This window comes from Dipodomys merriami, unplaced genomic scaffold, assembly GCF_024711535.1.
Source record: "Dipodomys merriami isolate MVZ:Mamm:240054 unplaced genomic scaffold, mDipMer1.0.p SCAF_19, whole genome shotgun sequence".
Classification (NCBI taxonomy): Eukaryota; Metazoa; Chordata; class Mammalia; order Rodentia; family Heteromyidae; genus Dipodomys; species Dipodomys merriami.
In genome coordinates, this window is record NW_027203270.1 from 6,748,967 (window position 1) to 6,888,133 (window position 139,167).

Below are 139,167 nucleotides of genomic sequence, written 5' to 3' on the forward strand. Positions count from 1 at the left end.
TGTCTGTTGTAAGATTCAGAAAATCCTATGGCAGGGCTGGGAAAGTGGATTAGTGGTAGAGTGCTTGCCTACCATGCATGAAGTTCTGGGTTTGGTTCCTCAGTACCACATACACAGAAAAAGCTGGAAATGGCTCAAGTGGAAGAGCTCTAGCCTGGAGCAGAGAGAGAGGCTCAGGGACAGAGCCTAGGCCCTGAGTTCAAGGCCTAGGACCTGCAAAAAAAAAAATCCTATGGCAGCACACCTGAAGCGTAGCAATGATTTGCTCCAAGTCACATAACCACGTAAGAACAGAGGAGGGGTTGACATACATTTTTCCACGGAGAGACAAAAATCAGAAAAACAAAAGCAACAAAAACCCACGAAACCTTTGGGTGGCAGCCACTCGACGTACATTGAGCGTATCGGTGCTCTACTTGTGAGGTCTGGAAAGCTGAGCCTTGTCGCTCGATTGCTTTTGCCTGTCCGTCAGTGCCGAGCGCTGATTGGTTCTTCTTTCTTACTCAAATGAGTGGGCGTGGCCGGCGCTGACGCGCGCCGCGGGTCGCGCGGTCCCGGCGCGGGGCGCGGAGGCATGGCTTCGCTGCGGTGTAGCACGGCGGTCTGCGTGATCTGCTTGGAGAAGCCCAAGTACCGCTGCCCGGCCTGCCGCGTGCCCTAGTGAGTGGGGAGCTCGTGGGGTTGCGGGGATGGGGGGAGGCTAGGCCGGGGCTGGGGGGCCGGCGCGGGCCCCGCAGAGCCTCCCGCGCTCACGCAACCCGCGCGGTCTCTGTCGTTGCAGCTGCTCCGTGACCTGCTTCCAGAAGCACAAAGGTAAGGCCCCGCGGCCCCTCCTCGCGCGTGGCAGCCCCACGCCCCGCCACCGTCCTGGGCGCCGGCGGGCCTCGGCCAGGCCGCGTCGCTCGCGATCCTGTCGGAGCCTTTCCCGGCTTTCCCCGCCCGCCCTGCGGGAGACTTTGCGTGGTCAGCCCGCCTTCGTCCCCGCAGCCCCAGACCGCTGTCTGAAAATGCTCCGCGGCGTTAACCAAGCTAGACCATGGTTGGCCCTTTTAACGGGCCACAGTCGTTTTCTTGAAAAAATGTTTGCCTCACTTCATTGTTCAGAGTGGTAAGATAAATGCCGGGCGCTGGTGGCTCACGCCTGCAATCCTAGCTGACATCTGAGGATCACGGTTCGAAGCCAGCCCGGACAAGAAAGTCCTGGAGACTCTTATCTCCAATAAACTACTCAGAAAAAGCCTGGAGTGGCGCTGTGGCTTAAGTGGTAGAGTGCTAGCCTTGAACAAAAACGCTCAGGGACAGCGCCCAGGCCCTGAGTTCAAGCCCTGGGACCCACAAATGTTGTAAGATAAATAACTATTTTTTGTGCCAGTACTGGGACGTGAACTCTGCCTATCTACGCACTGTTCCTTAGCTTTACCTCTGAAGGCTGGCGCTCTACCGCTTTGAATCGCAGCTCAGGAGGCTGCCGGCAGGATTTGGGCAGGAAGGTCCAAGAGACTCTTATTTCCAATGAAGCACTCAAAACAAAAACAACAATAACAACAACAACAACAAAAAAAAAAACTGGAAGTGGAACTGTGGCTCAAGTGGTAGAGCTCTAGCCTTGGGCACATAAGCACTAAAAGCTTAGCCACAGTGCCCAAGCCCTGAGTTTAAGTCCCAGGACTGGCACAAAGAAAGAAGTTGAGTAATTTGTTTGTGATGTGAAAATACATATATTTGGTGCAGTTATTGATATTTAAGGTTTTTTTTTTTTTTTTTTTTTTTTTGTCGGTCGTGGGGCTTGAACTCTGGGCCTGGGCACTGTCCCTCAGCTCTTCAGCTCAAGGTGAGCGCTCTACCACTTGAGCTACAGCGCCACTTCCGGTTTTCTGGTGGTTTATTGGAGATAGGAGTCTCACGGTCTTTCCTGCCCGGGCTGGCTTTGAACCGCGATCCTCAGATCTCAGCCTCCTGAGTAGCTAGGATTACAGGCGTGAGCCACCAGCGCCCGGCGATATTTAAGGTTTAGCACTGTGACACATAATGGTAATTTGTTACCAAGAAGTTGGGTGTGGTGAATTTCTTCCTGTTATCCCAGCTTCATGGGAGGGAGGTATGGAGGGAGCACAGCAAAAACACAAGACCCTATCTAAAAAAAAATAAGTAAATAAGCTGGGTGCCAGTGGCTCACACCTGTAATCCTAGCTACTCAGGATCTGAGGATCAGGGTTCAAAGTCAACCTGGGCAGGAAAGTCTGTGAGACTCTTATCTCCAATTAACCACCAGAAAACCAGAAGTGGTACTGTGGCTCAAAGTGGTAGTGCACTAGCCTTGAGCTGAAGAGCTCAGGGAGAAGTGTCTAAGCCCAGAATTCAAGCCCCATGACCAACAAAAAATAAATAAGAAAGGGCTATGACATGACTCACATGGTAGAGGAATTGCCTAGCTAGTTTGAAGCCCTGGGTTCAAACCCCAGAACCACTACCAAAAAAAGTACAAGATAGAAATAATGTTTACTGGTCCATATGTATCCACAAGTACATTGTGTATACATTTAAAATCTGTAAATGCTGCTTAATATGTGTGATTATGAAACTGACATGCCTGATGAGTCTGACATGTGCCTGTAAATTAAATTTTCATATGCGGGCTGGGAAAGTGGCTCAGTGGTAGAGTGCTTGCCTTGCATGCATGAGGCCCTGGGTTCGATTCCTCAGCACCACATAAGCAAAAAAAAGCCGGAAGTAGGGCTGAGGCTCAAGTGGTAGAGCGCTAGTGTATAGCTGGAGAGCTGAGGGACAGCGCCCAAGCCTAGAATTCAGGCCCCACGACTGACAAAAAAGAAAAAAAATTTTTTTTCATTTGCTTCTTTATATGTAAGTGATTTCGCGTGTGCGCGCGCGTGCACACACACACACACACACACACACACACTTTTTTTTTAACTGGTCTTGGAGCGTGAACTCAAGGCCTGGGCCCTGTCCCTGAGCTTTTTGCTCAGGGCTGTCATTCTACCACGTTGAGCCACAGTTCCATTTCAGTTTTCTGATGGTTAATTGGAGATAAGAGTCTCATGCTGGGGCTGGCTTCAAACTGTAGTCCTCAAATCACAGCCTCCTGAGTCCTAGGATTACAGGTGTGAGCCACCAGCACCTGGCCTCTGTTCTTATTATTAGCCAGCTGGGAAGGTAGGTCAGTGGTAGAGCACTTGTCTAGCATGTGGGAATCACTAGGTTTGGTCTTCAACACACAGAACATTACAAGAATTTCTTTCCTTCTTTCTTCCTTTTCCTTCTTTCTTTCCTTCCTTTTCCTTCTTTCTTTCCTTCCTTCCTTCCTTCCCTTCCTTCCTTCCTTCCTTCCTTCCTTTCCTTCTTTCTTCCTTCCTTTCTTCCTTCCTTCCTTCCTTCCTTTCTTTCTTTCTTTCTTTCTTTCTTTCTTTCTTTCTTTCTTTCTCTCTCTCTCTCTCTTTCTTTCTTTCTTTCTTTCTTTCTTTCTTTCTTTCTTTCTTTCTTTCTTTCTTTCTTTCTTTCTTTCTTTCTTTCTTTCTTTCTTTCTGTTCTTTTCGTTGTGGGGCCTGGGCCTGGGCACTATCCCTCAACTCTTCAGCTCAAGGCAAACACTCTACCGCTTGAGCCACAGCACTACTTCCAGTTTTCTGAGCGGTTTATTGGAGATCAGAGTCTCATGGAGTTTCTGATGGCTTTGAACCGCAATCCTCAGATCTCAGCCTACTGAGTAGCTAGGATTACAGGCATGAGCCACCAATGCCTGGCTATTGCAAGAATTTCTAATGCTCATATCTGTTCATTTGCTAGACACTTTCCATTTGTCTTTTTAAAAAAAACTTTCAGCTAGATATAATAGGCGAAATAGAAAAACATTTCCTGCTTCCCATTCAGGAAATGGGAGTATAGAATCTTCCACTTGCGCTGGGAAAGTGGCTCAGTGGTAGAGCGCTTGCCTTGCATGCATGAGGCCCTGGGTTCGATTCCTCAGCACCATATAAGCAGAAAAAAACAGAAGTGGTGCTGTGGCTCAAGTGGTATCTTCCACTTGTCTTTGTGTGTATGTATGTGGGTTGGTACTGGATTTTGAACTTGGGACCTAGTTCTCTTGTTCACAGCTGGAGCTCTACTACTTAATCATGACTCCAGTCTGGCTTTTCACTAGTTAATTGGAGATGGAGACTTGCAGACTTTTCTGCCCAGGTTGGCTTTGATCCTTGATCCTCCAGGTCTCATCCTCCTGAGTAGCTACAGGTGAGTGCCATGGATGTCTCGCTGGACCAGTTTCTTTATTACAGGAAAACTTAACTCTCTTTGTAAATGAAATTAAACAGCTTATGTCTGTAAGGTTTCAGTGAGACCTATGTATCTCACTATGTATCTAGTGCATTGCTTTGTACTTAGTCACTGGCAGCTTGTTGGAACTGCCCTGACTAGACCATTGTCCCTTTTTCACAGGATACTCCCAGCTAATTGTGTCATGTCTGCGGTTGGAGTCTTTCTCCAATCTGTCTTGTTCCTATTTGTTATATCATGTGCTCTCCGTTGACTGCTGTTTCAAAGTTCCTTGTGATTGGTTTTTTTTTTTTTTTTTTTTTTTGGGTCCAGTCGTGGGGCCTGAACTCTGGGCCTGGGCGCTGTCCCTCAGCTCTTCAGCTCAAGGCTAGAGCTCTACCACTTGAGCCACAGCTCCAATTCCGGCTTTTTTCTTTTTGCTTACGTGGTGCTGAGGAATCGAACCCAGGGCCTCATGCATGCAAGGCAAGCACTCTACCACTGAGCCACCTTCCCAGCCCCCTTGTGATTGTTTTTGCCTTCAGTTTCATCCTTTAGTCTGGTTTTTCAGATCTCTTTGAAGCATTTTCAGAAGTAATCTTACAGCTCAGGATAGGAAAGAAATGGAGCTGATTTGTTAGAAACAGTTGGGAATCTGTGGTCCTGAACAATTTTCCTCTTACCTGCAGCCCTGTGGGGTTCCTTCAGTAACTCTTCTAGCATCAAGTTCCTCTTTCTCTTCTAGCATAAAGGTCCTCTGTTGCTGCTGGGGTGATTTTTCTCAACATGCAAATTTGAGCTATTCCATCCCTTGTTGAAAACTCCACCTGAATGTGTGCTGGTGGGTCATACCTATAATCCTAGCTACTCAGGAGGCTGAAATCTGGGGATTATAGTTTGAAGCCAGCCTGCACAGAAAAGTCTTTGAGACTCTTATCTCCAATTAACTATCAAAAAGCCAGAGGAGATGGTGCAACTCAAGTGGTAGAGTATGAGTCTTGATCAGAAATGCTAAGCAAGAACCTGAGGCCCTGAGTTCAAAATCCCCATGGCTCACTGGCATAGAGAGCAGTGTTCCCTAGGGAGACTATCACAGTGTTGATGTTGTCCCATGGTGGTACTATCAACAGTGGGTGCTTGGGCTCAAAATTCAGATCCTGTGATGTGTGAGACTATGAGACTATGATGCACCAGTAAAGATCTGAGTACTTAATCGTGTTCTTGTTGAGGCCCTAGTGGGGACATTCTTTAGCACTGGCTTCTTCCTCTTATGATCCAAGCCCCTGCTGGGCCTGCCCTTTCAGTTGGCATAGTGCATACAAATGTGGTGTCTGATCTCTGAGTTTATTATTACTTTTTTTTTTTTCTGGTCAGTTGTGGGGCTTGAACTCTGGGCCTGGGCGCTGTCCCTCAGCTCTTCAGCTCAATATGAGTGCTCTACCACTTGAGCCACAGTTCCAATCCTGGTTTTTTGGTGGTTAATTGAAGGTAAGAGTCTCATGGATTTTCCTGCCCAGGCTGGCTCCACCATCCTCAGATCTCAGCCTCCTGAGTAGCAAAGTAGTGGTGTGAGCCACTGGCACCTGACTTTATTATTATTATTATTATTTTGCCAGTACTGAGGCTTGAACTCAGTACCTTGAACTTGCCAAGATTGCTTGCTTGGCTAGTGCTCTGCCATTTGAAGTATGCCTCCAGCCTGTAAATGTGCTGAAAACACCACATGAAGTCCATGTGCCACTTAATCCATAATGAAAAGTCTATGAGATTAGGCAAAAGAGGGAGGTTGGGGACCGAAGTCCTAGTTTCTCATCCTCTTTCAGGGTAAGTGTTGCTCATGGTTTTCCTTTTTCTGTCCCTTTGATCTCTCCCTATTTCCCATCCATTTTTACCTGATATATAACCTTCCCTTTGGCTTGGTGGGGAGGGGCAGGAAAGGAGGGATTCATGCCTGAGATTTGTGTCCATTTCAGAGCAGTGCAGCCCTGAAACTCATCCCATTGAGAAAAGATCAGCAGCTCCTGTAAAAACCACAAAGCCTGAGGACAACAAAGGTGGGTAGTTGCTTTGAACCACACAAAACTCAAGGAGGTTTCGGAGAATAAGAGGGAGGAAAGAAGGTGGGCTGGGCAAGTAGAGAGGGATGGCTTTATTTATAAGTGGCAGCTTCCATCTCAAGAGTATGGCATGAGGTTTCTTAGGTGGTGGTGAGTGCAGCTTGAAGCCTCCAGTGTGGAGAGGAAGCCATAGGACATGGCCTGTGGGTTTGCAGTGGGCCCTGTGGCAGGAGCCTCTTTTAGTCCTTGCTTTGGGTTTCCCTGCTGAGGCCTGGCTGATCTAGTGGGCTGCTGTCCCATTCCATCCATGCATTCCTCCACCCATGCATCTATGCTTTCAGTTTCCCCAGTACTTCCTGGTATCCTGCATTGTGCCAGGCTTTTCAAGCAGTCCCTCTGGTATCACTAAAGAGGTACTAAAAATGGTTTATTTGTCCTTGGAGAAACTTCCTGGGTAAGTTCAGACAGTGCCAGTAATTTTCTGTCTTTGCTGAAAGCACAGTGGATTTGATTTGTCAGGTTTTTATAGAGCATCTAGCCCATCACTGGCCTATAAGACCTATAATACCAGGCTCCATCCTAAAGACTACAGGGAAATGGAAAGTATGAACACTAGAATAAAGCATTTAGTGCTCATACTAAGACTTAAATTCAGAACTAGAGCATGCTCCCTTAACTTTTTTTACTCAAGGCTAGTGCTCTACTTCTGGAGCCACAGCTCTCTACTTAAGCTTTTTAGTGGTTAGTTGGACATAAGAGGCTCATGGACTAATCTGCCCAGACTGGCTTTGAACCATGATCCTCAGATCTCAATCTGTTGACTAGAAGCTAGAGCCCCAGCTGAATCACCAATTATTGCCACTTCCATTTGTACAAGAAAATATTACTGTGACTGAATTTCAGAGCAGATGTTACTTTTTCTTTCATAACTATAAAATCAAGAGTCCAACCCAGACACCAATGGCTCAGGTCTGTAATCCTAGCTACTCAGGAGGCTAAGATCTGAGAATTGGAGTTCAGAGCCACCCTGGACAGAAAAGTCCATGAGACTTATCTCCAGTTAACTACCAGAAAATGAGATTGAGAGCTGTGGCTCAAAGTGGTACAGTACTAGCCTTGAGCAAGCTCAGGAACAGGACCAGGCCCTTGAGTTCAAGCCCCATGACCAACAACAACAAAAAAGTCAGAATCCTGAACAGTTGTTTGTGCCTTGTGTTCTTCAGATGATGACTCTCTAGCTGATTTTCTCAATAGTGATGAGGAAGAAGACAGAGTTTCTTTACAGAGCTTGAAGAATTTAGGTAAGTGAATGCTGTGCTTTTTTTCTTGGAACCAGTACTGGGACGTGAACATGGGGCCTTTGCGCTTTTTTTTTACTCACAGCTTGTACTCTACCATTTGAGACACATCGTCATTGCCATTCCTCGTCCCTAATGCTGAAGATCCAGTCCAGGGATTCATGTGTGCTCTACAAAGCTATATATCCAGCCCCAATTCCTTTTTTTCCTCAACTGATTTTCAAAAATGTCTTAAATATTTGATGTGCCATGCAGTGCCCTTCATCTCTAGCCACACAATTTTATAAACATTTAAGTTTCCTCCCTTTCCCAGTCTGCCCTTAATACCCCCATTCCTTCTTCCTGGAATCCTACTGACCTTGCAGATGTGATTCAAATGTTCTTAGCTAAGCTATTCTTGATTTATTGCTTCTGAGAATTAGGCAATTTTTCTGGCTTCTTAGTACCTTGGACTTATGGGTAATATATATACTTACTCCCCATTTTATGGTAATTTACTTCTCTCACACAAATCTGTAAGGTAGACATATTTTTTTCCTATATCCAGTGCTTCATTTACTGGCTAGCTCTAATTGTAGGCAGGTAACCACATGATTGACTTTTTTAAGGGGAGAAGTAGCCCAGCACTGGTGGCTCAAGCCTATAATCTTAGCTATTCAAGAAGCCGAGATCTGAGGATCATAGTTTGAAGCCAGCCTGGGCAGGAAAAGTCCATGAGACTCTTCTCTCCAATTAACCACAAAATCTGAAAAGGGAGCTGTGCCTCAAGTGTGTGAAGAACTAGCCTTGAGCACAAAAGCTCAGGGACAGTGTACAGGCTCTAATTTCAAGCCCTAGGCCTTGTACAAAAAACAAACCAATAAAAATCCACATATTTTTGTAGTATCCAGTCTTATTAAATTCTTGCCTTAGTTGTTTTATATATATTTGTATCTATATATACACACACACGCAAATGAGCTCATGTAGTTGTAAAGCTCATTTCATTTTTATTCTTCCATGTCATGCTGAAAGTTTATGGTTTGTACTTGGTCCCCTGGTAATAATTATACAGAAGTGAAAAAAATACTAACTAGGGCTGGGAAGGTGGCTCAGTGGTAGAGCGCTTGCCTTGCATGCCTGAGGCCCTGGGTTCGATTCCTCAGCACCACATAAACAAAAAGAAAAAAGCCAGAAGTGTGGCTGTGGCTCAAGTGGTAGAGCGCTAGCTTTGAGCTGAAGAGCTGAGGGACAGCGCCCAGGCCCAGAGTTCAGGCCCCACGACTGGACCAAAAAAAAACCAAAAAAACAACTAACTAAAAGGCTCCAGACAGGTATTGGTGTTCATTCACCCTGCATACTGGATGGCCAGCTTGGACATCAGAGTACTTGGTATAACTATGCTTCATTACAGAGAACCTTTATGCACATCTAGAAACAAAAGCTACACTTAACAAAACCAGTTCTATTTTGAGTATTTGGGCTGAGGTGGTTCTTTTTTGTTTTTTTGGTCAGTGGTGGGGCCTGAACTTTGGGCCTGGGCACTGTCCCTCAGCTCTTCAGCTTAAGGTAGCACTCTACAACTTGAGCCACAGCGCCACTTCCAGCTTTTCTGCTTATGTGGTGCTGAGGAATCGAACCCAGGGCCTCATGCATGCAAGAAGACAAGCACTCTACCACTGAGCCACCTTTCCAGTCCTTGTTTGTTTTTTAATAGCTGAAATAGCATAAAATTAAAAAGATCTAAGAAGTTGAAATCTTGTAAGGACTGGAGGCATGGCTCAAACTTACGGTAAGAGCACCTGATTAGCAAGTGCAAAGCTCAGTTCAAACCCTGGCATGACCATAAAAAAACTTGGAAAAATTCTGTTGCTAACTTGAAAATATTACTATACTGATTTCACATAGTTCTCAGTGAAACAGTGCGATTGTGAGATGTTAGCTTTGTGGTATTTGGAATCCCTGCAAGAGATTCCAGTATCCACTCCCCAACCCCAGCATATTCAAGTTGCTTATAAAATAGTGCTCTATTTGCATATAACCTATGTGCATATATTTTAACATCATCTCTTGGGTTTACTGTGTAAATGTGTTACACTGTATTACTTAAGCCATATTAAGGAAAAAGTCTATCTGTTCCAAACAAAGGTTAAGGGGATACAACTTCTTAATAGTTTGTTACATTAGAAACATTAGCTTTTAGACATCTCTAGGGATTCTACTTGAACTTTGACTTTTTTCTTTTTAAGGGGAATCTGCAACTTTAAGAAGCTTATTGACCAATCCACACCTTAGACACCTGATGGTCAACCTTGATCAGGGGGACAACAAAGCAAAGCTGATGAAAACCTATATGCAAGAACCTTTGTTTGTGGAGTTTGCAGACTGCTGTTTAAGCATTGTAGAGCCGTCCCAGAATGAGGATTCATAAAATGAAGTCCTGTATTCTTTTTTTTTTTTTGTCGGTCATGGGGCTTGAACTCTGGGCCTGGGCGCTGTCTCTCAGCTCTTCAGCTCAAGGCGAGCGCTCTACCACTTGAGCTACAGCGCCACTTCCGGTTTTCTGGTGGTTTATTGGAGATAGGAGTCTCACGGTCTCTCCTGCCCAGGCTGGCTTTGAACTGCGATCCTCAGATCTCAGCCTCCTGAGTAGCTAGGATTACAGGCGTGAGCCACCAGCGCCCGGCTAAGTCCTGTATTCTTGCCCAAGCATATGCCTCACTCCCAGTACTTGTTGGCTCCTCCCTGGAGCTGGGTAGGGGTTCCCTAGGCAGCCTGGCTGCTGGATTCCTGAGGCCTTTGCCTTCATCCACATATCTCCGAGACAGGTTCATATCTTCAGATCCATAGATGCTCAAGGTGTTGAGCCTTTATGAAGAAGGTGTTTGATATTCAAAATAAGGTTGGTTTTATATTTTATTTTTTATACAGTTTGGATATACATAAATATCAAGTTTTCATCCAGGTTCAGTTAAAAACTGGATCAGTGTTACTAAACTAAATGGAAGATGTAGTTCTCGTGTATATTGCATTGTACTTGGTTCCTAATCTAATTCTTTGAAATCATATTAAATAAATCAAGAACTTATTAAATATTCCCCCCCTAACTAAATGTCAAGATTTTAGAGCCAATTGTAGGTTGACTCTGCCTGTTTTCTTTTAAAGTGCTTGTGGGTGACTACCCCTGCTGTAGTAACAGGTAACACTCAAGTATGGAGAGTCTCCAGCTGAGTTTGATCCATGAAGGTAGTGAAATGGGAAGGTCTCTGTGGACCTAATCCTGATGTGGTAAGTACCTACCCTGGCACTCTACCAGTGCTTGGTGGGCTGGTACACTAGCCATGGAGCCCTGGTTTGCAGGCTGGATCTCTTGGTTGTATGTGTGCATTTGGAATTGCCTTGAGAATTGTTTGGCACTTGTATGCTAATTAAGTGTCTTTGGCAAGGCTGCTGGCAGGAAAAGGCCTTATAGAAACAAAGGCATTAAAGATCACTTAGCCAGGTAGGTGAGAAGAGGTCACCCATGGATCAACTTGTGTCTTTCCAGCAGAATCTGATTAAAACCTGAAACAGTACAGGGTGAAGGTTCGGGGCAGGTATCAGCATATTGAAGCGGAGACTTTCTGCAGTGAAACTTTACCGAGCCCTAGGGAGAAAAAAGGAGAGGTGTGAAGAATGAAAGGTACTTCTCAGAACCTATGTTAGAAATGTGAGGTGTGGGCAGGTACTGGCTGCAGGACTGAGTTCACATTCCCTCTCCCTCTCTTCCTTTTTTGGTACTAGGGCTTGAACTTGGGGCCTGGGCTCTGTCTCTTAGCTTTTATGCTCAAGGCTGGCATTCTACTACTTTAGCAAAAAACTATAAGTGTAACTGTAGCTAATTAAGACTCTCATGGACTTTCCCAGCTTAGGCTAGCTGTGAAACATGATCTGAAGATCTTACCCTCTTGAGTAGCTAAGATTATGGGCACAAATGCTCAGCTAGTTAATGATGTGGTTTTTCTGATTCTAAAACAGTGGCAGTCCAAAGTAGTAGTAAGATACCAAGTTTCACATCCATTCAGAATGAGACACCAGCTCATAGCTAGAAGATCAGAACACTTACACTTTTCCTAGCCTATGCACTTTCATGTGAGATCTTATCCTCTAGTGTGGAAATTGTTTTCTTCTGCCTTGTCACTTTCACTCACTGTACACCGATACTAGGATGAGTATGGCAAGGAGGCTCTGAGGTGATGTGCCATTACCGGTTAGCCAGTGAATGGGACAGAGCCAGACCTCATATCCTAAGGGGCTGCCTCCACGTGTAAACACCATCACCTTCCCTCAGCTACAGTGACTTCCTGTTGTCTGTCCTGCCCCAGCTGCTTATAGAAATGCAAAGGACTTAGATGACTGACTTAGTTACTTGTCAAATCCTCAGTTGAAAAAAGAAAAAATCAAGGAAAAATCTTGAGAAAAGTCTGATGATAGATTTGGTGTCATCTGAAGTCACAGATGATCACCATACACACACATATTTTTATCAAAGTAGGGCTTTTAAAAAGGCCTATGTTCCCAGAGTTGTTAGTGCCATTCTGCTTTCACTTGTCATCCTGCAAGGGGAAATGCCTCATGCCCACCTGTCTGGCCCATGAAGACAGGCTGTACAGCCTGCTTGCCATAGGGCTCTGTAGCACAGCAGCAGAGCCAAAACACTTACAGGCAGGTTTTTTTTTTTTTTTTTTTTTTTTTAAAGCGAAGGTTCTACTAAGTCCCTAGTTCCCATTTGTAACAGTGGAAATAAACTACTCCTACAGCTGTTGGTGGGGCAGGCTTCTGGCTTACACAGCAGAGTCAGGGAGGGGCTATAACCCAGCCTAGTCTTGTGCCCCCATGAACACCCGAGCTTTGCTGCCTACCTTCTCTAGAGAGGTGTGGACAACCTGGAACTATGGTGGGGTAGTACTGTACTTATGGCATCAGGTGACCACCACTCCATCAGATACCATACCTGAGGCAGTGCTCGGATGGATGTGACGCCAGCCTGGTCTTGTTGTGCGGTCTGGATGTTGTAATTACTGGGGCTGCTTGAGGGAAGCTGGAGGCAGGCACAGACCACTAACTTCCTCTGAAAGCCTCGCATACCTGTACCTGAGTTGGCTAGTACCAGTCCCAGGGGCCAGAGTCGGGTTATTGCCCCCAGGAGTCTGGTCTGTGCTGGGGGCTGTGGTGAGCAGCTCATGAAGCCAGGCATTTGCTTTTCTTCTATTCCATCCAGTTCTTTAGAAGCAAGGAAAGCCATTCTGGTCTTAAAAAGAAAACATCTCTTTATAGCTTTAAATTTGTCTAGTACTCTCATAATTCCCCCCCCCCTTTTTTTTTTAGCCGGTCATGGGGCCTGAACTCTGGGCCTGGGCGCTGTCCCTCAGCTCTTCAGCTCAAGGCTAGCGCTGTACCACTTGAGCCACAGCGCCACTTCCGGCTTTTTTTTTCTTTTTTTTATGTGGTGCTGAGGAATCGAACCCAGGGCCTCTGGCATGCAAGACAAGCGCTCTACCACTGAGCCACCTTCCCAGCCCTGGCCTTAAAACTTCTAAGCCTTCTGAGTGTGGGGATTGTAGATGTGTATCACCATGCCTGGCTTTTATCTAGCCTTCTTAATGGAAAATGGAAGCCTATTTTTTCCTAAGTCAGCTTGACATAGTAAGTTGAAGGCATCTGGCTGTTAACAGCCAGCGGACCTGAACTAGACTGGCTCCTTGTGCCTGTGCTGCTTCAAAACAAAACAACCTGACAGACACCAGTGACACACTGCAGGGCTCACCCTTTACCAGTGTGCCTTTCCAAGGATAGTGTATGCTTGGCATTGTTTATGCTACTCTACTTTTGCAGCCCACCAGGAAATGCTGTATCTGAGACACCCCCCCCCCCCCCACTGCAGTGGCAGAGCTACCTGGCAGAATCATACTGCTTGCCCCACTTGAGTCATACTCACTCTCCACTTCTGCCATGCATGCTTGATGACTGTGGCAGCTGTGTGCAGCCTCTGGATGTGTCTCCGAGTTAACCAGGAACGGATGGCTGAGGAGGTTGCCAGAAACAGTAGAGATGTTAAAAAATGGTCATTAGATCTCTAGGTCACCTGTTCTATGGCTATATCAGAGTTGCTGTAGAAGGCGCTGGGAAGGTGGCTCAGTGGTAGAGCGCTTGCCTTGCATGCTTGAGGCCCTGGGTTCGATTCCTCAGCACCACATAAGCAAAAAAGAAAAAAAAAGCTGGAAGTGGCGCTGTGCCTCAAGTGGTAGAGCGCTAGCCTTGAGCTGAAGAGCTGAGGGACAGTGCCCAGGCCTAGAGTTCAGGCCCCACGACCGGACCCAAAAAAAAAAAAAAAGAGTTGCTGTAGAAGTGTAAAATAAATGGTCCCCCTTTCCCCCATGATGGCTAGCATTTGATACTAGTAGAGCTCTAAAATAAACATTAAAATCTCTTGTAACACTGCCCACACCTGCCGGCCTACCAAGTGTGAGGCTCTGAGCTCAAAGCCCAGAATCACCAAAAAAAAAAAAAAAATACATTCTTTTCCTTTGCTTACTTTATGGGTACACTAGATGACATCACCAGATAGGCCCAAATATTCATAAGAGTAATAGTTGTGTATGGGAATTTTAATTTTCTTCATGCTTCCACAAACTGACACTGTACAAGGTAGGCTCATCAAACAGGTTTGAGTTCAGGTCTGAACATCACATTGGAAGCAGTTTTCCACTAAGCAGGTAATAGGCCTCCAAAGTATTTAGAAGCATTCATAAGGACACATCTACAAATTAGGTATGACCTCACTACTGGCAGGTCGCTGGGGTTTATTTTTTGATAGTCTTGCTGTGTAGCCCAGCTGGCCTTGAACCTATGATCCTCCAGAGTGCTGGGATTACGACACCTAGTCTTAGTTTGTTTCTAATATTTTTGTTTTTCAAAAAAAGACTACTTGGGGCTGGGATGGTGGCTCAGTGGTAGAGCGCTTGCCTTGCATGCCTGAGGCCCTGGGTTTGATTCCCCAGCACCATATAAGCAAAAAAGAAAAAAAGCTGGAAGTGGTGCTGTGGCTCAAGTGGTAGAGCGCTAGCCTTGAGCTGAAGAGCTGAGGGACAGTGCCCAGGCCCAGAGTTCAGGCCCCATGACTGGACTCCCCCCCCCCCCCCAAAAAAAAAAAGACTACTTGCTGCAGGACCTGAAAGTGTGGTTCAAATGCCAGCTATCAGTGAAAAGCCAAGTGACAGTGCAAGGCCTTGAGTTCAAGCTCTACTACCAACACATACATAAAACTCTTGCAAATGTTGGCTCATTCATGATGAATAAGTTCCTGTGGCTTTGGCCTCTTCCCAGGCCCTGGAGTCTAGTTAAAAGGGAAAAAGGTACCTACCTTTGTCTAAAGATATAGAACTGAAGGGCAACTTTGAGCCTGCACAGCACTAACTTGTGGAATGTCCTGAAGGCCAGGAGGATGGGGAATTGAGTTCCTGGGCACCATAGAGATGTTGCTGGAGTGTGGGACACTGCTTCAGCAATGGCTGGAGTATGCAGTAGCTGACAGGAGGTCCCACCCCACTCACCTGCCTGGAGGAGGGTTGCAGCTTGCCTCTGCAGCTCTTGCTTTCGGTGCTGGTGTCGCCTCCAGCCATACTGGATGCAGCGGGCACTTTGATCCAGCACCTGAGCACGCCCACATTCCAGAAGCTCTAGCTAGAAGAAGGTTATTCTCTGAGTTCTTCAGCCACTCCTTCTCTTCCTAGCCTGAGGTGCCCACTCCCTACCTAGTAACCTCATCCTCAAACCTGCTCACCACAGAGTCAGTCATGAACACCTTGGTCCTCCCACAGTGTACTGGCACTGTTGTGGCCTCAGCTGGGTCATTGTGTGTGGTCACTGTCTGCATTAAAGCTGGTAGAGTGTGGAGAATGTCCTGGAGGAGAGGTTGCAGTGTGGCCTCCTCGGCAGGTGGAGGCCATTCTGGGGGGTGGGAGACAAAGATCCATCAGATGGTGGTCCTTTCCATATACTTCTGTAGACTGAAATGACTGGCTTTGGTCTCCTTGGTAATCTATAATACAAGCTGCTGTTTCTAGCCATTTCTTCCTCCTCCCCTTTTTTTAGGGGGAGAAGTTAGAGGCAGCCCATCTGTTGTCTGTCAGGACCCTGTCTGATTTAATGAGTTGGGAGTCCTTAATGTTCCTGTGCCTTGCAGATTCTGCAGCCTTTACTGCCAGGCTCACCTGGAGGACAGAATGCCTAGACAAGGGAATTCAGGCTGCTTGGCCAGCATTTGTTTCCAAGGCCCCCAATACTGTAAGCCAAACAGGGTGGTCAAGTAATTTCCTCAACCCCTGATCACATATGGGAAAAGGGGTAACCTGAAAACCCACAAACCAAGGGGTCCCATTCCTGCCCTCCCATGCCTCACAGGGCAGATGCCTGTGTGGGAGTAACAATTACCTGAGGGCTCTGACTGCCTTTAGCTGCCCAGTGCCTCTCTGCAGAGGCTGCCAAACCAGATGCCAAAGATGAGAGATAACGGCAAGATCAACCAGGGCCCAGAGGGGCTTGGACAAGAGACAGACAGGAGAGCAAACATGGAAAAAAGAAAGGAAAAGAAGTGAAAGGGAAATGACAACTATCCAAGAAGGGAGGAAAACAAAGCTAAATTGTCTCAGGACAGCCCAGTGAGCCCAAGACAGGGTAGAGGTGGTGGAGCAGCTGTGGCCTGGAGCCTTGCACCTTCTTTCTTGGCCTCTTCCCCCTCCCCTGTTCTGGGACGTGGCCTGTCACCCACTCCCAGCTTCAGGTAGATCCAGCTACATGCAAACCTCTAAACCATGAACCCTGGCCAGAATTTTGTGTTAACATTTGCTCAAGTGCTTTGGAGACATGTCCACTGGGCCACAGCAGGGCTCAGCTTCCTGGAACTCTTTTCCTTCTGTTCTTGCCCACTGGCAGGGTCAAGTTCATCTTTTCACTTTCTCTCCATCTAGGTAAGTGCCAAAGGTTGACCACTTTCTTCCATACATTTTCCTACTGCCCATACCTCTGGCTTTTCTCCAAACTCTTCACAAGGTTTCCAGAAAGCACAAGGCTCCTTCCCTTGCAGTGCCACCGTCATAGTCTTCCCTGCCACCACTCTGTCCTGAAGAGCCAGCAAGACTGGTCTGAAGTTCTCATACCCACACTAAGGTCTCATGTCTGAACACACTGTTCATATTAAGGTAATGTATAATGCCTGTCTCCTAGCTGATGCAATTTACTTTCACATACCATCTCCTCCAGGTTGCCTTCCCTGGTCCATATCACCCATCCACTATCCACAGTACATTCATAGCTCTGCCTCTCTGCTACATATTCCACATTGCTGAGTTGTTTTTTGAGTTTGTTTCCCCTCACTGAGTCTCCAGCCCTAAGTGGGCATGGGTTGGTACTCAGTAACCTGTGGCTGAACGAAATGGGCTCCACTCACCTGAGGTCCTTTTGGGAACAGAGTGGCTGTAGAGGCCAGAGGATGCATGAGGATGGAGTCTTCTCAGTAGTCCATATCGCTCCACAAAGTTCTGGTGAGAGATACTGGAAGCCAAAACAGGCAGAGGAGAATGATTCCGACTGTGAGCTAGTATAGCACTCAGACTTTATCTTATTTATTTATTCGGTCATGGGGCCTGAACTCTGGGCCTGAGCACTGTCCCTCAGCTCTTCAGCTCAAGGCTAGCGCCCTACCACTTGAGCCAAAGCGCCATTTCTAGCCTCTTCTGTTTATGTGGTGCTGAAGAATCGAACCCAGGACCTCATGCATGCAAGGCAAGCACTCTACCACTGAGTCACCTTCCCAGCCCCATTTAGGTTTTAAAGCTTCTGTTTAATCCTCTGAACACAGCAATGTGCTAGATACCAAGGTCACTCAGTTGGAAGTCCACAGAGACCATTTTAACTTGCTTCTCTTTTTCTGCTGCCTAAGGTGACCAAACTTTCCATCTTGCACATTTAATAGGGTGCACAGCTAATGGGAGGCATGGCTTGCCTCATCTAGTGGCCTCTGGACTGTTGTCATCATGCTTGGCTAGCCTCCTATCTGACCCCACAGCCTCCTCCACTTCGTCCTGCTTTCTCTGCTCCCTTTTCTAAATAGCTGATGACACCTGATATCTGCCCTTCCTCCTCTCAACTACCACTCAATCACTTCCAAGTCTGGACTCTGTCTTCCACACTATGATACTAGAGCTCCTGTCATCGCCATCAGCAAATACCACACTACCAAATGCAGTGGCCAGTGTTTAGCCCTTGGGCAGCAGCTGACCCTCTTCATATAGACTATTCTCTCTGCCTCCAAAACACCCATGACACTGTCCTCCGTAATTCTGTTCAAGTTGTCCTTGCTCATTATCTACTATCTCCAAACGTAAGCATTCCTTAGTAAGGGGCTCAGGGTCCCCTTCCTTGATTTCTTCCTTGCTCATGGTGTTAAAACCCATAGGACCCTCATGTGTCTCTCTAGTTCTTAAAGCTAAGTTCCATCTCACAGTGTCCTTTCTTTTTGGAATATATAAGGGGTCACCATTTCATAAGTCAGGTAATGAGTACATTTCTTTTTTTGGACAATGTCACCCCTTTGTTTTCTCCCAGTTTCCCCCTCCCATACCTACCCACAAATTACATAGGTCATTTCCCACATAATGTATACTGAATAGCACAATTGCATTTGTTAACTTTTAATCTATCCCATAATCTTTTTTTTTTTTTGGGTCTGGTCGTGGGGCCTGAACTCTGGGCCTGGGCACTGTCCCTCAGCTCTTCAGCTTAAGGCTAGCGCTCTACCACTTGAGCCACAGTGCCACTTCCGGCTTTTTTCTTTTTTCTTATGTGGTGCTGAGGAATTGAACCCAGGGCCTCAGGCATGCAAGGCAAGCGCTCTACCACTGAGCCACCTTCCCAGCCCCCCCCCCCCCCAATCTTCTTAAACCTGCTGAGGCCATGAGAAAATTCCTGACCCTCCCCTCACTCCAACCAAGCATATTGCTTCTGCAGCCTGAAAGCTGACTATTCCCTGTCTCACACTGCAAGCCATCCATCTGTAGTCCTCTTCCTATTACAAGCCATGCTCCCTCCCCTACTGCTATCAGACTTCATGCTCCATCATTGTCTAGGTCCATCTGTGCACCTTCACCTCACTTCTATCCTGATCCTATGTCCGGCTTCCTCACAGAAGCACAAGGACTTTGTGTGACTACGAATGAGATCCTACTACTGCTTATAACACTTAACTAGTTTCTACTACATTCAGGACAAACTGCCAAGTCTGCTTAGGCCCTACAAGGCCTGGCTAATGCCAACCTGCCTCACCTAATGCAGGTTGTCTGGTCTAGCCTCTCTGCATCACTCAGTTCCTATGTGGCAGCTTTATGGTGGTTGGTCCTTCAGTTTAAACTCCATTCCACTCCCCAACATCTTTTTTTTTTTTTTTTTTTGGCGGTCTTGGGGCTTGAACTCTGGACCTGGGCACTGTCCCTCAGCTCTTGAGCTTAACGCTGATGCTCTACCACTTGAGCCACAGCGCCACTTCTGGCCTTTTCTGCTTATGTGGTGCTGAGGAATTGAACCCAGGGCCTCATGCATGCGAGGCAAGCACTCTACCACTGAGCCACCTTCTAAGCTTCTCCCCGCATATCTTCTCACATGGATCCCTTCCCTTTTCATAGGCCTGAACTACTCAGAGGGGCCTGTTCTGGACCAGCCTAAGTATCTCTTCTTGTTAGTCCATCTATTAACATGGTTTGTTTCCTAGCACCAGGTACACTTTATATTTATTCTTCCTGTTTCCACAGGAATGTATGCCTCAAGAGGGTAGGACTTTAACTTCCTCATTCACTAATACCTCATCAGCAGTGGTGATTGGTACAAAACAGTGTACCATAAGTGACTGGATAAATTAATAGATGATGCTCCTTGAGTTCCAGGTTGATTTCTACAGATCTGCCTTTTCTGCTCTGGGTTGAGAAGGCTTTTGTCTGGCTGGCTCTGGCCCTGTAGAGGATACAGCTGCTCACTCACCGGATGGGGAAGCCAGCAGCACTGATGTGAATGGTCTCCACGAGGCCACAAGCCTCCAGCTGGCTCAGGACCTGCAGGGTAGGGAGACAGGTTAGGCACCTGCAGGCCAAAAATGCCCTACCTTCTAGGAGTTCCAGGTCCCCCTGAAGCTCAGCTGGCAGTAATTGTGTTTCTTTGGGGGCAACAAGAAATCAAAGGGCAGCTGGGCATGGGTGGCTCATACCAGGAGGTTGAGATCTGAGGATCAAAGCCAACCCAGGCAGGAAAGTCTGTGAGACTCTTATCTCCAATTAACCACCAGAAAACTGGAAATGGAGCTGTGGCTCAAAGTGGTAGAGTTCTAGCCTTGAGCAGAAAAGCTCAGGGATAGTACCTGGGCCCTGAATTCAAGCCCCACAACCAACAACAATTAAAAAAAAAAAAAAGGGCTCTGGAAAAATCTCCCTGCTAAAAAGGGTCCTGGTGGTCCCAAGTCCTGTCTGATGCCAGGCTTCTAATATAGCTGAGGCCAGTGATGGTTCTGGCTATCTCCTCACCTCCCTGAGCATACTCACTACTTCCCAGTATAGCCCAAACCAAATCTAGTTTTGACTACAAACAATGGAGTGGCTCACAGCTGAAGATTCTTCTGCAGTCAGAACCAAGTGGTTCACTTTGCAAAGCAGTTCTGGCTACAAACTCGAAGGCCACATTTACCAGGTGATAGGATACTCAGCACTGACCAGCACCTCATCTACATCCCTCAGAGCCTAGTGCCCTGAGGAAAGGGAAGCTGCTAGCCAAAGAATGATTTTGTGCAAATTAGAAAAAAACAGTGACACAGACTAATCAAGTCATCCATTCATAGGGCCCTGGTGGTTCACACCTATAATCCTAGCTACTCAGGAGGCTGAGATCTGAGGATCGAGGTTCAAAGCCAGCCTGGGTAGGAAAGCCCACGAGACTTATCTTCAATAAACCACTAGAAAACCAGAAGTGGCACTGTGGCTCAAGTGGCAGAGTGCTCCCCTGGAGCTGAAGAGCTCAGGGACAGCGCCCAGGCCCAGAGTTTAAGCCCCACGACTGACTAAAGAAAAAAAAAGAAAAAAAAACAGAATCATCCATTCCTCTGAACAGCTTCAGTCTTTCATCAGGGAACATGCTTAGTAGGAAAAGAGCAAGAGGAATACAAATCTCCACTTGCCTCCTTGGCTAGACCCTAATATATAGTGGCCAGACCACACAACCAGAAGTGACTGTCCTGCCAGAGCAGGAAAAAGCAGCCCTTCCTAATGTCAGGTCCAGTCTGAGAGACTCCATTTGGAATAGATATACTGCCCTTCATTTCTCCAGGCCTTGGCCAGACTGGGCTCAACGCACTGCATCTTTGGCTCAATGTCAATTACCTCCTCCCGGAGGAAGGTCTGTGCCTGGCCCTGGCTGTTGGGCTTGATGCATCGAATGTAGTGGGGAGTGGTGCTGTGTAGGACCTGCAGGAGCTGCTCCAGTGATGCCTGCACATAGGAGAGACACAAAGTTAGGCAGAGACTCAAAGCCATGAGCTATGGTCCTAGTGAATTATATCAAATTCCTCCTAAGTGGTCCCCCCTACCCTCTCACTATGACACTCATAAGCCCTGGAAAAACTGGTTGTGGTCACTGAGCAAAGCCCATCCGATTTCCTAACCTTTCACAGCTCCTCACTCATCTCCACAGACCTTTGTGGACCCATACCCTTCTCCCCAGAGTAATCTTCCAAGAATAGTCTTACAGCCTCTTGCCATTCCCTCAAGGAAAGGTGCCATTCTTCAGCCTGTCCTGGGTGCTGGAGGCTGTACCAGGCTGAGGTAATCTGCTATCTCAGAGCTCACACACACTCAGCATAATGTGTGTTGTACAGGTACCCTCAGTGGCATCTGAGGCCGGGACAGGACAGTGCTAATCAACTTGGGCTTTCCAAGGTACCTACTCAAGGTAAGGACAAAATAGGGATTCATAAATGAGAAGAAACAAGCTAAGGAAAGTAGTGTAGAAGGGAAGAACAAACAGGCGGGAAGAGTTGAGGGACTGGAGATGAGGGTTCAGAATGTGCATGGCCTGAGAAATAGAAAGCAGACAAGAGAAATGACAAGTCTGCTCCAGCCAAGGAGAGGATTTGAGCAGGACCAGGTGCATGTAACTACTGTCTTACAGCCACCTGTCAACAGTGACACCCCACCCTCTATAGGGCCTACCATGTTCTCTACCAGGCTGGCTGTATAATATTGCACATTATATATTTTTATATATTATACATATTATACTATATATATATATATATATATTGTACTAGATGATTTATTGTTCTTTTTTTTTTTTTTGGTTGGTTGTAATGCTTGAACTCTGGGCCTGGGTGCTGTCCCTCAGCTCTTCAGCTTAAGGCTAGTGCTCTACCACTTGAGCCATAGCGCCACTTCCTGCTTTTATGAGTAGTTTATTGGAGATAAGTCTCCTGGGCTGGCTTTGAATCATGATCCTCAGATCTCAGCCTCCTGAGTAGCTAGGATTACAGGTGTGAGCCACTAGTACCCAGCATGTTTCTGTCTTCTATACTGAGCAGAAACTCCACGGGGACTGGGAACATGTCTACTTGACTTACTATTGCTCCCCAGGAAACAGTCCCATTCCTCTAAAGTGCAAGTACCTGATAATATCTGGAAGATTGGTGAGTGAACTGAGTTCCCCATGTGATCACAACCATACTTACCTTAAACTTGGACACCACAGTCAATGCAGGGGCCCTGCCCTGGCCAGAGGGCTCCTCTTGGGTCTTCTCTTTGGAATTAGTAGGAAACAGCACTCTGAGCAGGGGATCATGGGATTGCTGCAGGAGCCCAGTTAGCTCAGGGGGGACAGGATCCTATTGGGAAAGAGCAAAGCTGGCAGGTGGATTGCTTCTCAGTATTATACAAGGCCTGGCACCCCTAACCACCCAGACCCTCAAAAGCTGGACTTCCAGAGGAAAGGGCCTGAGTCCCATACAAGAATGAATCTACAGGGCTGGGAAGGTAGCTCAGTGGTAGAGCGCTTGCCTTGCATGTTTGAGGCCCTGGGTTCGATTCCTCAGTACCACATAAGCAGGAAAAAACCGCCGGAAGTGGCGCTGTGTCTCAAGTGGTAGAGTGCTAGCCTTGAGCTGAAGAGCTGAGGGACAGCGCCCAGGCCCAGGCTTCAGGCCCCATGACCGGATACCAAAAAAAAAAAAGAATGAATCTACAGCTGGGAATGTGGCTTAGTGGTAGAGTGCTTGCCTGGCATACATAAAGCCTTGGGTTCAAATCCTCAGTACATATAAACAGAAAAAACCAGAAGTGGTGCTGTGGCGTAAGTGGTAGGGTGCTAGCCTTGAGCAGAGAGGCTCAGGGACAGTGCCTAGGCCCTGAGTTCAAGCTCCAGGATGGGGAAAAAAAAAAAAAAAAAAAAAGAGTATAATAGCTAACCAGAAACTCAGATATAGTCTTCTAGGTCATTTTCAGGAAGGTCATCCTTGACTAGCAGAGACCTCAGGTAAGTGAGCCAAGGATGACATTCCTGGATTCAGAGGAGTGAACTCCTAATGGGAAAGCACTATGAGCACAGAAGAATGATTCTGTTTTTCATTTTACACAGAGGCCCACAGGCTATAGCCAAGCCTACCTTGTTCTTCTCTACCAGGCCAGCTGTGTGATATCGTACAGGCCCTGCGAAATGCATCACGATGAAGCTAGGCTCCCTGCTGAGCTTATTGTGGCCCAGGCAGGGGCTGCCTGCCAAGGCACTCTCGATTCGTGTCTGGAGCTGGGCTGCACTGCTTGGTCGATTGAGGCGGCACTCCTGTGGGATGAGTGTGGGCAGTTGGTCACAAAAATGGGAGATTTTCACTGGCTAGCCCTATGGACAGCCAAAGTACAAAATAGTCATCCATGCCTGAGAAAAGCCCAAGACCAACTGTAGGGCTCAGCTTACTAGCTGAATCTCCCTACCTCATTTATAAGGGAGCAGATGCTGATGGGACTCCCTTCGATGAGATCTAAACAGATCTGGTTGTCCTGATAGTTGACAAATGACCACTCTAGGCCCTCAATTGCATATTCCTCCTAGAGGGGCAAGAAAGGAGTGGGGATGGGAGGAGGCAGCTGTAGACTGAGGCCCAAAAAAGGGGTCACCCATGGTAGACCTCAGTGCCATAGCATGTTCTAGAACACCATCAAAAGAGGGAGAAAAATCAAGACATGTTGTACTTCTTATATACGGTTATTACTTGTTAATAATAAAATAAGGCTTTAAGGTAGAACTGGGCTGGGGCTGGAGAGCAGAAGGAAGCAGAGAATGCAGAAGGATGGTCCTGCCCTCTGCCCTTTTACCTGCTGTGCCCTCATGTAGTGGGCCACGAAGTGCTGTTGCAGTTTCTCATTGGCATAGTTGATGCATAACTGTTCTAGACTGTTGTCAGGAAATGATTCAAAGCCATATACATCCAGCAGGCCTGGGAAGATGGGAAAGAACCACAGGGCCGTTGTGGGGGCAGGCAGGGAACTACAGTGCTCTTGCTGAGGTCTCATGCTGGACAGCCTGGCGATGAGGTTGAGTGAACATGATGTCTAGTGGTGAGCTGAACATCCTTCTCTGTCCTTCACCCTGTCCCTCTAGGGTGCTTCCAGTCTTTACCCATCATCCTCAGGGTAGGCAGGAAAGCCGAATGAGGTTATAAGGGGCAGCTTGGAATATCAGGCCCATTTTAAAATCACAATCTTCTGGCCCTGATAGGCCCCTCTTTGAGGAAACCAGGTTCCAGGGAAGGTATTCTGTGTTAAATCTTTTGGAGGACCTCATTCGTATGAGCAGACTGCCCATAGTGCCTGTAAGCAATGATTTCCTTCTTTATCTGACTTTCCCACTCAGATTTATAAAGATGTTAAATTCAGTATGTCTCCCAGTCTAGTTCTTTCACACACACACACACACACCTCTCTCTCTCTCCCCTCCTGGGACTGGAACAGGAAGAAAGGGGTCCTTATGGAGAAGGTACCATTTGAATCTATCTGGAGGCCTTGGGCAGGTCAGATATGGGTTTGGGGAGCAGAGATCTCACCCAAACACTGGTGGGCAGATAGGAGATAGGGCAGAAGGGAAAGAAGCAACCCAGTGTCACACAGAGGGACTCCTGCTTTGCTGTCCAGGGCTCTACTGCTTGTTTTCTGGAGGGTCCTGGTATGGTGAGTGCCTGCTACCTATGAAAGCAGTCCATGTGTCGGGGTCTGCACAGATGCTACTGTTGATCACTGACACCAGCCAGTCGAACAGCCTATTGGGAGGAAGAGAGTGGAGTGTGATAAGGGGCAGCCTGATCCTTGGTGGCAAGATCACTCCCCAGGAAGGGTTGTCACACATCGGTGAGCCCTATATTCTGACCCTGATGGTCAAGTGCTAAATGCTCTCTGTTCAATCTTATGCTTTTTCCCAGGTATCTGTAATTATCTGGGCTGTCCTCTCAGCAAGACTGACCCAGCAGGATACGGCCCAGTACCAGCTGGTGTCAGGACTAGAAGGGGCTGTTGGTAGGCCAGGGTAGGGTTCACTGAGCTTTCCTGAAAAAGTCCCCTGGGAACCCTCACAAGGTACCTAAAAGCTCTTAGAACACAAAATGAGATCATCCTTGACTATATGGCCAGAGGGTAGTATATCCATGTAGTGCCCCAGGAAAGATCAGGACCCACCTTCCCTGCCATGTAGTGCTAACGTGCAGTAGTGTTTGAGACTTTGGGCTAAGCCCTCTGGCTCTACCACCTTTGATGCCCTATGTAACACATGGCATTAAGTACTAGAGTTCAGGGAGACAGAAGAGCCTATTCACCCAGTGGCCTGAACCTGGAGCCATAAAGGTGCCAAATCACCTTTGGGCTTTGCTTTGCCTATGGAGAGCTGTGTAGGCCATCCTCACCAATAGGTGAGCCAAGATCAAACTCGCTCCTTTCCTTGAATAATAAGCTAAATCTATGTCAGAATGTGGTAATTTCTCCACTCAGTACTCAGGAGCTGAGGCCAAAGACATCATTCAGAGAAAACTTGGGAGCCGCGCCCTGCTGCCCCTAGGGGTCTAGGAACTGACTTGCTTTATCTGGAACCTCCCTGTTCTGAGCCTACCTCTGTTAGCCTTCACCAGTGGTGTCTGGTCTAAACCCAATAGGTCAAGAAGTTGTGGACAGGACATGGCTCTTAACAACCAGAATAATGCTCACCGTGCATAGACCAGTTTAGCCAGACAGTCTCTGCGAGTGTCACACTCAGCTTGGGAGCAGGGCTTCCGGAACACCTGTTGCTGCTTGCCTGCCTTGATGGTTCTGATTCTTAGTGTCTCCAGAAGTAGGTCCTCTTGGAGCTGTAGCAGCAAGGTTGATGTCCTGAGAGAGCCTGGGAAAGGCAAGTCCTCCTTAGGCAAACAATCTCCATCCAAACAGTCCTCCTGATGAAGCACTGAAGCAATCACAGTGGACACATAACCCAAGTGGACAGAACCTCAGGTTCTGATGAGAGTAGAGACTCAGCAATGGTTGCCATAAGAGCAGTGGTGGTCCTCAAACCCAGAACTTGTGTGTTACCTACACTGCCATGTGTAAGCCAAATAAGTCACTTTATAAACCTGACTCTTGTTCTCTGATCTATAAGATAAAGATGCCTCTCTCACCAGAGAGGTTGAAAGGAATAAATTATTCAAGAAAGAGTGGGGTAAGGAAAAAATTACTCAGGGCAGAGCCTGATAGCAATTGGTTTAATCAAGGAAGCAGAATAGGGCTGAGTGTAGTGGTACACAACTGTAATCTTAGCTACTTAGGAGGAAAAAGTAAGAGGATTAAGGTCCAAAGCCAGCAAGGACAGTGTGAGCCCCTATGAAAAAAAATCAAAATCAAAAATCAAAAAAAATCAAAATCAAAATCAAATGGTATATTGCTTGTCTACCAAGTATAATGTTCTGAATTCAATCTTTAGTACCCACCTCCTCACCCCCCCACCAAAAAAGAAAAATAAGGCAGCAGAATGAAACATGAATCCTCCAACCTCCACCTAATCCCACTAATGTTGGCCATTTTCCTGCCAGAGTCCACCCTGCTCCCCACTCTTGCCCCTCACACTTGGCATCCTCCATCAGTTGGCAGGGCTGGGTTTCATCCTCAGAATCAGCAAACCAGATATTGCCAAGATGCAGCAGCCCAGCAAGGACCTGAGGAGGCAAAAAGCATGGTCAGGCACAGGAGACCCGCAGTAGGCTCAGCCTGGCTACTGACTGGAGTCATGACGATGGAAGAGTAATGCTTTCTGCTACTGGCCAATTGTGCTACTAGCACAGCTGTATACTAGCTACAGGAATCGACTCTAAATCTTTGTGGGTTTTTTTGGTACCAGTGCCAAGTCTTGAACTCAGGGTCTCATTCACTTGCTTAATCATTGCTGGCACTCTATCATTCGAGCCTTGTCTCCAGTCAGGTATTTTGTTGGTTGACTTGGAGATGGAGTCATGGACTTAAGTCTCCATCCTCCAGGTAGCTGGGACAATAGCCATGAGCCTCTGGTACCCAGCTATTTACCTCTCTTTCAGCAATTGTGAGGCATGTGTTGTTATGATGCTTATAGTAAATTGGCCTGGTGGAGGTTAAATCCCAAGCCTGAGTACAATACACTGAAGAGAAAATGGGACTCAGGCAGCCTGACTGTAGGTGCCTCCTAAGGCAGCCAATGGAGTCTTCATGTCTAATTACCTTCTGTCTTTCCATTCTTACTTTCCAGGAACAGTGCAGAATACCCCTCCTGATAGTTATTGGCCAGGGTTATTTCTGTGGTCTGCTGGGGGCTTGGCTCTGACTCCATAGGACCCTTTCTCAGTACTGAGGCTTAGGATAGCCCACCTATGATCTTGATCTCTGTACAAGATGGCCATCCTTCTGCATTTGTACTCAGCAAGTTACAGTATGAAGCTACAGAAAGGAGAATCCTCTTCAGATTCAAAAACCTTTGGACCAGATACTAGACACAACCTACCCCAAGAGAGGGCTGCTAAGCCCAATGCACAATGTGCCTGTGGCAGAGGGTCATGCTATATCCCCAAAGCAGCACTCATGCCCAGAATCTTAGTGTTTTCCACTTACTGAGACTGTTTTCTGCCCAGGCTCTTACCTGGCAATGTCCACACAGACATGACATCGTCTCCCTTCCCTGCCTGAGCACCCCCCATCTGAAGTTGTCAATTTCCACTGCACTGCCATCTTCCTGCAGAGGCTTCCTTGCCCCTGTTGTGACCCTATCCTATCCATGCCCTCTTGCTCTAGGGGTGAGGTGGTGAGCAGGGGAGGAGGCAGTCAGCTCTGTCAACAAAGACAGGAGAAGGGAGGCAGAGTTAGGAGGAGAGTGGCCAGATCACCTTGGGTATGAGAGGGAGAGAGAAGGGGCTGAGATAGAGGAAGAGGAAGGTAGGAATCTAGAGGGATTTTATCTGGGACAAACTTATGCTATCACCTGTTACTTTACCATTAATCTTTCTCAAGCATAAAATGGAAACAATCACACATAAGACCAAGTAATCTAAAAAGAACAAACTTTTTTTTTTAAGTTTTAAAGTATTGGACAAACATGATAGGATCTTCTGTCTATTCTGCAGGAATTCATTACTTGAGCCCTTTGTTGTCTAGTGCCATGTTCTTTACTCCAGCACTAGATACTGTGTCACTGAGCCCAGCACCTCATCTCCAGGCTCAGCCGAACAGACTGAGAGGGTTGACCTTTGAAAATTGTATAGTGGGATCCAAGTGCTAAATGCTCAGGCAAAGATGGAGTCACAAGTTCAGCGGAGACATATGAAAAGGGTTGCCCATCACCTCTGTTGCATGTTAAGTGGTATGACTTTTCTTCTGACCTTAAAGATGTTGTTCTGGGTGGGGGTGTCGATACCCAAATGGAGCATGGCCTCTCTGGTCACCTCAAAACAATCCTCTGAAAAAGAATCCATGTCATAGTCCAGTGGTCAGGAGGTGTGTGTGTGTGTGTGTGTCTGTGTGTGTGTGTGTGTGTGTGTGTCTGTGTGTGTGTGTGTGTGTGTCTGTGTCTGTGTGTGTCTGTGTGTCTGTGTCTGTGTGTGTCTGTGTGTGTCTGTGTGTGTGTCTGTGTGTGTGTGTCTGTGTGTGTGTCTGTGTGTGTGTGTCTGTGTGTGTGTGTCTGTGTGTGTGTGTCTGTGTGTGTCTGTGTCTGTCTGTGTGTCTGTCTGTGTGTCTGTCTGTGTCTGTGTCTGTGTCTGTCTGTGTGTCTGTGTGTGTGTCTGTGTGTGTGTCAGGGAGCCAGGTAAGGTCCCTCCTACCTTCCAAGGTCTTCTCTGGGTTGGGCAGCCAAGAGAAAACAGCTCCCTCAGGAAGATGCCACTGGAGCCGCTCATCTTCGCTGGCTCCTTTGCATATCTGTGGGGAGGGAGTGGGTGGGAAATCCATGTGTCCAAAGGTCTGAGATTATAACAGGCAGTGGACAAAAGTGGCAAACATAGTCCTTGATGTTTCCAACCTAATTCAAAAACCCTGTTGTGGGACAAATGCTGGAGGGGATGTGGAAAAAGAGGAACCCTATTACACTTCTGGTGGGAATGTACACTTATACAACCACTTTGGAAAGCAGTCTGGAGGGTCCTTAGAAAGCTAAAGATTGACCTCCCTTATGACCCAGTCATACCACTTCTAGGCATCTACCCTGAACAACAGGAACCAATATACAAGGACACGTGCACCTCCATGTTTATTGCAGCACTGTTCACAATAGCTAGGATATGGAAACAACCCAGATGCCCCACCACAGATGAATGGATCCAAAAATTGTGGTATCTATACACAGCCATTAGAAATGACAAAATAATGGCATTTGCAGGGAAATGGATGGAGCTAGAAGGAATCATGTTGAGCGAGGTAAGCCAAGAACGAAGAGACAAACGGTACATGGTCTCCCTGATAAGTGGATGCTAAATCCAAAGTGTTAGGTGATACGACAAAACTAACAGGACTTAAGAAACAAAGAACTCCCACTCATCTGGTTGAACCACTACTAAATATCCCCACGCTGCTGATCACATATATGGTGTATAACATGTGAACACCGTTATATGTTACAGACTGTGATAGACAATTTGCTCCAGGAAAGTTAGAATGAACTTGTGACTTTAAATGAGCATCATTATTCCACAATACTGTGAAATTCGGGAAATTATGTAATCACTTAATCACAATAAAAAAAAAAAAGAACCTCGGGGAAGGGAGGGAGGGAGGGGATGGTAGGGGGAAAACAATGGAGGGGGTAACAATGTTCAAGAGGAAGTGTACTCATTACCTCACTCACGTAACTGTAACCCTCTGTATAGTATCTTTACAATAAAAAAAAACAAAACCCTGTTGTGGGAAAGTTTGTAGTCTGGTGAAGAATGCACAACTCCTGCCTGAGGGGGGCACCTGTCTTGTCTAGAGAGGCACATCTTCTACCTAAGAATGCTTCCAATCTGACCATAAGGGAGATCTCCTATCCATGCTGGAGAAGCCCAGGCTAGGGAAGTGACACAAGTCCAAGGTCCTTCATTCTGTTAGAGGAAACAGTTCCCATTTTAGAACAGCCCTTAGACTGATGATGAGACAAAACAAATACCCAGGCCAGAAGCCCAGGAGCTTAGTACAGCACTGGAGGCCAGACTCAGCATGAGGCAAAAATGTTGCATGTGCAATTGATAGGAATAGGCAGCAGCATCACTGGTAGCCAGACATGGGGCATGCTAAGGATAAGAGAGTCCTAGCCGGGCGCTGGTGGCTCACGCCTGTAATCCTAGCTACTCAGGAGGCTGAGATCTGAGGATCGCGGTTCAAAGCCAGCCCGGGCAGGAGAGACCGTGAGACTCCTATCTCCAATAAACCACCAAAAAACCGGAAGTGGCGCTGTAGCTCAAGTGGTAGAGCGCTCACCTTGAGCTGAAGAGCTGAGGGACAGTGCCCAGGCCCAGAGTTCAAGCTCCATGACCGACAAAAAAAAAAAAAAGACAGTCCTATCCCTGTCCTGCATCTGAGCACAATGATACCACTTGGTACAGACCTGGTAGAAGATGTGGAAGTTCCTCTCATTGATGGCCTGGCAGGCAACACGAGTTTTCTCTAGGAGGTACGTCTGGACTGCAGCTCCTGTCATCTGCTGGGCGCTGGTACACATTACAGGTTAATTCCATTACCACCTATTTACCACTAAACTATATGATAAGTGTCACCTAGAACAGGCTCTTCTTGTTCATGGGTTGGAACCACTGAAAATGTCTTTGGGTTTTCTAGGACATTCTCTGCCTGGGGTGAGCAGAGCCAAGACCTCTATGTATTACTTCTGTCCCATCCTAAGGCAAAAACAGAAGCTCTAGCTTCAAGCTTGGGGTTATGGCCTGGAGGTAGCAATTTAACAAGAAGTCCTTGATCAAGAGTGGAAGCCAGGAGGAACACACAAGCCATGACAAGAATATTACTCCAAAGGACAAAGTAGTTATCAGAATCCCAGAGTTCACTGATCTAAAGAATCCCATACAGGAAGTGGCGCTGTGGCTCAAGAGGTAGGGCACTCATCTTGAGCTAAAGAGCACAGGACAGCACCTAGGCCCAGAGTTCAAGCCCAAAGACTGACACACAAAAAAAAGGAAGTTTGCTGAGAAGTTGGTTCAGTGGTAGTAGAGTGCTTGCCTCGCATGCATGAGGCCCTGGGTTCAATCCCTCAGCACCACATAAGCAGAAAAAAAGCCAGAAGTGGCGCTGTGGCTCAAGGGGTAGGGTGCTAGACTTGAGCTGAAGAGCTGAGGACAGGGCCCAGGACCAGAGTTCAGGCCCCTCCATGTGTGTCCCCCCCCCCCCCCCCCCGCCAAATGAATCCCATACACATATAGAGCAGAACTGCACACAGGGGTGACCCAGGCTGGCAACTGCTTCAGCTGCTTACCATCCAGTCCCTGCCTTCCCATGGGCAAGCAGCAGCTATTACCTGTTCATTTGGAGCTGAATGAACTTCCCAAAGCGACTGCTGTTGTTATTCCTCAGCGTACATGCGTTCCCTACAATCACATGTGTGTTTATTCCTCACCCCCTCCTTGGTTTGCAGAGTTCCCACAGCCCACTCTGGCTCCAGGTCTGCTGGGAGCCATGTCCCTACCCTCTAGTCAACTAAAGTCTGCTTCACTGATTTCCATAAGAGGGATAGAACTAGGGGGTTCAGGAGAGTTAGAAACTTTGTGACAAGGTAGGAACTGGAATGAGCAAGTAGAGGCAATGAGGGACTTTTTTCTTTGACAGTAAAATAAAAAAAAAAAGAACTATGATTAATTGGCCTTACACAAGCCACATCTGGGCTCCAATCCCACATGGACACTAATAACTAGTCATCCTTAGACCTAGACCAGATAAGCCACAGGTCCTGTGCAGAACTAGTATTACAAGGACCTAGGCTAGAAGGAAGAAGGTTTGGGGGAAGAAGAAAGATTTGGAGTCCAGATAGTTAGGATGTAGTCATCCATCAACCCTGAGAAGGTATCAGGTCTCTGCCTCATCTCTCCCTGAAGATAGCTAATTCTAAAGGAAACTGGATGAGGCACAGTGCTGAGGACGCTGAGCTCACCAAATGCTTCCATGACAGGGTTGGAGTTCAGGATTCGCTGTTCAATCCTCTCTGCAATCTTGTGGCTCTCCCAGGAAGCAGGTGAGGCAGCCACCACAGCATAGAATTTCATCAGGCAGCGGGAGGTCCACGTCTGTGGCAGAAATAGCCCCATGGGAAGTGTGTCCATGTTCTTTTCTAGTATCAAAGTGCCAGAGGGAGCAGGGCCCACAGAGCTTTCACCATAAGTGCTGCTAATCAAATGCTGAAGGCTGAAATTCAACTGTGACGTTGGGCAAGGCATTTCCTCTCCTCTATGAAGTAGGGGGTGATACCTGTGCTTCCAGCTCTAGAGGACGCACTTAGAAATGAGAGGGGCCAAGGTAGAGGACAACTCTCCTAGCCCAGGCAGGCTATACAATGTCTCTGAGGTATCACAGCAAATACTGATGACTTTGTGGCAGGCACTGATCTAGAAAGACTTTATATACATTCTTAGAAACTAGAGATGCATGGGGCTGGGAAGGTGGCTCAGTGGTAGAGCGCTTGCCTTGCATGCATGAGGCCCTGGGCTTGATTCCTCAGCACCACATAAGCAAAAAGAAAAAAGCCGGAAGTGGCGCTGTGGCTCAAGTGGTAGAGCACTAGCCTTGAGCTGAAGAGCTGAGGGACAGTGCCCAGGCCCAGAGTTCAGGCCCCATGACTGGACCCCCCCAAAAAACAAAAAAACTAGAGATGCAGATAATGTATTTATCTTTTTTTTTTGGTGGTACTGGGGTTTGAACTCAGGACCTTGTATTTGCTATGCAGGTGCTCTACCACTGAGACAGATCTCCAGCCTTCTTTTTCACTAGTTATTTTGTATAGAATCTAGCTTTTTACACAGGTATATGTCTATATCACAATCCATTTATTTTTTGCGTCTTGCCAGATCCAGTTTTTTCTATTGAGATGGAATCTCATAGTTTTCTGCCTGGGCTGGCCTGGAATGGCAGTCCTCAGGATCTCAGCCTCCCATTTAGCTAGGATGACACTTGCAGCTATCGGTTAAGAAAAGTATGTCATTGGTCTCAAATCTCAATCCTCCTGATTCCAGCCTCCCAGTAGTTAATAGTACAGGTACCTAGTTTATATATCCCTCCTTTCCTTTTTTGGTACTAGTACTAAGGTTTGAACTAAATAAATATCTGTGTGCTGTCTCTTAGCTTTTTCTAGGCTGGCTTTCCTGCTCATGCTGGTTTAGAACCTCAATCCACAGATTGCTACCAGTACCTGGCTTAGGGTTTTTTTTTGTTAGTGGTCCTAGGGATTGAACCTAAGGATATATAAATGCTAGGTGTGTGGTATACCACTACTACACCAACTCAAAATGCAGGCAAGATGTGTTTTTGGTAGGGCTAAATAAGGGTAATTTACTCTTTTTCACTCTAGTTTAAGGTATTTTATGGACTGAATTGTGTTCCTTCCCAGATTCATAACCCTAACCGTTAATGTGACTATACCTAGAAATAAGGTCTTTAGGAAGCAATTAATACTAAATAAGGTTCTAATAGTAAGGCCCTAAATTGATAGAGCTGTGGCCTTTCTTTTTTTGGGGGTCTGGTCTTGGGGCCTGAACTCTGGGCCTGGGTGCTGTCCCTCAGCTCTTCAGCTCAAGGCTAGCACTCTACCACTTGAGCTACAGCGCCACTTCCGGCTTTTTTCTTTTTGCTTATGTGGTGCTGAGGAATCAAACCCAGGGCCTCATGCATGCAAGGCAAGCGCTCTACCACTGACCCACCTTCCCAGCCCCAGAGCTGTGGCCTTATAAGAAGATGAAGAGCCGGGCGCTGGTGGTTCACGCCTGTAATCCTAGCTACTCAGGAGGCTGAGATCTGAGGATTGCGGTTCAAAGCCAGTCTGGGCAGGAGAGACCGTGAGACTCCTATCTCCAATAAACCACCAGAAGACCGGAAGTGGCACTGTAGCTCAAGTAGTACAGCGCTTGCCTTGAGATGAAGAGCTGAGGGACAGCACCCAGGCCCAGAGTTCAAGCCCCACGACCGACCAAAAAAAAAAAAAGAAGATGAAGAGACTCTTTATTTTTTTTGGGGGGGTGGGTGGGGGGATCCGGTCATGGGCCTGAACTCTGGGCCTGGGTGCTGTCCCTCAGCTCTTCAGCTCAAAGCTAGCACTTTACCACTTGAGCCATAGCGCCACTTCCGACTTTTTTTTTCTGGTTATGTGGTGCTGAGGAATCGAACTTAGGGCCTCATGCATGCAAGGCAAGCGCTCTACCACTGAGCCACCTTCCCAGCCCCGAAGAGACTCTTTTTTCTACCTCCCATATCAGGTCACGGTTAAAAGGCAGTAGACTGCAAGCATAGAAAAGAACTCTTACTAGAACCCAACATCTTGCACCTTAATCTTGGACTTTTAGCCTCTAGAACTGTGAGAAAATGCACTTATTTTCATTCAGCCACCAGTCACTAGTATTTTGTTGTGGCAGCCAGAGTTGACTGATACAAAGTGGATTCTTAGGTCATTTATTTGAATTCCTTCTCTATAATAAGCTTTGAATGCTATAAATGTCCCCTTTTTTTTTTTTTTTGGTGGCTCTGGGGACCCTGAGCTCTTGCTTGACTTGCTTGTTCATGGCTGGGGCTATCTTTTGAGCTATGCCTCCAGTGCAGCTTTCTGCTGTTAATTGGAGATGTAGTCTTATGGAATTTTCTGTCTAGGTTGGCTTTGAATGGTGATGTTCCTCAGCCTCCTGAGTAGATACTTTATCTCTACAATACATACACATATTTTTTGCTATAGAGTGACCTATTTTTCTTTCCCTTCCTCCTCCCTCCCTTCTTCCTTTCTTGTATTATGGTGGTTTGAATTTAGCCTCACACTTGCTAGGTAAGTATTTTACCACTTAATCCATACTCCTTGGACCTGATCTGGCTGGCTACCTTGCTCCCAGAGATTCCCTTCCTCATCTAAATCCTAGCCTTTGCCCAAAAGCTGGATGTAGCACTTTAATCTCTGATTCTCCAAGACATCCCTTAGTGCCTAACCCACAGCCTAGGACTTAGCAGGTGCTCAGAAATTCTCTCATATCTAAGTGTAGGCATTTATGGTCTAAAATAGGGATTTATGGTATAAAGAATCACATATGAAGCCAGGCACCGGTGGCTCATGCCTGTAACCCTAGCTTCTCAAGAGGCTGAGATCTGAGGATCATGGTTTAAAGCCAGCCCGGGCAGGAAAGTCTATGAGACTCTTATCTCCAATAAACCACTAGAAAACCGAAGTGGCACTGTGGCTCAAGCAGTAGAGCATTTGCCTTGAGCTGAAGAGCTGAGGGATAGTGCCCAAGCCCTGAGTTCAAGCCCCGTGGCCAACAACAACAAAAAAAAGAATCACATATGAAGTAAAAATGCTGCAGTAGAAAAGGTGAATCAGCTGGGTTAAGACTTGGTAAGCAGGTGATTTGAGCTGGACCAGTAGCCTTCTCTGACTTAGTTGTAGCATAACTTGCTCATCCTTATGCAGTATTCGACCTCATTTGTGGTTCTGCCATCCATGAGGCTTCATGGCTATACCAGGTGCTTCTGTTCTCTGCCACAGCTGGTCCAATATATTGCACATGTCACTGTTATGGTTAACAGAATCTCTAAAGGGTTCTGTTAGACTACTCTAATAAATCACCTCCCACAGTAAACCCAGCCACTTTTGGAAGAGCCCTAGCTGTCTTGTGCTAAGCATGCCATTAAGTAGTGCCATATGTGCATTTTATTTTACTTTGTATTATTCTGTTAAGACAGAATCTTTCTATGTAGCCTGGGTTGGCCTTCCAATCTTCCTGCCTTAGACTTCCCAGGGCTGGGAGTAGAAGAATGCATCACTATGCCTGGCAACACTGTCTCTTTAATTTTCACACAAGTCCAAGAGTCGGATGTTGATTCTCTTCTCTGTCTCATTTTACAAGTGAGAAAACTGAGGTTTGCAGAAGCAAAGGACCTTTCAGATATGCTCTTTTAAGCACTATACTAGAACCCCCAACAGCTGATGTTCTTATCAGTGGTACCAGAACTGATAAAGATGTTTGATGAGAAAGTGAAGCTCAGTGGGAAAGTATTTCACTGAGCAAGGGTGGGAGCAGATAGGTAGAAGAGCTTTCTTATGGGAACCTGCCCCCCTCCCCCCATCTCTCTCTCTCTTAGTGGGTCATGGGGCTTGAACTCTGGGCCTGGGAGCTGCCCCTATACTCTTCAACTCAAAGCGAGTGCTCTACTGCTTGAGCCACAGTGCCACTCCGGTTTTCTAGTGGTTAATTGGAAATACGAGTCTCATGGACTTTCCTGCCCGGGCTGGCTTTGACCATGATCCTCAGATCTCAGCCTCCTGAGTAGCTAGGATTATAGGCATGAGCCACAGCGCCTGGCTTGGAACCTGTCTTTTGACATCAGGCCAAGTACATAGACCTTGGCACACCAACTTCTTGGTTTAGTTGCCTATCTGCCAGTGACAACCCAGCAAATTCCACTAGGAATTACCCCTGCCTCTCTGCCCACCAAGCAGGGTATGAGTTGACAGGATGGTAAAGTAGCCCTCCTACCTTTCCAGCACCACTCTCTCCACTGACCACAATGGACTGGTTGACTGGCTCAATCAGGCTCTTGACATTCCTATAGCTCTGTTCTCCCACAGTAAAGATGTGGGGCTTCAGTTTCTGAAACATCAAGGAGTAAAATGTACATAAGGGAACACAAATTTTCAATTTGACTCAATGAAGGCTGAGATGGACAGTTTGCCAAGAGCAGTGCCAGCATGCTCCTCCAGAAGAATTTACTGAATTGAACAGTGTTAGGCCCAAGTATGAAATTCCTATGGTGGATTTACCTACTTGTATTGTTTCAGCCTAGAAGCAATGCTGACGCAGAGCCCTCTGTGACCTTAACTTTATGTCTTCTTCCTCTTCATTTTTTGTCGGCTGTGGGGCTTGAACTCAGGGCTTAGGTGTTGTCGCTGAGCGTTTTTGGTCAACACTAGTGCTCTACCACTTTGAGCCACAGCTCCACTTCTGGTTTTTTGGTGGTTAATTGGACATAAGAGTCTCATGGACTTTCCTGACCAGGCTGGTTTTGAACTGCAATCCTCAGATCTCAGATTCCTGAGAGGCTAGGATTACAGGCATGAGCCACAAACACCTGGCTTTTCTTCTTCTTTTGTCTTCTTTTCTTTCTTCTTTACCTTTTGGTGGAACTGGGGTTTGAATTCAGGAACTCACACTTACTAGGCAGCTGTTCTACTACCTGAGCCATGCCCTTAGATCTTTTATTTTTCTTTATTGTCTTATTCTGCTGATTGTTATTTTATGTTTTCATACTTTGCAATTTGCAAGAAAAAAACACAAATGAAAAAACTTTTGTAAGTTATTGCCTAAGAAGTTTGTGCACTAGTTAAATAAACAGCCTTATTTAAAGATGAGTTGCTGGGTGCCACCTGTAATCTTAGCTACTTAGGAGGCTGAAATCTGAGGATTGCAGTTTGAAGCTGGGCAGCAAAGTCCCTGAGACACTTATCTCCAATAAACTATTCAGAAAAAGCCAGAGGTAGTGCTATGGCTCAAGTGGTAGAGTGCTAGCCTTGAGTACAAAGAGGCTCAGGAACAGCTCACAGGACCTGAGTTCAAGCCCCAGGAACTGGCATAAATAAATGAATAAAGGTAAGTTATCGGGAGGGGGGGGAGTGTAGTTGTGGAGATGGGAGGGAAGGGATGGTAGGGGAAAAACAAAGGAGGAGGTAACAAAGCTTGATAAGAAATGTACTCATTACCTTGCTCATGTAACAGTAACCCTTCTGTACAGTATTTTCACAATAAAAAACTTTTTTTTTTTTTTTTAAAAAGGTAAGCTATCCAGGACTAGAAGCATGGCTCAAATGGTGGACCCCTTGTCTAGTAAATGTGAGGCCCTGAATGCAAATCCCTGTATCACAAAGAAAAAAAATGGAGTTATCTGAGATTCACAAGAATTAAATAACCTTCCAAGGATATCCATTGATTTGAATTCTAAAACTACTGTTGCCTTTTTTTTTTTTTTTTTTGGTTGCCACTCCTGGGGCTTGAACTCGGGCCTAGGCACTGTCCCTGACTGAGCTTTTGTGCTGAAGGCTAGCACTCTACCACTTGAGCCACTTGAGCCACAGTTTGTCTTCCACCTTTTTTTTTTTTTTCCAGCAGCTAATTGGAGATAAGAGTTTTCACTGCTGAGATCTGTTGGCTAATGCCTGTAAACTTACCTACTCAGGAGGCTGAGACCTGAGGATTGCAGTTCAAAGCCAGCCTGGGCAAAAAAGTCTGTGAGACTCTTTTTTTTTTTTTTTTGTCGGTCGTGGGGCTTGAACTCTGGGCCTGGGCGCTGTCCCTCAGCTCTTCAGCTCAAGGCGAGCGCTCTACCACTTGAGCTACAGCGCCACTTCCGGTTTTCTGGTGGTTTATTGGAGATAGGAGTCTCACGGTCTCTCCTGCCCGGGCTGGCTTTGAACCGCGATCCTCAGATCTCAGCCTCCTGAGTAGCTAGGATTACAGGCGTGAGCCACCAGCGCCCGGCTGTCTGTGAGACTCTTATTTCCAACTGACCACCAAAAATCCAGAAGTGGGGCTATGGCTCAAAATGGCAGAGTGCTAGCCTTGAGCAAAAGAGCTTGGGAACAGTGCCCAGGCCCTGAGTTCAAGCCCCAGGACAAAAAAAAAAAAAAAAAAAGCCATACAGACTTTCCTGCCCAGGTTGTAATCTTCAGATCTCAGCTTCCTGAGAAGCTGAGTCACTGGCACCTATATCAAAACCACTATTCTTTTTTTTTGGCCAGTCCTTGTTATTTTTTCTTTTTGCCAGTCTTTTTGAGGCTTGAAGTCAAGGCCTAGGCACTGTCCCTGAGCTTCTTTTGCTTAAGGCTAGCACTCTACTACTTGAGCCACAGCACCACTTCCAATTTTTCTGTTTATGTGGTACTGAGGAATCAAACCCAGCATTTCGTTCATGCTAGACAAGCACTCTACCACTGAGCCATATTCCCAGCCCCAAAGCTACTATTCTTTATTTTGATAAATATTGTCTTCATTGTGCCAGTTATCAAGCTGGGCACTGGAGAAACAAAGGGGACCATGATGTAGCTTTGCCTTTGAGATAGCAGACAATTGGTCAGATAGGAGTTTTCAATACAGACTTCTTTTGATTCCACTTGGACACTTCCCCATGCATGCATTTCTGGAGGAGAAGGCAATTTGCATGAGCCCTCACCAGCCTCGCTAGTAATGACCACTTAACTCTTCCTGAGGGAGTAGGAACCCCTTTAAGTGTAAGAGCTGTTTCTCTGTATCTACCCTTGTCTCTGCCAGTTCTCCACTCAGGGCTGTAAACAAAGCCTCTGTTTTCTCTGAACCCACTCCCAGAGTAATTACATTCCCAGTGGGATCTTCTCACAGTTCTACTTCCACTCAGATGAAGCAGGAAGGTATTCTATCTCACTGCTGTGGTACTTCAGGCCCTATACAAACAGCCCGACTGTTCTTTCTTTTCTTTTTTTTGGGTCGGTCGTGGGGCCTGAACTCTGGGCCTGGGCGCTGTCCCTCAGCTCTTCAGCTCAAGGCTAGCACTCTACCACTTGAGCCACAGTGTCACTTCCGGCTTTTTTCTTTTTTCTTATGTCGTGCTGAGGAATCGAACCCAGGGTCTCATGCATGCAAGGCAAGCGCTCTACCACTGAGCCACCTTCCCAGCCCCCAACTGTTCTTTCTACCCTCACTCACTGCCCCTTTCCCCACAGCCTCCCATCTTACAAGTGTGCTCTTTAAGCACTTTCACTACAACTAATCATGTTTCTACCTAAGCCATCATCTCTAATTCATCAAACAATTTATTCTCAGTAAAGATGAACATATGGAGACTATTATGTGCAAGATAATAATTTTTAAAAGGTAGTTATTAAATGTATAAATATACACTTGCAAATTCTTTCCTATTAATACAATTACAATTATGGGGGGAAAAGTCCTTTGTTTTCTATGTCCCTCTTTTAGATTCCAATCTCAGTCAAATAAATGTTTACTTAGTTCCTTTTTGTGCTTTCTGTTCTGAACGTGTTCAAATTTCTGAGAGGTTTTCTTGGGCAGGGCCATGGGCTCACCAATCTTTGCATGACTATGGCTGATGAGTAGGTAGGTAAGAATGGTTAAACTGTAGGGAGGACACAGGAAACAGCTAGGCCTTACCTGAGGCTGTGATGCAGCATGGTATTCTCTCATTAGCTCTGGTGTGTAGAGTGGAGGGACAGGCTTGAAGGGGTTCAGAGCTACCAGGGTGCAGCCAGCATTAGTGTAGAACTTGTCTGCCATGTACCGGGCCTGCAGGCACCTCAGGACTGAGGCAAAGATGCCTTTAGCAAAGACTGCTCAAAATGCAGACACAACCGCACACACAGACATACACCTGGTAAACACCTCTCCCTCTATAATTATCAAGTGCCATTAGATCTCAGCAGCTCCCCAATGAATAGATACAAGATCTAATTAAGATGAGACCCAAATCTGGAGCAAAGCCTACCCTGGGGAGCCCTGGTACAGTTGTCAGGCTCGCTGGGCGAGAGCCAGGTTAGGAGTCTTGCCAGCTTGGTCTGAACTGGGAAAGCTGTGTGGGATTCTCTGCTCACACATCCACCCTTTTGGAGATAGCACATAGAAAAAAGGGAAGCTCATACCTGTCTCCAGTGTCACAGGATTCACCTTGGTGAGGTCATCCAGCTGGTGCAATGGGGTATCACCACCCAAGAACTCCTGCAAGCCTTCTCTGAGGAATGGCAGGTTTTGGGCAACAGAGCCTGAACTGTGTCCATTTACCTGAGAATAGAAGAGGACAACACAAAGATATGAGAGCTGGAATTCAGACTGGCTATCAGGTAATTAAAGGCAGATCCTGCACAGTAGAAAGAATGGCTGTATGAGATCCAGGTAGTCAGTACTGATCTGTACTACCCTAAGAGCCTCAATAATTGACTTAACTTTTCTGAACCACAACTTACATGTTTGTAAGTAAAGGAAAAGAAACTGGGTATTGGGAAGAAAAGATGTAAAAAAAATTTAGTCAGGCCATTGCATACAGTATATATTCAATAAGTGCTTTCACATCTCCTCTGTCAATAGTTACAGGCCAATCAACATCCAAGTTACCAGCCTTACTGGACCTGGTAGAAGTGGAGTCCAGAGAGAAGCTATTAAAAAAAAAATTGACTCTTCTAATTATGAAATAATATGTTGAGATGGGGCTGGGAGGGTGGCTCAGTGGTAGAGCGCTTGCCTTGCATGCCTGAGGCCCTGGGTTCGATTCCTCAGCACCACATAAGCAAAAAGAAAAAAGCCGGAAGTGTGGCTGTGGCTCAAGTGGTAGAGCGCTAGCCTTGAGCTGAAGAGCTGAGGGACAGCGCCCAGGCCCAGAGTTCAGGCCCCACGACTGGACCCCCTCCCAAAAAAAAAAAAATGTTGAGGGTCTTGTCTCAGCAAGCCTATAATCCTTGCTACTCAGGAAGCTGAGATCTGGGATCACAGTTCAAACCTAGGCCAGGCAGGACAGTCTGTGAGACTTTTTTTTTTTTTTGATCATGGGACTTGAACTCTGGGCCTGAATGCTGTCCCTCAGCTCTTCAGCTCAAGGCTACCACTCTACCACCTGAGCCACTGTGCCACTTCTGGTTTTCTTAGTGGTTTTTATTGGAGATAAGAGTCTCATGGACTTTGCTGCCCGGGTTGGCTTTGAACCAGATCCTCAGATCTCAGCCTCCTGAGTAGCTAAGATTACAGGCATGAACCACCAGCACCTGGCTGTGAGACTCTTATCTCCAATAAACCACTCAGAAAATGCCAGGAATGGGTGGCATTGTGGCTCAATTGGTAGAGTGCTAGACTTGAGTACAAAGAGATTCAGTGCCCAGGCCCTGAATTCAAGCCCCAAGACTGGCAAAAACAAAAAACTATGCATGTCTTAAGTCTGCAATTCTGCTTCTCAAAAATGATCTACATGAAGGCCCTAAGAATGTCTGTAAGTTCAGTGCTGGTGGTTCATGCTTGTAATCTTAACTACTCAGGAAGTTGATATCTAAGGATCAAAATTTGAAGCTAGCTCAAGCAGGAAAGTCCAATTAAGCACCAAAAAAGCTGGAAATGGAGCTGTAGCTCTAGTGAGTGCTACCCTTGAGCAAAAAAGCTTAGGGACAGTGCCCAGGCACTGCTGAGTTCAAGCCCCAGGACTGGAACAGAGAGAGAGAGAGACAGAGACAGAGACAGAGACAGAGACAGAGAGAGAGAAAGAGAGAGAGAGAGAGAGAGAGAGAGAGAGAGAGAGAGAGAACAAGTTATTTTGTTTTTTGGTATAACTGAGATTTGAATTCAGGGCCTATGCTTACTATCACTTGAGTCTATCACTTGCTATCACTTGCCTCTAGCTGGGTAATATGAGTTTAATGTTGCTTTTTCTTATCTTTACTTTCCAAATGTCTGATAATAAACGTGACTTTGAACCAGTCATTTAACCTTTCTGAGCCTTATTTCCAGAATACTGTATTTCTCATGGAGATGCTAGGAAGATTAGTTAAAATTACACAGAGCACAGTGCCTGCTATATATAGCATGGATTCAATTCAGGGTAGTAACTAGTATAGTTATGGGAAATGTTACTTTTATTATAGGATTAAAGAATAATTTATTATAAGAATAAAGGTAAATACAAAAAACCCAGAGTAGACAACTGCTCTCTCTGCTTCTCTCTAGCCTTCAAGACTATGTCGTGAACCAAAGAGCAGGAAGGTCTAGTGGCAATATCTAGCATAGTTCTTTTTTTTTTATTTTTTATTTTTTTTTGTCGGTCGTGGGGCTTGAACTCTGGGCCTGGGCGCTGTCCCTCAGCTCTTCAGCTCAAGGCGAGCACTCTACCACTTGAGCTACAGCGCCACTTCCGGTTTTCTGGTGGTTTATTGGAGATAGGAGTCTCACGGTCTCTCCTGTCCGGGCTGGCTTTGAACCGCGATCCTCAGATCTCAGCCTCCTGAGTAGCTAGGATTACAGGCGTGAGCCACCAGCGCCCGGCTAGCATAGTTCTTTTGATGCTAGCAGTTTCCACATTTGATTATCCTGTTGAGTTTTAGGTACTTGTCTATGTAAGTCTCCAATAGACTAGAAATTCCTGAAGGCAATTTAACATCTGCTTCTCAGTATGAGGCAACACTTTGTGAAAGTAAATTTCAGCAAATGCATACCAGTGTTTTCTCTAGAGCAGAATCTATATGATGGATTATATAGGTATGAAGTAGAACTCTGGGGTGAAGGTGATTTGGAATACTACAGGTCAGGGGTGACAGTAGCCTTGCAGAGAGACAAGAGCCTGGAATAAGGCAGCTTTCTTGCATTCCATGATCCATTCATCATAATCCTTCTGTACCATATGGATCAATTCCTGCAGTTTTGCACACACTGATTGCTTTGCCTAAACTACTTATTTTTCTTCTCCACTAGTCCAACTTCTTTTTCTTTTTTTGGTCATGGGGTTTGAACTCTGGGCCTGGGGCACTGTCCCTTAGCTCTTCAGTACAAGGTGAGAGCTCTACCACTTGAGCCACAGCATCACTTCTGGTTTTCTGGTGGTTAACTGGAGATAAGAGTCTCACAGACTTTCCTGCCTGGGCTGGCTTTGAACTGCAATCCTCAGATCTCAGCCTCCTGAGTAGCTAAGTATACAGGCGTGAGCCACTGGGGACCAGCATTTCAATCTTTAAGGCTCATTTTCAAAGAGCACTCCTTTTTGGACACCCAGGCTTTCACTGTACACCTGGCAGGGACATCTCTTAGGCTTTACTCTCTGTAAGATCACCAAACTGCCTGACGGATTCCCTCACTTATTCCACCTTACCTAGTCAAGGAAAAGAATTTAAAATCACAATAGAAGGGATTCAGTTAGATACCAAGAACACTGGAGTGGCTTTCAGAAGAGAAGAAGACCTTTAAGGGGCCTTTCCTGTCTTTCTAGTTAAAAGCACTAGAATCTTCATTCAGGAAAGCAAATGATAATAAAATGCCTCAGGTGCTTAAGGCCTGGGTTATGTAAAGTTGGTTTTACCTGTTGGAGCATCCTGCTTCAGTGTGGTCAGTCAGGGTTCTGGATTGCTGGTACTAAAAGTGCTATCTACCTGGTCAGGGCCATGGATCAGGTCTGGAGGAGTCTCAAATCAGTCATCCTAGAGCCTGCAGAATGGCAGAGAAGACAAGGACTATACACAGGTGATGGCTTTTCCAGATGATTCACTCACTCTTACTCATCCCATCAAGCAGGAGAGACCAAAATGAACAGGACAGAGCATGAGTCTGTCCTTTCCCTTGCTAATTAGGGAACAGGAGAAATTTAGATGAAGAGCTTCCAGAGATCCCCTGGGTTACAGTTAAACACTGGGGCCAGTTTTATTACAGTTTTGAGATTTGGGGTGGGGCAGGGCTATAAATCTTCTGGGTCAGTATGTCATGGAGGATGAAGAAACTGAGCAGACACCTAACTTTGTGGCTCATCCTCTCCAACAGATGGAAATATTCCCTTTCAGTGTAGTTAGTAGTTGTGGAAAGGGGGCTGGGCTGGAGTCAACTCTTGATGTTCCAGGGAAGTTTTTGTGTGGGAGGGAAATCATGGCTTAAGTCATTTGTTGGCTTTATAATCTTGGGAAAGCCTTTTCACATACTTTAGTTCTCACCTTGAAAGCTAGGATACTTAAATCTACCTCACAAAGTGCTTGTAAAGGTCAACAGGGTTATGGTTTGAAAGTGTAAACCTAAATATTCACTGAGGGTGAGTATTGTTAGTGCTACAACAAAGGGTTGATCATTTACATAAGGATATTAATTAGGTGGAACAGTCAGTCCAGTGTCAATTCCAGGAAGGTGAGATTCAAGGGAGGGGAATCCATCTGAAAGAGGGGATGCTGTGAGGCCTGGACCAATCTGAAAAATAGTAAGTCATCCTCAACATCTCCCTTAGCAAGAAGAGTTGAGAACAAGGAGTAAATGGATTAACTTTGATGAAGAGTTAATTCTTGAGGCTCTTGATACTTCTAGTCTTCAAGAAACTTAAGGATAGGGACTTGCATAGAAATTGGAAATTTCTGACAGAAGATAGCGTTAGGACTATTGCCTGGACACTGTCTTATCCAAGGAAAAACCATGAAGAGATCTCTGGCGATTTAAGGAGAATAAACCTCCCTCAACTGGAGAGAGTCCATTGAGAACCATAACACGGTGTTAGGTTAGATTCTAGGTTCACCTCCTTATACTCAGATCACAAGAGCTCTAAGTTTAAGGATTTGTGTATGTGTGTATATGCACATTTGTGTGTGTTCAGGCTTGAACTTAGGGTCTGACACTGTTCCTTACCTTTCCTTAGCTCAAGGCTGGCTCTCACCACTTGAGCTATACCTCTATTTCTGGCTTTTTGCTGGTTAATTGGAGCTAAAAATCTCATGTACTTTCTGTATATACTTGCTTCCTCAGACCTCAGCCTCCTGAGTGGTTAGGATTACAGGAGTGAGCCCTTAGTTTTTATGCATTTGCAAAATGGAGTAATAATCAGACCTCATAGTGCTAAATTAAGGCTTAAATGGGCTAGTACCTGAGAGCACTTAGCAAATGTTAGTTATTATACAACGTAGCGTCAGCTCCAGCTGAAGTCAAGTCAGCTCAGAGTGGTTTTCTCCAGCTCCTGCTCCGTCTTTTCGCGATTACCACTAAGAATTTCTGGAAAGGGTGTGACGACAGTAAGAAGAGAGTAATGAATAGGTGGAACACCCAGTCAAGGCAAGTGGCAACCTGATCACCAGCTCCTCCTCCCCCCTCTAAGCCTCACTCTTGACTGGAAGCACTGTTGGCATAAGACTGGAGGAAGGGCTGGGTAAGGGTCCCAAAAGCCCAGCTGACTCCACCCCAGGTTCCTGGCGGGAACTGGGGCTCGTTTTGAGTGACAAGCCTGCGGTGCCCAGAGCTGGGATGCCGCTCCGGAAGCACCTGGCACAGGCAGCATATGCCCTTCCCAGGAAGGTGGACATGACCCCAGACAAGGGCACGGTTGCTTGGTGCCTCTCGGGGCCAGCCACCTCCTCCTTGGTTCCAGGGTTGGGCTGAGAGGGATGAATGAACGTCGGACCCACTCTGTTGGCCGAAATCTCCTAGCCCGGGCCCCCTGATCGCAAAGTGAAGGGTGACCGTGAAAGGTCCTTGTTCTGGGCAAGGACTTGTGAACTGGGAGACCTCCTTCCGAGACATGTGAAGGTCAAAAGAAAAAGGGGAAAAAAAAGGAAAAAGGAAAGAGAAAGGCCGATGGAGGAGAAAGATATCTCCTTCTACCTTAGCGCTGCCGGCAAACTGGCCTCCCTGCCCCGACGGGGCCGTGCAGGGCTTCGGTTCTGCGCTGGGGGGGTGTCACTCACAGGTCCCACGGCAAGAGCAGCCGAGCGTGCAGTTCCGGCCGGGGACGGCTGGAAGGATGGGTGGGCCGATGGATGGAGGCGGCGGGAAGAGCCTGAGTGCGGAGGGAAGAGACGGGGCTGGAGCAAGCGGGGAGGAGGGCGAGCAGGACCGCTGGATTGAGCCCGGCCGGCCGAGGCTCGGGCTAAGTGGACAGGCGCCAGCCGGCTCCTCCCCTGGGGCGGGGCGCGCACGGCCGGCGCGGGGCGCACGTGGCCGCCCCGGACGCCGGGCCAGGCCAGGCCAGGCCGGGGCTCTGCATTGGGCTGGGGTAGTTTGAGACCCTGGGGTAAGTGGCAGTGTTCCGGCCCCCGGTGTTCCTGGGGAACAAGCGCGGGAGGCAGATTCTTGGGGCTCCGGGTGCACCCAGGGCTCATGGGGTGGTCGCCGTGGCCGAGTCTTGCGCGGGCCCCTCGGGCCCCTTTATCTTGACCAGGCCTCACCGTGGGGTCGTAGGCGCGACGGGGGGGGGGGCACGTCACGCGCCTTTCCCGCCCCGGAAGCCTCTTTCACGGCTACTACCTTAGAGGTTCTGGGCCGGACCAGCCGACCTAGAGAAAGAAAAGCCGTCGGAGCCTGAGGCAGAGGGGTGGGGAGAGGCGCCATCGCGGGCGGGGTCGCGCGGGAACCCCTGACCCGGAAGAACATGCTGCGCCGCTGCCGGCCGGAAGCGCTTCTCGAGAGACGGAAGCGGCGGCCCCCGCCGGTAAGGTGGGGACCCGGTCTGACAGGTCCGCGCGGATGTCCTTCGTTCAGGGGTGCCCGTACGGTCCTGGACCGGTGTGGCAAAGGTGATGGCGTGTCAGGAAAAGGACAACCGACTCAGGCTGCTTCCAGTGAGAGAGAGTTACTGGGCCAAAATCGGTCATCGGTTTGACACACCGATGGGTTCTTGCCGCGGGCCACTTTTCAGACGTTGATTCGTGACTGAGAGGTGTTTTACACCTTCTTTTTTGTTTGTAAAGGCAACGAGCGCTGGTATGTGCCGTATATGCTATCCATCCATTCATTCTGTTAGCCTGATAATGAGGGAAGTAAAAGTGTGGGCCTCAGCCCACAGAACAGAAACCAAGGACCCAAAGTGTGCTGAAAGCTCGTCTCTTTCCCGTCCTGGGTTTTGATTTCTTCTTTGTATCATGTATCCCATTCTCTTTTATGTAGCCAAGTGCACCAGTGGCTCATGCCTATAAGTCCTCGTTATTCAGTAGGCCGAGACTTGAGAATCGAGGCTAAAAGCCAGCCTGGGCAGAAAAGTATGATACTCTTAAGACATCTCCAATTAACCACCAAAAAGTGGGAAGTGGAGCTGTGGTTCAAATGGTAAAGCTGCCAGCCTTAAGCAAAAAACTTTCAGGGCAGTGTGCAAGTCCTGAGTTAAAGCCCAAGTACCACAGCACTTAAAGTTTTTCATGACATGACACACACAATACTGTGCTGTAGTAGAAATTCCTATCTGAGAGCTGGGAAGGTGGCTCAGTGCTAGAGCACTTGCCTTGCATGCATGAGGCCCTGGGTTCGATTCCTCAGCACCGCATAAGCAAGAAGAAAAAAGCTGGAAGTGGCATTGTGGCTGAAGTGGTAGAGTGCTAGCCTTGAGCAGAAGAGCTGAGGGACAGCGCCCAGGCCCAGAGTTCAGGCCCCACGGCCGGACTCTCCCGCCCCTCCCCCCCCCCAATTCTTATCTGACTGCAGTGTCATTCTCAAGGTCTAGATCCCAAATAAATCATAAGCCACCAGAAAACTGGAAGTGGCTCTGTTGCTTAAGTGGTAAAGCGCTTGCGTTGTACTGAAGAGCTCAGGGACAATGCTCCAGGCCCGGCGTTCAAACCCCATCACTGAAAAAAAAAAGTCAAGTCAAGTCAGATGCATACATAGGCCAACTCCAAAAGAATGGTATTTACTACAAATCCATTTCTCTGCTCTTGTTTTCACAGGAAGAAAAAAAAATGTCTCAAAAGCAGATGAAGGAAGCTTTTGTCAGTAATCTCAATGGAACTAGTGTACTGGAATTAACATTGGGCTTGAGCTTTCCTGCATTCTGTATCCTGTGCAGAGGTCTCCTGATTATTTTTTTACATCATTTGTGTTCTTTCTCACATACCTGGAGAACTCAATTCCTCATTGACTTGGTTGTCCTAATATTTCCCATGATGTTCACTCTTACAATTATGGCTTCATTTATCAGCTTTAATTATCTCATTGTACTCATCTGTGGAACAGGGCTGTTCTATCAAATATACCAGAGGAGGACATGCTGTGCCAGAGTCCCTTTCCAGAAAATCTTTGAAAAGTTCTTGAAAATTAGCCTTGAATCAGAATATACTCCAGCCATCTCCTGTTACCGTGTAGTTAACAGTGTATTTACTGCTATTGCTATTTTGGCTGTGGACTTTCCAATTTTCCCCAGAAGATTTGCCAAAACTGAGCTCTATGGGACAGGGGCAATGGATTTTGGAGTAGGTGGCTTTGTGTTTGGGTCTGCAATGATTTGTCCAGAGGTCAGAAGAAAATATGTGGAAGGGTCCAGGCTTAATTATCTTAGAAAATCATTGTACTCTGTTTGGCCATTAGTCTTCCTAGGAATAGGACGATTAGTCATTACAAAATCCATAGGCTATCAGGAACATTTAACCGAGTATGGCGTTCACTGGAACTTTTTCTTTACTGTAATAGTTGTGAAATTGATAACATCACTGCTTCTCATTATTTTCCCGATAAATATATCCTGGATTGTGGCTGTCAGCATTACTGTGTTATACCAGGTATTCCTTGAGTTTACTCCACTTAAGAAGTTAATTTTGTATGGTACTGATGGCAGAGGCACAAGAGTTGGTTTGTTCAATGCCAACCGAGAAGGAATAATGTCTACTCTGGGGTATGTAGCGATACATATGGCTGGTGTGCAGACAGGGTTATATGTGCTTAAGAACAGAACATGTATCAAAGAATGGATAAAAGTAACATGTTGTCTTCTGTTGTCAGGAATTAGCCTCTTCATATCTCTTTATATAGTTCAAGTAAATGTAGAAGCAGTATCTCGAAGAATGGCCAATTTAGCCTTTTGTATATGGATACTTGCTTCTAGTCTTATCCTTCTAGTTTGTTTATTATTGAGTGATATCATTTTGAGTTTTGCCAAATTTCTAGTTAAAGGGGCTGTAGTGTCATGTTCTTGGAAGATTATCCAATCACCTACAAGTAAGAAGCAATCCAAATCTCCAGTTTCTGAAGCTGAGAAAAACGAAGTCAGTCTTTGTTTAATCACAGCTGTGAACAGAAACCAGTTAATTTTTTTCTTGCTATCAAATGTGACAACTGGCCTCATCAACCTTATGGTGGATACATTACACAGCAGTACCTTGTCGGCCTTGTTTGTGCTCAGTTTCTATATGTTTATGAACTGTTTAGTTGTGTATGTACTCAACTTGAAAGGTAAAATTATAAAATTTTGGTGATCAGTAGGAATAGGATATATGTAGATAGGAACATTATTTTAATGAGGAAGAATAGGTAAACGTAAAAATGTTTTTAGCAATCTAGTTCTAATCATATTTTATTATAAAATCCTCTGTGACAACAATGATGTATCTTAATTATCTCAACATTATATAACAAAAACCAACAGAGAGAAGAAAGGACATTGTGACCTGTTACAACTATTAAATGCCAGAAATTTAAAAGTCTTGTTCACAGTTTTAACACTTCAAGATTGTAGGGTAGGGAGGAGGATTTTTACTTTTTTATTGTATTTTATAGTGTTTACATTAAATCACACTTAGGACATTTCAGTATGAATTGTGGTTTGTCAGTACTTCTCTGTTGTCCGACTTAAATTGTCTTTTTATGAAGGCTAGGAATAAGAAGCAAGTGTTTGAAACAAAATATTTATGAGGTCAAAAGTAGCTATATGCTCCAAAGAACACATTGAAGCCAGGCACTGGTGGCTCATGCTACTCAAGAGACTGAGATCTGAGAATCACAGTTCAAAGCCAGCCTGGGCAGGAAAGTCTTTGAGACTCATCTCTAATTAACCACCAAAAAGCCAAAAGTGGAGCTGTGGCTCACATGATAGAGTACTAGCTTTGAACAAAAAAGGCTCAGAGGGCTGGGAAGGTGGCTCAGTGGTAGAGCGCTTGCCTTGCATGCTTGAGGCCCTGGGTTCAATTCCTCAGCGCCACATAAGCAAAAAAAAAAGCTGGAAGTGGCGCTGTGGCTCAAGTGGTAGAGCGCTAGCCTTGAGCTGAAGAGCTGAGGGACAGCGCCCAGGCCCAGAGTTCAGACCCCACGACCGGACCCAAAAAACAAAAACAAAAAAGGCTCAGAGACAGCACGTAGGCTCTGAGTTCACGCCCCAAAACCTGCACAAAAAAAGCAAACAAGAATGCCTTGCAAATGGAGGTACAAAGGGTGAACAAATGCAGCAGTGGTACTCACTAGACATGTTTAAAATGAACTTGGGTAGGGATGGGAGGGGAAAACTGGAAGAGAGCAAAGGAAGGGGTGACACTGTCCTAAAAGAAATGTATTCTACCTGACTTACATAACTGTAACCCCTTTGTATTCCATCTTTATTATAATAAAAAAAATTTTATTAGAAAACCCCACTGAATTGGATTAGTTAATTAAGACAAAAGGTTTTTTTAGATACATTATATTTTTAATCTTGAGACAATAAAATTTTTGCTTTGATATTTATTTAGCCTATTCCAATCTAGGGGTAGAATGATAAAGCACAGCAAGGCATAGTGGTGCATGCCTGGACTCCTTTCACTTGGGAAGCTAAGACAGGAAAACCAACAAATTCTAGGGTAATCCAGTCTATTTTACTTGACTTTCTTTTTCGTTGTTGTTGGTTTGTTTGTTTTGCCAGTCCTGGGGCTTGAACCCTAAGCCTCTCTGTGCTCAACGCTAGCACTCTACCACTTGAGCCACAGAGCCACTTCTAGCTTTTTCTGTTTTGTGGTACTGAGGAATCAAACCCAGGGCTTTATGCATGCTAGGCAAGCACTCTACCATTAAGCCACATTCCCAGCCCTTGATAGACTTTTTCTAAACAAAACCCAAACAAACCCCACACATTTCTTAGTATCTTTCTTGGAGAACTTGTAATCTAGAGGGGTAGTCATCGAACTATTATCATGAAGAAAGATCTAGAGGGGTAGTCATTGAACTATTATCATGAAGAAAGAAATGTCATGAGTGTTAAACTAAGTCTTATCTAATCAAAACTCAAAAAATTTCCCCATAGATAATAATCTGATGGATGGGCTGGGAAGGTGGCTCAGTGGTAGAGCGCTTGCCTTGCATGCATGAGGCCCTGGGTTGATTCCTCAGCATCACATAAGCAGAAAAAATTTTTTAAAAAGCTGGAAGTGGAGCTGTGGCTCAAGTGGTAGAGTACTAGCCTTGAGCTGAAGAGCTGAGGGACAGCGCCCAGGCCCAGAGTTCAGGCCCCACGACTGGACCCAAGATAATAATCTGATGGATAGGGTGAATGTATGTGTGTATAGAGGACGGGAGAGGAATAACAGTATTCTAAGTCAGATGAATCTCGGCAAAAGTCCCAAGTTGGAAAAGAAGCTAGTATATTCTACAACTGAAAGAAGGCTAAAACTCAGGAAAATGGAAGAATATGGGGTTAAGCTGGAGAGCTAGGTAGGGTGTGCCTCGTTTATTTTTAGGAAAGAATCACCAAGAAATAAAGTCATCAAGTACTTTTCATTAGTCTAATAAAACTGGCTCTATTAAGGCTATACTTAATTTAATAAACTGGCTATATTAAGAAGGAAGTCATCATTAGTTTAATAAAACTATGGCTATCTTAAGGCTTAATATACCATAGTAAGCTGGACATTCGTAGCTCACACCTATAATTCTAGGTGCTAAGCACCTTGATCTGAGGACCAAGGTCCAGCAGATCCCAGGCAGACAAATCCATGAGATTCTTATCTCCAGAAGTGGAGGTGTGGCTCAAACTCCCAAATTTATTTTTAACATAAGTTAACTGTTAAATATAAGCCAGGAGCCTGTGATTCATATCTCTAATTCTAGCTACTTAGGAGGCTGAGATCTGAAGATTGAGGTTCAAAGCCAGCCCAGGCAGGAGTCTATGAGACTCTTATTTCCCATTAACCACCAGAAAGCTGGAAGTGGAGCTGTGGCTCAAGTGGTAGAGCTCTAGCCTTGAGCACAAAAAACAGGGACAGCACCCAGGACCTGAGGTCAAGCCTAGAGCCAGTACACACACACACACATATGTACTGTATATGTATATAGTACATATATATACAGTACATATATATATATATATATATATATATATATATGTGGGAGCTATCAACTCTACTGAGCTCTAATGTATATAAGTATTGGGAACATAAAATAAAGACACAGCCTTTATGGACTTAAATCCATAAGGAGCTTAAATTTCAACTTGTGGATATTTCCTTTCAAAATGGGTAGGTAAGGGGCTGGCTCAGTGGTAGAGTGCTGCCTCACATGCAAGAGGCCCTGGGTTCTATTCCTCAGCACTATATAAACAGAAAAAGCCGGAAGTGGGCCCTGTGGCTCAAGTGGTAGAAGACTAGCCTTGAGCTGAAATGCTGAGGGACAGTGCCCAGGCCCAGAGTTCAAGCCCCATGACTGACAAAAAAAAAAAAAGGGTAGGTATGAGCCAGTAGTGGTGGCTCATGCCTTTAACCCTAGCTACTCTAGAGGCTGAAATCTGAGCATTGCTATTCAAAGCCAGCCCTGCAAGAAGTATGACACTCTTTATCTCCAATTTATGACCCCCAAAACCTGGAAGTGGAGCTGTGGCTCAAATGGTTACACACTAGTCTTGAGCAAAAAGCTCAGGGACAGTATCCAGGCCTTGAGTTCAAGCCCCAGGACAGGGACCAAAAATAAATAAAAATAGGTAAGAAAAAGCTGTTTCTACTTTTAATCCATAAAACAGAACTTCCCATCGTCAGTTTCTGAAAACAAAAACTCAATTTACAGATTTTCAAATTTGAAAACTGGTAATTTAACATTCTGCTACATCAAAAGCTGGGGTTATGAAGGTGTGAATACAGCAGAAGGTATTCAAATCAGCTATTATTTTGTTTTAAGACCTGGTATGTGTTTCTGTAATTTAAGTAATTAAAATTTGCATCTATGTATTGAGCTTGTCACACTCAGTGGTTTTTGTTGGTTGTTGTTTTTCGCTTATTTGGTCGGTTGTGGGGTTTGAGCTCTGAGCTCTGAGCCCTGAGCCCGGGCACTGTCCCTGAGCTCTTCAGCTCAAGGCTAGTGCTCTACCACTTGAGCCAAAGCTCCACTTCCAGTTTTCTGGTGGTTAAGATAGAGTCTCATTGACTTTCCTGCCAAGGTTGGCTTTGAACCTCGATCCTCAGATCTCAGCCTCCTGAGTAGCTAAGATTACAGGCACACTCAGTGTTCTTTACCAAACAAATGCTTAAAGGAGGTTCATTAATTCAGGTTTTTATAAAAATACTTGACCTTAGCTGGGCTCAGGTCTATAATCCTAGCTACTCAGAAGGCTGAGATCTGATATCCTGCCTGGGGTAGCTAGTCTGGGCAAGAAAGTCTGAGACTCTTATCTCTAATAAATTACCAAAAAAGCTGGAAGGGAGCTGTGTCTCAAGTGGTAGAGTGCCAGCTTTGAGTAAAAGAATCTCAAGACAGTGCCCAGGTCTCAACTGAGTTCAAGCCCCAATATTGGCAGAAAAAAAAAAAGAAAAAAATAAACAAAAAAAAAAGCCCCTTCCAAAAAAACAAAAACTTGACCTTAAAAGCCACAGTATTTTTTGTGTTTTTACATAAAACACAAGACTCTGTAAAGATGTCACTTTTATTATGTACTCCAACCTTCCAAAAAGCTGCATGCACATTTTAGATATTGAAGCTAATGATTACATTGTTTTCTTTTTAACATGGCCAAAATACATAAATACTTAACTGAGCACACCTTTGGGACTGAACAATGGTTCTTCCAGTTTATTATGTCACTTACCCTAACAGTGACCACACAATGTCATAAGCCAACAAGGCTAAGAATGCACCATGTTCTTTTTCTGTTGTTGTGAATTTGTAAAACTTCATGTGACCAAAATATGTTTTAAAGGTCAGTAACAGCTCTAGTCTATTCTACCAGGGCAGAATCTGGTAGAATCTAGTATAGATCCAGGTATAGAGTTGTCCTTCAGATTAGGCAGTAGATAGAGCAGTGAATGCATCCTTAAAATTATGAAGTCGTTCATAGGCAAAAGACTTTCCAACAATATTCTGGCTTTCCCACAGGCCTCTAAAACTTTCAGGGTCAGACTGGAGTACGTGGCAGCAGGCACTGTAGAGGAAATTGGCTTTACTGCAAATGTGGTACTTACTAAGGACAGGGTCAGGAGGAAGGGCCTTTGGCCACTATTAGTACTTTGCCCAAGGCAGTTTCTAAGTTAATATTAACTCAGCCCACGAAGTTCCTTTGGCAAGAATATGCACGTAAGTCACAGTCCAGTTTTCCATTTGCCTCAGTTACAGCAAGAAAAAAAAAAAAACTTGTCAGCCCATAAGCGTTTTCTCCCCGCCCCCACCAGCGGGATCTCCACGCAGTGTCAGATTGGGAAGCAGTAATGTGGCTGGCAAGCGGTGAATCAGGGTGGCAGGGCCCTTTCCTCCTCCGATCTTCCAGATGTAGAAGGCGGACTAAGTGGTGTCAAGTACCTGGAAGCCAAGGCCAGGGTGTCTCAACCCGCGTTTGCTGCTTTCTTCCCTCACCTGGCTCTCTCTGGGAGCTTCCTTCAGTGCTCACCACTTACCCAGTTTTCCCCTGGGGCGGCCTGGAGTCAGCTTAGCTAGGTGCTGTTCACCGGCCCGGCACGGATGGAGGACTGAGGTTAAGTCTATTTCGTCCTCCTACCGGCCTGACTTGGTGCTTATTTGACTAGAGTCCCGGGAGGGCACGGGTCAGGCAGCAGAGGCCTAGGAACACCCGACCAACTCCACTAACATTTCGCAAGCCTGGACTCAAGCAAAAAAAAAAAAAAAAAAAAAAAAAAAAGAGAGAGAGCCGCAGTCTCGCGAGAAGAGGCGGGGCCCCGCCCGGAGCCGTGGGCCCCTCCCTGCCCCGCCCTCCCCATGTCCCCCGCCCTCCCTCCCCCACTCCCTGTGGCGCGAGCGGCTGGCAGATCCGGGAGAGGAAACGGCATTCGGAGCCGCGCTCCCGCCCAGGCTGGCCCTGACGCGGGCCTCGTCAGCCGGTAACGGGGAGCAGAGGTGGGGGTCAGGGAAGCGACCGTGAAAACGGCGAAGGTCAGAACCGACAGCCCTCCGCCAACAAGGGTGAGGAACGGGTCTGAGCCTGCCCCCACCCCGGGACTCCGCAGAGCTGAGGCGGGCTCGACCCCTCCCAGGGGCGGGGTCGCGCTGGGCAACTGCAGTCTAGGGGACCAACTGGGCGGGGCGCGCCGAGGAGAGGGGAAGGGGTCAGCTGTGGGCCGGGGTCATCCGGGCGGCGGCGTGAAGTGGGGATTGGGCGGTGGACCCGAGGCCGTGGGTGGGGCTCTGGAGCTGGGACTCCCGTGACGGCGAGGAAACCCCGGGGTCGGCGGGTCCTTTCCGCCTCTCCTTTGGACCCTGACTGGAGGCCGGCGGGCGGCGGGCGGGGGGGGGGGGGTTAGTGGTGTTCGGGGAGGGGGGGGGCGGGAGGATGTGCGGCGAGGGGGGGGGAAAAGGAGGAGCGGCGCGAGGGGGCGGGTCTCGGCAGGGCTCGGCTCTGATTGGCTGAGCCTGTGTGGAATCGGGTGATGGGAAACGCCGCGCGGCGCTCCAGTCCTCCCCGGCTCCGCCGCCCTCCCTCCCCCCTCCCCGTGGCGAATGTGCGGCGCGGCGGCGGGTGCTTACGCTCGCGGGGTTTGGCTGTTGCAGGCAGTAGCTGGGAGGAGGCGGCAGCGGCTGGAGCAGCGGCGGCGGCAGCAGCGACAGCAGCAGCAGCGGCGGCGGCGGCGGCGGCGGCAGCTGGGAGGAGGTGGTGACGGTGGCAACGGCAGCGTCGGGGACGATGGCGCGACTGGTGGCAGTGTGCAGGGACGGAGAGGAGGAGTTCCTCTTCGAGAGGAGGCAGATTCCCCTCTACATAGACGACACCCTCACGGTGAGCGGGTCGGGCCGGGCCGGGCTGGGCCCGCTGCTCCCCCTGGCAGCTGTTCCCCCCTCCTCCCCCTCCCCCAGGCTGAGCGCTGCGCACTGGAGAAAAGAGTGTGTTGCAACTCCTAGGCGAGGCCTTCTTCTCTCCAGCAGGCCCTACAAACTCGTCTCTGCAGTGGGTCTCTCTGTTTTCCTCTGCTAGCTCTTAAGTCCAGGCCACCGAACGTACTTTGAGCACCCCTCCCCTTCCCCCCTCCCTGTGTCCCTCCCCTTTTGGATCCTCTTGGTTTTACACCCTCCCCCCCCCCCTTCCCTTTGGGAGATGGCTGTTTTAACCTAAACACGCGCCCGGGAAAAGGGTTGAAGGATCTCGGACGTTTAGGGCCTGGGCCTTCCTGAAACCACCTATCCTCCGGGAGGTTTAATTGTCTGAAAATATCGCAGCTGCATTGCTACCTGTATATTTTCTCTTTTAATACAGTAGCCCTTACTACATCAGGGTAATTACTGAGGACGGAGTGACATGAGCTTGCACAGGAAAGATTCCACTGAAATGATTTCGATTTCGTTGTAGGTAGTCTCATATTGCTTGGTACATTAAGACATTTGAAATTAATGCTGGGCTATGACTTTTCAAAATGAGCTGTCTTGGCCATTAGTGGTCCTTTAGTTTACAGGTAATCCTTTTTTGAAACCAAATTATTGCACATGTAAAAGTACTATAGAAAGCTGATTGCTCATTGTGAATGTAAAGACCCAATCCTGGGTGGCTAGGGGTGTGTGTTTGTTAGTATAGCTTGGCTGACCCCTCTACCCTGTGTTGCTGTACTGTTTCCTTTAAAAGGAAATGGCAGAAATTTGAATTGAATCTCAACAGGAAATGAGTACAGTTGCTTGCCACTATTAAGAAATGAAATGAACCATTTCTGAACATCTTTTGAAATCTGCATTTTGGTGCTGAAGCTTTGGAATATGCATTTGCCTTTTGTGATAAGGTGTAGATAAGTCTCATCTTAGCACTTTCTGCTTCTTTTCCCCCATATTCAAGAGTGGGCTGTTTTCTTGCATATTGTTATTTTTTTGCAAATATCTGCTGAAGATTTTCACATTTTATATAAAATGCAAGTCATTGTAGAGATGCCAGTCTTTACTTTCCTTTTTTGCCAGTCTCAGTTAAGACTTGATTGAACTGCATTACTTTTAAAGGATTAGAAGAGCTACTGAGTTTATGATTTGATTTGTTAGAACTTTCCAAATGAAAATTTTGTTTAAATGAGAAAGGTAGAATGATTTGGCTTGACATAAAGTAGGATTTGTGTTGATGCTTTAGAAATAACAAGTCCTGCTTAGGATTTCTGTGCTTTTTTGCATTAGAAGTATAGTGGATTTGTATTTAAAATAGTTAAAAAAAAACAAACCTCATACAAAACCTAGTACTGTGAGCAAATTAAATGATTAATTTCTTATTGTGAAAACTCTTGGTAGGAGTTGATTTTTGTTGATATTTTCATAAACTTATAAACACATCATTTGGTAGCAGTCTTAGATTTTTTGGTTTCAGAATGGCTTTGAATTCTTCAGTTCTGAGAATTTGTTTATAAGATAACTTGAGTATATGATATCAAAAAAAACGCCATGAATTTGAAAGTATTTACAAAATTTTAAGACTTAAATCTTTCCATACACCCATATAACCACCTTTAATATGAATGCAGCACATTAATACGCTTGTCATAAAACACTCTAAAATATCCAGTGTTATGTTCTTCACAATGATGTACATTTCTTTTTTTTTTAATAGAAAAAGATGTACCTAGCATGGAGGTTTAGGATGGCACTTAGTTTGTACTGTACTAGGTGGTTGACTTTGCTTTTATTGTATTATAGGTTTGTGACCAAGGCAAATAAAATTTAAGCTTACTTATTGCAAGATAACATTTTATTTAAGAAAAGGTACAATTTTTTGTTTGTTTCAAATAGGTTTTATCCTTTGGGAATGAGTAAGACATTTTGTTACTTTGTCTTGGAAACTTCTGCAGAGTCATTGAATGCTGGTAGTTATTGAATGTCAGTGAACATTCTTAGCATGCATCATATTCAGGAAAAATGTTTCTTTATTTTTTGTCCATCATGGGGCGTGAACTCTGGTCCTGGGTGCTGTCCCTTAGCTCTTTAGCTTAAGGCTAGCACTCTACCACTTGAGCCACAGCACCATTTCTGGCTTTTTCTGCTTATGTGGTGCTGAGGAATTGAACCCAGGGCCTCATGCATACAAGGCAAGCACTCTACCACTGAGCCACCTGCCCAGCACCATGGAAAAATGTTTCTTTCAGGACCATTTTACCAAATACCACTTAAAGGAAAAATGCAAAGCAAAACACCTGTTGAGCAAAGGGGGAAGCAGAAACAAGATTTATGCTCTACTCTGGTGCACTGAGTATTGTTCGATGCACTATGTGCCTGAAGTTAACATTTGGTTCCTTCTTTGTTTCTAGAGTGTAGATATGATTCACTGAGGAAACATTGTATGATCAAGTGCATGGTTTTAGATTTTTGTTAACAGCTAGCTGTTAGTCTAGTTACAGTGTTTACAGTTACAAATGTTATCATTTTAGTAACATGCTGAAACCTTCTGCCTCAGTTTAAACTTGAGATTTTTAACTTGGATTTATAAATGAAATTAAGCTTTATGTGTGGCTGGGTGTGTAGATCTAGTGCTAGAGTACCTTGACTAACAAACTTAAGTTTAAATCCCAATATTGATAAACAAAAAGAAGTGCCTAGGGTAGTTGTTTAGAATGCTTGATTCAGTACTGATGTAGGTGTATTTAAAAAAAGTCCCCAAATAACTAAACTGGTAGATATTTAGGAAAGTGTTAAGCTGTGTGTGTGTGTGTGTGTGTGTGTGTGTGTGTGTGTGTGTGTGTGTGTGTGTGTGTGTGTGTGTGTGTGTGTGTGTGTGTGTGTGTGTGTGTGTAGTAAAATAGGTGATAGAAGAATGAAAATTTTATTTCAGGGGTATCTTTGAAGATTTATAATTTTAAGCAAGTAGGTTTTTTGTTTTGGTTTTGGTTGGTTGTGGGGCTTGAACTCTGGGCCTAGGCACTGTCACTGAGCACTTTAGCTCAAGGTGAGCACTCTACTACTTGAGCTACAGCACCACTTCCAGTGGTTTATTAGATAAGAATCTCACGGACTTTCCTGCCTGGGCTGGCTTTGAACCACAATCCTCAGATCTCAGTCTCCTGAGTAGTAAGGAGCCATTGTAGGTGTGAGCCATTGGCACCTGGCTAAGCAAGTAGGTTTTTTTTTTTTTTTTTTTTTTGCCAGTCGTGGGGCCTGAACTCTGGGACTGGGCGCTGTCCCTCAGCTCGTCAGCTCAAGGCTAGCGCTCTACCACTTGAGCCACAGTGCCACTTCTGGCTTTTTCTGCTTATGTGGTTCTGAGAAATCCAACCCAGGGCCTCATGCATGCAAGGCAAGCACTCTACAACTGAGCTACCTTCCCAGCCCAGCAAGTAGTTTTTTTTTTGTTTGTTTGTTTTTTGGGTCCGTCGTGGGGCTTGAACTCTGGGCCTGGGCACTCTGTCCCTCAGCTCTTCAGCTCAAGGCGAGTGTTCTACCACTTGAGCTACAGCACCACTTCCGGTTTTCTGGTGGTTTATTGGAGATAGGAGTCTCACAGTCTCTCCTGCCCGGGCTGGCTTTGAACCGCGATCCTCAGATCTCAGCCTCCTGAGTAGCTAGAATTACAGGCGTGAGCCACCAGCACCCGGCCCAGCAAGTAGTTTTTAAAAAGAATATAGCCAGGAGCTCGTGGCTCACACCTGTAATACTAGTTACTCAAAAAGATGAAATCTGAAGATCATGGTTCAAAGCCAGCCCAGGGAAGTCCATGAGACACTTATCTCCAATTAACCATCAGAAAACTGGAAGTGGAGCTGTGGCTCAAAGTGGTAAGAGAGCTAACATTGAGCAAAAGAGCTGAGGGACAGCTCCCAGGTCTTTTCAAGTGCCACAACTGACTTAAAAAAAGAAAAGAAAAAGGGAATTAATAGAATTAATTAAATATATACTTCTTGCCAGGCACTGGTGGCTCACACCTGTAATCCTAGCTACTCAGAAGGCTGAGATCTGAGGCTCCTGGTTCAAAGCCAGCCCAGGCAGGAAAGTAGTTATGAACTCTTACCTCCAATTAACTACAAGAAAACTGGAAGTGGTGCTGTGGCTCAAGTGATAGAGCACTGACCTTCAGCTGAAGAGCTGAGGGACAGCGCGCATGCCCAGAGTTCAAGCCCCACGACTGACCAAAAAAACCCACAAATACACTTCTTATAAAATGTTGAAACGTAACCACAAAAACAAATTACCCATAATTCTCTCCACCAGAGATTAGATTAGGTTGGTTTATTCTATTTAATATTGATAACAAAATTGAGATATATTGGGGCTAGGAAGGTGGCTCAGTGGTAGAGCGCTTGCCTTGCATGCATGAGGCCCTGGGTTCGATTCCTTAGCACCACATAAGCAAAAAGAAAAAAAGCCAGAAGTGGCACTGTGGCTCAAGTGATAGAGTGCTAGCCTTGAGCTGAAGAGCTGAGGGACAGCGCCCAGGCCCAGAGTTCAGGCCTCACAACCAGACCCAAAAAAAAAAAAATGAGATTTATTGTCGTGTGTGTGTGTGTGTGTGTGTGTGTGTGTGTGTGTGTGTGTGTGTGTGTGTGTGTGTGTGTGTGTGTGTGTGTGTGTGTGTGTGTGTGTGTGTGTGTGTGTGTGTGTGTGTGTGTGTGTGTGTGTGTGTGTGTGTGTGTGTGTCAGGAACTCCTCAGAGCCTGGGGACTGCCCCTGAGCTACTTTTGCTCAGGGCTAGCACTATAGCACTTGAGCCATAGCACCACTTCCAACTTTTTCTATTTATGTAGTACTGAGTAATCAAACCCAGGGCTTCATGCATGCTAGGCAATCACTCTACCACTAAGCCACATTCCCAGCCCCCTAATTGTCTTCTGTAACATTTTTTTTTTCTTGTTGGTCATGGGGCTTGAACTCTGGGCCTGAGTGCTGTCCCTGAGCTCTTCAGCTCAAGGCGAGTGCATTACTACTTGAGCCACAGCACAACTTCCGGTTTTCTGGTTGTTAATTGGAGATAAGAGTTTCACAGACTACTTTCCTGCCCGGTCTGGCTTTGACCGTGAGCCTCAGATCTTAGCCTTCTAAGTAGCTAGGATTATAGGTATGAGCCACAGGCATCTGGCTTTCTATAACATTTTATATCCTGCTTGTTTTCACTAAATGTATATGCTCAAAGTGTTTGATCATTTATTTTTCTTTCTGTGCTTTTTCTGTGTGTGTGTGTGTGTGTGTGTGTGTGTGTGTCTGTGTGTGTGTGTGTGTGTGTGTGTCTGTGTCTGTGTCTGTGTTTTAGGGCTTGAATGCTGTTCTGGGTGCTGTCCTTGAGTTTTTGTACTCAAGAATAGCACTCTACCACTTGAGCCACAGCTTTACTTCCAGCTTTTCTGCTGGTTAATTGGATGAGTCTTACGGACTTTCTTGCCCAGGCTGGCTTGAAACTGATCCTTAGATCTCAGCCTGCTGAGTAGTTAGGATTATAAGTGTGAGCAGCCTGCACCCATTCCTCCTTTGGTTTTGAGATGGGTATCTTTGGTTTCAAATTCTTGTGTTAAAATGTGCTACCTCCTAGCTACTCAGGAGCTGAGATCTGAGAATCATGGTTCAAAGCCAGCCCAGGCAGGAAACTGTGTGACTCTTACGTTCCTGCAATAAACCACTCTGAAAACCAGAAGTGCTTCTGTGGCTCAAGTGGTAGAGTGCTGACCTTGAGCTGAAGAGCTGAGGGATAGCACTCAGGCCCAGAGTTCAAGCCCCACAACCTATGAAAAAAAATGCTACCTCATTAGCCCCTGAAGTGTCAGAACTGTAGTCATATGCAATGCTTCTTGTCATTCTTAAACATTTTCAGTACATAGTTGCACGACATTCCATAATATAATTTTTCTTGATTCTACTTTTTGCTATGAATAATAAGAATATAAATAATGCATTAAATCTTTGCATTACATTTTTTTCTAAAAAATAAAAAATAAATGAGGCTTTTGGAAGTAGGTTTACTGAATTGAAGCATAAGAATTTACGCTCATAGGTTCATATTGTCAAATTGCTACAGTATTTCTGGTTTTTTTTTTTTTTTTTTTGGTCCAGTCTTGGGGTCTGAACTCTGGGCCTGGGCACTGTCCCTCAGCTCTTCAGCTCAAGGCTAGCGCTCTACCACTTGAGCCACAGCGCCACTTCCGGCTTTTTTTCTTTTTGCTTATGTGGTGCTGAGGAATTGAACCCAGGGCCTCAGGCATGCAAGGCAAGTGCTCTACCACTGAGTCACCTTCCCAGCCCGCTACAGTATTTCTGGAACGTAGTTTGCCTTCCTAATTCAAGCCTAACTATGTGGACTAGAAACTCTGCTAGGACTTTTTAACTATCTAAAACTTTCGTAACAAATGGTAGCGTATCTACTTGGGGATTAGGTGGTTAGTGTTTGATAAAGTTTGGCTTTTTTTTGGGTCTGGTCGTGGGTCTGAACTCTGGGCCTGGGTGCTGTCCCTCAGCTCTTCAGCTCAAGGCTAGCGCTCTACCACTTGAGCCACAGCGCCACTTCTGGCTTTTTTCTTTTTGCTTATGTGGTGCTGGGGAATCGAACCCAGGGCCTCGTGCATGCAAGGCAAGTGCTCTACCACTGAGCCACCTTCCCAGCCCCTAAAGTTTGACTTTTAATAGTTTGTTTCAACTCTTGATTAACCTTTACTTTTATCATGGTGATAGATTGCAAAAATAACTGGATAAGGAAACTGAAAAGCCAAAGTGCTAATAATTTTGATAAATATAAACAATAGTGTTGGGTAGTTAGTGAGAATAGATTCCAAACATTTTTTTTGTTGTTGTTGGTCATGGGGCTTGAACTCTGGGCCTGAGGGCTGTCCCTCAGCTTTTCAGCTCAAGGCTAGCTCTCTACCACTTGAGTTACAGCGCCACTTCCTCCAAACAGGGTGTGTGTGTATGTGTGTGTGTGTGCGTGTGTGTGTGTGTGTGTGTTTGTGGTGTGTGTGTGTGTGTGTGTCTTATAGCGCCACTTCCTCCAAACTGTGTGTGGGTGTGTGGGTGTGTGGGTGTGGTCAGGACCAGATACTTAGAGTAAAAGTGGGTAATAGATTCAGTAAACTGTAAAGTAGTAATTGCTGGTTTGGTTTTATATATGAAATTGAATACTAATAATTCCGCTGTAAAATCACACCTGAAGTATCTAGCAGGACTATCTTCCCTTAGGTATTAGAGTCTTAAATTAAGTCAAGGAAGTGCTGTTAAAGCATGGAGAAAATAGTGCCTTCCCCTCCCCCCCCATTTTTTTGGCCAGCCATGGGGCTACGCACTGTTCATGAGCTTTTGTGCTTAAGGCTAATGCTCTACCACTTTGAGCTACGGCTCTACCTCTGCCTTCTCCCTTTTTTGTCATGTCTTTTGACCAGAAAATAGTGAGGTACAAAAGTATTCTCAATATTTGAGAGACAAGGGCAGAGTAATTTATTAAGAGTAATATCTAGTCCAGCTAGTATAGAGTATAAGTTCAAGAGAAAATTTAATATCATCCAGTCCAAGAAAGAATAGATTTTGATCTTTACATTAGTTGGTGCAAATAGAATCTTAATTTTTTGGTGGTGCTGGGTTTGAACTCAGGTCTTTGTTTTGAACTCAGGTCTTTGTGTTTCTTAGGTAGGAGCCATGAACTCAGCCCTCTTTACCTTAATTATTTTTCAAACAGTCTTAAGATTATACCCTGGAGCTGGCTTCAGGTATAAGGCATTCTAGCCTTGAGTTTTATGTGCCTCAGTTACATACCGGGCCTGAGTGCTGTCTCTGAGCTCTTTTGCTCAAGGCTACCACTTGAGCCACAGTGCCACTTCCAGTTTTCTGGTGGTTAATTGGAGATGGTCTCATTTTCTTTCCTGCCTGGGCTGTCTTTGAATCACGATCTTTAAATCTCAGTCTCCTGAGGAGCTAGGATTATAGGCATGAGCCACTGGCGCCTGACCTGCTTTAATATTTTAAGAATGTCTCTTACTTATACTTCAATCAAGCACCAGGCTGGAGAAACTTCTTTTGTTTTTTAGTGTTAGACATGTTAAATTCTATATCAAGCTCTACCACTGAACTGTACCCCCAACACAGGCTGGAAAGACTTTGATTTAGGTAAATAAATAAATAAATATATATATATGTATATATATATATATATGTATATATATATATTTGTTGATGGGTGGTGGTGGTGGTCGTGGGGCTTGAACTCTGGGCCTGGGCGCTGTCCCTCAGATCTTCAGCTCAAGGCAAGTGCTCTACCACTTGAGCCACAGTGCCACTTCTGGTTTTCTATTAGTTTATTGGAGATGAGAGTTTCATGGACTTTCCTGCCCAGGCTGGCTTTGAACCACAATCCTCAGATCACTGACTCCTGAGTAGCTAGGATTACAGTGAGCCATCGATTCCTGGCAATAAATATTTTTTAATTCATTAAATTGATAGCTTTAATGTTAAAATAATATTGAAAATTGTTTTACATATTTTGTTATGGTGGGAATTGATGTGTGATAAAATGGTATATTTGAATCAACTAAGTGGAAATGAAAACGAGGTGTTAGTTGCTTAAGTGGTAGATTTGGAATAACCTATTGAATTAGATAGTGTTCTGTTCAATAAAATGATTTCCTAAGTTTATCCTATACATTTCTTTTAAGACAAGTTCTTATGTAGCCCAGACTAGCCTTGAGCTCATGACCTTCCTACTTCAGCATACTAATTGTTTTAATAGGAATGTACTATACAGCGTACCTGATAACTTTTTTTCTTTTCTTTTGTGCTAGTACTAGGGTTTGAGCTTTTTTGCTCAGGGCTAGCACTCTACTACTCACCACAGCTTAACTTACAGCTTTTTGGTGATTAATTGGAGATAAGAGTCTCATATATGTTCCTGCTCTGGCTGGCTTTGAGCCACAATCCTCTGATCTCAGCTTCCTGAGTAGCTAGGATAATAGGCATAAGCCACTGGCATCCAGTCCAATACCTTTTTAATGACTTAGTCAGCATTTCTTATTTTTTTTTTCTTCTTTCTTCCCTTTATTTTTATTTTATTTTATTTTTTTGGGGGGTCCGGTTGTGGGGCCTGAACTCTGGGCCTGGGTGCTGTCCCTCAACTCTTCAGCTCAAGCCTAGTGCTCTACCACTTGAGCCACAGCGCCACTTCCGGCTTTTTTCTTTTTGCTTATGTGGTGCTGAGGAATCGAACCCAGGGCCTCGTGCATGCAAGGCAAGCGCTCTACCACTGAGCCACCTTCCCAGCCCTTCCCTTTCTTTTTTTATTTTGTGCTATAGATTGAGCCCAGGGCATCACTTGCTATACAAGCACCGTACTATTGAACTATAACTTTGGCCTGACCATTAAATTTCTTAGTATCTTAAACCCTGTGATGATTCCAGAAAACATATAAATTGAAAAGTTAACTTTTTTCTTCTTCAATGCTGGGGTTCAAACACAGGACCTTAGGTATGCTTGACAAGCACTCTGTATTACTACTGAATTATATCCTTAGCTCAGTTAAATTGTTGTAGGACTTGAACTCAGGTCCTGGGTGCTGTTCCTGAGCCTCTTTGTGCTCAAGGCTAGCACTCTACCACTTGAGCCACAGTGCCACTTCAGGTTTTGAGTAGTTAATGGGAGGCAAAAGTCTCATTGAGACTTTTCTGCCTGGTATGGCTTTGAACCATAGTCCTTAGATCTTAGCCTCCTGAGTAGCTAGAATCACAGGCATGAGCCACCAGTGCCCAGCTTACTTTCAGGCTTTTGAACCAGGATTTCTAATACTGGGATTTTTTTTTTTCAATTGTAGTACATTACATTAGCCATCGTAAATATAATGGATAATATGGAACATTAGATGTTTTGTCCATTTGTTTCAGTAATCTTCCCTGGATTACTTGTAGTTACAGTATCAGACTTAGGGACTTCAGTTTTACTTGGAATTGTTGGGTAAAGGAACAATATGTAGTATTAGAATAATATGTAGTATGTATATGAAGCCACATTAAATGTTATTGCCAATACTCTTTGGATCTTATCATTAGAAGACTGAGATGAAAAAGTAGAAACAAATGTAGCGGATTGGTAAACCTGAAAATTAAAGAGCATCCTTGAAACCATGAGATTTGTCTGTATGTATAGAAGAATAGACTTCAGTAAAGGCTATTGAGATGGAAGCATGTCTTTGAATATGATATAGTGATTGTAGAATTGGAAGCAGGGAACATTGACTTCTTTCAGCTGAAATAGTAAGTGTTCATTTAATATAGTAACACATATAAAATACATAGTAATACATAAAAAGTCATCTGTTAGTTGGGCACCAGTAGCTCATGCCTGTAATCATGGCTACTTAAGAAGCCAGCCAAGGCAGGAAACCCTGTGAGACTTTTATCTCCAGTAAACTAATGTGAAAAGCTGGAAGTGGGGGGCTGGGAAGGTAGCTCAGTGGTAGAGTGCTTGATTTGCATGCTTGAGGCCCTGGGTTCGATTCCTCAGCACCAAATAAGCAAAAAGCTAAAAGCCAGAAGTGGCCCTGTAGCTCAAGTGGTAGAGCGCTAGCCTTGAGCTGAAGAGCTGAGGGACAGCGCCCAGACCCAGAGTTCAGGCTCACGACTGGACCCCTCCAAAAAAAGCTGAAAGTGGTGCTGTAGCTCAAGTGGTAGAGCACTTACCTTGAGCTGAATAGCGCAGGGACAGCGCCCAAGCCCAGAGTTCAAGGCCCACGACGGACCCCCCCAAAAATTCAAATAACTATACATACAATTTTGATCATATTAAACAGTATAGTATTCTGGATTGTTAAATTAGTATTTGCATCATTGTCTATCATCTTAAGATCCACTTCACAATTCAGTATTCTTTTTTTTTTTTTTCTTAGGTTTTACTTAGGTTTGGGCTTGTCATCCTAGCTATGACAGAAAGATGAGTAGGAAGATTATCCAGACTAGCCCAGGCATAAATGTGAGACCCTATCTGCAAAATAACTAAAGGAAAAAGGATTGGAGGTATATCTCAAGGGTCTTGCAATTTCTTCCTAGTGTGTGTATCTTCTCAAGTAGCTGGGATCCACCAGGCCAACTATGTGGTTTGTTGAGAATCTTACTAACTTTGGTCTCTAATCATGGTCCTCTGGATCTCTGCTTCCATGTAGCTTAGATTATAGGCTTCAACCATTGTATTCAGAATAGACTAGTTTTTGTTTTGGTAGTACTAGCTTGAACTCAGGGCCTCCTGCATACTAAAGCACTCTATTACTGATCTCTTACCTCCACACTAATAAAGCTATCTTTAAAAAAAATCAGATTTTGGGTCCTGTATTGTAGCATATGCCTATGATCTGAGCTACATAAAGTGGAAGGATGGCGGTAGGAAAAGTCATAGTTTAGGGAAATTAGCCCTTGGTTAAAAACATGAGACTTGGGCTGGGAAGGTGGCTTAGTGGTAGAGTGCTTGCCTTGCATGCCTGAGTCTGTGTCCCATTCTTCAGCACTACATAAACAGAAAAAGCTGGAAGTGGCACTGTGGCTCAAATGGTAGAGCACTATCCCAGAGCTGAAGAGCTGAGGGACAGCACCCAGGCCCAGAATTCAGGCCCCATGACTCACAAAACAAAAACAAAACATAAGACTCTGTAACAGTAATAACTAAAGCAAAAGAGCTGGATGTGGGTCAAGTGATGGTGCTGCTTTTGGCTATTATAGCAAACATTTAAAAATACAACAATCTGTTGTGAAATAGTTATTAGAAATTACTTCACATATGAGGGAAATATGAATTGGGCAAATTGTCCTTAGTTGTGACATGTTAAATGACAGAACTTGGATTTCAGCCAGCTCTGTATGTGTCCTTGCTCCTAGGTACTACACTCTTCTGATTTTAGAAACTTAGAGACCTGTAATTTTTTTTTTTTTTTTGTCAGTCGTGGGGCTTGAACCCTGGGCCTAGGTGTTGTCCCTCAGCTCTTCAGCTCAAGGCTAGTGCTCTACCACTTGAGCCACAGTTCCACTTCTGGCTTTTTCTGTTTATGTGGTGCTGAGGAATGGAACCCAGGGCCTCATGCATGCGAGGCAAGCACTCTACCCCTGAGCCACCTTTCCAGCCCTTTTCTTTCTTTCTTTTCTTCCCTCCCCCCCCCCAGTCTGGTGCTTGAACTCTGGGCCTAGACACTGTCCCTGAGCTCTTCAGCTCAAGGCAAGCACTCTACCAGTTGAGCCACAGCACCACTTCTGGTTTTCTGATGATTAATTGGAGTTGAGCATCTTACAGACTTTTCCTGCCTGAGCTGGCTTTGAGCCAGGATCTCATATTGAGTAGATAGGATTACAGGCATGAGCCACCAGTGCCCAGCTTCCTACCTTGGCCTTTTTTTTTTTTTTTGGATCAGTCGTGGGGCTTGAACTCTGGGCCTGGGTGCTGCCCTTGAGCTCTTTAGCTCAAGGCTAGTAGTGCTCTACCACTTTAGCCACAGCTCCACTTCTGGTTTTCTGGTGGTTAATTGGAGATCAGAGTCCCACAGACTTTGCTGCCCAGACTGGCTTTGTTCTTTTTTTTTTTTTTTTTTTTTGTCGGTCGTGGGGCTTGAACTCTGGGCCTGAGTGCTGTCCCTTAGCTCTTCAGCTCAAGGCGAGCGCTCTACCACTTGAGCTACAACACCACTTCTGGTTTTCTGGTGGTTTATTGGAGATAGGCGTCTCACGGTCTTTTCTGCCCAGGCTGGCTTTGAACCGCGATCCTCAGATCTCAGCCTCCTGAGTAGCTAGGATTACAGGCGTGAGCCACCAGCGCCTGGCCCAGACTGGCTTTGAACTGTGATCCTCAGATCTTCGCCTCCTGAGAAGCTAGGATTACAGGCCTGATCCACCAGTGCCTGGCTTCCTACCTTGGCTTTTTTTGTGTGTGTATGTGTGTGTAGGAGGAGACAGATTTAGCTTTCGAGGTTTATTTCTTCTTTAGAGTTTATAAAATAGAATGTATAATGTGTTTAAAGTGGATAAAATGTGTTATTTCTGTTCTGTTTGTATTTTAAGATGGTGATGGAATTTCCTGACAATGTGTTGAATCTTGATGGGCATCAGAATAATGGTGCACAACTAAAGCAATTCATTCAGGTAAAGTTTTTGAAATCTGTTTTCAGTGGTATGTGTATATGTGTGTGCACACACGTGTGTGCATGCTCATGAGCAAATGTTTGTGTTTTAAAATGTAGATATGTTTTAATTTTTTTTTTTTACTTCGAGTCCCTAGATATTAAGATTGCCCTGATACTAGTTTCATTTTTACTATTGCTGTATTAAATACAGTTGTATACCTGGTTTATGGACTTGTTATGTGAAAGAGAATTGGTAGTGTGTTAACACTTTACATGTCAAAATGTTCTTATTTCATTAGGCCATCTCTCCTGTTGTTTAAGGTTAACCTACAATTTTTCATTAAGAACTTGTTTGGGGGGCTTGGGCATTGGTTACATCTGTAGTAATCCTGGCTATTCAAAAAAGCCAAGATTTGAGGATTGCATTTCAAAGCCAGTTGGGGCAGAGAATTTTTTTGAGACTTACCTCTAACCAGCAGAAAAGTCAAAAGTGGAGATAGGGCTCAAGTGATAAGAGCACCATCCTTGAGTAAAAAAGCTAAAAGAGAGTGCCGAGGCCCTGACTTTAACACTCTTCTCTCCCCCCCTCCCCAATTGTATATGTCAGCGTTCTGACTTTTTAATTTTCTGAGAAATATATTTTCCATTAAGTGTATGATATGTCACTTAAGGTAATGGAAGATAACCTATTACCTTCCTGTTAACTTGAGAATTCTAAACTGCTTTTTTTAGAAATGTCTTTGACAACTAAATGGTCTAAAAGTGAGAAATATTTTTTTTTTTTTTCAGTCATAGGACTTGAACTCATTCTGTGCACTGTCCTTGAACTCTTTTGCTCATCACTTTCAGCTGCAGTTCTACTTCTGGTTTTCTCGTGATTAATTGGAGTTAGGTGTCTCACAGTCTTTCCTGCTAGGCTAGTTTTGAACCATGGTTCTCAGATCTCAGCCTCCTGAGTAGTTAAGATTATAAGCATGAGCAACTAGTGCCCAGCAAGAAAATAGTCTTGACTCTCTCTGTTCTTTTCTAGCTCTCCCTGCTCTCTCTGCTCTCTTCTCTCTCTCTCTCTGCTCTCTCACTGCTCTTTTCTAGCTCTCTCCTCTCTTTCTCTGCTCTCTCTCTTTTCTCTCTCTTTCCCAGCTCTCTTGTCTTTCCCAGGCCTTTCCCAGCCACGTGGAGTGCCAACCTTGCCTGATCCCAGCAGGTCTACTGAATAAACCTACCCCTTACCTGAAAAAAAAAGAAAAAGACAAAGAAAATAGTCTTGATAATTGTTTTACTATCCTGTTTTTGATAAAGCTGAGAGTGTTCATTATAATACAAGTCCTAGAAGTTATTCCTCGAGTTTTGCCCATTTCTCTACAGCTGTGGTTCACAATCATTTTTCTCTCTTGTCATAAACAACAGGTTACATTAATATACATTAACTTTAATTACTCACTGTAGGGTCCTATATAGCTATATAGGTCTTATTCTCTCCTAATCTGTAATACACCTGTCCATACCTCTAGGATGAGAATTGCTGCTCTACATACTCACCAACCTATGGCTAAACATGTGGCTTGATCAGAAGTTGAGAGGAAGGCATCATAAAACTGCATTTTGACTTTATTCCTTTGTTTGTTTCCTATTATTATGATTATTATTTGTTTTTGGACAGTCCAGGGTCTAGAACTCAGGGCCTGAGCACTATACTTAAGGTTCTTTTTGCTTAAGGCTAGCACTCTACCACTTGAGCCACAGCACCACTTCTGGCTTTTTCTGGTTATGTAGTACTAAGGAATTGAACCCAGGGCTTCATGCGCTCTACTACTAAGCCACATTCCCAGCCCCCAATTTTATTTATTTATTTATTTAGTCAGTCAGTCAGTCATGGGGCTTGAACTCTGGGGCCTGGTTGCTGTCCCTGAGCTCTTGCTCAAGGAGAGCGCTCTACCACTTGAGTGAAAATGCCACTACTTTCAGTTTTTTGAGTAGTTAATTGGAGATAAGCATCTCACAGGGACTTGTCTGCCCTGACTAGCTTAGAACTATGATCCTCAGATCTCAGCCTCTTGAGAAGCTAGGATTATAAGCATGATCCATGAGTGCCCAGTTTTGTTTTGTTTTGTTTTTGTAAAGCTGAGGACCAGACTCAGGGTCTTGCATGTGCCAGACAAGTGTTCTTCCAGGGCTGGGAAGGTGGCTCAGTGGTAGAGCACTTGCCTTGCATGCATGAGGCCCTGGGTTCGATTCCTCAGCACAACAAAAGCAAAAAGAAAAAAGCCGGACATGGTGCTGTGGCTCAAGTGGTAGAGTGCTAGCCTTGAGCTGAAGAGCTCAGGGACAGCGCCCAGGCCCAGAGTTCAGGCCCCACCACCGGACCCCCCCAAAAAAAGTGCTCTTCCTAAATCCCAAACCCCTTTTCTTGCCTATTTTCAGTGCTGGTATTATGCCTAATATTCACTGGACAAGTCCTAAATTTCTAGGGTTTTGTCGTGCTTGGACATATACTGCTTATCCCTCTCATTGGAAGCAGTGATTTTTATACTCTGGACTCTAGAAAACAAAGGATTATGGAATAAACTCATTATAGCATGGGCAAGATTATCTACTTTGCTTTTCTGACCCAATTGAAGATAGAGGTGGCAAACCCCCATGGGTAAGACTTGAATTATACAAAGATAGGAGTGAAAAGAAGGACTAATTTAATGTCTTGGAGGATTCATTTTTTCCCCCCTCTTTCTTTTAGCGACATAGTATGCTTAAGCAACAAGATCTAAGTATTGCCATGGTGGTAACATCTCGTGAAGTCTTGAGTGCACTTTCTCAGCTTGTCCCATGTGTTGGTTGTCGTCGCAGTGTGGAGCGCCTCTTTTCTCAGCTTGTAGAGTCTGGAAATCCTGCCCTTGAACCCCTGACAGTAGGGCCCAAGGGAGTCTTATCTGTAACTCGAAGCTGCATGACCGATGCAAAGAAGCTTTATACATTATTTTATGTACATGGGTAAGTATGATCAGGAAAGATGGTTTTGTTAATTTTAAACAGTTTTGTACAGTGAAATGGTTTTTCTGAATTTAATTGAGAAAAAGAGTCCAGGGTTTTTGTTTTGTTTTGTATTTTTGTTGATTGTGAGGCTTGAACTTGGAGTCTGGGCACTGTCCCTGATTTCTTTTGCTCAAGGCTAGTGCTTTATCACTTTGAGCCACAGCACCACTTCCGTTTTTCTGGTGGTTAATTGGAGATAGGTATCTCATGGACTTTCCTGCCAGGCTGGCTTTGAACCATGATCCGCAGATCTCAGCCTCCTGAGTAGGATTATAAATGTGAGCCACTGGCACCTGTTTTATTGGTACTCATAAAATGACATTATTATGGACTTAATAAAATGAATAAGGGAGCGATGTAGATATCCGGAAGAATGCAGAGAAGAAATAGCAAGCCAATGGGGGCTGGGAAGGTGGCTCAGTGGTAGAGCGCTTGCCTTGCATGCATGAGGCCCTGAGTTCGATTCCTTAGCACCACATAAGCAAAAAGAAAAAAGCCAGAAGTGGCACTGTGGCTCAAGTGGTAGAGCGCTAGCCTTGAGCTGAAGAGCTGAGGGACAGCGCCCAGGCCCAGAGTTCAGGCCCCACGACTGGACCCCCCCAAAAAAAAGAGCTGAAGGACAGTGCCTAGGCCCAGAGTTCAGGCCCATAACTGGACCCCCCACCCCCAAAAAAAAAAATAGCAAGCCAGACAATTAATGGTTGGAATTTCCTGGCATGTCTGAATACCAAGGAAGAAACCCTTAATGGGCTGGAGCTGGATGAATGAAAGGAACAGTGATGGAAGATAAGATCAGAATAATAGTAAAAGTACTTGGGTGTGACAGCATATCCCTGTAGTCTCAGGCTGAGGCAGGATTAGGAGTTTGAAACTAGCCTGGGCTGGATAAGTGAGATACTTACCTCGCTGAGGAAGCAATGCATTGAGTAGAACAGGTTTCTTTCAACATTCTGACAGGCAAGGAGTAGAGAAAATAAGTGTGTAAACGAGAAGTATATAAATTCTTGGTTTAGAATCAATATGAGCTTTTGTGTGTCTGTGCTGGTCCTAGGTTTGAATGCAGGGCTGAGGTGCTATCTCTGAGCTTTTGTGCTCAAGGCTGGCACTCTACCATTTGAGCCACAGCTACACTTGTAGCTTTTTTGTCAACTGGAGATAAACATTTTCCCTCCCCAGTCGGTCTTTTCAACTGTGATCCTCAGATCTCAGCCTCCTGAGATTACAAGCTAGGATTAACAAGCATGAGTCATCAGCACCTGACTTGAGTCTTTTTTTTTTTTTCTTTTGCCAGTCCTGGGGCTTGAACTCAAGGCTAGCACTCTCTCACTTGAGCCACAGCACCACTTCTGGCTTTTTCTGCTTATGTGGTACTGAGGAATTGAACCTAGGGCTTCTTGCATGCTAGGCAAGCACTCTCCACATTCCCAGCCCTCGAAGAGTCTTTTTGTTGTTGTTGTTGTTGGCTGTGGAGCCTGAACTCTGGGTCTGGGCGCTGTCGCTGGGCTCTTCAGCTCAAGGCTAGTGCTCTACCACTTGAGCCAGAGTGCCACTTCGGGCTTTTCTGCTTATGTGGTGCTGAGGAATGGAACCCAGGGCCTCATGCATGCAAGGCAAGCACTCTACCACTGAACCACCTTCCCAGCCCTAGAGTCTTTTAACTCCCATTTTCTTCTGGGGAGTAGGAAATATTTCTCTCTTTCCATTTTTCCCTACTTTAATCCTGTTATAATAAATTTTGCTAAAAAATTTTATCTGAGAAATTTTCAGGATAGGTAATAGGCCTTTAATATTTTATACTTCTTCCCAAAAGGCAGTAGTTTTCTTTTTTGAAAGAAAATGTTTATTACCTCTTAATAGTTTACTTTTTTATTAGGTCCAAACTAAATGACATGATAGATGCTATTCCAAAAAGTAAGAAGAACAAAAGATGTCAATTGCACTCCTTAGATACACACAAGCCAAAACCTTTGGGGTAAGTATAATTTAATGACAAAGTGCTTCATTGTTAAGAAAATAAATGTTGATCATATTTAGTAAAAAGAATAAAAACATTACTAATTTTGGTTTATTAATTGATTATACTCTGACATAGATCAGAATAAATACGTTCCTTGGTTCTATAGGACTTTTTTGCATTTGACTATGGAGAGTCTCTATAGATTTGAGTTTCAAGTTTTTTTTTCTTAAAACTTATGTAGCTATTATCAGCTTTCAAAGTAGTGACATCATTCTTTGACCTATACTCAAAATGTATAAATTACTTTTCTTGCCTTTCTTATTTGTAGCCTTTGTAATTTATCAATGATTTTTTTTTAAAAAAAGAGAAAGCCCTGGGTGGGGGTGTGTGTGAAAATATTGAAGGAATAATACAGATTGAGATGCATTGTGTATATAAACTGCTTTTGTGGAAGTGGTGCTGTGGTTCAAGTGGTAGAGTTCTAGCCTTGAGTTGAAGAGCTCAGGAACAGCGCCCAGGCCCAGAGTTCAAGCCCCATGATCGAGAAAAAAAAAATAGCAAGATAAATAAACTGCTTTGTTAAATGTAATACATATTCTATAAAATTAAAAAACATGAGGGAAAAGGGTGGGCTGGGAGTGATGGGTGAGAATGATGAAAAGAGTGACATTGATCAAGATGCACTATATTCATAAACTGCTTTGTTGAATGACAACTCATTTGTACAACTACTTTGAGATAATAAAAATATTCAAAAAAAGAAAAACCATAAATCAGTTTTGGCAATGTCTTTTCTTTTCTCTTCTTTTTGCTAGTCCTGGGGCTTGAACTCAGGGCCTGGGCACTGTTCCTGAGCCTTTTTGTGCTCAAGGTAGCACTTTACCTCTTGAGCCATAGTGGCACTTCCATTTTTTTGAATAGTTTATTGGAGATAAGAATCTAACGGAGTCTTTCTGCCAGGGCTGGCTTCAAACTGCGATCCTCAGGTCTTAGCCTCCCAAGTCGCAGTGATTATAGGCATCAGCCACTGGTGCCTGGCTGGCAATATATTTATGGAACTAATTTGCAACTTTCTTAGTTAGATGCTCCAAAGTCCAAGTCTGCTTTTGCCTCATCTCCTGGCATGGTACCATAGTTGTCCCCTACAGAATTGCTGGAGGGTAGAAGGGGTATGATGAGAAGTCATATAATTTAAAGGAAGTTTCTAAGAAGTAACTTTTATTTTGGAGAAAATGAGATATAAAACTTCACTTCTGAGTTGAAGTTAATTTGTAAATATCTGAATGTAAATTGGTACCATTGTTATGTCGACATAAGAATTTTATTATAAAACTGTCAAACAGAAGTAGAAATACTCTACAAGTTGGGCTGGTTTTTTCGTTCTAAATATGTTTATTATTGGGCTGGGAAGGTGGCTCAGTGGTAGAGCGCTTGCCTTGCATGCATGAGGCCCTGAGTTCGATTCCTCAGCACCACATAAGCAGAAAAAAAAAAAAAAAAGCTGGAAGTGGCGCTGTGGCTCAAGTGGTAGAGCGCTAGCCTTGAGCTGAAGAGCTGAGGGACAGCGCCCAGGCCCAGAGTTCAGGCCCCACGACTGGACTTAAAAAAAAAAAAAAAAAGTAAATATGTTTATTATTATGTTTTTGTTTTTATGTGGTACTGAGGAATTGAACCTAGGGCCTCATGCATGCTAGGCAAGTACTCTACCACTAAGCCACATTCTCAGCCTCAAAGTATCTTTTTACATTGTTTGAATCAGGATCCAAACAAGAACCACATATTACATGCTGTCTAAACATGGAGTATACTATGAACCAGCACAGCTCTCCATATAGCCTAAAGTAGTACATAATGATAATTGTTATCTTATACACTTTGTCAGTATTTTTAGAGATTTTCTCATTTTGAATGCAGAGTTCATTCTAGTTTTCTTGGTAGAGAATGACTTTACTGAAGATACAGAGTAGTATGGTATAGCAAAAAACGTGCCTTCTGGCTCTCCCCCCCCCCTTTTTTTTTGTCTGTCGTGGGGCTTGAACTCTTGGCTTGGGCGCTGTCCTTGTGCTCTTCAGCTTAAGGCGAGAGCTCTACCGCTTGAGCCACAGCACCACTTCCAGTTTTCTAGCAGTTTATTGGAGATAAGAGTCTTACAAACTTTCCTGCCTGGGCTGGCTTTGAACCGCAATCCTCAGATCTCAGCCTCCTGAGTAGCTAGGATTATAGGCATGAGCCACCAGCGCCTGGCTCCCCTTCCCTATCTTCTACTCTTTCTTTCCCCTTTCCTGTCTTTTCTCCTTCCCTTCTTCCCTTCATGGGTTTCTTCTGTCCCTTTCTTTTTCCCTCCCTCCCTCCTTTCCTTCAAGATGCTAGAGGAGTTCAAACCCAGGGCATCATACATACTAAGTAAATGGTCTACCACTGAGTTATATTTGGTATTTCTACTGTTAGATACTCCTCCCACCTTTTTATTTGAACTTCATAGAAAGTATAACATTAAATTCCAGCTAGGAACAATTCGGGTTGTCATTTTTGAGAGTGTTCTTATATCCATGCAAGTAAATCCAGGTTATTATCTGTCTGGTACCTAAGTTTGAGATCTGAAAGAAAAAATCTAGGCCAAAGATTGGGCCTCTTGTAGCTAAAGATTAAGGATTATCGTAGAGAGTGATGTGTAAAGTTACCTAGAGGGAAAAGAATAGAGGAAGAGAAAACAATGTTGAGGAATTCATTCTAATGATACATAAAAAAACAGCTAGTAAGGAAAATTGAGAAAGTGTGTCCTGATAAGTATGAGACAGCAAGGTAATAGAGTGTTTCATGAAAGCCTGGTCAGTGGTGGTGAATGTTCCTGAGTCATTGAGGGCCCTATAGTGGACATTGGATTTAGCAACACTGAGATAATTGGAAAGCAGAGCCAGTAGTTGAGTGGAAGCAGACTCAGATTGGAGTGGGTACAAAGGTGAATACATGTTAAGTTTTAATTGAGTAAGTTATGAATTGAAGATGCAGGTGTAGAGTAAAATTAAGTGGAAAGACTTTTAGAAAGCTTGATCTTGAATAAGTTATCATATGAAGATATAAGGGGTAGTTAGATTATGGATACAATCCTGATTAGAGTTGTAGGGCAGTCAATCATAAGTATAAAAAGATGAAATATAAAAATTGAGAGCAGAATTTAACAAGGAAGATAGAGCAGGAGTTATGGTTTTTGTTGTCAAATATAAGCGGAGCTGAACCTTGGCTTGAGCCCTTGTGAGCGGAATTAGGAAGCTGAATTGAATGCATGACCTTATTAGGTTGGGATAGGGTTTGAGAAATAATTGTTAGCTATGTAGAGCAGGTTAAAGATTCAGAGATTTTTTTTCCATCCCAAGCATCCAGGGCAATGAATTTCTAGGACTGTAGTGAGACCTGCAGAAGAACAGGCAGGAGCCAATTTTTCAGAATCATGAAAAACCAAGAAGACTATCCTTGAATGGAATATAAACACATTTCTCTGGGAATCCACATCTGCAGCAAAGCAAAACGCATGACCAGTACCACATTGAGACTGGGGGGTCAGGGGAGTCTGGGAAGTTTTTAGTAAGTCTTAAAAAATTACATTGTACTTGTTTAGGCTATTTGAAGTGTCAGTCTTAGTGTACTATATTTTAGTAAATTTACAACTTATTTACTATGACAAATCTATGACTTTTCCAGCTACTTATATGAAGATAAGATTTTTCTTGCCAAAAAACAGATTTAAAAAAAGGAGTGATTTTTAAGAAATCACTTAATGGTTGCATTTAAGTAGATCAAAACTTCTAAGATTTTTCAATTTGTGGAAGATTGATTCTTGTTTATAGGTAAAAATACATAAAACTTTTTAAGCTCTTTTGGCTTTAGACTATCCCAAGTATATTTGCTTGTAAAATGCTCATTATGTAAACTAATTATTACTTTGATAACTATAAATACTGTTAAATTGAATTAAACCAACCTGATAGTTAAGCAGAAACTTTTATATAAAGATGTGAACACATTACAATAACATTTTAACATGGTTAAATATGTAATAATTATACAGATTTTATCATAGTAATATCTTAATATGTTTAGAGTTCATAATTTTAATTTAGAGTGTAGAAATTATTTCTTCAGATGATATCAGTGTCACTAAGCTTTGTACTATACTGTACTGCAGTGAAGGGAGCAGTAGCAGTGTCAGTTCAGAGAAGTTAAGTACAGATAAGAGAAGTAGTGAAGACCACAGGAAGGACAGCAAGTGTAGGATCATTTTCCATTATGGACCTTTCCAGGGAACAGCCAGGTAAAATCAAGCAATCCTTTATTCTGCCCTTTAAATAAATCTTTCACCTGTAAATATTCCTCTTTTTCATTAATACTTGTTCTTTTTGCAGAGGTTGTTGGATGGATGTATGGGAACTAATGTCCCAGGAATGCAGGGATGAAGTAGTTTTAATTGACTCCAGTTGTCTTTTAGAAACACTAGAAACCTATCTTCGAAAACACAGGTAAGTCTCAAGTACAATGTAGAAAGTGTCTTTGCTATTAATCATCCAATGTGGCCTGTTGCTGACCACTTGATAATAGTACTCCAGCCTTCCCATTAACACCTGGTACTCTACTCCTGTATTTTCTGTTCATAACTTATCCATTACAACTTATTGCCAATAGGCAGTTCTTTATGAGATGAATCTCAGTGTTAGCCTTCTTGTTTGAGCCAGCATCATATTCTTGAACTCTGGGCTTTTCAGTTTTTCAGCTCAAGGCTCTAGTGCTCTACCATTTAAGCCACATCACCACTTCCAGTTTTCTGGTGGTTGGTTGGAGATAAAAGTCTCACGGACTTTCTTGCCTGGGCTGGCTTTGAACCTTGATCCTTAGATCTCAGCCTCCTGAGTAGCTAGGATTACAGGTGTGAGCCACAGGTGCCTGGCTGTTTCTTATATTTTTCACCATTGCTTTTTTAGGTCAGCTTTTTAAGAAACAGTGCTTGACTGAATCAATCGCTTTGGAAACTCTAGTAATCCTTCTTTTTATGATAGAATCCTTTTATAATGCCATTTAAATTTTTTGCAGCTTTTCACTTCAGTATTCTGTAATTGTCAAGATCCTTAAGAGAGTTGGAACTTCTGTGCATCATATATGTGTTTATGTGTGTGTGCTAGAACTGGGGCTTGAACTCAGTGTCAGGGTATTGTCACTTAGCTTTTTCCTCTCAAGGCTAGCACTGGTTTCTTACTAGCTAAGGAAGAGTGTGAGATCCTGAGTTCAAGCCCAGTACCAAAACACACACACACACACACACACACACACACACACACACACACACACACACACACACACACACACACACACACACACACACACACACACACACACACACACACACACACACACACACACACACACACACACACACACACACACACACACACACACACACACACACACACACACACACACCATTCATCCATTGATTGACATTTAGATTACTTCTGTATCTTGGCTTTCGTAAATAATACTGTTGTGAACAGGGTCTACAAACATTCCTTATTCTATTTTTTTTTTAATTTATATTTTGGTGGTTGTAGGGCTTGAACTCAGAGCCTGGGTGCTGTTCCTGAACTCTCTTGCTCAGGGCTGATGCTCTACCACTTTGAGCCACAGCACCACTTCTGGTTTTTGTTTTTAATCATCTTGCCCCACCCCCCTTCTAGTTTTTGAGTGATTAATTGGAGATAAGAGTCTCATGGGGACTTTTCTCCCCGGGCTGTCTTTGAACCATGATCCTCAGATCTTAGCCCCTTTGAGGACCTAGGACTACAGACATGAGCCACCAGTGCCCAGTACATAATATATATATATATAATATATACCCAGAAGCGATATGACAGTTCTATTTTTGAGGAACCTGCAAACTGGTTTCCATGGCACGCTTACTGTTTTACATTCCTGCCAATAGCTTGCAAAGGATCTAATTACATGCCTTATAGTGACCATTCTAATGAATATGTGGTGTGATATCTAATTGTACTCTCCTTCCCTCCCTCCCTCCCTCCCTCTCTCTCTCTCTCTCTCCCCCTTCCCCTTTCTCCCCCTTCCCCCCTCCCCCCTCCTCCCTCTCCCTCTCTCTCCCCCTCCTCCTCCCTCTCTCTCTCCCCCTCCTTCTCTCCCCCTCCTTCTCTCTCTCTCCTTTCCCTTCCTTCCTTCCTTCCTTCCTTCCTTCCTTCCTTCCTTCCTTCCTTCCTTCCTTCCTTCCTTCCTTCCTTCCTTCCTCCCTCCCTCCCTCCCTCCCTCCCTCCCTCCCTCCTGATCCTGGGGGACTTGAACTCAGGGCCTGACTTTTTTTTTGTTCAAGGCTAGCTCTCTATCATTTGAACCATAGCTGCACTTCTGACTTTTTTTTGTGATTAATTAGAGATGAAAGTCTCACAGACTTTCCTTCCTAAGCTGGCTTTTGAACCACAATTCGCATCTTCCTGAGCAGGATTATAGGCATGAGCCACCAGCACTGGGCCACCTCTTATTTCTATTGTGTGTAAATATATTTTGAAATAGAAATGCCTACTCCTTAGCATTATTTTCTTAGCATTATTTTCTGGGCATGTATTTTATGAATACTAAGTATATATCTGCCTTACTTATTTTTTGCTAGCCCTAGAGTTTGTGTGCTATTCCTAGCTTTTGTGCTCAAGGCTAATGCTCTACCACTTGAGCCACAGTTCTATTTCCGGCTTTTTTGGTGCTTGATTGGAGATAAGAGTCTCATGGACTTTCCTGCCTGGGCTGATTTTGAACCATGATCTTTAGATTTCAGCCTCCTGAGTTGCTAGGTTTACAGGCTTGAGCTACTAGTTCCTGGCATCTGCCATTTTCTTTTAGGATGTATACTTCTGTATTTCCAAACTAGCTACATTCATATGTTTATCTTATATGTATATGTCTTTATTTTCCTTTTCTTCTTGAATGACTAGGCTATGCTACCCAGGCTGGATTTGAACTCCTAGACTAAAGCAATCTTTTGTGTCTAAGCCTCTTGAGTACCTGAGACTGCATATGAACTATACTGCTATGTGTCTAGTTAATATACATATGGAGCTTTTTTTTTTTTTTTGGTTGGTCGTGGGACTTCAACTCTGACTTGAGCGCTGTCCCTGAGCTCTTTAGCTCAAGGCTGTTTGTTACTCTACCACTTGAGTCACAGGGCCACTTTCAGTTTTCTGGTGGTTAATTGGAGATGAGTCTCGGCCTGGGCTAGCTTTGAACCTTGATCCTCAGATCTCAGCCTCCTGAGTAGTTAGGATTACAGGCGTGAGCCACTGGCACCTGGTAGAGCTTTTTTTTTTTTTGGGAATTGGTGCCAGTCTAGTGTACTGTTACTTACTGCATGAAATGATCACAGATCCAGTTCTTAATTTTGAGCCTTTTCTTTTCAACAGGTTTTGCACTGATTGCAAAAATAAAGTCCTCCGAGCATACAATATCCTTATTGGTGAACTAGATTGCAGCAAAGAAAAGGGCTACTGTGCTGCACTTTATGAAGGCTTGCGGTGCTGTCCACATGAGCGACACATACATGTTTGCTGTGAAACAGACTTCATTGCACATCTTTTGGGTCGTGCTGAGCCAGAGTTCGCAGGAGGGTATGAGTATGTAGTTTGCTAGAATGGGCTATCTAGCGCTTTGCTTCATTTTATTACGGAAAGTTTATTTTCATCACCTTTGCATCTATGTATATAATGTATGTATAAAATAAATTGTGCTTATAAGATCATATTTTCTTACTAAACTAAGTGAAAATATGGGAAAACTGTTCTCTGGTGTTTGGTTTAGTCTTTTGCTCCTTGCTTGAAGGGAGATGGGCTTTTTTTGGCTTTCATTATTATTATGGATTATCATTTTCACTTGAAAATGATTAAAAGACATTTTTCTTCATGCATTATTATGTTTAGGTTTTATTCATGATAATGGCTTTATAGAAGTGAGATCTTTACAGCAGTGGGTTAAGAAATGCTTTATTTTTGTAATTCATGAACTGTATATATTGTGTAATTACTATAATAATCTTAAATGTCATCTTTGGCTTTGTTAGGAAAACTAAACTTTAGGAATATTGTTCATAGAATAAGTCAAACTCATTTCCCTTTGCATGTTATATGTTTATGTAGCAACTGTCATTGGAATGTCTACTTTCAGCTAGGTATTTTAGAATTCAAAGACAGAATACAAAGTCACTGTAGTGCTACGAGTACTTCTGCTAAAGACTGGGCTAGACTGCTTTGTGGTTGAATTATTTTATCATATTGCCTTTCTCTATTCTCCCTCAAAACAAAACAAACAGAAAGTAAGAATTTTGCTGTAATTGGAAGGTGAAAGGAACTGTCATGTCTATTGTGAGATAGACCTGATATGACTTCTGTAGGCCTGAAAACCCTTCTCTTTAGAGCCAGTTCCTGAATTACCTTACTTTAGCAATTTTAGGACTTAATTCTACCTGCATGTGTACTTGTCATTGGTTGTATACATGCATGCTTGTGTTTTTATAAATTTATATATACATATGCGTATGTATAAATGGATTATAAATGTATAGTTGTCTTGTGATTAGGCAGATGGTGTTTAAAACCTGAACTTGGAGATATTTCCAGAATTAAGACACAGTTATTCTCTATAGGCGAAGAGAAAGGCATGCTAAGACAATAGATATAGCTCAAGAAGAAGTTCTAACCTGCTTGGGAATTCATCTTTATGAAAGACTACATCGAATCTGGCAAAAACTACGGGCAGAAGAACAGACATGGCAGATGCTTTTCTATCTTGGTGTTGATGCTTTACGAAAGAGCTTTGAGGTAAGATTGTAGAGTTAAGTTACTGCACTGAATCTTAATGTAAGGCACCAGTCCTCAGAGAGCTGTGATCCACTCCTACACATAGCTTTGGGTAGATTTCTGAGGTTTTCCTCTTTTTTGGGGGGGGGGGTCAGTTGTGGGGCTTGAACTCTGGGTCTGGGCGCTGTCCCTCAGCTCTTCACCTCAAGACTAGCGCTCTTCCATTTGAGCCACAGCACCACTTCTGACCTTTTCTGCTTATGTGGTGCTGAGGAATCGAACCCAGGGCCTCATGCATGCACAGCAAGCACTCTACCACTGGAGCCACCTTCCCAGGCCCCCACCTTGCAATTTTTTTTTTTTTTTTTTGGTCATGGGGGCTGAAATTTGGACCAGGGTGCTGTCCCTCAGCTCTGCAGCTCAAGGCTAGCACCCTCCTACTTAAGCCATAGCACCATTCCCGGCTTTTTTCTGCTTATGTGGTACTGAAGAATAGAACCCAGGGCCTCTTGCATGCGAGGCAAACACTCTACCACTGAGCCACCTTCCCAGCCCATTGTTACTCCTCTAACCTTGGTTTTTAAATTTTCTTAGAGTAAGAAGTAGAAGTTGGCAAATAAGAAACCTGACTAGGCTGGGAATGTGGCTCAGTGGTAGAGTGTTTGCCTAGCACACATGAAGCCCTGGGTTCAATTCCTCAGTACCATATAAACAGAAAAAGCCAGAGTTGGCACTGTGACTCAGGTGGTAGAGCACTAGCCTCAAGCAAAAAAAGCTCAGAGACAGTGCCCAGGCCCTGAATTCAAGCCCCAGAACTAGCCAAAAAAAAAAAAAGAAACCTGACTAATGAAAAAGCCACAAATTAGAAATCTATGAATTTCATTTTTAGAATATACACTAGTAAAGAGAATGCATATAGTATGCACGCCATTGATACAAGAACTATTTTTAGGGTTTGGGATATGGATCAGTGGTAGAATATTTGCCTAACATGTACAAAACCTTGGATTCAGTCACCAGCTCAGGGAAGGGAAAAAAACCTTATTTTTCTCTTTCTTTTTTTCTTTTTCATTATTGAGTTTGAACTCAGGACTTTACCTTGCTAGGCAAGCAGTCTACCACTTGAGCCATGCTACCAGCCCTTTCCTACTTTTGTTATTTTGGGGATAGAGTCTTATTTTGCCTGGTCCGAGTAAGAGGTGTGTACTACTACTATTGATTGACATGGGGTTCTAACAAACTTTTTGTTCTGGCTGGGATTAAATAACACTCTTTCCTGGGCTGGGAATGTGAGAGTGCTTGTCGCCCTGTGTTCAATTCCTCAGTACCACATAAACAGAAAAGGCCAGAAATGGTGCTGTAGCTCAGGTGGTAGAGGGCTAGCCTTGAGCAAAAGAAGAAGCTCAGGGACAGTACCCAGGCTCTGAGTTCAAGTCCCAGGACTGGCAAAAAGAAAAGTCTTTCCTATCTCCTACTTCCTTAGTAGCTGGGATTATAGGCATGAGCCACTATGCCTGGCAAGAACTATTTTTTTTTTTGTTGGTCATGGGGCTTGAACTCTGGGCCTGGGCGCTGTCCCTAAGCTCTTCAGCTCAAGGCAAGAGCTCTACCACTTGAGCCACAGCTCCACTTCCAATTTTCCAGTGGTTAATTGGAGATAAGAGTTTCACGGACTTTCCTGCCCAGGCTGGCTTTGAATTATGATCCTCAGATCTCAGCCTCCTGAGTAGCTAGGATTACAGGCATGAGCCACTGGCGCCTGGCAAGAACTACTTTAAAAAAAAAACTATTTTGTCAGTTGTGGGGCTTGAATTCTGGGCCTGGGCATTGTCTTCCACTTTCAGTTTTCTGGTGGTTAATTAGAGATAAAATGAGTCTCACAGACTTTCCTGCCCGAGCTGGCTTTAAACCGTGATCCTCAGATCTCATCCTCTTGAGTAGCTAGGGTTACAGGCATGAGCTACTGGTGCCTGGCAAGAACTTTTTTTTTTTTTTTTTTTGTCGGTCATGAGGACTGAACTCTGGGCCTGGGTGCTGTCTCTCAGCTATTCAGCTCAAGGCCTACTACTCTACCACTTGAGCAATAGCACCAGTTCCGACTTTTTCTGCTTATGTAGTGCTGAGGAATGGAACTCAGGGCCTCATGCATGCAAGGCAAGCACTCTACCAGTGAGCCACCTTCCCAGCCCAAGAATTACTTTTAAAAGAACATTGGAAGCTTTTTATAATGCCACTATTGAGTTTGTATTTTAACCTTTTTAAATTCATATTCTATAGAATATTTGGCTAATGAATATTTGGTGTATATCAAGCCATATTTGCATCTTTTTTCATTGGGCTACAATGCTTTTGAAAATGGGATGAAATTTTATCCTGAAGCCCATCCAGGAACCCTGTTCTGAAAAGTCTGAGAAGAGTTTTAATAGTTTTCAGTGGGCAGAGTTTTATTTATTTATTTATTTATTTTTTTTGTTGGTTGTGTGGCTGGAACTCTGAACCTGGGTTCTGTCCCTGAGCTTTTTTCACTCAAGGCTAGCGCTCTACCACTTTGAGCCACAGCTCCACTTCTGGTTTTCTGGGGGTTAATTGGAGATAAGAGTCTCATGGATTTTTCTGCCCAGGCTGGCTTTGAACTGTGATCCCTAGATCTCAGTCTCCTGTGTAGTTAGGATTGTAGGTGTGAGCCACCAGTGGTTGGCTGGACAGAGTTTTAACAGTTTTCAGTAGGCATTTTTTTTTTCCTCTTCCTATGTTTGTACCTTCAGAGATTAAATCATCTAGCCAGGCTAAGTTGTCTTTTCGTTATTTGGAGGAATGAGTTAATGGTTTATTTTCTTTGTATTTATTTAAATTGTGCGATCCTAGGACTTGAACTTGGCTTTTTTGCTCAAGACTAACATTCTGCCACTTGAGCCACAGCTCTACTTTGGGCTTTTTTGGTGCTTAATTGGAGATAAGAGTCTTACAGACTTTCCTGCCTGGGCTGGCTTTGAACCAAGATCCTCAGATCTCAGCCTCCTGAGTAGCTAAGATTACAGGCATGAGCCACTGGCACAGGCTTCCATTCTGCTTTTTTAAACTTAGAATATTGTTGGGCATGATAGCGAATGCCCATAATTTCAGTACTTGGAGGCTAAGGCAGGAGTATCGGGAGCCTGTAGTCTGTTTAACTTAGACCCTGTCTCAAAAAAGATAAAAATCATCTGAGAAATCTGAGAAGATAGTTCTGACACTACAGTGATCTAATAATGGTGATGTTGAAATTAGAATATTGTTTGTTCATAGGTATGTGTCTAAATATATCTTTCTCACAAAAAGTGTGTATTGACTTTCTGAATAGATTTTTTTGTTTGCCACTATCCAAGTTAACAAAACATGTGCAAGTTCTTGGGTTTGATCATCAGCACTGCAAAAAAAAAAAAGAAGTTTCAGATTCTTTATGGAGCTGAGTGTTGGTGGTTCATACTTACAATCCTAGCTACTCAAGAGGCTAAGACCTGAGGATTGTGGTTGGAAGCCAGCCCAGGCAGAAAAGTCCATGAGACACATACTCATCTCCAATAAACTACTTAGAAAAAGCTGGCTTAGCCGGGCGCTGGTGGCTCACGCCTGTAATCCTAGCTACTCAGGAGGCTGAGATCTGAGGATCTCGGTTCAAAGCCAGCCCGGGCAGGAGAGACCGTGAGACTCTTATCTCCAATAAACCACCAGAAAACCGGAAGTGGCGCTGTAGCTGAAGTGGTAGAGCGCTCGCCTAGAGCTGAAGAGCTGAAGGGACAGCGCCCAGGCCCAGAGTTCAAGCCCCACGACCGACCAAAAAAAAAAAAAAAAGAAAAAGAAAAAGCTGGCTTAAGTGGTAAAGTACTAGATTTGAGCAAAAAGGAGCTCATGAACAGTACCCAGGCCCAGAAAAAAAAAAAAAAAAGATTCTTTATGAATACTCTGATTAAATTGTAGCATGAAACATTACATGGATATGTTTGATAAAATTTAAGTTTAATAAATGAGGCTAGAGATGTGGCTAATAGGACCTGCCTAGTAAGTGCTAGGTTCTATGTTCAAACCTCAGTACTACCAAACAAAATTAACAAATGAGAATTCCTGTGGAACAATAAAGGATATTGTAAGTAACATTCACTTTCATATTTGTTTTTGTTTTGCTTTTTTGTTTTGTTTTTCTTCATATTTGTTTTTATAATAGATGACTGTTGAAAAAGTACAGGGTATTAGTCGCTTGGAACAACTTTGTGAGGAATTTTCAGAAGAGGAACGAGTAAGAGAACTCAAGCAAGAAAAGAAACGCCAGAAACGGAAAAATAGACGAAAAAACAAGTGTGTGTGTGATATTCCTACTTCCTTACAAACAGCAGATGAAAAAGAAGTAAGCCAAGAGAAGGTAGTATTCCTTAGTATCAACTCATAAGTGTTGTATAGGTATTATTTTTGATTGATTTGGGCATTTTTATTATGCTTTTTTATATATGAGCTCCTGTAGTTGGTGTACTGTCTTTTTTCCCCAGGATATTCAGTGTCATGCATTTTATGAAGATAGTGTTATCTCTTTTCTTGACTCTTTCGTGCTGTTAAAGCACAGTATGCAGAGTGTTATTTCTGTTTGTGACCAAAAGCAGTTCTCAGTTTTGTGTGTGTGTGTGCCTGTTCTGAAGCTTGGACCCAGGCTCTCGCCCTCTCGCTTGCCATTTGGACTCACAGCTGGTGCCCTGCCACTTGAGTAGCTCTTCTGCTTTTGGCTTTTTGCTGGTTATTTGAAAATAAGTATCTTGGGTTTGTCTGCCCAGGCTGACTTTGAGCCTTAATCCTCATAGCTTAGCCTTCTGAGTAGCTAAGATTATAGGTGTGAGCTCCTGGCTTCTGGCACTGTTCTGAATTTTTTTTTCTACTCCTGGGCCTTGAACTCAGGGCCTGGACACTGTCCCTGAGCTTCTTTTGGTCAAGGCTAGCACTCTACCACTTAAGCCACAGTATCTGGCCTTTTCTGTTTATGTAATACAAAGAAATTAAACCCAAGGCTTCATGCATGCTAGGCAAGCACTCTATCACTAAGCCCTGAGTTTTCAATGTTTTGATCACAAAGTATCTTTACAGTTGTGGTGTCTGTGTGTGTTGGTCCAAGCGTCTCATGGACTTTCCTGCCAGGGATGGCTTTGAACATTGATTCTCAGATCTCAGCCTTCTGAGTAGCTAGGATTGTAGGCATGAGCTACCAGTGCCTTTTTTTGCTTAAGGTTAGGACTCTACCACTTGAGCCACAGCTCTACTTCTATCTTTTTGGTATTTAATTGGAAACCAGTCTTGTGGACTTTTTTTTGCCTAGGCAGGTTTCAAACTGATCATCAGTTCTCAGCCTCCTGAATAGCTAGGATTATAAGTGTGAGTCATGGCACCCAGCTTAACTGTAAAGTTTTAAAATTAAAGCCTAGATTTACGCCTCTGTTCACACCTAATTCTAGCTACTTGGGAGACAGATGTTGAGAGGATTGCAGTTTCAGGCAGCCTGGGGAAATAGTTGATGAAACCCCATCTCAGGAGAGAAAAAGCTGGGTGAAGGGTACCTGGCTTCATCCCAGATAGGTGGAAAGTGATGATAGCCAAGCTGGGCAAAACATGAGACCTAATTGAAAAGTAGAGCAAAAAAGTCTGGAAGTGCTGGCTCTAGTCTATGTAGTAAGTGTGAAGCCCTTAAGTTAAAGAAATAGGAGCTGGGGGCTGGGAAGGTGGCTCAGTGGTAGAGTGCTTGCCTTGCATGCAATGAGGCCCTGGGTTCGATTCCTCAGCACCACATAAGCAGAAAAAAAAAAAAGGCCAACAGAAAAAAAAAAAGCCAGAAGTGGCACTGTGTCTCAAGTGGTAGAGTACTAGCCTTGAGCTGAAGAGCTGAGGGACAGCGCACAGGCCCAGAGTTCAGGCCCCATGACTGGACCTCCCTCCCCCCCCAAAAAAAGAACTATAGGAGCCAGGCACTGGTGGCTCACACCTATAATCCTAGCTATTCAAAAGGCTGAAATCTGAGGATTGCGGTTCAAAGCCAGCCTGGGCAGGAAAATTTGTGAGACACTTATCTCCAATAAACCACTAGAAAACCAGAAGTGGCGCTGTGGCTCAAATGGTAGAGCGCTCGCCTTGAGCTGAAGAGCGCAGGGACAGCGCCCAGGCCCAGAGTTCAAGCTCCATGACCGACCAAAAAAGAAAAAAATTCTAATAAAGTGCCCAATGAGCTTTTTTTTTTAATGTAGGTTATACTTACCAATGTCTACTGCATTATAAAATAAATTAGAAGAATTTGATGTTATTTTTTATTTAAAAATCATAAGCCTACCAAGCATGGTGGTATAGGCTTTTATAATCATAGACACTAATGAGATGGATACAGTGAGAGTTAAAAGTCAGTCTAGTAGTAGCAAGACCTTAATTTTAAAATCAAACTAGGGTAGAGTGCTAGCCTTGCACCCAGAGGGTCTCAGGGACAGACCCTAGGCCCAGAGTTCAAACCCCAGGACTGGCAAATACATAAAAACTAAAGCCAGGTGCCAGTTGGCTCATGCCTGTAATCCTATTTACCCAGGTGGCTGAGATCTGAGGATAGTGGTTTGAAGCCAGCTTGAACAGGAAAAATGTCTGTCAGACTTATCTCCAAAAAACTACTTGGAAAAAGTCGTAAGTGGCACTGTGGTTCAAGTGGTAGACTGCTAATCCTGAGCAAAAGAAACTGGCACAGAAAGAAAAAAAAAATAGTGAAATACCTGAGTTCAATTAGTACACACTAAAAAAAAGAAGAAGAAAAAAAGGAAGTAAAACAGGCTGAAATGGAGAAGTGGGCTCCAGTGGGAAGGGGCAGGACTAATGTGAAGAGGGGGAGAATGGGACTAAATGTGATTAGCGTGGTTTATTCACATATATAAAGATTTAACAATGAAACTTACTGAGATTGTTTAAAGAATCAGGGAGTAACGGTTCATGGAAAGTGCGTGATAAGGATATGTTCCTTAAATGTATGGAAATTACCACAATGAAGCACCCTTTGCACAAGTAATGAACAATAATAATAATAAAAAATTGAAACTTAGACTTGTGCAAGTAATTTTCCTTAAGAGGACTGTTTTGGTGCTTTTAGCATACTTCCCATCTGCCACAGACTATTTAAAACACTTCTGTTCACAATTGGTATTTAGTGAAATTAATGTTTTTATTGCTTCATCAGTTCTACTGAAATATCCTTTTATTTATTTTTGCTGAACATATTTGACAGTGAGGAATTTTGTAACTTTCACGACATTGGTTGATGCTGCCTTGATTTGTGTTAAGACACCATTACTAGAGTGTAAAAATACATGAAAAAGACAAATACCATCCAAGTGTTAGCAGTAGTTATTACCTAGAGAACACTCTTAGTGATCACACCTGGAGATAGCACCTAAATTTGGTACCATTAGGGAGGGTGGTGTGCGTGTGCGTGAGTGTTTGTGTGTGTGTGTGTCGTACACCTGGAGATAGCACCTAAATTAGCACCTAAATTGTTTGGTACCATTAGCTGTGTGTGTTTGGTACCATTAGGGAGGGGTGTGTGTGTGTGTGTGTGTGTGTGTGTGTGTGCGTGCGTGCGCGCGCACGCTTGTGTGTGTGTGTGTGTGTGTGTATACCATTAGCTGTGTGTGTTTGGTACCATTAGAGAGGTGTGTGTGTGTGTGTGTTGTACACCTGGAGATAGCACCTACATTTGTTTGGTACTAAATTTGTGTGTGTGTGTGATACATTTTCTACCCTGGCTGAAGTACCATTAACTTTTGTGTGTGTGTGCTGGTTCTGGGGCTTGAATTCAGGACTTGGGTGCTGTCCCTCAGCTTTTCTGCTGAAGGTTGATACTCTACCAGTTGAGCAGCATCTCTATTTCTGGCTTTTTTTTTTTTTTTTTGGTCAGTTGTGGGGCTTGAAATCTAGGCCTAGGGCCTGTCACTCAGCTCTTCAGCTCAAGGCTAGTGCTCTACCACTTGAGCCACAGCTCTACTTGCACCACTTCTGCTTATGTGGTGTTGAGGAATCTAACCCAGGGGCCTCATGCATACGAGGCAAGCACTCTACCACTGAGCCGCCTTCCCAGCCCCCCCCCCCTTTTTTTAAAATGTGGTTAATTGAAGGGTCTCACAGACTTTCTTGCCTGGGCTGGGTTTGGACCTTATTCCTCAGATTTCAGCCTCCTGAATAGCTGTGATTACAGGTGTGAGCTATACCAGCACCTGGTATTAACTCTTAACGACTTTCCCTTGATTGGTTCACAGTCTTGAAGTGGGTTAGTGATTTTTCCTGATGATATTGTAACTCCTATCTAATTAAATAAATTAATAAATGTAGCCGTTATGGAGGTATAATACCTCCTAATGTTTAATATCTCCTAATGTGATCCTTACAGGAAGCAGACTTCATAGAAAATAGCTGCAAAGCCTGTGGCAGCACTGAAGATGGTAATGGCTGTGTAGAAGTAATTGTTACCAATGAAAATACATCATGTACCTGTCCTAGCAGTGGCAATCTTTTGGGGTCCCCTAAAATAAAGAAAGGTAAGTAATTTCATTTTAAAAATTAACTCTTAAATTGGTTCTTTCTTTCTTTCTTTTTCTTTCTTTCTTTCTTGCCTGTCGTGGGGCCTGAACACTGGGCCTGGGCAACTGTCCCTTAGCTCTTCACCTCAAGGCTAGCACTCTAGCATTTGAGCCACAGCACCACTTCTGGCTTTTTCTGCTTATGTGGTGCTGAGGAATCGAACCCAGGCCTCATGCATGTGAGGCAAGCACTCTACCACTGAGCCACCTTCCCAGCCCATGGTTCTTAAATGTAAGAACTTTTGAGGATTTTGGAATTAAAAAATTCTTTTTTAGCCCCCAGATAACATGCATTTTAGTCAAATATCTTTCTGTGTTTTCTGATTTTTGTTTAACAAAAAGTTGTAAACCGTTCATCATATTTTCACTAGTGTATATCTCCCCTGTCATTAAGTGATCAATTTTGAAATTTTTCTATGGTCCCATTGGTTGTTCTACATTAATGAAAACTTCATCTGTTTTTTTCTCAGGCACATCTCCGCACTGTAATGGTAGTGATTGTGGATATTCATCTAGCATGGAAGGGAGTGAAACAGGCTCTCGAGAAGGTTCGGATGTTGCCTGCACTGAAGGCATTTGTAATCATGATGAACATGGTAGGTTTAGATTACAGTTCCTCATTCTACTACTTGACTGACTTAAGGTCATAAATAAGGTTTATTGACTTGCAGGTGATGATTCCTGTGTTCATCACTGCGAAGACAAAGAAGATGATGGTGATAGTTGTGTTGAATGCTGGGCAAATTCCGAAGAGAATAACACAAAAGGCAAAAATAAAAAGAAGAAAAAGAAAAGCAAGATTTTGAAATGTGATGAACATGTAAGTGTTATAACGGGTGATTTTAAACTTTAGCTGTTGAAAACTGTATTCTTAGACATGGCAAGTGTAGTTTAGCTGCTAGAACTTAAATTTTTTAGGTGAGTATGTTATGTAGTTCCTTTGCTCTGTTCACCGTGTGTGTGTGTGTGTGTGTGTGTGTGTGTGTGTGTGTGTGTCCTTTGCTCTGTTCACCGTGTGTGTGTGTATGTGTGTGTGTGTGTGTGTGTGTGTTGGGGAAAAGGGATGAGTTATTTGTCCAAGACTCACATGGTAATGTGAGTCATAAATCTTACTTATTTTCATAATAGTTTAAATTTAACTTAGCTCTGTAATCTTGAGCAGTTTGTTTAGTTTTCCCATTTGCAAAATGGCAACAGTGGTCCTTAGCATATTAGGCCTATGAAGGTGAAGTGAGAGGAGTGCAGATTAGCCAGTGTAGCATGTAGAATGTGTCAGTGGCTTTGTTACTCATTGTTCCTTCTAAGACTTAACAAAAGTAGGGCATTTTGTTTGTTTTGTTATTATTGTCTTGCTCTGGAGCCTAGGGACTAGCCTGGAACTTGGTTGTCTTCTAAAACATTTGTGTGTGCTTATTTTCCTTTGCATAATAATTAGTATTATTTGCTGCCTTTTTACCTGGGCAACCTTTCACTGTGGTTTTAGATCCAAAAGCTTGGAGGCTGTATTACAGATCCAGGTAATCGAGAGACCTCAGGAAATACCGTGCACACAGTGTTTCACCGCGATAAGACCAAAGATGCACATCCTGAAAGCTGTTGTAGCACTGAAAAGGGTGGGCAGCCATTGCCTTGGTTCGCAGAACCCACAGAAACATCATTTGGTCCTGATTCTGGAAAAGGTGCCAAGAGCTTAGTTGAACTCCTCGTAAGTAATCTACGATATATTACTATAGATGTGGGGATAGTAACTGAAGGTTTCATTCAGATGGGGCATAGTGAGGGGCTTCTAAGAAATGAAGAAGATCGTATTCCATTATTTTTAGTACCTGCATTTCTGTTCTTCCACTTGATGAAGCTTCTCTGGAACACATTTTTTTGGTTCTCCTTTGTCTCAGTGCTATCAGACATTAGTTGGGCAAACATACTAGAAAGGGGTATCATCACGTCTAACCATCTGCCTCTTTGAAGGAGGCTGTTTTAAGCAAATTTTTTCTGAGTGGCAATTTATGATAGCCACTATTCCAGACCAGGAAAGGTATAGAATCTCAACTAAAGCTTGTATTCTAGATTATTCCCATTAGGTATTGTGTAGGATAAAGGCATAACTGAGCGTGGAAAATAATTGGTACTGTGACTTTAGATGCATTACATTGGATTTCATGTGACACCCAGTGCATAGTATATGTGTATTGTGCTGGGAGGAGATTGATGTCTCTTTTTTCTTTTGCCAGTCCTGGGGCTTGAACTCAGGGCCTTGGCACTGTTCCCGAGCTGCTTTAGCTTAAGGCTAACACTCTACCACTTGAGCCACAGTGTCACTTCTGATTTTTTCTATTTATGTGGTACTAAGGAATTGGAACCCAGGGCTTCATGCGTGCTAGGCAAGCACTCTACCCACTAAGCCACATTCCCAGCCCTGACCTGACTGATATCTTTTCTATAATAACACACACACACACAACACACACACACTCGTGTGTGTGTGTACTCCGGTGTGTGTCTTTTCTATAATCAGCATTCTGTTGTTTAGTATCCTGTGTGTGTGTGTGTGTGTGTGTGTGTGTGTGTGTGTGTGTGTGTGTGTGTGTGTGTGTGTGTGTGTGTGTGTGTGTGTGTGTGTGTGTGTGTGTGTGTGTGTACACTCCGGTGTATGTGTGTACTCCGGTGTGTGTGTGTTATAGTTTACTGGCAATGCTCTGTAACTTGGCTGGTCCTAGGGCTTGAACTCAGGGTTGGGCCATTGTCCCTGAGCCTCTTTGTGCTCAAGGCTAGCTCTCTCATCACTTGAGCCACAGTGCCACTTTGGCTTTTTGAGTAGTTTATTGGAGATAAGAGTCTCATGGGGACTTCTCTGCTCAGAATCTCAGCCTTCTGAGTAGCTAGGATTACAGCTGTGAGCCACTGACGCCTGGCTTGTAACTTTCTTTAAAAACTTGTTATTATAGAGGTGATATACAGAGGGTTTACAGTTAATAAATCAGGTAAAGAGTACATTTCTTTTTGGAGCTCTGTAACTTTTTTTTTTTTTTTTGGGTCCGGTTGTGGGGCCTGAACTCTGGGCCTGGGCGGTGTCCCTAAGCTCTTCAGCTCAAGACTAGCACTCTACCACTTGAGCCACAGCGCCACTTCCGGCTTTTTTCTTTTTGCTTATGTGGTGCTGAGGAATTGAACCCAGGGCCTCATGCATGCAAGGCAAGCGCTCTACCACTGAGCCACCTTCCCAGCCCCAGCTCTGTAACTTTTTAAGTTAAAAAAGTTACCTTAGTTTGTAGAGACAAAACTTTTACCAGCATGTCAGCTAGAGATGAGTTAGGTATTGCAAACTAGTTACATCTATAATCATGGTGGTTTTTTTTGTTATTACTGTGTTTTGGTAGTGCTTGGGTTTGGATTTATGGCTTTGTGTTTGCCAGGCAGGTGTGATACCACTTGAAATACATCTTTTGTCCTTGTTGCTTCCCCCGTTCCCCCTAGTAAGGTTTTTACTTTTTGCTGGGCTGCTATTGAATTGAGATCCTTCTATTTAGTTCTTAGCTGGGATAACAAGTACATGCCACTGCTTTCAGCTTTTTTATTACTACTTGAAATGAGGTCTTGTGAACTTCTCTGCCTGAGGTGGTCTCAGGCAGAAATCTCCACCTCTTGAGAAGCTAGGATTTACAGGTGTGAGCCACCACACCTGGATAATCGGTCATTTTTAAAAGTCAGTAATGTGGTGACACAACTTTGTTGTAGGAATCTAGGATAAATTGTCAATTCCATGTTTTAAACCAAGTTGAGTTTAATTTATATTATAAGTAATCTATATTACTTTCTAAGACAGAATGACAGGGACTGGGAATGTGGCTTAGTGGTAGAGTGCTTACCTAGCATGCATGACCCCTGGGTTTGATTACTCGGTACCATATAAAGAGAAAAAGGCAGAAGTGGTGCTTTGGCTTAAGTGGTAGAGTACTAGCCTTGAACAGAAGAAGCTTAGGGACAGTGCCCAGGCCCTGAGTTTAACCCCAGGACTAGCAAAAAAAAAAAAAAGACAGGATGACACATTTCTTTTGAGGGGTGGGGTGGGGGGAAGAGGGTGGTCATGGGACTTAAATTCTGGGCCTGGGTACTGTCCCAGAGCTCTTCAACTCAAGCCAGGCACTCTGCCACTTGAGCCACAGCACCACTTCCAGTTTTCTGGTGGTTAATTGGAGATAAGAATCTCATGGACTTTCCTGCCCAGGCTGGCTTTGAACCGTGATCCTCAGATCTCAGCCTCCCAAGTAGCTAGGATTGCAAGCATGACACACCGGTGCCCTTTTAGGGTGACATAATTCTTATTTCAACAAGTCCAAGGCTTTATGTGACAGAATTGAAACTAAGAAGCTAGGCTACTTCAATTTTTAGCTTAGCTGTGTTCTATGGGCTTAGCATTTTGCATTCTCTAAATAATGCATTTAACTGCTTCTTTAATTTGCAGGATGAATCTGAATGTACTTCAGATGAGGAAATCTTTATCTCACAAGATGAAATACAGTCATTTATGGCTAATAACCAATCTTTCTACAGCAATAGAGAACAATACCGACAGCATCTGAAGGAGAAATTTAATAAATATTGCCGCTTAAATGACCACAAGAGGCCCATTTGTAGTGGCTTGTTGACAACGGCTGGAGCAAATTAAATAAATAAAATAGCTCTGTCTTTCAATGAAACACTCAAGATGACTACTGCGCCTTCTCTTTCAAAAACTCTTAATTTAGTGACTTATGGCAAAATTTTATCTTAAAATCAATGTGATTCTTTCTTGTTTTGGGAGACGGTGGAGGTAACCTCATTAGTTTGTTCTTTCTTCAGGCTTGTGTCTTTAGTTGCGTGGCTGTGCAGGCCTGCCATATGATTTAAGCCATCTCTTTCCATTAAATGTTTCTCTTCCTGTGAGACTTACTAAAGCAACTTAGTGGCAAAGTAATGTTGTACTTATACTTCTGTACAGAAATGACAATGAGCTGAATATATGGTTTTACAAAGTAGACATCCACTTGCGAAATGTTTGGATGTAATGTTAAAGCGCAATGTGCAAAATTTAAAATAAAGAATATTTATTAATACGCACAGTAGAATTTGGTGTACATGTTTCCACTTAATGTATGGCAGTATGTTAGTATTTGCCACTTGTGATCTTGGTACCTGTTGATGGACAGAGGATACGGAGCAAATGAGAATAGAGATACAGATTGTTGAAGACTAAAAGTTCTTCACTTGATCAGAGTTATTAACAACCAAAAAAGCAGTTTTTAATCTTGTTCTGAAAGAATAAATTTGCTGCAATACCTTTAAATACTGGCTAGCATTTTACTTTCTCATGGACTTTAATTGCTCTATAAAAGTTCTTAAGAGGTGACCAAAAAAAAAAAAATTTCAGAGGTTTATATGGAAGCTAATGAAAACAAAAACAAAATGTAGCAGAATTTCAGCCAGGAATTGTTGGATAATAATTACTCAGCATAGCATGTGTGATGGGGATCAGAAGGATGCCATGAGAACTGACTGCACTGTTATCTGTATAAATGCATATACATCCTTATCTGTTTTCCACCAGTAAAGTCACTGCTGTTACAAGCTATCCTGAATACTGAAGATGTTTTCCCAGGAGCAGCATTTTGCTGCCACTTACAAGGCCAAGTCAAATAGCACAATAAACAACATCCCTTAGAGCTTTGTATGTGCATGTAAATAGTACTTCATGGCCAGCCAACGGGTGGTAGGGCAGTTATCTCTTGCAGTGTATGGAGTGAATTTTAAGTTTGTTTTTTCCCAATAAACCAAATTTCTAAGATTTCAAGTGGGCAACAGTGGATGCTTAGATTTTGTTTTCATAGTTTCATATTTCTTTGGTCCACCTCCTGAGTTGTCTTTTAAATCTAAATGTTGTATAGAATTGGAACAGAGGTAAAATGAATAATGATTCCTCTCACACTCTTGTTTGCTTTCATACTGGAAACTATAAAACATGACTGCATTCCCTTGCTATGAGCTGACCCCCTCCACCAGAATAGTCAAGTGTTACTGTGAAAGTCCTAAAAGCTACGGCTGCTTTTGTTTTAGTCTGCACTGGGGCCATATGAAGATTGGATTGGAACTTAATTCTGAATGCTGGGAGTAGCAGAGTACACCTGCATTCCCAGCTCTGGGTTTATTTTTGTGGTACTGAGGCTCTAACTTAGCCTCATGAATAAGGGGCTAGTACCCTACCAATGAGCTTGTGCTCAGACTCACAGATCTTTCTTTGGAAGGATAGCCAGACTAAGAATGAGGAAATGAGGCAGTTTTTAGCCCTTAAAAAAATAATAATAACCCTATGTGGCCAGAGAACAAAGTAAGCTCAATTCTGAAAACAACCCAAGAAGGAAGAACGGAATGAAGATGTTTGGAGCACTTCTGTAGGCTGGCTGGACTGTGCCCATCCTGCTTTGCCCTTTCTACACCAGTATACTTACCTTTAATGTGGAGAAACTTGGCTGGAGATAGAGCTCAGTAGTAGGGCACTTGGCTGAGTTCCTGGGTTCCACCTCCAGCATACTTCAAAAGTAGGTACTATCTCGCAGGGTGGTTGTGCATATTCGAAGTGCTTAAACTGGCATGTTATACAGTAAGTACTTAAGTCTGCGGTATGCCTCGTGAAACATGCTACTATGGCGACATGGGGAAGAAGTGTCCGAGATAAGTCAGTAGGACATCCCGCCTGGGGGGTGGGTTGGTGGTATTTCAGGGTTGGCACTCAGGATCTCGGTCATGCTGAGCTGCCAGCTGAGCCACACCCCCGAGTCCTAAGTGTTCTCTTTTACACTTAGTTCTCCTTGGCTACTAAATGTCAAGAGATAGGGTAGGGAGAGCGAGTCTTCCTCAAGGATATTCAGCGTTGACGCCTTCTCTGGGCCAAATTCTTCCCATCTGCCTCGAGGAGATTGGGGCGCACGTCCCCAATTCTCTTATTTGCCCTTCTAACTTTGGGGACAGAGGCTAGGCAGGAGACCTGGAGCAGTGCACTGTTCTCGGGGAAGAGCTCACCCTGGAAGCAAGACGACAAGCTGCCCGCCCGCATCCGCGCATCCGCGCCATCCGCGCCATCCGCGCCCGCGCTGGAACCGCGGCCTCCATACGGTTTCCTGAAGCCGGGGGAGGGGCGGGCCGGGCCGGGGCGGGGCCGCGGTGGGCGGGGCCGGAAGGGCGGGGCCGCGGCGGCTCAGGGGCGGGGCGGCCAGGCCGCGGCCGTCCTCCTCGGGATGTGGTCCTCCGCGGAGGACCGGAGGGTGGAGCCCGGGCCCGAGGTCAACCAGCGTGGGGGTGGGTCGAGGCGCGGCTTGGACTCCGGCAAGTTGACGACGGCTGCCGGGGCAGTGATCAGGGTGCGGCCGAGCCCCGACGACTCCGGACGCAGCTCGGTGGTCCTAGCGCCCGGGTCGCCGAGCGAGGTGACCGGCCGGCTCCGGACCACGACCAGGGCCAGCATGGAGAGGTGGCGCGACCGGCTGGCACTGGTGACAGGAGCCTCGGGGGGCATCGGCGCGGCGGTGGCCCGGGCCTTGGTACAGCAGGGACTGAAGGTGGTGGGCTGTGCTCGCACCGTGGGCAACATCGAGGTAAGGCCCCACCTGGGAGAGGGGGCACTGTGGGGAACGCCGCCTGGGCGGGGTAGAGCTAGGGAAGGGTGACCAGAGCCCGGCTGTGGCCCTCCCCTCACTTGCCTGCCACCCCAGGCCCATTTGCAACGGGCTTAGAGTCAAGGCTGATAGATGCCCTCTGGGGGCGGCAGCTTGGATCTCTTAGGCAGGCTCCTACCTTCAGCATAGAGAGCTTTCTGTCCTAAGTGGCTAGGTTGGATTCCTCTTGCCCCAAGCAGTACTGACCAACCAAATGAGCAGGGCTAGAGGTGTGTGTGTGTGTGTGTGTGTGTGTGTGTGTGTGTGTGTGTGTGTGTGTGTGTGTGTGTGTTGTTCCAGCAGTACCAAAAATGAAGACGTGAGCCAGGACTGGGCGTGGGGTTAGAATGGGAGCTTCTCTGAAGAGCTCTCTGTCCAATCCATATCTGAGGTTTAACCCACCCAGTGCACATGAATGGAATATCTACTGGTGAACTTCAGTCTTGTCTCCTAGATGGGGTGAGTAGGTGAAGTAGGGTACTGAAGATATAAACTCTGAGGGGACAAAGAAAATGTGGATCCAGAACTTAACAGTTTTTTCTCTTAAGAGTTGGCCATTTGTAAACAGGGAGGAAGAAGACAAGAGAAATGGCCAATTATAGGTTGTTTTGGGGTTTATCCTGGCAGGACCACTCTCCAGTGTGGACTAATCCTTAGCTTTAGGGCTTGATCACCATTATGGTTCAAAGTCCTTCGGTAGAAAAAAAAAAAAAAAGAGGTGCTGGGTGGAGGTAGAGAAATGTACAGGAAGAAGGACTATCCCTTCCCTATAGCTGTTGACCAAAGGTATACTTTATAACCACCTAGATAATCCCAAGGTCATCTGGCTCCACCATTGCTCCATTCTGCCCCTCCCTTTCTCTTATTCCTAGAAGTTTGGGGCCCAGTACCAGCCTTAGTGCCTAGAGAATTGGGCCAAGGATTGGCCAGCTGGACTCCCTAGTTCTGAAGTCACTCTGGCCTTCTTTTCTACTCCTCTAACCCAAGCTAGCCAATAAAGGGATCTCTGAATCTCAGTGGGATCCCCAAACAGATCACTCAGCCCCAGGATGACTGTCCTGAGGGGAGAATGTGGTCGCTATGAGAGGACTGCCATTATTTCAAGGGTATTTTTTTTGGGGGGGGGGTCTGGTCGTGGGGCCTGAACTCTGGGCCTGGGCACTGTCCCTCAGCTCTTCAGCTCAAGGCTAGCGCTCTACTACTTGAGCCACAGGGCCACTTCGGCTTTTTTCTTTTTGCTTATGTGGTGCTGAGGAATCGAACCCAGGACTTCATGCATGCAAGGCAAGCGCTCTACCACTGAGTCACCTTTCCCAGCCCCTCAAGGGTATTTTTGAGGGTAGCTGGGGCAGTGAGAATGCAGGCTCAGGAAGAAATATATTCTCAGCCCTTCCATCCCAGTATTCCAGTGGGGACTGAAACTGGAAGGGGAAGGGAAAGATCACAGGCTTCTTTGCCCACCATCTGCTTTTATTGATTGATTCACTGACTGATATTAATGCATAGTTTGGGCAGAGCTTTCTAGAAAGAAAGAAAAGAAAGAAAGTCTTCCCTGAGGTAGTCATGAATAGTAAAATGGGTGGGTGGGTAGAGTTGCTTCTGAGTCCCAGTACAGAATACCTTTTGAACTCACAGAAAGTTGTAGCAGAAAAGAACTTGCTTGGTCATCTGACCCAGCCTTTTATTCTTAGCTTGGTTTGGGAGAAGGAAGGGGCTCCAGGCCAGGGCAGCTAGCCAAACTGGCCTTCCTCTAGGGCGCCCTGCACCCCTCCCCCTCCCCCAGATGCACACAGTCACCTTCACAAGGCTCTAGTGCCCAGTTGCTGGCCTCCAGGGCCATGCAGGCTATTTTCTCCCTGCTTCTCAATGTCAGCTCCCCCCACAGCCATCTCCCTGGGGTTCTCTTTTCTCAGATCTTTCTAGCAGGGCTCTTCAAAGTGTCAAGGGCTGTGAAGATGCCCAAGGGGTATTCAGTGCCATTTGACTTGCCTCACCTCCAAGGAAACCATGGGGTGGGAGGGTAGTACACCAGGTGTTAAAGAAACAAAACTCTCTTCCAATGTCCTGCCCACTTGTAGAATGGGGGAGACAGAACATTGGTTGTTAGACTTCATTGGAAGGTGTGAGAGCTAACTTTTGGGTTCTGACAAACTATTTGTTGCAGGGTGTGGGGGGTGGTTCAGAGCTTTAAGAGGTACTGTCTGACACTGGAGGATAAGGGAAGAACTGGAGACTTAGACTAACAACTTAGGGATTCTTGGCACTGGTAGAAAGAAGCACAAGGTGGGGGTCTCTGTTCATTTCCAGGATCCCTGCCCATTTCTCCCTCCTGAGAACTGAAAGATTTGAGGAGCTTCCTCCACTGAATTCCACTTTCCCCCTCCTTCCGTCAACCGCTGGACTTTGACCAAATAGGACAAGCATTGTTTGGGGATGGGCAGGCCTCACATCTATGAGGCCAAAAGGCAGCTGCCAGAGGAGAGAATTCTGAGTGGTGACTGGGGAGGGAGATCTGATTTTGGGTGTTGGGGGTTCAGGACTGAGCAGCTCACCCCAGTTAGACCCCTGTTGGGTTTCATAGGAGCTGGCTGCTGAATGTAAGAGTGCAGGCTACCCCGGGACTTTGATCCCCTACAGATGTGACCTGTCCAATGAGGAGGACATCCTCTCCATGTTCTCAGCTGTCCGCTCACAGCATGGTGGCGTGGACATCTGCATCAACAACGCTGGCCTGGCCCGGCCTGACACCTTGCTCTCAGGCAGCACCAGCGGTTGGAAGGACATGTTCAATGTAAGGGCTCCAGGCCTGGGGAAGGGGAAGGGGGTGAGAGGAGGAGATGGGAGCCAGGGCTCTGTGAAGCAGAGGGCTGCTGGGACAGGACACTCAGTGAGAGGGAGCTTCAGCTTCCCATTGGGGCATCGTGACTTTTCCCTTGCTTCTTTCTCTATCAGAAGGCAAGCAAAGGAATAGATGGCTATGTCTTTATAGCTGTCATGTTCTCTGAGACCGTGGGTGTAGTTCCTGGTCTAGACAGATTCCCTCATAGGGAGGAGAACTGTTTATTGAATACCTCCCCCCACAATGTGTCAGCACTGGGCTGAATGCTTGGGAACATGGTTTTAGGAAAAGCAAAGAAACAAAGAGACAAGAAATGTTATTCTGAAGCCAGCCCACCAGTAGCTGTGTGACCTCAGGCACATTACTTACTACATCTGAGCTTCAGTTAATTGGGATGAACATACCTTTAGCATCAACATCTGGAGCCACAAACCCCAGTGTCCCCTGCAGCCAGGTACATAAAGGACTGTAGCAGCTCAGGTGTGGTCTATGGTGTGTTGGGAGCTTAAAGCCATGTTTTGAGGGGTGATCACTCAAATCTGATGCTCAGATCCAGCATACTTTGCTCTAGGGCAATATAGTCAGATCTTACCTTTTTTTTTTTTTTTTTTTGGCCAGTTGTGGGGCTTGAACTCTGGGCCTGGGCGCTGTCCCTCAGCTCTTTAGCTCAAGGCTAGTGTTCTACCACTTGAGCCACAGCACCATTTTTGGCTTTTTTCCCCCTTGTTTATGTGGTGCTGAGGAATCGAACCCAGGGCCTCATGCATGCAAGGCAAGCATCCTACCACTGTCACTGGGTTCAGTTCCCTAGTACCACATAAACTGAAAAAGCCAGAAGTAGTGCTGTGACTAAAGTGGTAGAGCAAAATAAGCTTAGGGACAGTGCCCAAGCCCTGAGTTCAGGCCCCAGGACTGGCAAAAAGAAAAACAAAACAAAACAACAACAAAAGAAACCCAGTCTTCAGCCTCTGAGAAATCACGTGACCCTCACGACCTGCAACAAGTGGCTCTCTAAACCAGGACCTCAACTTGACCATCTGTAAAACCAGATACTATTAAGTCCCCAAGGCCCCTTTCAGCTTGAACATTAAGTCACCGATGCTTATCCTAGGAGGCATCTTCTTTCCTGCCCAAGCCTTTAAAGACCTGGGCAATTGCCTTACATGGTCCAGGGGGCGTGGGTATCCACTTGTTATCGTCCACCTGCTTCACAAACTCACACTACTAAGAAGGCAAGCAACAGAGTAAGCTCCTTCCATGTCGCAGTACCCATTTCCTATTGCTTCCACCATGAGCACTAGGGCAGGTTTTTACTGAGGGTGTCCTGGCTGACACCTGATAAAGAGATCCGGCTAATCTGTCAGCTGGTCCCTCTCAAGAGGAGATGTATGAGGACCTGCTGAAAGCTTTATCTCTACTGTCCTGGTGGACAAGGCTGGAGGGTGGGGCCTGGCAGGCACTACTCAGAAAATACCAGAAGAGTGGGGACTTGGGGTCACCTCTGCCAGAGGGGGTGGGAGTGGCAAGTTAACACACCCTTTGAGGAGTCCTCATGCTTGAACTTGCTGATGGGACACAGGTTAAAGTGGGAGGAGCTTTGCAACTTGTCTCTAAGGAAAGAGACGCAAGGAAGCAGGGTGGCTGAGAAAGGTGGGGAGAGGTGGGGTCTGTGAATGAGGAGAAAGTTTTAAGTCTGTTTAGCAGGGAGCAGAGCTGGGGTAGTGTCCTTGAGAAAGGTATGCTAGCTGGGGAAGGAAAGGATATGATTTCCTGAGACAAGAGTCCTACTGTTTGTAGAGATGGTGCCATCTCTTGGATAGAGGGGGCAAAGACTACGCTTTTCAAAGAGACAGCTATGTAGAAAAGCTGTATCTGCTGTCAACTGAGGGTGGTAGCTTTGAGGAAAGGGGCAGCTATAGAGAATGCCCCCTTCCCCTGCTGCTCTGTAGCTCCACCACCTGCTCAGTTGGGCCCAAGCTGGAGACACCCCATTGCCCCCCCTGGCCTGCAGGTGAACGTGCTAGCCCTCAGCATCTGCACACGGGAAGCCTATCAGTCCATGAAGGAGCGGAACGTGGATGATGGGCACATCATTAACATCAACAGGTGAGGCCTAGTGGCTGATGGGTAGAGCTCAGATCACCACTGCCCCTCCAGGCTGCGTGATCTGCTGCAGTTTCACTTGTCTGTCTAGACTGCATTTTTCATGGTGGTAAAAATAGAGATTTAACGCCTAAGTGGCATGATGAGAGGAAAACACAAGGTTGTCAAGTGCCAGCCACTCAGTGTCTGAATGAGCAGCTCAGCCACTGCCCTCTGCGGCCTAACAGGAGACTGAATGCATCCATTCCTCAGACTCTAGGATGAACCACCCTCTTGGCCCAACAAGACGGCATAAGCTGTGCCATTAAGGAGCTCCCCACCAGGCACTGGTGGCTCACGCCTTTTATCCTAGCTACTCAGGAGGCTGAGATCTGAGGATCCCGGTTCAAAATCAGCCTGGGCAGGAAAGTCCATGAGACTCTGATCTCCATTTAACCACCAGAAAACCAGAAGTGGCGCTGTGGCTCAAAAGGTAGTGTGCTTGCCTTGGGCTGAAGAGCTGAGGGACAGCACCCAGGCCCAAGTTTAAGCCCTACAACCAACCAAAAAGAGAGCAAGCGAGCGAGCAAGCAAGCAAGCGAATGAGAGTGGGGGGGGGGAGTTTTTAGCTGCTGTGTAGAGAGCACAGTGGCTTTGGGAATGGCCACCAGGTCTTTCTTGTCATCTGCTTGACAAAGCTTCCCTGTCACTTTCTAGGTGGTAAGGCTGGCCAAATGGCAGAGGGAACTGCCCTTATCTGTGGAGCTTCACTGTCTCACATTTCCTCCTTCCATTCTTCTACCCAGCATGTGTGGCCACCGAGTTCCATTCCAGTCTGAGATCCATTTCTATTGTGCGACCAAGTATGCTGTCACTGCGTTGACTGAGGGACTGAGGCAAGAGCTTCTGGAGGCCCAAAGCCACATCCGGGCCACGGTGAGGCTGTGGCCTAACCCTGCTGGGGATGGAATGCACATACCTTCCCACCCATACATGCTGCCCAGGAAGCCCATGACCAGGGAGAGCCGCCTAGAGCCTCCAGGAGTGGCCTGGGTGCAGAATATCTGGGCTCTGTGGCTCCTTATATATAAGGTCCTGTTCAGTCCTTCAGGTTCCATTATTTCATTCATCCAGGAGTCTCACTAGAGTGAGGCTAAGGGAAAGCAAGGGATTGTGGGCACACAATGTATAGACACCAGCACTCTGAGCTGACTTTGGGCAAATCTGTGAGCTTTCCCAAGCCTCACTTGTAGAAGGGAATTGAATACTGCTTTGTTATGAGGCTTGAAAGAACACCATTTGGTCAAGCGTTTATCATATAAGAAGGTCTCTGTCCAGAGTTGGGGACATTGTGAGCATTGCCAGTGGCAGCTGTGAATGGAGGAGGGAGTTGCTGGGTGTTAAACAGTCATCACTGGTGAGCTGGAGCCCTGTGGCCTCCATCCTTCCCCTCCAATCTCCCTGGCAAAGCTCAGCCCCTGAGTAACCCCTTTCTCTTGGCCCAGTGCATCTCTCCAGGCTTGGTGGAAACACAGTTTGCCTTCAAACTCCATGACAAGGACCCTGAGAAAGCAGCTGCCACCTATGAGTGCATAAAGGTGGGGCTACCTTCTGGGCTTGCAACACCAATTGATAATGAAGGGAGAGGGAACCCTGACCTTTAAACTCAATCCTGTGGCTAGCTTATCACCCCTTCTGGAGGGCTGGGGGGGGGGAATGTGGATTCTGGTGAGGACCCCAGTGGTGGGAAAGAACATGGATCCATTCTACCCTCGTCTCAACCCTTTCCTCTGCTGTTCCCAGTGTCTCAGACCTGAGGATGTGGCTGATGCTGTCATCTATGTCCTCAGCAGTCCCCCACATGTCCAGGTGAGTCTAGCCTTGGCTGTCTATCCCTCGGAGGAGATCAACCATCCCCAGAAGAGGGGAGCAGGAATGCCTTAAGGGGTTGGGAAACGTCCTGGCTGCCTCAAGCCTTGTGCCTTCCACAGATTGGAGACATCCAGATGAGGCCCACGGAGCAGGTGACCTAGTGTCGTGTGGGGAGCTCCTGCTACCCATCCCTCCTGCCTATGGATTTTAGGTGTTGCTTTCTGGACCCTGGAGCCCACTTTCTTTTACTACTCCCACCAAGGGCTAGAAACTTTGTTTTGTCAAATTATGTTCATTGTAGATGTGACGACATAGGCCAGAGAGAGGAGGCAGTCCCTGATGGTTAACAAGTCACCTGTTGTTCTAGGTCCCCCCCTAGGACTCCTTTGTCTTTGTCTGCTCTCCTCATTCTCTTTCCTTTGTCCTAGGAAAGGGGATGTGGCCAAAAAGAGGGCCTTCCCCACCTAGCACTGCAAGCTCTGTTTCTCAGGGATGGGGTGGCAGAGACCAGCCATCTCCCCTGTGGCTTTGTATCTGTATGGTTATACAGGACTCCAGGCTTCCTTCTCTTCCTGACCAGCTGCCCTTCCTCTTCCCCTTTCCCAACTCTCCAGCCCAGTCTTGGCTTCTTGCTCCCGGGGGAGGGGGGGGGTCATCACTCTACTTTGACTATGGCTACAGAATACCAGGGTCTGGATCCCAGTAGTTTTCACTGTGATAATTAAAAAAGAAAAGTCACAACCAACATACCTTGGCTTCAGGAGTGTTTTTCCATTCTTCCCTCTTCTCCGTGATTGGAGTGTTTGTGTCTCAGAAGTCTTTCCAGGTAAGTGAGCAGGTGGGTGGATTTGGGGCCTCTCTCTTGGAGTGAACATTATCTTTGGGAGCAGGAAAAGGTTGAGGCTGGGAAGGTGGCTCAGTGGTAGAGCGCTTGCCTTGCATGCTCAAGGCCCTGGGGTCGATTCCTCAGCACCACATAAGCAAAAAGAAAAAAGCTGGAAGTGGCGCTGTGGCTCAAGTGGTAGAGCGCTAGCCTTGAGCTGAAGAGCTGAGGGACAGTGCCCAGGCCCAGAGTTCAGGCCCCACAACCGGACCCCCCCCCCAAAAAAAAAGAAAGGGTTGAGTTGGGCCTTGAAAAATGAATCTTTGGTGTAGGAGCAAGACAGAACAGAATTCTCAGGAAGCAGAAGCAGGAGGATCATGAGTTTGAGCCACATTGTGCAACACAGCAAGTCTGTCATAACAAAAATGGGGCCATGCACTAGTGGCTCACACCTGTAATCCTAGCTATTCAGGAGAGGGAGACCTGAGGATCATGGTTCAAAGCCAGCTGAGGCAGAAAAGTCCATGAGACTCTTAATTCCAATTAACCACACACACACACACACACACACACACACACACACACACACACACACACACAAAGCTGGACATGGACCTGTAGCAGAGTGGCAGCCATGAGTGAAAAGGCTAAGGGACAGTGTCCAGGCCCTGAGTTCAAGCTCCAGTACTGCCACAAAAAGGGCTGGAGATATGGTTCAAGGGGTAGAGCACCTGTCTTTCAGTCCCTTGTACAACCTAAATAAATAAACGAAAAATAGGCAGGCGGAGAGATGGCTCATTCCTGGGCCATTGGCTCTGAGCATTGAGGAAAGAGTTTGGCCAACACCTGTGAGTCAATGGCATCAGTTGGCTTGTCAACCAGTAGTGACTTTAGAAAATGATCACCAAGGGGGTGGGAAATTATCTTTGGGATCTTGCTTAGGGGGTCCAGCCGATGAGGATCAGACACCGAGGCTTCTAGAGGAAAAAAAAAAAAAATCCCAGGATGAGTAAATGTGACAGTGTGGGGAGCGAGGAACCAAGGTTGAATTGGTTGAACAGGGAAGCTAAAATTTTCCTTTGCTGGTGAGTGGTCGAATGCGCTCCCCCGGGACCTCTGGGGGACTGGATGCATGCACCAGCAGCTGCAGGGTCAGCTCAGCTTGGGCACACTCCACCTGCCCGCTGCATTGGAGGCCGCCGCTCGGTCACCCCTGCAGGGGGCGCTGTGGGGCAGGGCCGCCAGAGCGGCGACAGAGCATGCGCAATACGTTTTCGGTAGGGCGGGAGGCGGGGGGTGGGAGGGGGCGGAGCAGGGCCGCCAGCACTAGGAAGCCGGGAAGACGAAATCACGGCGACCGTACGGTCCCTGGCGGCAGCGGAGTCGGTTCGTCGCTGTCTGCCGTCCGATCCTCCGCGGGAGCCCTCGAGTCTCCAGTCCAACTGGGGCGATGGGCCTGCTGGCGAGAGTGCGGGGCGTGGCCTTCGCGGGCGGCGGGGCGGCGCGTCCCTTCTCCCGCGCGGCGCGGCGTGGGCCGCGGCCTGGCGGGGAGGAGCTCGGCCGCCTGGCGCTGGAAGACGCCGGCGCGCCCGCCCCGCGCCGGGAGCTCCTGTGCGGCGTGTCCCCGTGTGTGCTGGCCCTGCGGGCCGCACGCCGCCGCGTGGCCCGGCTCCTGCTCCAGGCCGGCCGGGCCGGGCTTGAGGGGCAGCGAGCCGAGCTGCTCCGCCTGGCCGAGGCGCGGGACATCCCGGTCCTGCGGCCCCCGCGGCACAAGTTGGACGCCCTGTGCCGCTACCAGGTGCACCAGGGCGTGTGCATGGAGGTGAGCCCCCTGCGGCCCCGGCCTTACGCGGAAGCCCGGGAGGCCGCCCCAGACCACCACCGGCCACTGTGGCTTGTCTTGGAGGGGCTCCAGGATCCCCGGAACCTCGGGGCTGTGTTGCGTTCCGCTCACTTCCTCGGAGTGGACAAAGTCATCACCAGTCGGAGAAACAGGCACGGAGGTCCCTTATTCCCCTGTGTCCCCAACTTGGAGGGTGCAGCCTTGGTCTTCGGGTGAACCCTCTCTCCCCCTCCCCCCCGGCCTCCCCATCGCCAGAACTCTCACCCTTAACCCTTGGGAGGCCGAGGGGGTGGGCAGGGCACCGGGCTTGAGGTGACTCCGTTTAAAGTGGGGAACGGGGAACTCTTGCAGCTGCCCGCTCACTCCGGTAGTCAGCAAGGCCAGCGCGGGGGCTATGGAGGTGATGGACGTGTTCTCCACGGATGACCTGCCCGGTGTGTTGCAGGTAAATGGGGAAGTGAGAGGAGAAGGAGCAGGAATGAGCCTGGCTTGGCCTCTTTCAAGGGAATGGAAAGGGTTAGCTTGAAGCCCATCGGAAAAGAGAGGTCCCAGTTTTTAAGTACCTCACATGTGCCAGTCAGTCAATCCTCTGCCCTTTCTGCAAGGATTAGGGCTCAGGGTCTCTCTCCCTGCTGAAGAACTCTTCACTTATGCGCGTGCTGCTTTAGGTAGCTGGTGGGTAGGAGACCTGGATTCCCCGGGTTAGGGGAAGGCTTGAAAGGATCTTTGAACAAGGGATTTGTGTTCCTGGTGAGACTAGGAAGGGGCCAACTTCGGGAAGACTTTCTTGGGGCCCGCTGGAGTCTTTTCTGTGTTTCTCTTACTGGGGCACAAGGGGGCAGTATTGCCTCACATTTGGTTGCCCCCTTGACCATTCTTGACTGTTGAAAAGAAGTTTCTTCTGCAAGTGGGGGTGGAATGCTTTGTGTTTTGTCTAGGAGAATGCTGTCCATATGCAAGCCATACATAATCTTAGGTTTTCTAGTAACTACGTTGAAAATATAAGCAATACACAAGTGAAATTAGTTTTAGTATTTTACCCAGTATCTCCAAACTCATGGTTCCAACATATGGGCATTTAAAATATTAATGTATTAATGTAACATTTTACAGCTGAGTTAAAAAGTTCTCACATGCAGCACATATCAATTTGGACTAGTCATGTGTCAATTACTCAGTAATAACATGCAGCTTGTGACTATTGTATTGAACAACATTCATCTAGAAGTGTTTTCTGGCTGTACCTTCTCATAGGGAGCCCCCATCAGGCAAACTGTGGCCAAGCCCTTGAACAAGTACCTCCTGAAGAAACAAAAATGAGCAGGGTGAAATGCTCACTTGTAATCTACCAGCTTTTTGGGAGGCTAAAGCAGGAAGGTCATGAATTCAAAGCCAGCCTGAGCTATATAGAACAATCCTGACAGAGACAAAAACAAGGACCTATTTGGAAGGTGTAGGAAGTTCATGGTCTGAGGTTGACTCTGGCAAACAAAGCAAAAAGCTTAGGGGTGTGGCTCAAGTGGTAGAGCCCCTGCCTGGCAAGCAAGAGGCCTGAATTTCCTAGTACTGCCAAAAAAAAAAGGGGGGGAGGGGGCTGGGAAGGTGGCTCAGTGGTAGAGTGCTTGCCTTGCATGCATGAATCCCTGGGTTCAATTCCTCAATACCACACAAGCAGAAAAAGCTGGAAGTGGTGCTGTGGCTCAAGTGATAGAGCTCTAGCCTTGAGCTGAAGAGCTCAGGGACAACACTCAAGCCCAGAGTTCAAGTCCCATGACCAAAAACTGACAAAGGAAAAAAAAAAGCGGGGGGGGGGACATTTTTGAAACCTTTGCATGTCTTAGTGAAAGCCAGATCCTTTCACTGGCCTTTGAAATCCTAGGTGTCCATTGTTCTGTTTGGACAGCCTGCCTGCTGGCTGCTATACTAATCCTCAGACATGCCGGGTAGGCATGGGACTTTGCATATGTAGATCTCCATGCCTGAAATATCCCCCTAGCTTTTTATAAGCTGCCCCTCATCATCTTGAAAGTCTACACTGAAATGTCACTTCAAGGAGGCCTTCAAGCCAGATGCTGGTAGCCCATGCCTATAATCCTAGCTGCTTAGGAGACTGAGATCAGATGATTGAGGTTCAAAGCCAGCCTGAGAAGGAAAGTCTGTGAGACTCATTTCCAATTAACCACTAAAAGGCCAGAAGGAGAACTGTGACTGACACAGGTGGTAAAGTACCAAGGATAGTGCCCAGGTCCTGAGTTCAAGTCCTAGTACTGGTCAAAAAGCAAACAAAAAATACTTCAACCATCCTTCCACAAGGTTGGGATTTTATTCCGAGCTTTGTTTTGGCTCGACCCCAGATCCTAGACTAGAATCTGGTCTGGTTGAGGTGCATAGCAACTTGATTAAATTGAATGGCTCTTGATGAAATTTGAGTGAATGCACACATGGCAAGACTAAACTACTTGCCCAGGGCTCTGATGATTTTGATGACCTAGAACATGATGTCTTCCCTCTTCCAGGCCAAGGCCCAGCAGGGCTGGCTTGTGGCTGGCACAGTGGGCTGCCTGGGGCCTAAGATCCCTCACTCTTCTCAGATCCCCATCATGAACTGCTTGGAGTTTGTCTGGGACCGGCCTACTCTCCTCGTGCTGGGTAGGTGCATGCTCCTGCTTTTCTGTGGTCAGAGGCTCATTTCCCAAGAACCTCCAGCTGGGGTTCTCTAACCCTCTGACCCCTGGCCTGCAGGGAATGAAGGCTCTGGTCTGTCCCAGGAGGTGCTGGCCTCCTGCCAGCTTTTGCTCACCATCCTGCCTGGGCGTCCACTGCCTCTTGGGCTTGAGTCCTTGAATGTGTCTGTGGCTACAGGTAAGTCTACTTTTATTTCTTGCTAATGTTAACTTGTGTGTCAAAGGACCTTATTTATATTCATGAGCCTGCTTCTCCTCTGCCTCTCTTCCCTCTCTTTGTGCAGGAATTCTTCTTCACGCCATCTGCAGCCAGAGGAAAGGTCTCCCTGTAGAGCAGGAGAGAGGGCAGCTTCTCCAGGACCCTCAAGATCCTTCGGCTATGTTTGAAAGAGTCACAGTGGCTCAGCACTCAGCATTGTCTTCAGAGTCAGAAAAACAGAGCCCAAGTGGGGGCTGACTTGGCCTGTCTGAATTGGTCCTGTGCTGGAGTTGGGATGGGTTGCACGTACCTCCACGGGCTCCCAAGATTCTGCCTGAGTGTATGTCCAAGCGTTTGTTTTGATGTTAAAGATGTTAATTTAATTCTAGGCTAGGATGGGATGGAGGGTTTCTGTTTTCCCAGGCCCGGATGGGAAATCTAGGCTTCAGAAGGAAGCTGGATGGCCCAGGCCAGAAGGCTGTGGAAAATGAGGGCTTGTGGATGTGGAAGAGGCCCAAAGACCTTCCTGTGGGGTAACAAGTGCACCCTCTCCCCCAGGCTTGTTGAGTATCAAATAAAACCACCTGGTGTTCAGCTGACACTCAGCAAATGGGTATTCTCTCTGGTTCTTCCATTAGGTGGCAGCCTTGCTCTTTGGTCCACAGTTTTCTTATGGAAGCTTTTGCAGACACCTAGAGGGAAGACTCCTGGCTGCAGCCTTACTAGAAAATAAGCACTCCTTACCCCAACACACACACACACACACACAAACCCCACTACCACCACCACCTTGTCACTTAGTGAACTGTCAGTCCTGCTCGGTGGAAGGGATTCCTGACCCAAAGCCCTCACCTTTAAGGCTCTGGTGGTAAGGAGGGCATTGCTGTTTGTTGTGCAACCCAGGCAGGTTCAGCCTCTGTCAGCTCACAGGTGGATCAGAAGCTGCAAGTGGTGTCCTCCATCTTGGCTGCACATTGGAGCCCACAGTAACAGCTCTAAACAAGCATACATGAATAGATGAGGCCAACACTGCCACCAGACTGAGTGCCACACAACCAGTAGAATTTTATTATTATTTTCCTTCTAAGTCATTCTCACTGTATAGTTCAGGCTATCTAGGAACTTAGTCTAAGCTAGCATCAAACTCAAGAGCCTCCTGCCTTAGCCTTTCAAGTGTTTGGGGTTAAAAGTGTGTTACATCATGCTCCAGGCTAAGCATTAGCATAAACTTCCAAGGCCGAAAACCACTAGAGCATAGTTTTTCACCCTCATCTTTCTGGAGTTTGGGTCAGGCTTTTATTTTTTTTTATTTTTTTTATTTTTATTTTTTGTCGGTCGTGGGGCTTGAACTCTGGGCCTGAGCGCTGTCCCTCAGCTCTTCAGCTCAAGGCGAGCGCTCTACCACTTGAGCTACAGCGCCACTTCCGGTTTTCTGGTGGTTTTTATTGGAGATAGGAGTCTCACGGTCTCTCCTGCCCGGGCTGGCTTTGAACCACGATCCTCAGATCTCAGCCTCCTGAGTAGCTAGGATTACAGGCGTGAGCCACCAGCGCCCGGCCAGGCTTTTATTTTTTTCCTCTTGGTGCTGCTACTAGGACTTGAACTCAGGACCTGGATACTGCGCTGTCCCTAGCTTCTTCACTCAAGACTAATTCTATACCACTTGAGCCACAGCCCTACTTCCAGCTTTTTGGTGGTTAATTGGATGTGAGAGTCTCACAGACTTTCTTGCCTAGGCTGGTTTCAAGCCATGATCCTCAGATCTTAGCCTCTTGAGTAGCTAGGATTACAGTATGAGCCAGCGGCGCCCTGCTTTTTGGGGCAAGTTCAATCCTTGCTGTGAGATCTGTCCGTGGTGCTTAGCAGCACCTGGCTTCTACCTGCTGGTACTGCAATGCATCCTAGTTATGAGACCAAAACTGTCTCCACACATACCCACATCATCCCTGATTGAGAATCCTGGAGTTCTGATTGCCATGTGACTTTGGTCAAGTTGCTGACACACTTGAGCCTCAGTGCCTTCCTTCATAAAAAGGGAATCATTCTACCTTCCTGGATCCCTAGGAAGACCTAGAAAGCAGCAGGATCTTGGTACCTCCTATGCAGTAGGTGCTGCATAAATAACCCTCCTATTTTCTCAGGACTCAACCTGGAGTGGGATTACCTTGGAATTCTAATAGCCAGGCTCATGTAGAACAAAACTTGAATTCATTTACAAAGGGCCCAAGATCACTTTAGTTTTCCTCTGAAGAAAGGACAAAGCCCCTTCCTACATTCCTTAGTTCTCTCCTAGCACATATCCCTCTTGAGCTCTGCCCCTGACTACCACAGGCTCCAGTTCTGCTGAGCTCTTGATTAACAGTCTAGAGCCATGATTTTGCTGAATCTTAGAACCATGGGGCCAAGGAAAACAATGGCATTGGTATTCCAGATGCCCAGAGACTGACCAAACCAATTAATAATCCCAAGAAAGGAGGCAGGTAGCAGTGTTTCTTAAAGCTTCTAGTTGCAATCAGGTACTGGTGATTGACACCTGTCTGTAAGCCTAGCTACTCAGGAGGTTGAGATCTGAGGATCACAGTTCCAAGCCAGCCTGGGCAGGAAAGTCCATGAGACTCCTATTTCATAAACTACTCAGAAAAATGCTGGAAGTGATACTGTTGCCCAAATGGTGGAGCACTAGCCTTGAGCAGAAGACTTCAGAGACAGTGCCCAAGCCCTGAATTCAAGCCCCATGACCGGAAAACAAACAAAACCGACCTAGTTGATTATTGTGCTGCTGGGTTCAAGAATCACAGACCTACATGGATGTGGTGGCCATGCCTGTGACCCCGGTGCTCTGGAGGCTGAGGCAGGAGGGTTATGACATTGAGGCCAGCCTATGTTAAATAGTGAGACCTGGTATCAAAACACCACAACAACAATAAAAAGGCAGACTTGATGGCCTTTGAGCTAACTGCTCATGTGGGGAAATAGTTACATATTCATTTAGGCCTAGAAGCACCTTTACACCTGTGCTCTTTGAGCTCTTATGGGAAAGCTTGGGCCAGGAGGACATTTGAGCTTTCCTCTTAGGGTCTTTGGAAGATGCAGGCCTCAATCCTGGCTCCTTAGGGTCTTACCTAGATACCTCTTGGCCTCCTCATCTGTAAGACAGGCATAATGCCAGTAATACTGGCTCATTGGACCTCTCCCAGTAGGAAAATTATGAAATAATGAGAGAATATCAGTAAGAATTTTCTGTTGGGCTGGGACTATAGCTGTTCACCCTTGGACTAGCACATAATACAAACGTTGTGTGACACATAATTTTATGTGTCACCTTCACTGGGCCATGGGGGTGCCACAGCTATTTGATTAAACATTGAGCTTAAATCAGACTGAGGGTAGATTGACCAAACTAATGTAGGTGGGCTACCACTAGTCAGCTGATGGTCTGAATAAAACAAAAGACTGACTGTCCTCCCAGATAAGAAAATTCTTTCTGATTGCAGACTCAACTGAAACATCCTTTTTTTTTTTCCTGTTCTTCATCCTGCTGACCTTTAGCCAGAAAGTATGCCATGGACTCTCCTGTTTCTCACACCATCTACTCTCCTGGAGCTTGCCTACCTCTACAATATGTGTCAGTTCCTCACAGTCAATGTACACACACACACACACACACACACACACACACACACACACACACACACACACACACACACACACACACACACACACACACACACACACACACACACACACACACACACACACACACACACAGCCCTGATGAACATGAAAGCAGGTGTCCCCATACTCCTGCATGTGGGGAACAGAGCTGCACTCTGTACTCTGTTCTATAGGTCTAGGCCCCTGCATGGAACCTGCAAGCCAGTGGGGTGAAGTCTGAGGAGAGAACAGTGGTTAGGAGCGGGGGCCCTGGCTGTTAGCCCCTGTTGGCTTGCTAGTGGTGTAAATGTGGGCATACCCATTAAATCCCAAGCTTGTCATTCTCTCTAAGGTGGGGTGACAGTAGTTTCCATTCTGAGAGAGTGGTTCATGGGTTGGGAATGTGGCTTACTGGTAGAGTGCTTGCTTGCCTAGCATGCATGAAGCCCTGGGTTCGATTCCTCAGAACCACAGTAACAGAAAAAACTGCAAGTGGTACTGTGGCTCAAGTGATAGAGTGCTAGCTTTGAGCAAAAGAAGCTCAGGGACAGTGCCCAGGCCCTGAGTTCAAGCCCCAGCCTGTGCTTCTGAAGGAAGCCCTCAGCCCCAGGCCTGAGGGAGGATGGTGGCTGTCCTTGGCACTGGGCTGGCCTCAGTTTCCCCATAGGCTCTAGGGTCCCTTTGAGCTGCAACACATCATGATTTACCCTGTTACTCCTGACAGGAATTGGGGAGGGATGAGGTTGAGGGATGTTTGGATTTTTGCCAGACTCCCTTTTCCCTCCCTCTTCAGCAAGATTGAGGGCTGACCAGCATTCCCCACAGCTGAATGGAGGTCACACCCTTAGTTCCCCATCCTAGGCTGGAATCTATTTTTAGCAAGAGGCTAAATTGTCAAACCTTTCTCCCAGCAGTTTGAGGTCCTAAATTAGACACTCCCCCCTCCCGTCCCCACCCTCCCACTAGCTCCTGCAGGGCCAGGCACCAGGGATCCCCACAGTTTGTAAATGTAATCAACCTTGAGGTCGCTCACTTCCACAGGTGCAATTAGCATGCCCATCTGCTAATCCCTGATTAATGATGTTTACAAACAAGGCACTCCACTCCCGGGCTGCTACTCCTTCTTGTCACTGTTGGGAGGTGGGGGTCTTTGCAGAAACCCCTTCCCACTTGAGGCCTATTGCCAGCATCCCTGGCGGTGGGCACAGCTGGGGGTCCGCCACCCCCATTCTCATTCATTGCACACATGTGGAAGCAGAAGCCTGGGACAATCAGGAGGGGAGGGGGCCGTGGTTGGGATTTTGCTCAGCCTTCCTCCTGCCCAATTCTGCAACTTCAAGGACCAGACACAGTGGGCATGCAGCCTTTATTCCCTACCCCAGCACCCTCCAGGGGTGGGGTCCTTGGTTGGGCATATGTCAGGGTCAGGTCTCCAAAAGCACAAAGACCACTAACCTCTTGGGGACGGGAGGAAAGGGCCTCACTATGAATCCCAGGCTGGTCTGAAGTTTGACATGCTTCTATCTCAACCTCTGGAGTGCAGGGATTACAGGTATGCACCATCATGCCAGGCCAGAGAACAGATTTGTGAGCTAGTAGTCCTGAGTCCCAATGTTGGCTGGCTTTAGCCAAATAGTTTGAACTGGATGAACCTCAATTTCTTCTGCAAAAGAGAGATAAGAATAGTACTTACCACCATGTTTAAGGTTTCTAGGTGAGGATAATAGGGTATGTGGGAAAGACAGTGCAGCATTGGGGATACTAGGTACTCAAGAAATGTGTGTGTGTGTGTGTGTGTGTGTGTGTGTGTGTGTGTGTGTGCTGCAGTGAAAATACTAATTAGTGATGCTGTTGAATGGCGGCTTCTGAAGCTAGGGGTATGTATGTAAAGCCTCCCCCCTCCCACCTCTCTAGGGAGAAGGGCAGGTCCCAGCTCATTACTGGTGGGGGCTGAGGTAGAGGTGTCAGATTGGAATCACTACTGGGCCTGTTTGCAGCTTCCCTGTTTCATTAACACCTTCCTGGTGGTCTTGGCCTTATCTCACGGTGGGGGGCAAGGGGTGCTCCAGAAATGTCTGAATGCCTCCTACACAGCCTCCAGCCCACTACCCTCCAGTTCCAGGCGTATGTCCCAGATATCTACACAGGGGTGGGGTTTACAACCAGGAAGCTGTCTCCCTTTCCTGAAGGTCCTACAAACATACTAGAGTGATCCATCTTTTATTCTCTCTCACCTACCTCTAATCCTTAGGTTCAAGGCCCCCTGTACCCGAAGCCTGCAATTTTTCCTTCCTTTGCAATGCTGCCTTGACTTGGTCTTCAATCCTCCTCTCCCCTTCTTAGCTGGATGGTCTCAGGCAAGCCACTTATCATTTGCTTTTTTTCGTACTAGAGGTACCACTCTGGGCAAGGGGGACCTTAGTATAGCCCAGACATGGTGTGTGTGTGTGTGTGTGTGTGTGTGTCTGTGTGTGTGTGTGTGTGTGTGTGTGTGTGTGTGTGTGTGTGTGTGTGTGTGTGTGTGCATGCCCATACTGGGGCTTGAATTCAGAACCTGGGTCTCTTGCTTAGCTTTTTCCCTCAAGACTGGTGCTCTATTACTTGAGCCACATCTCCATTTTCGGCTCTTTGCTTGTTAATTAAAGATAAGAGTCCCATGGACTTCCTGTTTGGATTGGTTTTGAACCATAATCTTCAGATCTCAGCCTCCTGAGTAGGTAAGATTATAGGCATGAGCCACCAGTGCTCTGCACAGCCCAGAAATTGAATTGGTAACAACGGTTACTTGACTATGAGCAAAACTGCTCTCAGTTTTGGCCTGGTGCTGGTGGCTCACATCTGTAATCCTAGCTACTCAGGAGGCTGAGATCTGAGGATCACAGTTCGAAGCCAGCCCAGGCAGGAAAGTCCGTGAGACTCTCCAATAAACCATCAGAAAACTGGAAGTGGTGCTGTGTCTTAAGTGGTAGAGCACTTGCCTTGAGCTGAAGAGCTGAGGGACAGCACCCAGGCCCAGAGTTCAAGCCCCATGACTGACAAAAAAAAAAAGCCCCAGAAACCAAAAGCCCAAAAACCCCACCACCTATCCTTTGAAATATGGAACCTTGTTTAGTGTGCCTGGGTGGGTGCAGGGAGAGATTCAGGGCCATCAGCATGTCCCAAGAAACAGGAAACGAGCTGAGCTCCATGCCTTTCCAAATTGTCCTGCTTATTGCCCAGCCTGCAAAGAAAGGGTCCCTTTGCTGAGTTGGAACCAGGAACTTTGGACCTCAGGTTATCCCTGCAGAGCTGCTTCTAGATAAGGTGGGAAGAGGGAGACGCCATGGAAATCCTGTCCTGACCCTGCCATGCCATCTTTGCCACAAGATTGCATTGAGGAGGACACTCTTCACCAACTGCATGGGCTTGGAGATAAGGACCTGGGCTCTCTAGCCCACCCCACTAGCCTGCCCTTTGTCCCTCAGACCCCCTGCTTTTTTGGCTGTGGTTTGTAAGTATCAATGGGAGACTCCATGAGAAGCCATGTCTTTTTTTTTCTTTCTTTCTTTTTCTTTTTTGTGCTTGACTTACAACCTCAGAGAAACTTCCCTGGGCTGAACTGTTCTCCTTAGAAAGACTGGGCTCCATCTCTTCTTCCAAGTAGCCATATAGGTCCCTAGTCCCTGAAGTCAGGGCTCTCTTTATTTTGTACCCTGATACCCTAGGTCCTTGTACCCTGATGTTTCTTTCTTTCTTTTCTTTTTTTGTCTGTTTTAGGGCTTGAGCTCTGGACCTGGGTGCTGTCCCTCAACTCTTCAGCTCAAGACTAACACTCTACCACTTGAGTCACAGCGCCACTTCTGGTTTTCTGGTAGTTTATTGGGGATCAGAGTCTCACTGACTTTCCTGCCTGGGCTGGCTTTGAACCCTGATCCTCAGATCTCAGCCTCCTGAGTAGCTAGGATGACAGACATGAGCCACCAGCGCCCGGTTCCCTGATGTTTCAAAATGAGGACTGGACAAGTGAAGGAGTCCTGAGGTTGGAGGCTGATTGCCTCTTCCCTCACTGCGGTGGACTAGAGGGCCAAATCCCTGATTACATGGCCAGCCAGCCTTGACTGTCCCCTTTCAGACTGCATCACAAATTATCCCTGACCACAGCTGCTCTCCATTCTCTGGAACAAGGGAGCTAATTGAGGGCTAGATGGGGGAGTTCTCTGTAGGTCTCCCCACCCCAGCCTCTGGGCTCTGCTGAGACCATCTGCACCCATGCCTGGCACAGATGGCCCTTCCCACGGTGGGGAAGGTAGCAGAGGGGTGGGGTAGGGGGCGGGGAGGCAGCAGTAGGTGCTGTGCTAAGGGTTGGATCTTACCCAAATCTAGGCCTGTACCTAAACCTTCCCAACCTGCGGGAGATGGGACCCCACAGTTGTGTGCTTGGAGCAGGAGGAATATGATAATAGTGATGGTGATGGAATATACAGTCACATCTACCAGCCCACAGTGTGACTTGCTTCATCTTACTTAATCTTTTTTTCCCCCCCTATCCTGGTGCTTGAACTCTGGGCTTGGGTGCTGTTCCTGAGCTTCTTTTGCTCAACACTAGCACTCTACCACTTGAGCCACAGCACCACTTCTGGCTTTTTCTGAGTACTTTTGGGAGATAAAATAGTCTCACAGCCTTTCCTGCCTGGGCTGGCTTTGAACTGCAATCCCCAGATCAGTTTCCTGAGTAGCAAGGATTATAGGTGTGAGCTACCAGCACCAGCTTCACTTAATCTTCTTTCCTTTATTTTTTTGAGGTGATGGTGGTGGGGTGGGTTGAGCTCAGGGCCTGGCACCTGCCTTACAAGAGCTCTGTCACTTGAGCCATACCTTTTTGCTTTTAGTTTGTTTCTCAAAATAGATTCTTACTGGGGCTGGGAATGTGGCTCAGTGGTAGAGCACGTGCCTTGCATGCATGAGGCCCTGGGTTCGATTCTTCAGCACCACATAAGCAAAAAGAAAAAAGCCGGAAGTGGTGCCGTGGCTCAAGTGGTAGAGTGCTAGCCTTGAGCTAAAGAGCTGAGGGACAGTGCCCAGGCCCAGAGTTCAGGCCCCATGACCGGACCCCAAAAAATAAAAAAAAATAAAAAGATAGGTTCTTACTAACATTGAACTCTGATCCTCGTGTCTATGCCTCTGCTGGAATTAGTAGCCTGCTCCCCTGTACTCAGCCCACCTCATCTAATCTTTAGATACTTTGCAGTAGACACTCTTAGGACCTTTGGTTTACAGATGAGGAATTGATGAGCACTAAGTGTAAGAGTCTTAGTGCAGGGGTGAGACACCTCCACTCAGCTTCCCACTGGGTTGTGTGTGTGTGTGTGTGTGTGTGTGTGTGTGTGTGTGTGTGTGTGTGTGGTTTTGAGATTTACAGTGACAGCTCAGGGCTGCTGTGAAATGCTGCAGGGAGTCCAACTCACAGAGATGCAGAATTGAGTTCAAATCCTGGCTCTGCTCCCAGACCAAAGGGGAGATCCTCCAGACTTAGCTTCTGAGCCCAGCTTCCCCCCGTGAAGCAATAACTGCTTTGTCCCATGGCTCAGAGAAGACACCTGGGCCCTGGGAAGCCGTCACCGTATCTTCACCTTGTGCTTCTTCTCCCTCTTTCTCCGGGTGGGGTCTCCCTTTGTGACTGCCTCTCTATCTGGCGTCTCCTCACCCCTCTCTGTCTTCTGATGATCTCTATCCTGTCTGATTGGCCTGGGTCTGTCACTGGGGCTCTCTGTAGATGCTCCCTCTCTGGCCTGTGTCTGCCCTCTCTGCCAGTCCTGGCCTTGCCTCTCCCCTGGCTCTGTTACCCTGAGGGCTGATCGATGGCAGCCGCTGGTTATTGATCTGGGTGGGCATCCAAGTGTGGCTGCCTGAGGCTGGTATTGATGGACAGAATTGGTGCTGAGGCTGAGGTGGAGTGAGGCTGGAGAGCCTGGGGTGGCAGAGGTAGTAGCTTTTCTTTTCCCGCCTGCCAGATCTGGGAGCAGGGGGTCCTTAAAGCTATAGACCTCACTAGGATGGGAGTGGGGGGTGGGGAGAAGGGTTTCTGTAGATAGAAGGCCAAGGCCTAGCTCATGTTAAAAAGTACCTATTGAAGCTGGGTGTGGTGGCTTACACCTGTAATCTTAGCTACTCAGGAGGCTGAGATTTGAGGATCATAGTTCAAAGCCAGCCTGGTCAGGAAAGTCTGTGAGACTCTAATCTCCAATAAACCACCAGAAAACTGGAAGTGGCACTGTGGCTCAAGTGGTAGAGTATTAGTCTTGAGCTGAACAGCTGAGGGACAGCACCCAGGCCCAGAGTTCAAGCCCTATGACTAACCAAAAAAAAAAAAAAAAGTACCTGTTGGATACTTACTATGTGCCAGCTAGGGATACAGCAGTAAGCAAGTAAAAATAACAACAATAATAATGGGATGGGCATGGTGGCTCATGCCTATAATCTCAGCTACTTGTGAGGCAGAGATTAGGACTGAGGTTCCAGGTCAGCTCAAGCAAAGATGTTATTGAAACCCTTTGGCAAAAAAAAAAAAGTATATGTCTGTACCCCAGCTACAGGAAGATCACAATCTGAGGCAAGTGTTGGCAGTAAATAAATAAATAAATAAATGTGAGATTCTATTTGAAAAATAATGAAAACAAAAGGAGGCTGGAGGTATGACTCAAATGGTAGAGCACCTGCCTAGTAGTGCCAAAATGTAAAAAAAAAAAAAAAAAAGGAAAAAGAAATTAAAAAAGTGAAATCATATGCATGTTATAGATAAAAAATAGTGGAACAGATAAAATTGTACAATTGTACAATTTTATTTTCTTTTTTTCTTTTTTTGGGTCCAGTTGTGGGCCTGAGCTCTGGGCCTGGGCGCTGTCCCTCAGCTCTTCAGCTCAAGGCTAGCGCTCCACCACTTGAGCCACAGTGCCACTTCCGGCTTTCTTTTTTCTGCTTATGTGGTGCTGAGGAATTGAACCCAGGGCCTCATGCGTGCAAGGCAAGCGCTCTACCACTGAGCCACCTTCCCAGCCCCCAACTGTACAATTTTAAAGATGTTAAAGAGGGGCTGGGAAGGTGGCTCAGTGATAGAGTGCTTGCCTTGCATGCATGAAGCCTTAGGTTCGCTTCCTCAGTACCACATACACAGAAAAAGCCAGAAGTGGCGCTGTGGCTCAAGTGGTAGAGTACTAACCTTGAGCAAATAGAAGCTCAGGGACAGAGCTCAGGACCTGAGTTCAAGCCCCAGGACTTGGGGCGGGGGTGGGGGGGAGGATGTTAAAGAGCATGATGCTGAGGGACAGGAAGGATGGGCCATCTGAAGCCTCCAGGGGCAGTGGAAACATCAAGTGCAAGGGCCTGTGGTGAAGACATGGTGGGCATCCTCTAGGCTGAGCCGAGAGGCCAGTGAGGGTGGATGTGGCTGGAGGGAGTGGGGAAGGGGAGGGCAGGATGTGGGATGGGAGCAGGGGAATGCAGGCTGGCAGGGCTGGGCCTGGAAAGTCAAGCCCAGGGCTGACAGCTGCCCAATTCCAGACTGAAATGTGGCAGCCTCCACCCACAGTAGATTCTAGAACATTGTTCCATTGTGTGCTACTCTAGCTGTGCCACAAAGAGGACCATCCTAGGCACTGTCTTCTCAGAAAGATAGTTCTCACAACAGCCGTGGGAGTTAGGTGCTGTCACCAACCTCATAGACATGGGGAGACTGAGGCTCCAAGACAACTTGCCCAGAAAACCAAGGGGCTACGGTACAGATCCACAGCTGTGTGACTTCAAGGTTCTTGCTCTTTGTTGCTGCTAGACACATTTGGACCATTGGCTGTGTCCAGTTCAGTTGTGTTAAGTAGTCATGTCATAACACTGTCATACAACAATTCTACAGATCTGTATGTTGAGTGTGTGCACAGTTCTGAGGCTTGAACTCAAGGCCTGAGTGCTGTCCCTTAGTTTTTTCACTCAAGACTATCACTCTACCACTTGAGCCATAGTTCCACTTCTGACTTTTTGCTGTTTAGTTGGAGGTAAGAGTCTCCCAGACTTTCCCCCCACCCTCTGACCAGGCTGACTTCAAACTGTGACCTTCAGATTTCATCTTCCCAAATTTCTCCGATTCCCATTTTCTTCACCTATGCAAGGGGCTTTCCTCAGGGTGGCAGTGGCAGGTGCCTGGCTGTGGCAGGTACCTAGAAAACTGCAGTTGATGAGAATTACTGAGGGTTCATACCTGTAATCCCAGCAGAAAGACGATCATCAAGCAAAGAGCTAGGGATGTGGTTTGAGTAGTAGAGCACTTGCTTAGCAGATATAAGGTCCTAGTTCAATCCCAAGCAGAGAGAGAGAGAGAGAGAGAGAGAGAGAGAGAGAGAGAGAGAGAGAGAGAGAGAGAGACAGACAGACAGACAGACAGACAGACAGACAGACAGACAGACAGAGAGACAGAGAGACAGACAGAGAGACAGAGAGACAGACAGAGAGACAGACAGAGAGACAGAGAAAGAGACAGAGAGACAGACAGAGACAGAGAGAGACAGAGACAGAGGCAGAGACAGAGAGACATAGAGAAACAGGCACAGAGACATAGAGACACAGAGACACAGAGAAGAGGAGGAAGAAGAGAGGGAGGGAGGAAAGAAGGAAAGAAGGAAGAAAGGAAGGAAGGAAGGAAAAAAATGAAAATGGTTCCTAGGAAGCCAAGGATCCTAAGCAGCTGTGACTTCCAAACACTGGTGACCTCTTCCTACTTCTCTAGGCCCTGTCTATCCCTCATCAATGTTTGAGGGCTGAGCCTCTGAACTCCTGCCTCCAAACATAGTCTATATACTAGCTCAGTGTCCTTTTCTGGGCCTGGTGAGTGGAGCTGGGTAGCCTGACTCCCTGTCTGTCAGCCTTCTCTCTGACCCTACAACTATTGACCCTGGAGTCTCTCCATCCCCTAATACTCCCACGCCCGCACATGGCACCCAGAGATCTCCCACATACCCACCAGCCCAGTCCACACTGGAGAAAAAAAAATCAAATCTCATTAAAGGCCATTGATTTTCTTCCAAATTTGCTGTGAATATACTTTGAGGTTCCTTGCTTTACTGCCTGCCCCCATCATCAGTCCCTCAACTACCAAAGAAGCTTCTTGGGAGGGGGTGGGGGGAGGAAAGGAAGGATGCCGCAGCTGATAGGAGGCAGATTTAGTCTGCCTTGACCCTGCCATTCAGCCAGGCCCTGGGTGTGCCATGGATTATGGGGAGAGGGTATTTCCCTGTCTGGCTGTTCCCTTTATCCCATAGGACTTGGGCAGAGAAGTATGTTCTTCTGTAGGAATTTGTCTACCTGTTTGGCAGTGTGTGTGTTTATGTGTCTCTGTGCATCTGTAGCTGATGGTCTTTGGCCCAGAGCCAGCCAGCCTAGGGAAGCAGTTTAACTCAGGATGGACCTCAGGCATGCTTCTCTCTGAAAGGGGTCCCTGTTCCACCTTGAAAGTTGAACATGCTGTAGGCTTTATTGTAGTATTACATTGGGAGTTTTAGCGACTAGTGGGAAAGATTCCAGACTGATGGGCAGGGGGGCATGAAATCCTTCCCTACCCATACCTTGGACTAAACAACCTCCAGGTGAGAGTGCTTGCCTTTGGATGGATGCACACTGGCCTGGCAAGCTTGGAGCATGGGCTTAGAGGGGCTGGGCATTGGATGGGCAAGGGGTGGTGTGGGGGTATTGGTGAATGCCAGTGTCATATCCTTAGGGTGATGTCAAACATCAAGGTCAATATTAATAGAGGAAAAAAGTCATGCCAGGTGCTGGTGGCTCACGCTTGTAATCTTAGCTACTCAGGAGGCTGAGATATGAGGATCACAGTTCGAAGCCAGCTCAGGCAGGAAAATCTGTGAGTCTCCAATTAACCACCAGAAATGGAGCTGTGGCTCAAAGTGGTAGAGTGCTAGCCTTGAGCAAAAATACTTAGGGACAGTGCCCAGGCCCTAAGTTCAAGTCCCATGATGGACCAAAAAAAAAAAAAAAAAGTCACCAATAGGGACCATTTGTGGTATTTCTGGGATGGGGAAGCTTTGTGGCCTGGCTGTAGCCAGAGCAGCTTACCTCTAACTCCCCTGCTAGGGATAGAGGTCAGCTGTGGGGCTGGACTGGCCTTCTGAGCCCAGAGTAGGCAGCTTGGTGGGGGCCTCCTACAAATTTCAGGGATGGGCGTGTCCTCACCTTCTGCCCCAGCCCTCCTAGGTAAGTCCTGTGAGCTCCCCAGTGCATATGTGTGTTCTCTCCGAAGCCTTAGCCAGTTCCTCTCCTGGTTCCAGGGACAGGCCAGATTTATGGTGCTGGGAGAAATATTTAGGCCTCAGACAGTTTGGTTGTGTTAATTATGGAAATCTAAAGATAATCTATATTTAATGCTGAATTTTGTCAAATTTGCTAAAGAATTAGGGGAGCGTGTGCAAACAGTGACACTTCAATGAAGAACAAGGTGCAATTAAACTCTGAAATTTACAGTGGAATAATTGGAGAGCATGACAAATATAGTTATCAGCAGCAACTAATTAGGGGTCTGCTCGAGGTTTCTGGGCTTGATTAATCTTGCCTGGGTGCTAATAAGTTATGTGAGGGAGACCAGTTTTCAGTCTTCCTTCTTTCCACCCTCTTTCTCACCCAGAGCACTTGGGTGAGAATGTGAACCATTCAGTTCATCCCTTGGGACAGCCTGACCTAAAGAGGAGAATAGGGGTTCTACTGTTCTAATGCTGAGACCCCTTTGCTCCCACCCCCACCCCCCCCAGTCAAAGATGGTTTGGACATCTTGAGCTGCCCTTGCTAGGGCATCCTAAGTTCTTTTTGATGTCTTGCTTGGGACATGTTAGGATTGGAGGAGATGGAGGTGGTGAGCGTTTTTGTTGTTGTTGTTGGTTGTGGGGCTTGAACTCTGGGCCTGGGCACTGTCCCTGAGCTCTTCAGCTCAAGACGAGTGCTCTACCACTTGAGCCACAGCAAAACTTCTGGTTTTCTGGTGGTTAATTGGGCATAAGAGTCTCACAGATTTTCCTTGCCCGGGCTGGCTTTGAACCTTGATCCTCAGATCACAGCCTCCTGAGTAGCTAGGATTACAGGCGTGAGCCTCGGACGCCTGGCTGAGGGTTTTGTTTTTTAGGGTCTTACTGAACCTCAGTGAGTCAGATTTGTATTGATGTTGCTCTGACTCCTACCTCCTCTCCCAGTGCTGAAACTCCACACCTTCCTTGGCCTGGTAGTTCCCTCCCTATCCTATCCCCTCCTGAGTCTCAGCTGATCATGTAGTTGATTGAAGTTTTGGTAGGAGTTGAGCTTACTGCCTGGCTGGAGTGTGGCCAGCACCCTCTGTGAGCACTACAGTGAGATGAGAACCAACCCTGCCCTGCCCTGTTTCTGATTCTGCCCCCTCCTTGTCCTGAAGCCTCCCTTAGACCTGCTGCTCTTGTGCCCACTGTGGAAGGAATCTCTGTGTGACCAGGACAGGGAGGTGGGAGTCCCAGAAACTCCTCCTCCACCTCCACTCCCCTGGATGTCCCCAGATCTTCCTGCTCTGTACACGAATGGGCTTTATCATAAGGAGCCTTCTTGCCTCGTGCTGATTGCTTAACAGCTTCTGCCACAGTGTGGGGACTCAGCCTGGCAGCTGTAGATGGGGCTGGTGAATGTGAAATGAGATGTTAGAGGAACCACTTCTCTGTGGATGTCTTATGTCTTATCCTCATCAGGTGAGGACTAAGTGAGCCAGTGTGTGTGTGTATATGTGTGTGTGTGTGTGTGTGTGTGTGTGTGTGTGTGTGTGTGTGTGTGTGTGAGAGAGAGAGAGAGAGAGAGAGAGAGAGAGAGAGAGAGAGAGAGAGAGAGGAAGAGAGAAAGGGAAAGAGGAGGCCACCTACTGCTTATGAAGAAAGAGGAAAAGTCAAGGAAAAGAGGCCTGCAGAATGCCCCTGGTGTCTGAGCCAGAATGGTCTTGGAGGTATTGATTTCTCATTCTGTTTTGGGTATGAAGAGGTGCGGAGTTTTGGACTAGTCTATTTTTATTTATTTTTTAGTGACACTGGGATTTGAACTCCGGGCTTCACACTTAACAAGCTGGGTGATCTACCACTTGAGTCATACCTCTCATACTCGAGTTATTGATTCAATAAGGTCTTGTGTTTATACCTGAGTTGGCCTTGAACTTTGATCCTCCTGATCTCCACCTTCTGGTAGCTATGATTACAGGTGTAAGCCATATAACTTTTTTTTTTTTTTTTTTTTTTTTGGTCGCAGTAGGGTTTGAATTCAGGACCTTGGGCTTGCTAGGCAGGTGCTCTGTTACTTGATCTATACCTCCCATGGGCTTGGGCTATTCTTAGTCACGTCAAATCTTGGTTTCCTTCCTGGAGAACAGGGACAATTATTTCAGAGCCACTGTGTCCCTCTTTCCAGGGCAATGGTAGTGTTTGGTCACCATCCCTCCACTGCCCCAATCCAGCTTAGTAGCTCGGCATCTTTCAGACAGACTTGCACACTGCAATCACTGCTAGGCACCAGCAGGAAAGAAGCTGAGGAAGGAAGCATTGTCCAGAGGTTTTCTTCCTCCTGCACTCAGGCAAGAAACCCACCAGCTTGAGGCCTGGTGTCTTTGCAAACTCTCCTTCAAGCCCGAGTGTTTCTGTTCTTAAATAATGCGCCAGGGGAAGATGCCTCTGACTGCTCTTTCACATCTGTTATCTCTCCAGACAAAATGCTCAAATGCAGATCAGCTTTTGTGCCATCTCCAGTCAGAATCTTCAATGGATCCCCATTGCTTCCAGGATGAAGTGTACATTCCTTAGCCTTATGGTCAGAACTGCCTACCATGGTCCCCAATTGGCTTCCTGCTTCCTTATGAACCTTTTGAAGTCCCTTTGCTCCCTTTGCATCCAAATCTATGGGCTTTTTTTAAATCAATTTCCACTACCTGAGATGCCTTTCTCACCCTTCCATCTTTCTCTCACTTCCTGTAGTTCTAGCTCCGTCCAAAGTCTCTCATGATTTTCCAGATTGCATCTATCTCCATCTGACCTCCTTCTGGTTACATAGTTAGCCATGTGTCACTCTTCCACCAGGGGGCAATAGACACCAAAGGCACAAGCAATATGGACCTAGGATTGGCTGTGCTGGTCCATGGCCTACCTTTGCAGACCTGTCCTCTGGGCTTCTAGTCTGGAGTCTTCACTGCTAGACTTGAGGCCTAAAGGATCTGGGGATAGATCCTCCAAGATCTGGTCTTTGTTTGGCAGAGCTTTTGGTAGAGCTGACATGTTCTGAGATCTGGGCAAAAATGACAGCAAGTAGCCAATGTGTCAGCGGTGTCAGTGGCTCATGCCTATAATCCTAGCTACTCAGGAGGCCGAGATCAATAGATAGCAGTTTGAAGCCAGCCTTGACAGAAAATTTTACAAGACTCTTATCTCCAATTAACCAGCAAAAAGCTAGAAATGGAGCTGTGCCTCAGTGGTAGAGTGTTAGCCTTGAAAAGAGCTAAGGGACAATGCCCAGGCCCTGAGTTCAAGCCCCAGAACCAAGAAGAGGAAGAAGAGGAAGAAGAGGAAGAAGAAGAAGAAGAAGAAGGAGAAGAAGGAGAAGAAGGAGGAGAAGAAGGAGGGGAAGAAGGAGGAGAAGAAGGAGGAGAAGAAGGAGGAGAAGAAGGAGGAGAAGAAGGAGGAGAAGAAGGAGGAGAAGGAGGAGGAGAAGAAGGAGGAGAAGAAGGAGAAGAAGAAGGAGAAGAAGAAGGAGAAGAAGAAGAAGAAGAAGAAGAAGAAGAAGAAGAAGAAGAAGAAGAAGAAGAAGAAGAAGAAGAAGAAGAAGAAGAAAGAAGAAGAAGAAGAAGAGGAAGAAGAAGAAGAAGAAGAAGAGGAAGAGGAAGAGGAAGAGGAAGAGGAAGAAGGAGAGGAAGAAGGAGAGGAAGAAGAGGAAGAAGGAGAGGAAGGAGAGGAAGAAGGAGAAGAAGGAGAGGAAGGAGAAGGAGGAGGAGGAGGAGAAGGAGAAGGAGAAGAGGAAGAAGAGGAAGAAGAGGAAGAAGAGGAAGAAGAAGAAGAAGAAGAAGAAGAAGAAGAAGAAGAAGAAGAAGAAGAAGAAGAAGAAGAAGAAGAAGAAGAAGAAGAAGAAGAAGAGGAGGAGGAGGAGGAAAAAAAGGAAAATGACAGTGAATTTCTGGTGCTGATACTGTACAGTGAGTTTGCTGGTACACTGATCCCCTGGTCCCCAGGGCAGGGCTGACTTGGTTACAGATGGAGAGGTCTTTGGTAGCAACTAGTAGACCACAGGTATAGAATGCATTGTGTGGGGCTGGGAATGTGGCTTAGTGGTGGTGTGTTTGCCCAGCATGCATGAAGCCCTGGGTTCAATTCTTTAGTACTTCATATGCAGAAAAAGCCAGAAGTGGTGCTGTAGCTCAAGTGGTAGAGTGTTAGCCTTGAGCAAAAAGAAGCTCAGAGACAGTGCCCAGGTCCTGAACTCAAGGCCTAGTACTGGCAAAAAAAAAATGCACTGGGTATAGTGAGCCCTAGGGCAAATAGCTCAGGATGATCTGGCCTATAAGAGGAGAGTTGGACTCAAACCCAGGTCTCTCTGACTCCCAGGTAAGTGTCTTTTTCTCCATACCAGCTTTTATGATTGTTTAGATCTTGTTGTAATCCCTCCCCATCCTTGTTACAGCCCCTGGCATTAAAGCAACTACAAATGTTGCCTAAGGGCTTCTGACCCCAACTCCCACACCTTCGTGTGCTGTGCATCTGTGAGCAGGTCCCAAGCCTTCTCTGAGCTATAGTTTTCTGTAAAACAGTCAGCCAGTGCTTTGTTCATTCTTCACAGGGTTAGTGTGGCCTACAGTGAAAAGATGGCAGCAGAGAGCTCTCTCCCTTGGGAAGGAAACCCTGGGCTGGAACATTCCCCAGACCCTTAGACTGTGTCCTAGGGGTTAAGATGGGGGGGGGTACAAATACCTCTACTTTCCTTTTCTAGGTGTGTGTGGGGGGGAGAGATCTGGGGGTCCCCTGCCCCAGGAGTTTCCAGTCCTCACAGCTGCTAGAACTGATCAGGCTCCGTCACCATGGCAACATGGACCAGCCGCCTGCAGGGCCAGTCCTATACCAGCCGCAGTGACCTCACTTAGGATGATTACCTTTTGGCAAATAAAATAATTGTGTTAATAAAGAGGCTGCTTGCCCCTCACTCCCCCGCCCCACCAGCTTGGGTTGCTTCCCAACCCCACCTGGGGTAGCTTCTTCTACCCTCTCACCCCAGGTCCAAGGCAGGTTGGACTCTTCAATGACTTTTGGGTCACAATCCTGTCTAATTTTAATCTTCATTGATTTTAACCATCACTCACCCTCATCATTTTACTTTGCCTCCTGGTGGCTCCAATGTCTTTGTGGAAGTTGCCCAGTGAAGACACAACTATTCATCTTGTTTCATTTGGCCTTGTTGTTGAACATGAGCCAGACTATACAAGCTACCATTATAATCCATCCTATTACTGAGGGCCTACTATGTGCTACATCCATTAAAAATGGCCCCTCTGTAATCCCTGTGCTAACAGTGCAAGCCAGGAATTTTACTATTTTATAGATGAAAATACTGAGACTCCAAGAGAGAGAAAATGTACATGGCTTTTTTTTTTGCCAGTCTTGGGGCTTGAACTTAGGTCATGGGCATTGTCCTTCAGCTTCTTTTGCTCAAGGCTAGCACTCAACCACTTGAGCCACAGCACCACTTCTGGCTTTTTCTCTTTATGTGGTACTGAGGAATCAAATCTGTGGCTTTGTGCATGTTAGGCAAACACTCTACCACTAAACCACATTTTCAGCCTGTTTTGTTTTAAGACAATGGTCTAACTCTGATCCCTCTACACTCAGCCTCCTGAGTTCTGAGATTGCAGACATGTGCCACCATGCCTGGTGAAAAAGTCTGTTTTGAAAGGGGGTAAAAACCTGGGTGTTCAGTCTCTGGATTGCATAGTGGACCATCCTGGAAGACACGGGCCTGGGCATCCATACAAGGCAGGGCATCCAGAGAGAAGAAAGGAACAGGGTCTCTGGGAAGATCTGACTGAAGGGCTTGGTAGAGTGGAGGTAGAGGGACATAGCCACCGAAAAAGGAGATGCAAAATGTAGTGTGACCAGTGCTTTGAGAACAAGAAAATGACAGCCAGCAGCATGAGATGGATGCTGAAGGGTAGCAGAGGCCCCTAGGGCTTGAGGAGGATCAGAGGAGTTACTGGCCCCAAGGGTCATTGGCTGACACTTTCCAGTTGAGCATGACACCTTTGTTATCTCTCCTGTCGCTTGTCACAACCCCATTTTACAGATGAAGAAAGTAAGTGAATTTCACAAAGTCCCACAGCTGAGGGAGCTGAGGGTTCAAACCTAGATTTGCCTGCCTGTGCTCATTTGACTTCATAAACTCATCAAGGATGGAAAGACGGAGCAGGGTGAGGGGATGGAGAGATAAGAGACAGAAAGGGCAGGAAGAGCAGGTTTCGCACACTGAACTAGGGCCCCCCTAGGCTACTGGAGTCTTGTTGTTATTGGCTGCTTTTGCTATTTGATGTTAAGATGAAGACTTACCAACAAAGGTTACCAAAATCATAGTCAGGAAATTTTACTCCCCCCCCAACACAAAATAATGCCACATGGTCAGATATCTGAAAGGTCATCTTAAACCTTACAAGTAATTATTAAAAGTCAAGTAATTACTATGAAGCCCTGTTTTTCTTGTGATAGAACAAAGCTTTCAGACAGTAAAGGGGCCGTCCAAGGTTTCTTGACATCAGGTGAAATCGTGCCATCTGGATGTGATATCAGAAGCCTAGATTTGAGGCCTTCTGTAAAGATAAATCTCTGGCTAGAGACCCTACCTTTTCAATTAGCAGTGGTCCTGCCTACATGCTGGACAAAAATGGATGAGGCCAGGGCCAGGCAGTGCCCTCTAGGCACACTAGGTGGCGCTCTGATATTAGTCAATCCTCAGATCTCTGGGCTACACAGTGACCAGAGGGCAGAGTGGGCATGGCTTTGAAGGGAGACAGTTTTCACTGGACTTGACACCCAGAGCTAGGGTGGGCCGTGAAGGGGCACTGGAATGTCAGGTTCCGGGCTGGATAGCTGGGGCCGTGTATCTTCTGTCTATGCCTCCTGGTCATTTGTGGGATCCCCCAATGGCTGGAGCTGAGCCAAAGCAGTGGGAAGGACAGAGAAGTCACTGGGGAGGTGGAGGTGATGGCCAAGGGTGGGGTGAGGGCATGGGGAAGACTATCTTCTCACTGACTGTCACAACCCACATTTGGACCATCTGGAGAGACAAATCGCTATTCTTGGATCTTGGGGCAGGTAAGTGGTGTGGCCCAGGGGGGTAGGGTAGTATTAGTAATATTTCCAGCTATCCTTAAAGAAGCCTTTGGAGATCTTAGTAAGGGTCCATTTTTGCTCCAAGGGTAAGACACAAGCCCAATACCGAAAGACCTGAGACTTTTAGACTATGCAGCTATGTCCTAGCCACATGCTCTTGGGCAAGCTCCCAGGCCCCTCTGCTTCCTTCTTTGTGATGTGGAGAGAGCAGTATCTGATCTTGCAGTCATTGGGAAGCTTAACTAAGATCGTGCACTCGAAGACGCTCAGAAGTGTCGCATGAGGCGGCTCCGTTCTGGTTCTGGCCGTTTGCAGAAGTGGCATCTTGAATCTCTTCCTGCCTGCAGACCAGAAAATACTCACGGCTGTTGGCTGATTAATGCCTGCGGGTGAAGTCAGGGGGTGGCTGGCAACATTCCAGAAGGGCCTCTAAATCTCACCCTGTGGAGGCCCATCCTAGAAAGAGCTCTGGCTTAGATTTTCAGCGTTTTCCATTTAGAACTGCACCTCTTAGAGTTGGGCCTGGCCCCTCTGCTTGCCTGCCCTGTTTCTCATCCTGTGGAGGCTCTATTCTGTGTGCCTGGGGCTGTCTGAGATCTAGAGAGAAAGAGAATCCTAATACCCCCCTGGGGGAGAAGGAAGCAGAGGGCAGATTCACCCCCCTCCCCTATCCAGAGCCTCCTCTATAGCATTCCCATTATCTACATCCCTTGTAGTTGGTACAAGTGGGGAAATGGAGGCAAGGGGAAGCCACAGAGATTGCTATAGTTTGGATCTTAAATGTCCTCCTCCACAGGCTTATGTGTTAAAAATCCTGGTCCTTAAATGGCACTATTGGAATGCAACCTTTGCAGGGCGGAGCCTACTGGGAGGTCTTTAGGTCATTGCCCTTAAAGGACAAAGGGGACTCCCAGCTCTTCTTCTTACTCTCTTTTGCTTCCTGGCCAAGAGGTAAGCATAGCTGATCTGCTACACTGTCCTAGTCATTGTCCTCTGCCACCTCTACCAGAAGCTTAAAACAATGAGTTTACCTGACCTGGACCTCTAAAACCAATGAACCACAATAAGCCTTTTCTTTTCATAAGTTGATTTTTCTTAGGTATTGGTTATAGTAATGGAAAACATAGTTCGCATAGACACCACAAATGCCTAGATGCTGGTGGGAATGAGGAGTGAGGTAGGGGGTTGGCTTCCAGACCTGTTGGAGGGCCTCAGGGGAGAACTCATCTCCTGAGCTCTCAGGGGGAGAGGTCCTGAATGGCAGTGGTTGGAGAGGCAAGGAATTATGAAAGGTCTGAGGAGGGGAGTAGTCGAGGGCATGGGCAGTTGGGGAAGATGATTCAGGGAACAAACAGACTGATATTGGATAGACCCAGACATTCATTCCCCGGAAAGGATCCATGGAATTAGGCTGCTTGGGGAATTTGTTTATCCTCTCCAAGTCCTTGTTTCAACATCTTTAAAACAGGAAACAGCGTCTCCTGGTGGAACTATTGTGAATATTACATGTGTATGGAAGGCACTTTGCTCTGGGACCAGGGTTTAATAATTGTGGATTTTATCAGCATCATGGTCACTAACTCTGGAAAGTGTGTCCTTGAGACGATTCCCCACCATCCTTGAACTTGGGGATCCTTATATGACGGATGAGTTCAGAACATCTGCCCTGACCCCCTCCACTAGACCCTAGTGTGGGGTTCAAAGCAAATGAAATAAATGCAAAGGGGAAGGTATGGGAAACTCTACCCACAGAAGGGAAGGAATCATTTAAATTGGGGCACATGAATGTGCTCCATCTTTCCCACAGGGCACTGAGCCAGTGAGCCAGTGAGCTGTCAGGTGGACTTGCAGCATCCTGTAAGTCAGGAGTCTGTTCCTAGAGCCTGGGGCTGGAACTAGGCTCTCGTAGATGTGTGGAGATGAAGGCTCTGCTGAGCTGAGAATGAGGGAGAGTCTCCAAAAGGCCTTAGGGAATTAAGACATAAATCTTTTTCAGACAAGTATGGTGGCACATGCCTGTAATCCCAGCACTCAGGAGGTAGAGGTAGGAGAAACTCTCAAGTTTGAGGCATAGTGTGGGATATCATTCAAGACCTTATTTCAAAAAAGAAAAAAAATCTTTCTCAGAGACTGAGATAGAATCCAACCTTCCCTATATCCAAGTGGGGAGTCAGGGGGAGGGAGGGGCAGAGCCATCTGTAGAGGAGAGGAGATCTCTCTTCCCTTTTGGATACACTCTTCCCCAAACAGACAACCAACCCCTCCACAGCCAGTCCTACTCCTGCTGCCAAGTTGTGAATAATTCAGGGAACAATAATAACGTATCTGAGCGTTATCCTAGAGGGCCGAGGAACAAAGTTACTGTGTCTATTCAAGGCACACAACCTGACGTTGGATATATGCATGGCTAACAGAAAGGTTACTAGAGGAAAGCAAATGAACATATCTCCATCTCACATAAATGTAGACTACTGTAGATTATCTTCCATCCCCCTTTTACATTTTTTTCTTGAAATTTTTATTGTTATTATAAAGGTGATATACAGAAGTGTTACAGTTACATAAGTCAGGTAAAGAGTACATTTCTTTCTTTCTTTCTTCTTTTTTTTCTTCTGTTGGTCATGGGGCTTGATCTCTGTCCCTGAGCTCTTTTGCTCAAGGCTAGTGCTCTGCCACTTTAAGCCACAGGGCCACTTCTGATTTTCTGGTGGTTATGTGGAGATAAGAGTCTCATAGATTTTTGAGCCCCAGCTGGCTTTGAACCACGATTCTCATAGGAGTGTAGCTGTCTGTGTGGTGATGAGGTCATGGGCAGAAGAGGGATGGTTAACCAGAGGTTCCTAAGGTCTGAACCACACCTCCCAGCACCAGTGCAGAAGAGAGGGTGACATGGGACACAGCCCCACCCACTTCTCCACCCAGCCATCCAGTCCTGTTTGGACTCAGGAATGGAAAACAAAGAATGGGAGAAAAATCTCTGTTTCAGCAGGACCAGCCCTATAATCATTTTGAACTCTGTCTCAGGAGAAGAGTGAGCAAAGCTCATCTCTGGTGGCTAATCAGGAGATTTGAGATTCAAGGGATTAAGGTTCAAGGCAGAAAAAAAATCTATGACAATCTATCTCCAAAGTAACCAGCAAAAAGCAGAGCTGGAGCTGTGGCTCAAGTGGTTAGAGTGCCAGTCGTGAGTAAGGAAGCTGAATGAGCACAAAGGCCTGAGTTCAAATCCCAGTACTGGGGGAAAAAAAGAAGGGTAGGAAAGGGAAGTGATAGAGGCTATTCAAATCCTTTACTGGTTGGGATTGTCTGGGGGCAGGGCAATGTGGCATCGTGATTGGCTCATTTGATCTATTATTCGGGGTCTTTATGGGCCATGGTGTAAGGCCCCTCAGCCTGTGACTCCAAGCTACATCTATAGAGTGTGTTTGGTGGAATCTGGGCAGCTGTGTGGACTCCTGTTTCCGACCTCAGATGCTTTTTCAGCAAATCCATCAATTGGTCAGATGAGAGGCCTTACGGTGGGGATGAACAGAAGCCATCCAGTTGTGGGATCAGGCGTGTGCAGAAGCTCTTACAGTACATTTCCTGTCCAGGATAGCAGAGAAGAAAAAGCTTTATGGGGCCAGGAGGGTTGGAGAAGGTTTAGGGAGAAAGAGAATAGTATTGAACAGGTTCTTAGATGGTTTGAACTCAGGAGGAAAAGGGACAGAAAGGGACGTGGTGAGCAAAGGCCTGGAGGTGGGAAAATACACACCCCTGAAGCTGCATAGAAACTGCTTTCCTAGAGCAGAGGGAAGTGAGGTCAACTGAAAGGAAGCTGTCCCAAATTCCTGGCTCATTACAGCTAAAGTGGAATGTACTCAGAAGAGAGCAGGAGGTAAAATTATGTGGATAATTACTCCTATGTTCCTTTAAATCCCTGGATGTGCTTTGTTCCCTCAGTGTGGCCTGTCTGCTTTGTCCTTTCCTGAATTGATAGGCAAGAAGAAGAAAAAAAAAGATTGGGAAAGCAATTTCCCACCCTAAAATAAGGACTCCTTCCCTCCCCCTCTTTCTTCTCCTCCTCCTCCTCCTCCTCCTTCTCCTCCTTTCTTCTTCTTCTTCCTTCTTCATCATGGGGCTTATTGGGGCTAGGCCCTGTCCCTGAGCTTTTTGAACTATAGTTCCACTTCCAGTTTTTACATGGTTAATTGGAGATGAGTCTTATAGACTTTCCTTCCTGGGCTGGCTTCAAAGCATGATCCTCATATCTCAGCCTAATTAGTTAGGATTACAGGTGAGAGTCATCAGTGCCCAGCTTTATGTTGCTTTTCTTTCTTTTTTTTTTTTTGTTAGTTGTGGGGCTTGAACTCTGGGCCTGGGCACTGTCCCTCATCTCTTTAGATCAAGCCAAATGCTCTACCACTTGAGCCACTCTGCCACTTCCAGTTGTCTGGTGGTTTACTGGAAATAAGAGTTTCATGGACTTTCCTGCCCGAGCTGGCTTTGAACCATGATCCTCAGATCTCAGCCTCCTGAGTAGCTAGGATTACAGGCATGAGCCACTGGTGCCCAGCCTTAATGTTGCTTCTTTAATGCCATTCCACTCTGGAGAGGGTGAGGTTGTCCTCAAACTGTCCTCAGATAATGAGGAGGGTCAGACTATGCCACGTGTCTGTTTTACCTTTGGTCCGGAAGAGCAAACATACACAGTTGGAGAATACCAGGAGATGGCATTTGAGCAGGGATGGAGGAAATAGAGATGAGAAGGGAAAGGGGGAGAGGGAGGAGAGAGGAGGAGGAGAAAAAAAGGAAGGAGGGAAAGAAGAGAAGGAAAGAGAAGAGCAAAATAGGGAAAGGCTAGGAGGGAGGGTAGGAGGAAAAGCTGGATGCTGGTAGCTCACACCTGTAATCCTAGCTACTCAGGAGGCTGAGATCTGAGAATCTCGGTTCAAAGCTAGCCTGAGTAGGAAAGTCCTTGAGACTTTTTAAGTCCAATAAACTACTGAAAAAGCCAGAAGTGGAGGCATGGCTCAAGTAGCAGAGCATTAGCCTTGAGCAAAAAAGTTCAGAGGACAGAGCCTAGGTTATGAGTTCAAGCCTCAGGACCAGCACACACATACAAAAACAAAAACAAAGAAGAGTAGGAGAGAAGGAGGCAAGGGAGAAGGAGGGAGAGGCAATGGAGAGATGGCTACTGCTGGTCCTCTTATTTTATTTCTCTTATTCATGGAGGTGAGAGCAGGGCCAAAAGAAGAGCCTGCTTTGGATGCTATCTTTTTCTGCCCTTCATCCTGTACCTTTCTTTCTTCATCTATCTCTCTGTGGTCTCTGTCTGGATAAAAACACATCCCAATGTGTTCCTGGGCTCCACTGTGCTTCCTGGGGGCTGAAGGAAGAAAGAATGGTGCTTGCTTCTTGGCCTTCTCGCACTTAGTTTACTGAGGCATAGCTTTGGCCCTCTTTGGGACACTGGGTGGATGGGGAGCCATGTTTTT

The 139,167-nt window shown here is 45.9% G+C and overlaps 6 protein-coding genes, 1 long non-coding RNA gene and 1 other non-coding gene across 19 annotated transcripts; 5 read left to right on the forward strand and 3 right to left on the reverse strand.

Annotated features, from left to right (window-relative positions):
* Positions 1-546: 546 nt before the first annotated feature.
* On the forward strand, positions 547-10,053 carry Znhit3 (zinc finger HIT-type containing 3). Its single transcript, XM_070027119.1, has 5 exons — positions 547-660; positions 782-813; positions 6,243-6,323; positions 7,550-7,627; positions 9,853-10,053. The coding sequence occupies exons 1-5, from the start codon at positions 575-577 to the stop codon at positions 10,032-10,034; spliced, it is 459 nt and encodes a 152-aa protein (XP_069883220.1). The 5' UTR covers positions 547-574; the 3' UTR covers positions 10,035-10,053.
* On the reverse strand, positions 10,049-47,441 carry Myo19 (myosin XIX). 5 transcript variants are annotated; one of them, XM_070027105.1, is made up of 27 exons: positions 47,343-47,441; positions 46,701-46,875; positions 45,970-46,094; positions 44,437-44,561; positions 41,033-41,171; positions 40,548-40,696; positions 36,891-37,004; positions 32,321-32,453; positions 31,691-31,760; positions 30,770-30,872; positions 29,013-29,109; positions 28,575-28,651; positions 26,798-26,888; positions 25,909-26,080; positions 24,901-24,974; positions 24,034-24,155; positions 23,653-23,766; positions 23,327-23,503; positions 22,398-22,550; positions 21,058-21,165; positions 19,673-19,743; positions 17,091-17,194; positions 15,426-15,592; positions 15,196-15,325; positions 13,581-13,666; positions 12,597-12,893; positions 10,049-11,249 (listed from the first exon to the last, which is right to left on the reverse strand). In XM_070027105.1, exons 4-27 carry the CDS (start codon positions 44,446-44,448, stop codon positions 11,121-11,123), a joined length of 2,889 nt encoding a protein of 962 aa, XP_069883206.1. In that variant the 5' UTR covers positions 44,449-44,561; positions 45,970-46,094; positions 46,701-46,875; positions 47,343-47,441; the 3' UTR covers positions 10,049-11,120. The 5 variants fall into 5 exon arrangements, with proteins under 5 accessions (XP_069883206.1, XP_069883208.1, XP_069883210.1 ...); XM_070027107.1 differs by lacking the exon at positions 45,970-46,094; XM_070027109.1 differs by lacking the exon at positions 23,653-23,766.
* Positions 47,030-50,603, forward strand: Pigw (phosphatidylinositol glycan anchor biosynthesis class W). 2 transcript variants are annotated; one of them, XM_070027117.1, is made up of 2 exons: positions 47,030-47,109; positions 48,755-50,603. In XM_070027117.1, exon 2 carries the CDS (start codon positions 48,767-48,769, stop codon positions 50,273-50,275), a length of 1,509 nt encoding a protein of 502 aa, XP_069883218.1. In that variant the 5' UTR covers positions 47,030-47,109; positions 48,755-48,766; the 3' UTR covers positions 50,276-50,603. The 2 variants fall into 2 exon arrangements, with proteins under 2 accessions (XP_069883218.1, XP_069883219.1); XM_070027118.1 differs by lacking the exon at positions 47,030-47,109 and adding an exon at positions 47,466-47,798.
* Positions 50,604-56,866: 6,263 nt separating this feature from the next.
* Ggnbp2 (gametogenetin binding protein 2) lies at positions 56,867-98,364 on the forward strand. Of its 6 annotated transcripts, none has more exons than XM_070027114.1 (14): positions 56,867-56,970; positions 70,134-70,214; positions 72,927-73,180; positions 75,096-75,194; positions 79,363-79,488; positions 79,580-79,693; positions 82,625-82,834; positions 83,860-84,034; positions 88,215-88,409; positions 92,439-92,586; positions 93,099-93,224; positions 93,330-93,448; positions 94,112-94,333; positions 97,091-98,364. In XM_070027114.1, the coding sequence occupies exons 1-14, from the start codon at positions 56,878-56,880 to the stop codon at positions 97,292-97,294; spliced, it is 2,166 nt and encodes a 721-aa protein (XP_069883215.1). In that variant the 5' UTR covers positions 56,867-56,877; the 3' UTR covers positions 97,295-98,364. The 6 variants fall into 6 exon arrangements, with proteins under 6 accessions (XP_069883215.1, XP_069883213.1, XP_069883211.1 ...); XM_070027112.1 differs by having other exon boundaries at positions 88,215-88,394; positions 93,300-93,448; positions 97,091-98,361; XM_070027110.1 differs by having other exon boundaries at positions 93,300-93,448; positions 97,091-98,360.
* Positions 63,657-63,721, reverse strand: Trnaa-ugc (transfer RNA alanine (anticodon UGC)). The gene has a single exon. It is a non-coding gene; the product is annotated as a tRNA-Ala (tRNA).
* LOC138830630 (uncharacterized) lies at positions 97,696-99,242 on the reverse strand. Its single transcript, XR_011373044.1, has 2 exons — positions 99,111-99,242; positions 97,696-97,800 (listed from the first exon to the last, which is right to left on the reverse strand). It is a non-coding gene; the product is annotated as an uncharacterized lncRNA (long non-coding RNA).
* Positions 99,243-99,863: 621 nt separating this feature from the next.
* Dhrs11 (dehydrogenase/reductase 11) lies at positions 99,864-107,855 on the forward strand. The gene is made up of 7 exons (XM_070027120.1): positions 99,864-100,253; positions 102,895-103,104; positions 105,164-105,258; positions 106,041-106,170; positions 106,740-106,832; positions 107,038-107,103; positions 107,226-107,855. The coding sequence occupies exons 1-7, from the start codon at positions 99,897-99,899 to the stop codon at positions 107,265-107,267; spliced, it is 993 nt and encodes a 330-aa protein (XP_069883221.1). The 5' UTR covers positions 99,864-99,896; the 3' UTR covers positions 107,268-107,855.
* A 1,400-nt stretch (positions 107,856-109,255) lies between these two features.
* On the forward strand, positions 109,256-113,254 carry Mrm1 (mitochondrial rRNA methyltransferase 1). Of its 2 annotated transcripts, none has more exons than XM_070026731.1 (5): positions 109,256-109,924; positions 110,124-110,217; positions 112,289-112,421; positions 112,515-112,634; positions 112,741-113,254. In XM_070026731.1, exons 1-5 carry the CDS (start codon positions 109,380-109,382, stop codon positions 112,911-112,913), a joined length of 1,065 nt encoding a protein of 354 aa, XP_069882832.1. In that variant the 5' UTR covers positions 109,256-109,379; the 3' UTR covers positions 112,914-113,254. The 2 variants fall into 2 exon arrangements, with proteins under 2 accessions (XP_069882832.1, XP_069882834.1); XM_070026733.1 differs by having other exon boundaries at positions 112,364-112,421.
* Positions 113,255-139,167: the final 25,913 nt, after the last annotated feature.

Excerpts from the sequence above, each read along its gene's own strand:
- Ggnbp2 (XM_070027110.1), top strand. The coding sequence starts at position 56,878 with ATGGCGCGACTGGTGGCAGTGTGCAGGGACGGAGAGGAGGAGTTCCTC. Across the intron at positions 56,971-70,133 it reads ACATAGACGACACCCTCACG|ATGGTGATGGAATTTCCTGA; the intron begins GTGAGCGGGTCG and ends TTGTATTTTAAG. Across the intron at positions 92,587-93,098 it reads GTCCCCTAAAATAAAGAAAG|GCACATCTCCGCACTGTAAT; the intron begins GTAAGTAATTTC and ends TTTTTTTCTCAG.
- Mrm1 (XM_070026731.1), top strand. The coding sequence starts at position 109,380 with ATGGGCCTGCTGGCGAGAGTGCGGGGCGTGGCCTTCGCGGGCGGCGGG. Across the intron at positions 110,218-112,288 it reads ACCTGCCCGGTGTGTTGCAG|GCCAAGGCCCAGCAGGGCTG; the intron begins GTAAATGGGGAA and ends TCCCTCTTCCAG. Across the intron at positions 112,635-112,740 it reads GAATGTGTCTGTGGCTACAG|GAATTCTTCTTCACGCCATC; the intron begins GTAAGTCTACTT and ends CTCTTTGTGCAG.
- Pigw (XM_070027117.1), top strand. The coding sequence starts at position 48,767 with ATGTCTCAAAAGCAGATGAAGGAAGCTTTTGTCAGTAATCTCAATGGA.
- Znhit3 (XM_070027119.1), top strand. The coding sequence starts at position 575 with ATGGCTTCGCTGCGGTGTAGCACGGCGGTCTGCGTGATCTGCTTGGAG. Across the intron at positions 6,324-7,549 it reads AAAGCCTGAGGACAACAAAG|ATGATGACTCTCTAGCTGAT; the intron begins GTGGGTAGTTGC and ends TGTGTTCTTCAG. Across the intron at positions 7,628-9,852 it reads ACAGAGCTTGAAGAATTTAG|GGGAATCTGCAACTTTAAGA; the intron begins GTAAGTGAATGC and ends TTTCTTTTTAAG.
- Myo19 (XM_070027107.1), bottom strand. Across the intron at positions 24,156-24,900 it reads CACATGGACTGCTTTCATAG|GCCTGCTGGATGTATATGGC; the intron begins GTAGCAGGCACT and ends CCATCTTCCCAG. Across the intron at positions 15,593-17,090 it reads TGTTCCCAAAAGGACCTCAG|AATGGCCTCCACCTGCCGAG; the intron begins GTGAGTGGAGCC and ends CCCACCCCCCAG.
- Dhrs11 (XM_070027120.1), top strand. The coding sequence starts at position 99,897 with ATGTGGTCCTCCGCGGAGGACCGGAGGGTGGAGCCCGGGCCCGAGGTC. Across the intron at positions 106,171-106,739 it reads AAAGCCACATCCGGGCCACG|TGCATCTCTCCAGGCTTGGT; the intron begins GTGAGGCTGTGG and ends CTCTTGGCCCAG. Across the intron at positions 107,104-107,225 it reads GCAGTCCCCCACATGTCCAG|ATTGGAGACATCCAGATGAG; the intron begins GTGAGTCTAGCC and ends TGCCTTCCACAG.